The sequence below is a fragment of the Homo sapiens genome, chromosome 1 (genome assembly GCF_000001405.40).
Source record: "Homo sapiens chromosome 1, GRCh38.p14 Primary Assembly".
Classification (NCBI taxonomy): Eukaryota; Metazoa; Chordata; class Mammalia; order Primates; family Hominidae; genus Homo; species Homo sapiens.
This window is the reverse complement of record NC_000001.11, coordinates 206,862,114-207,000,296: the sequence shown is the minus strand read 5'-3', so window position 1 is coordinate 207,000,296 and position 138,183 is coordinate 206,862,114. Positions and strand designations below refer to the sequence as shown.

At 45.2% G+C, this 138,183-nt stretch overlaps 5 protein-coding genes, 1 long non-coding RNA gene and 1 pseudogene across 43 annotated transcripts, besides 21 other annotated features; 4 read left to right on the top strand and 3 right to left on the bottom strand.

The window, feature by feature from the left end:
• Positions 28,730-28,779: an enhancer, noted in NCBI's record as "active region_2438". NCBI's record gives its function as "activates an Ori minimal core promoter by ATAC-STARR-seq in GM12878 lymphoblastoid cells {active_cell/tissue: GM12878}" and the evidence as "EXISTENCE:reporter gene assay evidence [ECO:0000049][PMID:35858748]".
• Positions 28,860-28,969: an enhancer, noted in NCBI's record as "active region_2437". NCBI's record gives its function as "activates an Ori minimal core promoter by ATAC-STARR-seq in GM12878 lymphoblastoid cells {active_cell/tissue: GM12878}" and the evidence as "EXISTENCE:reporter gene assay evidence [ECO:0000049][PMID:35858748]".
• Positions 29,659-42,330, top strand: FCAMR (Fc alpha and mu receptor). 8 transcript variants are annotated; one of them, XM_047431769.1, is made up of 10 exons: positions 29,659-29,792; positions 29,880-29,993; positions 30,077-30,210; positions 32,646-32,714; positions 33,185-33,245; positions 34,439-34,582; positions 37,746-38,084; positions 39,074-39,875; positions 40,500-40,618; positions 41,621-42,330. In XM_047431769.1, the coding sequence occupies exons 3-10, from the start codon at positions 30,172-30,174 to the stop codon at positions 41,779-41,781; spliced, it is 1,734 nt and encodes a 577-aa protein (XP_047287725.1). In that variant the 5' UTR covers positions 29,659-29,792; positions 29,880-29,993; positions 30,077-30,171; the 3' UTR covers positions 41,782-42,330. The 8 variants fall into 8 exon arrangements, with proteins under 8 accessions (XP_047287725.1, XP_011508353.1, NP_001116451.1 ...); XM_011510051.3 differs by lacking the exon at positions 29,659-29,792 and having other exon boundaries at positions 29,837-29,993; NM_001122979.3 differs by lacking the exons at positions 29,659-29,792; positions 39,074-39,875 and having other exon boundaries at positions 29,837-29,993.
• Positions 37,530-38,729: an enhancer, noted in NCBI's record as "BRD4-independent group 4 enhancer chr1:207134913-207136112 (GRCh37/hg19 assembly coordinates)". NCBI's record gives its function as "activates an origin of replication core promoter dependent on BRD2, P300/CBP, MED14 and CDK7 cofactors, and independent of BRD4, by STARR-seq in HCT116 cells {active_cell/tissue: HCT116}" and the evidence as "EXISTENCE:reporter gene assay evidence [ECO:0000049][PMID:35650434]".
• Positions 48,458-48,517: a silencer, noted in NCBI's record as "silent region_1769". NCBI's record gives its function as "represses an Ori minimal core promoter by ATAC-STARR-seq in GM12878 lymphoblastoid cells {active_cell/tissue: GM12878}" and the evidence as "EXISTENCE:reporter gene assay evidence [ECO:0000049][PMID:35858748]".
• PIGR (polymeric immunoglobulin receptor) lies at positions 53,831-71,775 on the top strand. 2 transcript variants are annotated; one of them, NM_002644.4, is made up of 11 exons: positions 53,831-53,961; positions 59,713-59,808; positions 60,834-61,178; positions 62,546-63,202; positions 64,479-64,811; positions 65,551-65,877; positions 67,131-67,311; positions 67,720-67,841; positions 68,495-68,626; positions 68,742-68,800; positions 69,884-71,775. In NM_002644.4, exons 2-11 carry the CDS (start codon positions 59,766-59,768, stop codon positions 69,977-69,979), a joined length of 2,295 nt encoding a protein of 764 aa, NP_002635.2. In that variant the 5' UTR covers positions 53,831-53,961; positions 59,713-59,765; the 3' UTR covers positions 69,980-71,775. The 2 variants fall into 2 exon arrangements, with proteins under 2 accessions (NP_002635.2, XP_011507931.1); XM_011509629.2 differs by having other exon boundaries at positions 53,831-54,029.
• Positions 69,266-69,835: an enhancer, noted in NCBI's record as "active region_2436". NCBI's record gives its function as "activates an Ori minimal core promoter by ATAC-STARR-seq in GM12878 lymphoblastoid cells {active_cell/tissue: GM12878}" and the evidence as "EXISTENCE:reporter gene assay evidence [ECO:0000049][PMID:35858748]".
• Positions 69,266-70,175: a biological region, named in NCBI's record as "H3K4me1 hESC enhancer GRCh37_chr1:207103683-207104183".
• Positions 69,459-69,959: an enhancer, noted in NCBI's record as "H3K4me1 hESC enhancer chr1:207103683-207104183 (GRCh37/hg19 assembly coordinates)". NCBI's record gives its function as "activates a minimal SCP1, AML or CMV promoter by ChIP-STARR-seq in primed H9 embryonic stem cells {active_cell/tissue: H9 hESC(primed)}" and the evidence as "EXISTENCE:reporter gene assay evidence [ECO:0000049][PMID:30033119]".
• Positions 69,886-70,175: an enhancer, noted in NCBI's record as "active region_2435". NCBI's record gives its function as "activates an Ori minimal core promoter by ATAC-STARR-seq in GM12878 lymphoblastoid cells {active_cell/tissue: GM12878}" and the evidence as "EXISTENCE:reporter gene assay evidence [ECO:0000049][PMID:35858748]".
• Positions 70,646-70,695: an enhancer, noted in NCBI's record as "active region_2434". NCBI's record gives its function as "activates an Ori minimal core promoter by ATAC-STARR-seq in GM12878 lymphoblastoid cells {active_cell/tissue: GM12878}" and the evidence as "EXISTENCE:reporter gene assay evidence [ECO:0000049][PMID:35858748]".
• Positions 74,813-75,262: an enhancer, noted in NCBI's record as "active region_2433". NCBI's record gives its function as "activates an Ori minimal core promoter by ATAC-STARR-seq in GM12878 lymphoblastoid cells {active_cell/tissue: GM12878}" and the evidence as "EXISTENCE:reporter gene assay evidence [ECO:0000049][PMID:35858748]".
• Positions 76,836-76,915: an enhancer, noted in NCBI's record as "active region_2432". NCBI's record gives its function as "activates an Ori minimal core promoter by ATAC-STARR-seq in GM12878 lymphoblastoid cells {active_cell/tissue: GM12878}" and the evidence as "EXISTENCE:reporter gene assay evidence [ECO:0000049][PMID:35858748]".
• Positions 77,101-96,980, top strand: FCMR (Fc mu receptor). Of its 20 annotated transcripts, NM_001405862.1 has the most exons (10): positions 77,101-77,150; positions 78,407-78,479; positions 78,864-78,956; positions 86,203-86,538; positions 87,255-87,368; positions 88,345-88,567; positions 89,957-90,087; positions 90,429-90,572; positions 90,777-90,835; positions 95,150-96,980. In NM_001405862.1, the coding sequence occupies exons 2-10, from the start codon at positions 78,443-78,445 to the stop codon at positions 95,276-95,278; spliced, it is 1,266 nt and encodes a 421-aa protein (NP_001392791.1). In that variant the 5' UTR covers positions 77,101-77,150; positions 78,407-78,442; the 3' UTR covers positions 95,279-96,980. The 20 variants fall into 20 exon arrangements, with proteins under 20 accessions (NP_001392791.1, NP_001392800.1, NP_001392816.1 ...); NM_001405871.1 differs by lacking the exon at positions 78,864-78,956; NM_001405863.1 differs by lacking the exon at positions 77,101-77,150 and having other exon boundaries at positions 78,356-78,479.
• Positions 77,576-77,785: an enhancer, noted in NCBI's record as "active region_2431". NCBI's record gives its function as "activates an Ori minimal core promoter by ATAC-STARR-seq in GM12878 lymphoblastoid cells {active_cell/tissue: GM12878}" and the evidence as "EXISTENCE:reporter gene assay evidence [ECO:0000049][PMID:35858748]".
• Positions 78,326-78,455: an enhancer, noted in NCBI's record as "active region_2430". NCBI's record gives its function as "activates an Ori minimal core promoter by ATAC-STARR-seq in GM12878 lymphoblastoid cells {active_cell/tissue: GM12878}" and the evidence as "EXISTENCE:reporter gene assay evidence [ECO:0000049][PMID:35858748]".
• Positions 79,804-79,853: an enhancer, noted in NCBI's record as "active region_2429". NCBI's record gives its function as "activates an Ori minimal core promoter by ATAC-STARR-seq in GM12878 lymphoblastoid cells {active_cell/tissue: GM12878}" and the evidence as "EXISTENCE:reporter gene assay evidence [ECO:0000049][PMID:35858748]".
• Positions 79,874-79,933: an enhancer, noted in NCBI's record as "active region_2428". NCBI's record gives its function as "activates an Ori minimal core promoter by ATAC-STARR-seq in GM12878 lymphoblastoid cells {active_cell/tissue: GM12878}" and the evidence as "EXISTENCE:reporter gene assay evidence [ECO:0000049][PMID:35858748]".
• Positions 82,055-82,154: an enhancer, noted in NCBI's record as "active region_2427". NCBI's record gives its function as "activates an Ori minimal core promoter by ATAC-STARR-seq in GM12878 lymphoblastoid cells {active_cell/tissue: GM12878}" and the evidence as "EXISTENCE:reporter gene assay evidence [ECO:0000049][PMID:35858748]".
• Positions 88,798-89,463: a silencer, noted in NCBI's record as "S10 fragment used in the reporter construct". NCBI's record gives its function as "represses activity of a beta-globin enhancer-driven SV40 promoter in transfected K562 erythroleukemia cells {active_cell/tissue: K562}" and the evidence as "EXISTENCE:reporter gene assay evidence [ECO:0000049][PMID:30886051]".
• Positions 90,741-90,790: a silencer, noted in NCBI's record as "silent region_1768". NCBI's record gives its function as "represses an Ori minimal core promoter by ATAC-STARR-seq in GM12878 lymphoblastoid cells {active_cell/tissue: GM12878}" and the evidence as "EXISTENCE:reporter gene assay evidence [ECO:0000049][PMID:35858748]".
• Positions 91,569-92,699, bottom strand: RPL13AP8 (ribosomal protein L13a pseudogene 8; annotated as a pseudogene).
• Positions 94,380-95,579: an enhancer, noted in NCBI's record as "P300/CBP strongly-dependent group 1 enhancer chr1:207078063-207079262 (GRCh37/hg19 assembly coordinates)". NCBI's record gives its function as "activates an origin of replication core promoter dependent on BRD2, BRD4, P300/CBP, MED14 and CDK7 cofactors, with strong dependence on P300/CBP, by STARR-seq in HCT116 cells {active_cell/tissue: HCT116}" and the evidence as "EXISTENCE:reporter gene assay evidence [ECO:0000049][PMID:35650434]".
• Positions 96,158-102,854, bottom strand: IL24 (interleukin 24). Of its 7 annotated transcripts, none has more exons than NM_001185156.1 (7): positions 102,682-102,854; positions 102,421-102,566; positions 100,782-100,980; positions 99,940-100,002; positions 98,645-98,803; positions 98,225-98,299; positions 96,158-97,321 (listed from the first exon to the last, which is right to left on the bottom strand). In NM_001185156.1, exons 2-7 carry the CDS (start codon positions 102,462-102,464, stop codon positions 97,238-97,240), a joined length of 624 nt encoding a protein of 207 aa, NP_001172085.1. In that variant the 5' UTR covers positions 102,465-102,566; positions 102,682-102,854; the 3' UTR covers positions 96,158-97,237. The 7 variants fall into 7 exon arrangements, with proteins under 7 accessions (NP_001172085.1, NP_006841.1, XP_047297719.1 ...); NM_006850.3 differs by having other exon boundaries at positions 100,782-100,977; XM_047441763.1 differs by having other exon boundaries at positions 102,421-102,854.
• Positions 98,227-98,286: an enhancer, noted in NCBI's record as "active region_2426". NCBI's record gives its function as "activates an Ori minimal core promoter by ATAC-STARR-seq in GM12878 lymphoblastoid cells {active_cell/tissue: GM12878}" and the evidence as "EXISTENCE:reporter gene assay evidence [ECO:0000049][PMID:35858748]".
• On the top strand, positions 104,179-114,988 carry LOC105372879 (uncharacterized). Of its 2 annotated transcripts, none has more exons than XR_007066836.1 (2): positions 104,179-104,303; positions 114,595-114,988. It is a non-coding gene; the product is annotated as an uncharacterized LOC105372879 (long non-coding RNA). The 2 variants fall into 2 exon arrangements; XR_007066835.1 differs by having other exon boundaries at positions 108,612-114,988.
• Positions 108,994-110,193: an enhancer, noted in NCBI's record as "BRD4-independent group 4 enhancer chr1:207063449-207064648 (GRCh37/hg19 assembly coordinates)". NCBI's record gives its function as "activates an origin of replication core promoter dependent on BRD2, P300/CBP, MED14 and CDK7 cofactors, and independent of BRD4, by STARR-seq in HCT116 cells {active_cell/tissue: HCT116}" and the evidence as "EXISTENCE:reporter gene assay evidence [ECO:0000049][PMID:35650434]".
• Positions 114,989-131,073: 16,085 nt separating the features above from the next.
• On the bottom strand, positions 131,074-136,732 carry IL20 (interleukin 20). 4 transcript variants are annotated; one of them, NM_001385167.1, is made up of 8 exons: positions 136,690-136,732; positions 134,871-134,951; positions 134,611-134,750; positions 134,286-134,474; positions 133,933-133,998; positions 133,661-133,813; positions 132,839-132,913; positions 131,074-131,810 (listed from the first exon to the last, which is right to left on the bottom strand). In NM_001385167.1, exons 4-8 carry the CDS (start codon positions 134,442-134,444, stop codon positions 131,733-131,735), a joined length of 531 nt encoding a protein of 176 aa, NP_001372096.1. In that variant the 5' UTR covers positions 134,445-134,474; positions 134,611-134,750; positions 134,871-134,951; positions 136,690-136,732; the 3' UTR covers positions 131,074-131,732. The 4 variants fall into 4 exon arrangements, with proteins under 4 accessions (NP_001372096.1, NP_001372095.1, NP_061194.2 ...); NM_001385166.1 differs by lacking the exon at positions 134,871-134,951; NM_018724.4 differs by lacking the exons at positions 134,871-134,951; positions 136,690-136,732 and having other exon boundaries at positions 134,611-134,674.
• Positions 136,733-138,183: the final 1,451 nt, after the last annotated feature.

Genomic DNA, 138,183 nt, shown 5'->3' with positions numbered 1-138,183 from the left:
CTGTATATATACCTCATATGTGTGTGTGTGTGTGTGTCTGTGTGTGTGTGTGTGTGTGTGTGTAGGGAGAGGGAGAGAGTTTAACCTCACTTTAAAGAATAATATGTACTGTTAGAAAATGCTACGAAAACTGGTTGATCCATCCACCACCAAGCATAAGATAGAATATTAGCAGATCCTGTGCCATCTTTGTGACTCTCCTGTGGCCCTTCCTGACCACATCTCTCCCTCTTCCTAAGGTAACCACTATCCCAAATTTTGTGTTATTTATTCCCTCGATTTTCTTTATACTCATTCACATATGTAGCTAGCCCTGCATTGTTTAGATTTTCTCTATATTTGATCTTTATATAAATGAAACCACGCTTTGTGTATTATTTTGTGTCACGTTTTTTCACTCAACATTGTTTATAAATAACAGTTTTATTAAGATGTAATTTACATAACATCAAATTCACCTTTTTGTTTTTTTGTTTGTTTGTTTTTTGAGGCGGAGTCTTGCTCTGTCACCAGGCTGGAGTGCAGTGGTGCGATATTGGCTCGCTGCAACCTCCACCTCCTGGGTTCAAGTGATTCTCCTGCCTCAGCCTCCTGAATAGCTGGGACTATAGGCACGCGCCACCATACCCAGCTAATTTTTGTATTTTTAGTAGAGACAGGGTTTCACCATGTTGGCCAGGATGGTCTTGATTTCTTGACCTTGTGATCTGCCCACCTCAGCCTCCCAAAGTGCTGGGATTACAGGCGTGAGCCACCACCAGCCCCAAATTCACTGTTTTAAAGCATACAACTCGATGGTTTTTGGTATATTCACAAAATCATGCAACCATCACCACCATTTAATTCCAGAATACTTTCATTACCCCCAAATAGAAACTTATTAACAGTCACTCCCTAACTCCCATTCAGCCTAACTCCTGACAACCACTGATCTACTTTCTGGGTCTATGGACTTGCTTATTCTGGACATTTTGCATGTGGTCATGTGCCCATATAACAACATTTTGGTCAACAATGGACCACATACAAAACATTGGTCCCATAAGATTTTAATACTGTATTTTTACTACACCTTTTCTATGTTTAGATATACAAATATTTACCATTGTGTTACAGTTGCCTACAGTACTCAGTACGGTAACATGCTGTACAGGTTTGTAGCCTCAGAGTAATAGGCTATACCATGCAACCTAGGTATGTAGTAAGCTATACCATTTAGGTTGTGTAAGTGCACTCTATGATGTTCACATAATGATGAAATTGCCTACGAACACAATTCTTAGAACATATACCCATGGTTAAGCAACATATGACTGTAATGGAACCATGCAATGTGTAGCTTCTTGTGTCTGGCTTCTTTCACTTGGCTTGTTTTCAAGGTTCAGTCATACTGAGCATGTATCAGTACTTCATTTTTATAGCCAAATAATACTCCATTATATGGATATACTATATTTTTGTTTATCCATTCTTCAGCTAATGGACAATTGAGTTGTTTTCTCTCTTGAACTATTATGAATAATGCTGCTATGAACATTACAGTCTCTTGCATGAATATATATTTTGATTCTCTTGGAGAATACCTAGAAATAGAATTGCTGGGCCAATTATTAACTCTATGTGTAACTTTTTGAGGACTTGCCAGACTGTTTTCCAAAGTGGCTACACCATTTTACATTCCCACCAGCAACATAAGAGGGTTCAAATGTTGTTTTGAGAGCCACTCATGTGGATGCCTGTGACTATTGTTTACCCATTGAGATCCATTCACGTGGATGCCTGTGACTATTGTTTACCCATTTTATGTATATACCACATTTTAAAAATGCATTCTATGATTGATGGACATCAGTTTATCTCCAGTTTTGGGCTGTTATACACAATGCTTCTGCGAATATTCTTCTACAGGTCATCTGGTATAGAGGATCAAGCACTTCTTTAGGCTGAGCACAGTGGCTCATGCCTGTAATCCCAACACTTTTGGAGATCTAGGCGTGTGGAACGCCTGAGCTCAGGGGTTTGTGACCAGCTCAGGCAACATGTCAAAACCCTGTCTTTACCAAAGTATACAAAAAAAAAAAAAATTAGCCAGGCATGGTGGTATGTTCCTGTAGTCCCAGCTATTCGGAGGGGCTGAGGTGAAGGATTGCTTGAGCCTGGGAATTGAAGGTTGCAGTGAGCCAAGATAGTGCCACTGCACTCCAGCCTGGGTGACAGAGTGAGACCCCATCTCAAAAAAGAAAAAAAAAGAGCTTCTTCAGAGGTGGGATTGCTAGGTCATAAAATAAGCACATTTTAAACTTTCTTAGTGAATACGGAATTGTTTCTCAAAGTCTCATTCTTAGTCACTTCTAACCTTAGTGTTTAAGAGTTTTTGTTTCTCTAAATCTCCAACTGGAGACGTTATCAAATTTCTTAAAATCTTGGCTAATGTAATAGTATGCAATATTCTCTCATTGTGGTATTTGTTTGCTAATTTATTTATTTTTACCTGTATTATCTTACTAGAGCTTCAGAAAGTCTTATGAATTAAATAAGGTAGTTACTTCTTTACAACTTTGCAATTGAGGCACGGAGTGTGGTGTTACTACCAAAGGTTAGACAAACAATATGCAGATCTCAGACCAGAATTTGATTCTTCTGATTTTACTATTGTGGTCCTTTCCTTATATTGCCTATTACCGAAATTACACTCTAATAAGTGGTAAAACCAGAAACATAAGCAAGTCCGTGCAAGGTTTGGATACATTCTTGAATATTTTATACACTTTACTGAAGGAGATAAAGAAATACATTAGCAAGTTTTTAACTTTTATGGCCAACACTCTGTTCTTCCATCTAGTTAGATATAGCCTCAATAGGATCCTTTTCGTGATTTGAATCCCTATACAACAGTAGATTTATACATGATCAATACAGGGTTAAATGGAAATTTGAATATATTATTTTCATTAACCCTTCCAAAATATACACTAAGCTCCGTGTTATCTTCTGCTATATTTTTCTAAACAATTGTTTATTTTAAGGAATTAAGTAGCATTTTAAAGAATTGTTTTCTTGTTTTTTATTTTATTTTATTTTTAAATCTGCTTTTTTTTTTCTTTCCAACTTTTATTTTAGGTTCGGGGGTATACGTGCAAGTTTGTCATGTGAGTAAATTGCGTGTCAAGGGAGTTTGGTATATAGATTATTTCATCACCCAGATAATAAGCATAGCACCTGATAGGTAGTTTTGGATCCTCGCCTCCCTCCCATGCTGCACCCTCAAGCAGACCTGGGTGTCTATTGTTCACTTTTTTGTGTCCACATGTACTCTGTGTTCAGCTCCCATTTGTCAGTGAGAACATACAGTGTTTGGTTTTCTGTTCCTGCATTAATTTCACTGTGGTTTTTAAACTGGTGTTCTCCTGATTATTCTTTTCACTGACCATCTTTTCCTATGATCCTGGGTCATTTAGGTTTCTTCTTCAGTGAAATGTGAGATGTCTTTTACCAATCTTCTTCTTGGTTTATTTTTATTTTTCTTATTGATTTGTGGGTATTTTTCTTATACTCTGGATCTAAATCCTTTGTCAGTTGTATGTGTTACAAACATATTCTCCCAATTTGTGGCTTTTCTTCCCCTTCTCTTCATGGTATACTTTCAGAATCAGTATAAAACTATTCAATGTATTCAAAAATATACAATGTATTAATGTATTAAAATGTATCCAACTTTTCCTTTAGTTTGTGATTTGTGTCTTATCCTTTTAAAGAAACCTTTCTTTGCCTTGAAGCCATAAACTTCTTCCATATTTTCTTCTAAATGTTTAATTTTATTGTCTTTTATATTCGAGTTCTTAATTCATCTGGATTTTTTTTAGCTTATAAACAATAAAATGTACCTCTTACAGCTCTGTGAAGTTCAAGATCAAGATGTCAGCAGATTTAGTGTGGGGTAAGGGCCCATTTTCTTGTTCAGCCCATTTCCTTGTTCATAGATGGTCCCTTCTCACTTTGTCTTCACATGATGGAAGGGGCCTGAATTTTGTGTTTGCATATGGTGTGGATTAGGGACTTAATTTTTTTTTCCTCTGTGGGCAAAAATATCATCAATGTCACCCCTCTCATATACACTTTCCATCCATATGTGGGCTGTTTCTGGGCTCTCTTATCCTTTCTATTGTTCATTTTTCCACCCTCTTCTAATATCGCATTGTCTTAATTATTCTAGTTTTACAATAATCTTTTTTTTTTTTTTTTTTTGAGATGGAGTCTTGCTCTGTCACCCAGGCTGTAGTGCAGTGGCATAATCTCGGCTCACTGCAACTTCTACCTCCCGGATTCAGGTGATTCTCCTTCCTCAGCTTCCTGAGTAGCTTGGACTGCAGGTGCGCACCACCGCGCCTGGCTAAATTTTGCATTTTTAGTAGAGACAGGGTCTCACCATGTTGGCCAGGCTGGTCTCGAACACCTGGCCTCAGGTGATCCACCCGCCTTGGCCTCCCAAAGTGTTGGGATTACAGGCATGAGCCACTGCGCCCGGCCAATTTTACAATAATCTTGATGTCATAGAGAACATGCTGTCCTACAGTCACCACCAATCTTGTTCTTCCTCAGGATGGTTTTGGATACTCTTGGCCCTTTGCTCCTCTAAGCATACTTCACAGTAAGCTTGTCTCATTCCATAGAAAACCATGTTAAGCTTTTGAATGGAATTTCTGTAATGTTATAGAACTAAGACAGAGAAAACATACATATTCACCAAATTGATCTTCCTTTCCCACAAATATATTATGTCTTTCTATTTATTTAGAAAGATTCACTAATAAATTTCCAAAATTTGTATTGTTTTCCATGTGAAAGACCTGCATATCTCTTGGTAGAGTCATTCCTAGATATCATTTTCTTTATAATTAAAAAACTTTAAAATGGTATTTTTCTGCTTATTTTTGGTGTAGAAATGAAATTAACATTTGTATATTGATTTTATATTTGTGGGCTTTGCTAAACTACCTTAACAATTCTAATAATAAATCTGTAGATCATTTGTGGTCTCTTATGTGGGTATTCACATCACTGGCAAATAATGGGAGTTTTATCTTATCCTTTTTAATTCTTATACCGTTTCTCTTATTTTTCTTGCTTTGTTGAGCTGGCTAAAGCCTCCACTGCAATTTTTATTTTGTTCCTGACTTTAATGAGAATACTTTTGATGTTTCATTGTAGATTTTTAAAAGCAGATTTCCTTGCTGAGGTCAAGGAAATTACTTTCTACGTCTAGTTTACTAAGAAGTTGCTTTTTATTAACAATAAATAAATGTTAAATGTCACCTAATGCTTTTTATAAACCTACTGAGATGATTATCTCTTTAAATCTCTTAATGGGATAAATTACACTAATACAGTTTTCAATATAACTTTCAAGAATAGACCTATATATTAATTTTGTTTTGAGACAGGGTCTCGCTTTGTCATGCAGGCTGGAGTGCAGTGGTGCAAATATACCTCACAGCAGCCTCAACCTCCCAGGCTCAAACGATCCTCCCACCTCAGCCTCCTGAGTAGTTGGGACTACGGGTGTGCACCACCACACTCGGCTAATTTTTGTATTTTCTTTAGAGATGGGGTTTCACCATGTTTCCCAGGTTGGTCTTGAACTCCTGAGCTTAGGCAATCCTCCCACCTCAGCCTCCCAAAGTGCTAGGATTACAAGTGTGAGCCACCCTGCCCAGCTCATATATTAATTTTTTAAAACATGGCTGGATTATATCCAGAATGTTTTAGATTCTTTTTTTTTCTTCTATATTCATGAATGTGACTGATCTGTAATTTTTCTTTTTCAGACAGTCTTTGTACAGTTTAGGGATCCATGTTCCATTAGCCTCATAAAATAAATTTGGGAATATTACCCCTCCCACTATCTTCTGTAAGAATTTGAGTAAATCTGGAGTTTCTACCTCTGTCTCTTGAACACCTGGTAGAACTCACTTGTATAATTGCTTGGGCACAGGGTTTTCCTTATGATTCAACGTCTTTAGTAGCTATAAAACCATTCCAGTTTTCTATTTCACATAGAAGCAATTGTTGCCAGGTTTTTTTCCTAGAAGTTTGTCCATTTCACCTAAGAATACAAGTTTACTGGTGTAAAGTTATTTATAACATTCCCCTATTATCTTTTATCTCATTAGTTAGCCCCTTTTTTCATTCCTGACACTTTTTGTGGGTACCTTTGCTTTCCATATTTGAATGATTTTGTCAAAGTTTTATTAATTACTTTGATGTTGTTGGGTCTCTCATTTTACATTTTTTTCTATTCCATAAATGTTGTTCTTGTCTTACATATCTTATCTAAGACATTTTTTATAGCATTGTCGCATATTTTCATTCTTCTCCTTCCCTTGGGTTTCCTCTGTGATTCTTTTTCTAACATCTTTATTTGGATACTTTTTTTTTTTTTTTATGACAGAGTCTAGCTCTGTCGCCCAGGCTGGAGTGCAGTGGCACAATCTCGGCTCACTGCAACCTCTGCCTGCCAAGTTCAAGCGATTCTCCTGCCTCAGCCTCCTGAGCAGCTGGGATTACAGGAGCCCACCACCACGCCCAGCTAATTTTTGTATTTTTAGTAGAGACGGGGTTTCACTGTGTTGCCCAAACTAGTCTCGAACTCCTGACCTCATGATCCGCCCACCTCAGCCTCCCAAAGTGCTGGGATTACAAGCATGAGCCACCATTTATTTGGATACTTAATCCAACTTAATTACTTAATGTTCAGCCTTTCTCCTCTTCTAATACAAGCAATATAAAGTTATAAATTTCCCACAAATTTCTACTTCAGTTTTGAAACAGTATTTTTTTAATTTAAATACTTTTCTAATTTATATTATTATTTATATTTTAATCCTCGATATATCTAGAGGTCTTTTTTAAAACTCCCAAATATGTCACTATTTAAAAATAGGTTTTTGTTATTGAATTTTAACATAATTGTTTTGCAATAGATAATGAGATGTGTTTGATACTGATTCTTCGAAATTTGTTGAAAGTTGATTTATGGCATATGATGGTGGTCAATTCTTGAAAATTTGGAGTTTTTCTTTAAAAGAGTGTGTGGTTTTTTTTTGTTTGTTTGTTTTGTTTTTAGTGAAGTAAAATATTTAATATATGTCCATTAGGTCAACCTTGTTTTAGTCATAAAGATATTTTTAGAAATGCAAAGACTGGAGAAATGTATTTATCAAAACTTCTTTGGTTAGTAAATCATTAACAATGTGCTACAGCAAATATGGGAGAGAGGCAAGGCAAGGAAAACATGGGACCCAGGAAACAGTGGCCCTCACTCAGAAAAACAGTGGTGCCCCAGGTGACAGCTATGCAGCAGGTCTTGTGAGTTAATAATACCTACTGGAGCAAGACATTCCAGGGCTCCAGGAGGAAGGTGTGCAGCAAAAAGCAGGATTCAAGCAGTCTAATATTATCCTTAAGACTTTGGGAAAATGTGACCCAGGACAAAGTCCTACCCACTGTTATGCCAAAGCTACAGTCCGTTAGAGTTGGGGGCTTGAGTTATCCTCAGCAAACTAATGCAGGAACAGAAAACCAAACACTGTATGTTCTCATTTATAAGTGGGAGCTAAATGATGAGAACACCATGGACACATGGAGGGGAACAACACTTACTGGGGCCTGTCGAAGCCTATCAAGAAGAATAGCTAATGGATGCTGGGCTTAATAGCTAGGTGATGGGTTTATCTGTACAGCAAACCACCATGGTACATGTTTACCTACGTAACAAAGCTGTACATCCTGCACACGTACCCCAGAACTTAAAATAAAAGTTGAAGAAAAAAAATAAAATGAAAATGAAAAAGGAGAAGAAAGGCCTGGCGCAGTGGCTCACGCCTGTAATCTCAACACTTTGGGAGGCCAAGGAGGGCGGATCACCTGAGGTCAGCAGTTCAAGACCAGCCTGGCCAACATGGTGAAAGTCCATCTCTACTAAAAATACAAAAAATTAGTTGGGCATGGTGGCACTCACCTGTCAAGTCCCAGCTACTCGGGACGCTGAAGCAGGAGAATCACTTGAACCTGGGAGACAGAGGTTGCAGTGAGCTGAGATGGCGTCACTGCAGAAAAAAAAAAAAAAAATTGGGAGCTTTGAGTTTATCAGGACATCCAGAGATCATGGCCCAGGCTGCTGGGCTTGCCTCTGTAGAGTGAACTGGGTTGAGATTGCATGGACTGTGGGGAAGGTGACCAGTAGTCACTTGGTGTCTAACTAGAGCAGAGATCACACAGATAGGTGCTGGCCTCTCTATCCTTGTCAGGAGTGGTCAACCCACTGGGGTTCACAGAAAGAGCCACTGGAGTGATGGGAGAAAATGTCCAAAATTCCATTTATCTCATTCTTTTTATTTGCTTTGTATGTATATTCTAATGCATATAATACATTAGGAAAGTAGAAAGTGTATATGTATGTATGTGTGTATATCTCTGTGTACATACACAAAGCACATGCATATTCAGAAATTTTTAGGTCATGAGGTGCATAATTATAAATACTTGGAGACCCCTAGTAAACAATAGCTATGTAGGGGAGAAACACTCAGATACTCTTCCAAAGTTAGGTAGAAAAATAATGATAGCAACAATTGCTGCACAGTGATTGTGTGCCAGGTGCTCTGGAGATGCTTTTAATTGATTATTTCAGCTAATCCTCAAAACAACCTTTCAGGAGGAATACCGCTTTTCTTCCTGAATAGATGAGAAAACCAAGGCACAGAGAAGTTAGGCAACTTGCTTAAACACACATAATAAGTGTCATATCCAGAATTCCAATCCAGTTGGTCTCCAGGGTGCATGCTATTTTCTATTAGCCAGATGTTCTTTTTTAAAATTTCAACATTTCTACTTGTTATACATTGAATTGTGCATGCCTGAAATTCATATACTGAAGTCCTAACACCCAGTACCTCAGAATGTGACCTTACTTGGAAATAGGGTAACTGGAGATGTAATTAGTTAAGATGAGATCATATTGGAATAGGCTGGACACCTATCCAATATAACTGATGCTCTTATTAAAAAAAAAAAAAAAGAACACCCATTGAACAGGTAGCTATGCATATCGGGAGAATCTCATGTGAAGGTTGGAGTTAGCTGCCACTAGCCAAGGAACCACCAGAGCTAGGAGAAGGGCCTGGAACAGATCCTTCCCTGACATCTTCGGAAGAAACAGAGCCCTGCCGACAGCTTGATTTTGGATTTCCAGCCTCCAGAACTGTGAGAAAATACATTTCCATTGTTTAAGCTATCCAGTTGGTCGTGCTTTGTTATGGCAACTTAGGCAAACGAATATACCAGTTATTAACTTATTTGTAAATGAGGTTAAACTGAATGTTTGGATTAGGAAATAAAATTTAACCGCTCATCAGTGTGTTTTTGAATGCAAGTGACTTATTGGACAATGATTCCCTAGTCTTCTTTTTAAGTGCCCTAAGTATATTACTAAATCTTCTCAAAGACTCACAAAACAAAGTCTAATCCTGAGATTAAATAAATGACCGGAAGTGAATTATTTTATTTACTAAATTCTAGAACAACCTGCAACTATAAAGTGTGGCAGCTAAGTACCATTTCTGCAGAAGCTGATAACCTGGGACCCTGCCTCCTCTAATGTCTAGGAAAGCACATGCTCTTGGATCCCAGGAGCAAACCCCACAGCTAACAATGATTGCTGGTGCAGGGGTGAAGGGGAATTTCTCCTTTGCCTTCTGAAGGTTCACTGAAAATCAACTGACAAATGGTAGATTAACAGGAGAAAAGGTATACACAACTTTATTTTAAGCTGCATAGCATGGGGGAATGGCAGGAGAATGATTACCCAATAACCCACTGAGGTACAGATGTTTATATAACCTTTCTTCACAGGGGAAGGAGAGATGGAGGAAACGTGGTATTTTGAGAGATAGTAAAAAATGATTTTTAAGGGAAAATGAATGGACTTGAAGAAGATACAGTAGCCCAGGACAAAGTCTTTTGGGCCCTCAAAACAAACAGTTGTTTGCGACAAACATCTATCCAAGTATCAACAGACTTTGGGTTTTTTTCCTACTATATGAGTTAAGTTCATAAAAACTCAGGGAAGGTAGACATGTTCTTTGGCAGGTTTGGCTTTTAGGTAGATAAAGAGACTTCAGAGAACAACTTGATTCTGCGCTTTGGGAGAGACGGAAGATGAGGTGAGGTGGAAGGTCAAAGACACGTTAAGGCTGCCTCTTTAGTCCAGCATGTCAAAGCACCACATTTTGGGGTATTGGCGTATGAGCCCCAACACTGGCCTAGAGAGACAGCAAGAATTCTTCATCACTAGCCATGGCATGGCAAGATAATAATAAAACTGTTCTTATCTAGAAAAATCTCAAGTTCTACTTAAACATGGTGTATTAGATATAATATTTTATCTTTAGTTTGTCCTCAAATCCCATTAAAAAGTCCCAAAATTTTTTATAAAAAAAGGAGAAATTCACAAGGACAGAGGAAACAGAAAAGCGGATGATAGCAGATGAGAGATGGGAAAGGTTCTCACTCACTGCAAAAGGAGAACTGGCAAATACTGGAAAATGAGAAGCAGGTGAAATGAGGGGTAACTGACCAAGCAGGGCGGAGATGTGGAAACCCAGGCCTGCAGGGAGAGGAATTCAGTGAGAAGCAAGCGTTTGAGCTGCTAAAGCCATGGAAGGCTCCGGGATTAGAGGACTATGGTATGCAGAGGTGAGCGTGAGGGACACAGCTTAAAATAAGACCATTGACTACGAGTCTGTGCACTGAGAAGATTACCTCCCTTTCACCTCAGGAGGAAGTCGTTTTCTACCCAAGGGGAATTTACAACAGATAAACTTCAAACTCCAAACTCAGAAATATTGGCCTCAGCTGAGAACTGGAGGATTCGTGGGTAGTCTACACTGAATAGTGAAATCTCCAGCTTCTTTCTCCATTTGGTTTCAAAAATGTTAGCAGAGAGGCTCAGACACCCCCAACGCCCAACCTCTGAAACACCCCCAGGCAGGATATTGGAAGATTTTGGAAGCTTCTCTAGGGAAACCAATTAACCCCAGAGAAAATGACTGCTGGTACTAAATTTGGGGGTTTCCTCTGATGAAATGGCTTGGGTTCTTGCTGAAAAAATGCCAAAGCACCAAAACCAAAAGCCCAACAGTGAAGCCTGCTAATTGACAAGTTCTGCATATATGCACAACCCAAGCAAAATTTAGGTGCCTTGGTCTGAAATACGAACACACATACTGGGAACACTAGACATTCGCAGAAAGCCTCCAAAATGAAAGCCAGAGATCAAAATAAAGAATCCAGAAGAAGGAACTCAGAGAAAATAGAGATGATGAAGGAATTATAAGAAAACTGTATAATTTTTTAAAAATCTATAATTAATATCCTTGGAAACATATGGAGATACTGCAACTATGAATCAAGAATAGAATGTTACATGTTTTTAAAGGGAGATTTAGAAAACAAGACAAAGTTCTTGTAAAATACAATATGATAGCAGAAATTTGTAAGTATATATCATATAATATTTATAAAATAAAGTTATGGGAAAATCTTCTCTGATCCTTCTACCTCCTTCTTCCACATTTAAGGACCTTTGTGAGTACATCAGGACCACCCCAATAATAGGACAATATCCCCACCTCAAGATTCTTAATCACATCTGGGAAGTCTTTTTTGCCAGGTAAGGTGACATATCAACAGGTTCCAGGAATTGGGATGGGAACATCTTTGGGGGCGATTATTCTGCCTACTGCAGAAGTTGTTTGGGGTGGGATTGAAAATGGCTCCAGTGTGTTTCCCCTTCCTGAATCAGTCACCTCCACTTCTGGTCCACAGGAAGCTCACTTTCTCTGCCTGGATAGAATCTGAGATGCAGGCCAATCTCAGGGTAACAGCAACTCTGGTTGGCTCACTCTACTCCCAAAGCAGCTAGGTAACCTGCCTCATCTCCTCCCTAATGACCATAGTGGGGAGTCAGCTATTGTCCTAGCGGCAGGGAACACACACTCTCTAAGCAGTCAACTGAAGCTCATCTCACTAGACTTGAGGCAAGGGGCAAGCACCACCCCTCCTTCAATGGGGTAGGGAGGCCAGTCTCAGCACAGCTCTCTGCAAAGAAATCTGCCTTACCACCTCCCATCTCCACCCACCACCCTCTCTCATCCTCAGTGCAGAGAGTCACCTCACTGGCTCTCTTTGTAGAATTTTCTGCACATCTGCCTCTCATCTCACTCTGGGTCATTTATCTCTTGTGTCTTGGTGATCATATTGAAATATATAACTTAGTCTGCTGTCACAAAAACAAAAAATAGAAAACCAAGCAGATGACTCAAAACAGGCAATTCACAGAGGAAGAAATACAAATGATCAACAGTCATTTGAAATTCATTCCCCAAGTGATGAAATATATTCAGATTAAAAGAAGACACCATCTTCACTGATAAGATTGGCAAGGTCCCACAGTTTGAGAGCACCATGTGAGGGTTTGCAGAGGCCTTTTATATATACCTCTGAGAGCAGTGTAAAGTTTTTGGCTAGCAATTTTTCAATATGCATCAAAGCCATTGAAATGTGATTTTGGGAAAAACACTGGCAGGTATACAAAGAGGAATGAATAAGGATATTCACTGAATCATTATTTATATTAGCAAGTGATTGGTTATTAACCACTAAGGAGTTTGTTAAATAACTTATAGTCTCTGTATATGATGTAATGCTTTGTAACCACTAAAAGTGATATTAAAGAAGGTTAATAACATCAGTAAATAAGCTTTGATATATTGGGAAATGAAAAAACATGGGTTGAAAAACAGTACTTACAGATTGGTCTAATTTAGTGGGAAAATATGTGTGAGACATAAACCTTGAGATATTAAAACTGTGTGTCTTGATGTGGTGGGGTTATGGGTACATTTAAATTTACTTCTTTGGTTTTTGTGTATTTTTGAATATACAACTGTGAAATGATATTATTACTTTTATAATGAAATCCATTTTAAAATGGTAGTTTGCACCTATCTCTGTACAGCTGTCTCTGGGAATTGGTTTGGATATATTGGGAGAGGTACTCACTCACTGCAAAAGGAGAACAGGCAAACTGCCCGACAAGGACAGGGTGAGGGGAAACTCCATAAGACTAGTAAGGGTGGAGCAGAGCAGCTGGATGGGACAGGTTTTGTAGCCAGTGCTCTATTAATAAATGATATGCCTGTCCTTCAGTGAGCCCCATCAGCAAACATTGGTTCTGTGCCTGCTACGGAGGAAAAGAACGATAGCCTGTTTGAGCCTCAAAGGGCTGATTAGGGAGAGAAAAATTGCATGAAATAATTGCAAAGGTATGCATTAATAAATCCAAAATAATACAGCACTGACTGTATTATATATGTAGTAGGGGTGGTGCAGAGTAAATAATCAGAGTTCTGAGACTTTGTTGAGAAAAAGGTAGGATGAAATACGTGAATAAATCGGTTAATACTATCCAAAGCTCCTCAAGGTGTGCTTCAAGCCAGTTATGCATGTTAGGTTATCATGACGTGTTTATAAAAGCAAGGGAGAGAGGAAAGAAGAAGGCAAATAGAAGGAACATTTCAGGTAAAAGGTGTGGCTAAGCCAGTGGTTTGCAAAGTGTGGTCCCTGAACTGGCAACATTGGCATCACCTGGGAACTTGTTAGAAATGCAAATTCTTGGGCTCCATCCCAGACCTACTGAATCAGAAAAACTGGTGGCAGGGCCCAGCCATTTGTATTTCAACAAATGCTCCAGGGGATTCTGATGTAGCTAAAGTTTGAGAACCACTGGGTTAAACAAAGTCTTGGAAGATGGTGTAAGCAGGTTTTGGGTAAGGGAAGTGGCCTTACTAGAAGGAAAAAGCCACATCAGGGATTGATGGGAGATTAGATGGGAAATAAGGGGGCTAAGAAGGCGCTATATTATTGGAGGTAAAATAGATTAAGCTTTTTCACAAACAACATGGCTGGTATTTACACATAACTAATATGAAGGAAATTTGCTAAAGAAAAAAAATCCACGTTCTCTCTTGATTAACACAATTAGCTTAAGATTTTCCCTGTTGCATGTATTTGCCCATACCTATACCTAACGTTCACACAGTTATAACAAAGTTCTGAGGTTCTGTTTATTTTTGCATTTTATAGTAGACTAATATTTTGATACATTAATCTAGGCTTCCATTTTTATTTTGGCTTCTGCTGTTGTGTTTCACATCTTAGCTCTGCCTAGACTGTCTCTGAAGGGTTGTCACAACAGAACCAAATATTAAAGCAATCAAATGTTGGGTTATGAATTTCACAGTTGAGATCCAGGCCAAAGACAAAGGCATCTGGAAGTAAATGAACAGTCAGAGCCAGCTTTCCTCACCCCTAAAGCCTTGATAAAGTTGCCAACTAGGGCAGAGCTGCAGAGAATCAGAAAGAAGAGCAAGAGCATATCCTGGGGTCCATTCCCCACCCGGCCTGCACCCCCGGAACCCCACGGATATGGCCTAAACTCCCACCATGAAAAGAGCCTAGGGAAATGACATGTGTCACAGAGGTCCTTCTACTTAGCACCATATGAGAGCAGCAAAGGCTACAGGTGACCCAGCTAGGACCTGAGGACCCAAGACAACCTCTCAGAACTCCCCGCAGCGCCAGGGTGATGTGATGATGCAGATGGAATGTGGCTAAGTCAGAGGCTGGCCTGAAAAACTTCTGTATTAGGGAACGGAGGACAATCCAGGTCCTGCATGGATCAACGGTCAAAGAGAAAGAAGTCAATAGACATCCCATCCTGGTGGATGCCCATCGGAGCAGGTAATGACAAACTACTAGGTACTACCCCAGGGAAAATGCAAGCAGTTGGGAATAGGGCGTGGCAACAGGACTTTGAATTGCCTGAGATTACCCTGAATCAGCATAACAGGACACACACCGGGGTGGACCACTAGTCAAAACGGGGCTTGAAAAGGAATGTAAATGTTACTATAGAAAATCAAAGAAAGTTACGTTTTTGCTGCAACTGAGTATGTACTCTAAGATTCGTACTTGCTACAATTATATAAAATGTTTTCCATGTCTGAGAACTCATTATTATTTTAGTTGACAATATCTCCATCAAGTGACAACACTGTATTTTATTTAGTCATTCTCCTATTGTTGAAAATTAAGATTGTTTCAATTGTTAAGTATAATATAAATACTACAACAAAATAATTATTCTGCAACATTTATTTGCCACCTACAATTATGCCAGACTCCAGACTAAGCATGCTGATTCAGAGGTGAAAAAAACACAATGTCCCATTGTCTGGTGGGAGAGTCAAATGTGTCTAATGATCATCACAATGTCACATGAATGTGATTATAAAAAGCATAGCTAACTTGTGCCTATTTTAAAATTATTTCCTTAGGATAAATTCCAAATAGTGAGATTCTTGGATTATATTGACAAATTGCTTTCTTTTCTATTGTATTGTATTGTATTGTATTGTATTGTATTGTATTGTATTGTATTGTATTGTATTGTATTGTATTGTGTTGTATTGTATTGTATTTGAGATGGAGTCTCACTCCCTCGCCCAGGCTGGAGTGCAGTGGCGCGATCTCGGCTCACTGCAACCTCCACTTCCAGGGTTCAAGTGATTCTCCTGCCTCAGCCTCCTGAGTAGCTGGGATTACAGGCGTGCGCCACCACGCCCGGCTAATTTTTGTATTTTTAGTAGAGACGGGGTTTCACCATGTTGTTCAGGCTGGTCTCAAACTCCTGACCTCATGATCCACCTGCTTGGGTCTCCCAAAGTGCTGGGATTACAGGCGTGAGCCACCACGCTCAGATGACAAATTGCTTTCTTAAGGCATCAGTTTAATCTGCAATGAATAACAGTTTCTGTTATATAACCATGTAACATTCCTTGACTCATATGTGCTGGAAATATTTTCCAAGTCTTTTGTTTTCCTTTTTATATATTGTTGAGGGGCAAATTTTTAAAAAGTATTTTAATTTCTCTTTTCCTATGTTCTTTCTTATATGATTTTAAAACTTAGAAAATTACTCCTTTAGAGATAGGATACATATTTACTTCCATTTTCTGCTAGTTTTTAAAAATAATTTGGTTTTTCTTCAATTGTTTAATCCATCTGGAATTTTTTTAGCAACTAATCAGAGCAATTTATTTTCTAAATTGCTAGCTAAGACTATTTTTCCTTTAATACTATCTGATGACATTTATCAAATACGCAATTCTCACTGTAAAATAATAATATGTTTTCAGATATTAACCTGGTAAATCCTAGGCTCTGATTAACCTGTGACCCCCAAATGTTGAACTGATGGCATCCAGAGCTTCATGGGGAGGGGAGAACCATCAAATATAGGGGAGCTCCTATTTCATTTTCTAGGCTATCTTGAGAATGTTGAAAAAAAAAGTGAGAGGATTTTCAGCTAGCTAGAGAACTAATCATAGAACAGATTATTGACCATTGATCAGAGAAGAACATGAAATATGATGTTAGTGAAGCCCTCACCATTGAGGAAGGAAGAAGTTCCTTCTAATGCTGGGATTAGGATCTGGGTGGGTGAGGGGGAAAAAAGGGGCAAAGGGTGACCTGAAATGTTCTGGCTCCCTTTCTCACCCCAGGATGGAACATTAACAAGAGGTGTTATAGGGCAGGAGGGTGCATCTTGGATAAAACCACCCCCAAGATAAATTTGGGACAGTCTAAGAACTTCAGGAGCTGCTGTCCTTCACAGACTGGGCAGAGCTTGGGGAAACCATAGACTTTGTGGAGAAACCCTCCACTGCAGGGGATGCTGCATCCAACATGATCCAAGAAAGGGGAACTAGCAATTACAGGCACATGCTGAGGGCAGACTTCAAGGGTCCACACACAACAGCATATTGGAGAGAAAGCAATCTAGAGTTTTCCGGCACCCCACTGAGATGCATGACAGCTGAGAGAGCAGAAAAGACCCAAGTTCCTAAGGAAGCTCAGAGTATGGAGCTCTTGTCACCAGAGGCAATGGCAAGGACCCGCGTGTATGCATAGTGGGGGGCAGATGCCACTATGATGCCCATGGACCAGATCAAACCAGTGGCATCTTCATCACCAAGAAGAATGAGGGGCATTTCAGAATGAGGGTAGGGAGAATCAAGGACATCTGAGCAATACCACTGCACCCAGACACCATCTTGAGAAGGGGTAGGAGAGATCCCTTCAAGCTGTCTAGAGTCTGAGCTTTGAATTAGCTGCTTTACCTAAAACAGATCTGAGCAATGGAGATTAACTTTCTATTAATTGGTACATTTAAAATATCTTGGCAATATCACCTCATCCCTGCTACCAACAGAAATTAGCACCCACACTAAACAATTATAAGACAAAAATTTTACTTTTATTTTTCCATATCTGAGTAATATGTCAATTTTGAAAGCACCAAACACACACACACACACAAAGAGAGAGAGAGAGTTAGGCCTTTTCTGGGCTTTTTGTTCCTTTATTGATTTAAAATGCATCCTTAAAGTCAGAACAAAGCTTTACATGTGTTTGGGGTACGTTGTGTTCAAAAGCAATGTAGAAAAAGACTTTTTTCTCTTAGTAGGCATAGTTGGAAATTCATTCTTCTTTGTGCCAGAGGAATTCAGAACTCTTTCACGTATTGTTAACCTCGCATGAGGTGTGATGGCCACCATAGGTGACACAGGAAGCTTCATGCTGAGAGTAAATGTAGAAAAGTAGAACATTTTGGAAAACTCAAATTTATTCTTGGGAAAATCCTTGCAAATCCTGTTGTTCCCTTGCATTCCCCAGGGGTGACCATATGTTTCCCTGGGACAATCCCGATTTACACCTGCTGCCCCAGAACAATTATTAGAAGTGCCCCTTCATAGTGTCCTGATCTGAGGTCCCTGGTCACTCTAGCCATGGAGTCTTTCTGGCACAAGGTGGCAGCAGCTGCCCATAGTTGAAAACGTATTGTAGCTTTTGGGCCCTTCCAGTATCTGAGACAGAGAAAAGGGTCCATTCATTAACCCAGGACAGGCTTCCAAATACAGCACCAAACTATGGAATGAGAGTACCTTAGAATGCAAGGACTTAGAATACAGGATCATCTGGCCACCCCCTGCCATGAGGCAGGCCACGCAACCCTTTTGGCAGCTGTGGGGAAAGCCATTCTCTGGATGGGTATTCTCTCAGCTGGTGAAGTTAGGCTTTTGTTCACAAATTTCAAGCAGCTCCTGGAGAGAAGGGAAGGGTCCGCTCCCTGCAGTTTCTGAGATCCTCACCTGCAAAGACCCTCATCCTTGCGCTGAATGTGCAGGCTGCATGGATATGTTCACCTGGCCCATCAAGAAGGTGCTTGTTTTCCGAAAGATTCTTCAATTGTCAGCTCTTCTCTCTATTTTTTTTTTCTTGTTATGGGTTGAAATGTGCCAAAAAAGATATGATGAAGTCCTAACCCCTAGTCCCTCAGAATGACCTTATTTGGAAATAGGATCATTGAAGATGTAATTAAGATAAGGTGACATGGAGTACGGCAGGCCCTTAATCCCATATGATATCCTTATAAGAAAAGGAGAAGACAGAGACACACGGGGAAGATGGCCATGTGAAGCCAGAGGCAGAGACTGGAGTGATGTTGCCATAAGCCAAGGAATGCCTGGAGATACCAGATGGTGGAAGAGGCAAGGATGGATCCTCCCCTAGATGCTTCAGAGGAACCATGGCCTTGCCAGTACCTTGATTTCAGACTTCTAGCTCCAGAGCTGTGAGAATAGATTTCTGCTGTTTTAAGCCACCCAGTTTATAGTGCTTAGTTATGACAGCCCTAGGAAACCAATGTGCTTCCCTCTCACACTTTCCGAACCCCATGCATTACTTATCTATTGCTGCACACCAAGATTACCATAGAGTCAGCAGCCTAGGACAACACACATTTCTCTCCTGCTTTCTTTTGGTCAACAGTCCTGGCACAGCTTTGGGTCCTCTGCAAGCCTTCAGTCAAGTTGTCAGCCAGGTCTGGGTTTGCATCTGAGAGCTCAACTGGGGAAAAATCCACTTCCAAGTTCACGTGATGATTGGTAGGATTCAGGTCCTAGTGGGTGACCAGACTGAAAGCCTCAGTTTCTTGCTGCCTGTGGGCCAAAGGCTGCCCTCCATTCCTTGCCACATGACTCTCTCCACTGAGCAGCTCACAACATGACAGCCAGCTTCAACGAAGCCAGCAAGGGACAGAATCTCCTTGCAAGAGATGGGCGTTACAATCTTCTTATTCTGTATTTAACCACAGAAGTGACTTCTCATCACCTTTGCTGTATTCTACTGGTTAAATGTAAGTCACAGGTCTCACCAACACCCAAGAAAGGGAATACACAGGGGCATAAACACCAGGAGGTGGGGACCACAGGAGCCACACCCCACAAGGAGGAAGGACAGCAAATTCCTCAGGGATTAGATTTTCAGACTGAACTTCCAGGGGCTCAAGTGTCTCTGCTCTCTCCCCAGTCACTGTCTCCCCACACATCCAAGAGATGAAAGATTATTTTTTCTTCCCCTTTCAGAAACTAAGTGCAACTTCTCATTGCTCTGTGGAGTGACCCTTTTCCCAACTTTCCTCCTTTTTCCCTGGGACAGGGGCGGAGTGGAAAAGCTAAAACAGGCTGACCCAAGGCAAGGACAGGCTGTGTTCTCCCACAGTCCGACGAGTGTTTTCTCGCTTTCCAGGGTAGGGGAGGGAATGAACCACTGCTTATGCTCATCCACTTTTTCCTTGCCTCTGCTGGTCTGCTGCTGGGCTCTGGAGTCAGCTCCATTTTAGGGAACCCTTAGTGTTCTCCTAATAATCCATGTCTCTCCATTTCCTCACCATCCTTTGCAGTTAAGTTGGGTCCATGTGACTAATTCAGGCTAATTAACAGTGGAAGTTTGGTGTGACAATTCTGGGATGAAGCCAGTGTACCTCCTCCCTCCCTTCCTTCCCTGACTCAGTAAATTTAGAGGCCAAGTGTTGAGAGGGCAGTGCCACAAGACAGAGGAAGCTTGGTCCCTGAGAGGTGGTTTGGAGAGCCCTTGCCACCCCCCATGGGACTTCATTTGAGTGAGAAATAAAGTCTGCGGTGCTAAGCCATTGAGACATTAGGATTTGTCTACAGCATCAGCCCAGCAACAGGTAGCACAGCTTATCACATCTGTTTGAATTTCTTTATCAGCCCCCAGGCAAGCTGTTGCAAAGAAAAGCTCAGCTAAGCACATCTAAATCATCTCAAACCTGCACTGGGATAGAGAGATCTGCCAGGGCCATTTTTCATAGTGACACTGGTTCTTGGCTCTGTTCTTTACCCCCTTACATGCTATGTGACCTTAGAGAAATTATTTAGCCTCTGTGTCACAGTTTCCAGACCTGTAGTATAGGGTTCTACTAGTAATTTCTCATAAGAGTAAATGAGTAAAACCACGTAGATCAGTGGAATTGTTCCTGGCTCATCATTGCTTTCTCAGCTGGGGTGCAGGGACACACTCTGTAAAGCCCAACTCCAACACTGTTAACACAGGCCTCTGGGGCTTCTCCTCAGCCCACCTGTTCCCAAAACAAGTCTCAATTTCATTTCTTTTGTCTTTCCCCAATTCCCTCTCTTTCAGGCTGTTACCTTCCTTTCCTTAACACTAGAGGGTGCTTCAAGTCAGGCGCCATCTAAAACCAGATTCTCACTCTGAGTCCAGTCAGAAGCTGGTGAGTGCTGGACAGTTGGCCAAACTTGGAGCGTATCACTTAGAACTGGGAGATGGGTTTCTCACCACCAGAATGGCCAACTAATCTTAAGGTCACATAGCACATTCTCTTATTCCAGAATGATCCCAGATTGCTTCCTTAGAGCCCTATTCTTTCCCTTCCTAATACCTACCAATACTTCTAAATCACTTATATTGTATATAGTTCTTGCTATGCTAATTGGCTTAATGTTCCTCTCCCCCAGCAGACTATCAATCAAGGGATGTGTCTGTTTTGTTCACTATCCCTTTCCAGCACCCAGCAAAGTGCCTGGTGCATAGTACCTTCTTGATAAATACTTGAAGACTCATTAAATTAATCCCCATATCTTTTCTCATTCTCTACCCCACCATCTGCTTGCTCCCTAACACTAGAGTAATCAACCTGACCTTGTGCTACTTATCACTGCCATCCCAACCTTATCACCTTTGGTTATTTTCACTGTTTCTTAAAAGGTTTTCATTTTTCCAAATGTTTTCCTTCCAGTACATTTTGTCTACCGCCACCATCCTGCTCAAAAAACCATTACCTACAGGCTCAGTTCCCAGATGCTTTCAAGACACATTGACAAATTCATCTAGAAGGAACAACTCAGATGGTGAGAGGAGGCTGAACTTCCCTGAGGCTCCAGAATTCTTATCCATATGATAGGGATAGTAATACCATCTGACTTATGGGGTCATTGCAATGCCTAAATGAGATCATGGCAGGCATGGGCATTGGCAGAAAATAGAAAATGTAACAAAAGATGGCTATTTGCATCAATAATATTCTATGATTTTAGTTCAAAGGTATGAGAAATGTTTAGGTTGATAAAATAAAAACTTTAGCTGAATTAAATTTGAAGGAGTTTCATTGAGCAATGAACGATTTGTGAATCGAGCAACCTCCTGAGCCAGAATAGGCTCAGAGATTCCAGCACAGCCACATGGTGGAAGGTTTATGGACAGAAAAGGAAAGTGACATACAAGGAAACGGAAGTGAGTTACAGAAACAACTGGATAGGTTACAGCTCAGCGTTTGCCTTATTTGAACGCGGTTCAAACAGTTGGCTACATTTAATTGGCCAAAAGTCGGTAATTAGCACAAGTGTAGGCTACTGTCTGTTTACACTTCCACTTGTTAGAGTTCACAATGTACAGAGAAACCCTTAGGCCAAACTTAAAATATGTAAGGAGGCAGCTTTAGGCTAAACCTGATTTAACAAGGTGAACAAACAGAAGACTCTGGAGAACTATTTCAAAGGCTACTGAGAGAAGCAGGAGTAGATTTAATCCTGTATTTCTCCTTTCAGAAGATGTAAGTAGTGCCAATAGGCAGGAATTAAAAGAAATTAGATTTTTCTCAATTAGAATTTCCTAAAAATTAGAACTATTTGAAAATGAAATTAACTTGAGTGAGTTCCCTGTCCCTGGAGATAACCAAACTAAGACTGAATGCCTACTTTTAAAAGAAGTCTCTGAAGATACTGTGTATTCAGTAGAGACTTGAATTAGGTCACTTCTAAGGTCTCCTACTTTGTGATTCTATGAGAATTTACGATTCCGTGAGAACCCTTTCCTAACGTCTTTGGGCCATTAATTTCTCTCACTCTTTGGAGATTTTATTTTTTTGAATATGTGAGACCTGCTTTGATATTTGAGTTTTCCTATTCCTTCCCAATTAGGTACTAAATTTTTTGAGGACAGTAACCGTGTATATATGTCTTACTACACTCCCTAACATTCCTAGCATTGTAGTCTGTGGGTGCCTGATAAAGATTTGTTAAAGAGAAAGGAAGGTCTTCCTTTTAGAGAGGAAAACTCCCATGCCAAAGTAGGTGGAACTGCAAGATCCCTTTCTCTTCTCTCTTTCAATATGAAGCTCAGCTCCATGAATTGAACAGTTAGGAAGGAGATGACCCCAGGAACACTGGGGATCCTATGTGTCAGCTTTTGAAATATAGAGTGGAACTTCACCATTTCCTAGGGCATTCTTGTGTAGGATCCATTTTAAAAAGTGAGTGAAAGATTAAGCGTAATGATCTCTGAAGATAGTAAGATATTTTGCCTTCTTAAATTAAGCAATTTTGTCAATGTAGTGCTTAAACGCACTTATTTATAACTTAAACTTAAATCAAGATGAAATTCTTCATCATTATGGAGCCTGTCCCATTGCAGCAAATCTGGAGATTTGCTTCTTTCAGTATTTGGTAGGAAAATGGTCCTTGAGTACCCCCTTGTTACTGGCTTCTGTATGATTTCAGGCAAGTTGGGCAAGGCACACAACAATCTCTCTATAAAGAAAGGTTGGCTCTGCCCTTTCTATTTCATGGACACTTACAGGCTTAAGTCTAAAGATAATGGAGACATTTGGAGGGCACTCGGACTCTGGAACTTGGGTGGGAACATCTGAGCAGACGAACCCCAAATGTTGTACTCCCAGATTCTTTTAAATCTTCTGATCCTGCAGGATTTGCCCAACTGTTCCTATTAAGAGCTAACTACTCTCTCCCTTCCCAACTCTCCCTCCCCCACCTTACTTGAAGACAATACACAGGCCTCTCTCCACCATCTCTGCTCCTTGTAACTAGGTTTATAACTAGGGGTATGTCATAGCATAACCCAATTGAGTATGTGCTGGGTCTGATAATGGAAGAAAAGACCTCAAATGAGCTGCTAGTCCTAGCCAGACTACACCAGCAAAAGTCAGAGGAGTTCAAGCAGGACTGGATCCTGAAGATGCTGGATCAAGGAGCTGGGAGCATCAGGTAGGACAGGGAAGAGTTTACTGATTTGGGATCACTCTCCAGAGATACAGGATTTGACACCCTAGCAAGGACCCCAGTAGGTGATGTGGCCTTCCTGCTCAAATGGCTCCTGAAAGCAGGGAGAAAGTGATGGCCCAAGCTCGATGTGATTGAAATGCCAGCACTACCCCAGCAGAGAGTAGACGTAGAAATAAAAAAGCTCAGGGAAGTCAGCATGCTAGAGTGGACACACCATGAGGCTGGAAGGCCTACCAGATGATTCCATTCTATGAGAAAGGCCAGAGACTATACCATTTACAAAACCCAAAAGGAATGATCTAGTGAGAAGGACAATAGCATGACTGAAAAGATCAGTTGGGAATCTCCTTGGTAAGCCAGGATTGATGATTAGAAAGGTAGGTAGAGAATTTTTTTTTTTTTTTTTTTGAGACAGAGTCTTGCTCTGTCGCCCAGGCTGGAGTGCAGTGGTGCAATCTCAGCTCACTGCAACCTCCACCTCTCTGGTTCAAGCGATTCCCCTGCCTCAGCCTCCTAAGTAGCTGGGATTATAGGTGCACGCCACCATGCCTGGCTAATTTTTTTTTGTATTTTTAGTAGAGATGGGGTTTTACCACGTTGGCCAGACCGGTCTCGAACTCCTAACCTCAGGCAATCCGCCCCTCTCGGCCTACCAAAGTGCTGGGATTACAGGCGCGAGCCACTGCACCCAACCAGGTAGAGAATTTGACTCAATGACACCAATGGTGATGATAGGCCCAGAGCTAAAGAAGCCAGGTGGTGGCACTTAACTGCAGAAGCCAGGTGGATGAAGTTATTACAATGAGCAATGGGGTTGGATTGGCAGCCAAGAAGGCCTGACCCACAGAGTTACGGAGATGATTAAAGGAACACTGTTCCCCTAGAGGCAAAATAGATACTCAACCAACAAGAGTGTTTCTTAGTTTAGACCACTAGAAGAAGTCAAGGATGGATAACAAGGAGTCTGAAAGCAGTAGCCCCAATACAATGTCATGATCCTTTGGCATTTTCTGGATCTGAACCAGTTTTCAGACTTTAACTCAGTCAGGTCTCTGGGAGAAAGAACCCTGCAACACCCCAGCAAACATACAAAGTAAAGATTCCATAAGCCCTTCCCAAAGGGACCCAGGATCATTTACCCAGATAACTGTACCAAGCTGGCATGTTGCCCAGAGAATCAAAGCATCCTCATGGCTACTGTTCTAACTAGTGGGGCATGTGGGAGCGAGGTAATAAGTAAAGTCCTGGCCAAGGTCCAGCTTACACCCAGTGGTAATTTCTCCAGTCTCTGAATGTGTAATTGGGATTCATATACTTGCTACTTGGATCATTGGATCTTAGGCCTGTGGGCTCAGAACTATCACTGTAGGACCAAGTGAAGCATCTGAAACTGCCCCATCCCCAGCCAAGATAGTGAATATAAAACAATATCGTGTGTTGGGGGTAATTCTGGATATTAGTATCACCCATAAGAATCGAAAGGATACAAGAATGGCAGTTCCCATGATATCTCAATTTAATTCAATAGTTGTTCCCTGCAGAAACCAAGTGGACCCTGCAGGATGACAGTAAAGAACCACACACTCAACCAAAGAGTAACCCCATTTTCAGCCACTGTGTCTGTCTACCTGCTACAAGCAGATTGGCAAAGCCTCAGGTACATGGCATGCAGCCTTGATTTGGTGAATGCATTCCTTGCTATTCCCTTCAGAGAAGAGAGTTAGAAACCATCCGCATCTATACAGGCAAATAACAATACATATTTATAGTTTCGCCCCAGGGCTATGTTAACTTCCCTGTCCTCTGTCATAATATAGTCCAAAGGAATCAACATCATCTAGATATCCTAAAAAATGTCACATTGACCCCTTATTTGATGCTTTCATGCTAGTCAGGCTACATGAACAAGAAGTGGCTATATTTTGGAGGCCTTTGTAAGACATGTGGATCAGAGGATGGAGGCAAACCTGTGAAGATTCAGGGACCTGTCACATGGTAATATTTTTAGGAGTCCAGTGATAAAGAGCCTGCCAAGAAATCCCACCCAAAGTAAAAGACAAGGCATTACACCTTGCACCTCCTACCACAGTGAAGGAAGCAACACATCTGATAGACCTCTTTGGTTCTGGAGGCAGCATATTCCACAGCTGGAAATACTGCTCTGGCCCATACACCTAGCGGCATGAAAGGCTTCTACCTTTGAGTGGGGCCCAGAGCAGGAAAAGCCTCTGCAGCAGGTCCAGGCTTAGCTGTAAGCAGCCCTGCACTCACTAGTGTTAGAGGCCTAGGTGGTGGGAAAAGATGCTGTGCAGAGCTTATGGCAAGCCCTAGTGGAAGAATCACTACCTAGTCACGTGGTCCCCTAAGACTCTTTTGCAAGGCCATGGCATCTGCAGGGGAGCATCACGTGCCTTTTGAAAAATAACTCCTGGTGTGATACTGAGTCCTAGTTGAGACACAGTACCTGAACACAGGATACCAAATGAGTATGCATCTGGAACTACCCATCATGAGCTAAGAGTTATTACACCCACCAAGTCATAAGGTCAGGCAATTCATCATGACTTATAAGTGCTTTAGCTGGGATCAAGCACAAGAAACTGAGAGTACAGCAAGCTGCATAAGCAGGCAGCCTGGACCCTCATAATAACTACCACTGTTGCACAAGTGCCCCTCCCCAGGCTCATAAGGGCCACAGAAGAGCATACTTGATAGCTAATGGCAGACAGGTGAAAAACCCAAGCTTGGTTTATAGATGAGTTGGTTTGGTTCAACTCGAAAGTGGATAGCAGGTGTACTACAAGGAATGATCTTAAAAGACAGAGTCAGGAGAAAGTCCATCCAAGGGACAGAGCTTGGACAGTGCACCTGGTCATCTATTTTGTGTGAAAGGAAAACTGGCCTGATGTTAGAATACATACAGAGTGAAAGGTGGGGGTAGTGGAACATGGAGGGACAAGGGAGCGGGCAGGAAGTGTGAAGATCTTTGTAACCTGTGCTAAAGCTCAGCAGAGAGAATCCACCATGGAAGAACCACTAACTGCCAAGTTGACAGAATGGATTGGCTTTCTGACATCAGCCAGCTTCAGCCATCGGCCACCCTGGTACTAATGCAGTGGACACATTAAGGAAGGTGCATTGTCAGAAGGATAGAGGCTATGCATGGGCCCAGCAAGCAGTATAGGCTCCCACTAATCAACACTGAGTTAGTTACTGTTGCTATCAAACATTCAACCTACCAGCAACAGAGATGAACACTGAGCCCCCGCAAATAGCACCATTCTTTGAGGAGACAGAGACCAATAGCCTCCTTAGTGGCAAGTTAACTTTTTTGGGGCCCCTCCATCCTGCAAGGACCAGAGATTCATTATCACAGGAGAATGTGTATTCAAAATAGCATCCTAACCAAATAATCTTAACCAGTAAGAAACATATTCATTTCCATTTCCAGACTCAAGTCACTCCAGAAAGATTATGCTAAGAGGTGCTGATCATGTTTTCCAACAGCAATTCATACCAACATTCTAGAATGAGCTACAGCTAAAGTCTTAGGCTAATATGCTCCCATCTATGAAATAATCTCCTGGGATTCTTTACTCTGTGCTTTTGCCAATAGTCTGTACATGAACTTAAACTGTCTCAGCACTCAACTAACTGCCTTTGGAATGCCTCCTGTGTTTAGGGGTTGAATATTTTGAACTGCAAGCTTTGCTATCAGGTAAATGGTGGTTGAGGTTATAAAAGCTTGCTAAATGCCATTATAAAATGATTATTTGTGCTATACAAATACTTTCTTCCGTTGTCATTTGGAGGACTGACAAGTCTAAAGTTCACCTTCCTTTGTGAGCTTCTAAGTAAGTAACCGAGGACTTGTACAAAGGCAGATGTTTTTAAATAATGTTTTCTTCAATACTTGGTATTCTACCTGAGCTAGGAGGGAAAATGTGCCTTTCCAGCAGCCAAGAAGGGTAGAAAAAGCTTACAAAGTGGGTACAGCGAGCAGAAAGCTACCACAACATATAAGGAGGATAAGTCTTGACTACCAAGGAAAGGGACAGGATTGGGTGAGCCACGTGGGAACCTAAAGCACCTCTGTCCACTGCTCTTCATTACACATTAGAAAGCACATTTTGGAGAAGAAAGAGATCCATATGGACTGTTTTACAGCACAAGTAGCTTTTCTTTCTTGGGTTAGCTTTCTGTTTACTGGTTTTTACTCTCATGTGTGTATGTTTAACAAACAAAGTCATTTGCAAACTGGGGGATTGGAGGTGGGAGCTGGAGGACAGGGAATGGACAAAGCTCTTCCCAGATTTGATGTCTGGTCAAAGCCTGATTCCAGAGTCTAGGGCCTAAAATCAGGTTATAGTGTCATATATATATGTAAAGAAGCCCCTGGGGCTTTGTGCTGGATAAGCAAATTCAATTGTACCCCCAAGAGAAGCAGCCAGTATGGAGTTTTCTCCTCCATAAAGCTTCAGAGAAGGGACTTCATGGCTCTGAGAAAGTGCTCTGGAAACTGGACCAGTGCATTACAATTAATTGTACTTTACTATAATTTTTGGTTTCTGTAATCAAAAAGTCTTCAAAGTGTTCAGAAGTAGGTAAAACAGAAAAATATGACCTTAAGGATGCAAATGGCAGCAACATTTACAAAATAGTGAAAATTTGACAAATGTTTACTTAAGAATATAAATTTAATTCAGAAGTGTCCCTAGACAAATTGATGAATTTTTTATCTTTCAAATGCCAAAATAATGGAAAGGAAAAGGAAGGGAGGGAGGGAGGGAGGGAGGGGACACTTGAATGGAAGAAAACCGTCGAAGGCATTTTTTTTTTGAGAGTTTGATCATGATAAAACACCTGCTTCCTTTGCTACAAGCCAAGCTAATAATATTCTCAGCTAATGTTTAATGAAAATTAACTGCATGCTAAGAACTTTGAATTATATGGATTATCACATTTGATCCACATAATAACTTTATGAGATAGGTGCTATTTTCTCCTGTTTAACAGATTAGGAAAACTAGGTTTAAAGAGAAAAAGTAACCTGATCCATGTCATTTTCCCAGTAAAAAGTAGAACTGAGATCTTAACTGAGAGGAGTGGGGAGTCTGACTCCAGAATCTATGTGATCAAACATGACACTATACTGCTCCATGAGGAGGGGAAGGGGAGAATCTGGCCAGGCATTAGCTACCTCTCTACCACCTACATGAAGGTCACTCATTTCTGGAAACCAGTCTCGGAAGGCAAGGCCACTGTATACAGTTCTTCAGGTTGTGCACTGCTCAAGAGCACCATTACTAAGGAGATACCATTCACATTGTAGATGTATTTTAACTAATATGAGAGGCTATAGATGGAGGTGAAGATCTGGAGCTCTAGCACTGGAAGCTGCTGACCAAGTCGTGGGAGAGCAGCACACACAGCTGTGCACACAGTTACCAGCACACACTATGCACAATTGTCCTGTCATGGCCAAACTCCAAGTACCCCATAGAGTTGTTTCTCTTCCTCTTCTGTTGCTTTCAGTGACTCAATTTCTACCCTCAATCTGCCTTCAAATTTGGAAGGGGAAATGCATGGAGAATACATGCTGCCATCTATGGCTACAGCAAATTACACAACAATATACCAACTGAATTTATTCTTAAGGAAGAGTTGCCCTTTCTAATTGGTCAGAGGTGCCGTATTATCATATCTATCAGGGGTCCTAGTGAAGGTCCCTAATTGCAGCTTGCAGCACCCCCCATCCCCTTGTGCCCATTCATTGTTGAGTGCTTCAGCTGTACAAGCCATTTTAATGTCAGTTTGAGACCAACAGAGACTGGAAGATCACATCTTTTACAAGGAAAAGAAAAACCCATAAACTATTTTCCAAAGGGAAATATTGGGGTATTTTTCAACTGTGTCATCTATTTGGGTAAGCCACACTTCTCAGTGTCCTCTTTCCATGAAGATCATCTCATTTACTGTATTATGCTTTGTCAGGGACGTGAATTAGTAACCACCAGATCATGCAACTCTGAAGTCAGTGACCCAAGCTGCCCAAAGTTCTTCTCTATGAGAGTTGGAGGGGCCAGGTCAGCTGGAGGGCACCAGCTGCCAGCCAAATGGCAGGGGAATTCCTCTCCTGAATTTTGAATTTTCCCTGCCCTCCTGCCCAAGTTGTTGCATCACTTGTCCGGGAGATGCCTGAATGGGCTGGTAAGCTGGGGCACCCTAAATAGTCTGAGACCCCTGAAGGGGACACAAGAGGAGGAAGGATATGGATCAGTGTTTTCTTTTTTGAAGCTACTGTTACCACTCCTGGAAAAGTTCTTCAGGAATAAGTGACAGTAAGAATGACAAGGGATTAGGACTGGCTTCCTCTTATAAATAATAAAATCCAAAGAGAAGTGACTTGAGGTGAGTGGCAGAGCTACGCCTTGCACCCCGACCTTCCGTTGCTAGCTCCAGCTGCTTTCCAAAATACCACCTTGACTTCTCAGTCTCCAGGTTTAAAGGAGAGCAACTAGAAGTCGTCCAAACACCTGCATCTCATAAGGAGAAGAAAAGTCCACCTGGATCTTGTTTCTGGACTGAGATGGATGGAGAGGCCACAGTGAAGCCTGGAGAACAAAAGGTGAAATGATGCTTTCTCCTGGAGGTTGGGATCTTGCCTCTGAATGTGGGGGGTGAACTGCAGCCATAGCTGTCACACATGCTCCTCAGTGCCCTTCCCAGAGCAGGTGGGCTCCTTCCCAGGAGGCCAGGTAAGGGTTCTAGAGTCCAGAACATAGGGGCTCCCTCTCAGCTCCCTATTATTCTGCTCACACCCACCAGAGTGCATGGTTCCTTAGAAGTCCTGGGTAATTTAGAACCAAAAAAACGTTAGAAAGAGAAGAAACACGGAGAACATGCAGTCAAAGCTCTTCTTTTGTAGAGGAGAGGAACAGAACATTGGCCAAGTTATTGCAGCAGCCTGAGGCTGCTGCAGCCCCTCCTGAGTCCTGGTTCTGTGCTCTCTCCTCTATACTACACTGACTCCTTCCCTTCTTATCTGCTGCCCAGGGGATGTGGGGAGGGGATAGGAGTGAACTGGGGCTCGGAGGGCCAGTAGGCATCTGGGAAGTCATGCAGCAAGCAGCCTGTGCTGAAGCTGAGGTGAGGTGCATGCCCTTCCCAGCAGGATGAGAGGGACAAGAGAGTCCCCTCATATGGTCTCATCCCCTAAAACGCAGTGTGCAGTAACAGAAGCCTGTGGCCCCAGGCTACTGAATTATGGCCCCCTGTCTCCTGGAGAAAGGATTTCTGAAGGTCATTGGCAGAGAGGGTGACTTGGAGACATTCCGTTGAGTATTATCCTCCCAGCCTCCAATCAAAGCTGATAACTCCCTGGAAACATTTTATCTCATACTCCTGCTTCCTCATTGCCCCACGGAGCCGGCTTTTCTCCCTGAAGCCCAGAGATTGCTGCACCGGTGACTTCAGAGGAACTGGATGGTATGATGCAGAGACTTTGGCCCCAACATGTGCTGCATCAGCACTTAGTGCTTTAGAAAAATTCACCCGGGGGAGTCTAGGTACCAGCCCCAGAATCAGCCAGGACTTGGTGAATATTAATCAAATTATGAGTTAGGTGCAGGAACAAACACCCTGGGAGAGTCTCCAGGTGGGGACAGGAAGCTTTGTAAGGCAGGGAAAGGTCTGAGACTGCCATCGCAGTGCCCAAGCTAGGGGACTTGCTACAGCGAAGGCACAGAAAGATGCATAAAGAGCCTATGGACTTTTAAAGATCTGGCCATTCTTGGGGCTCAAACTGGGTAGAGCAGGGAAAGGCCTTAGTGGAGAGGGCTGGGCAGAGCCAAGCTGAGGGGACAACTTGCCAAGTCTAGTTGCAGGAAAACAAGCTCAGGGCCACCCCATGGACTCTCTACTTTTCTCTGCTTCTGTCTTCTCTCTTCCCTTTTCCCTTCTTTCACCTCCTACCTCTCCTTTTCTCTCCCTGTTCTCCTACTTCCTCTGCCTTCTCTTTTCCCCTATTCCCTGTTTTCCTCTTTGTGATTCCCTCCTGCACAGCCTGTGTCACAAACTGGCCAGTGGTTTTGCATGGCTTAAACTGTTTGGGGAGTGAGGGGGTTTCTGCCCATGGGCCAAACCATTGACTGTTAGCGCCTGTCCTTAACAGTAGTGAGGAACGTATTAGAGTAGGAAGAAAAACTCAACGGCTAACTTTAGTTTGCTTTTTCAAAAATCTATAGGTCTCAGAAACAGAAGCAATAGATAGATTCAAAGAGTAGATTTTTAATCCATCAAAAAGCATCCATGAATACCCTCTGGGGAATACAAGAGAAGTGTAATGTACAATCTCTGTCTTTTTTGTTGTTGTTGTTGTTGAGACAGAGTCTTGCTCTGTCACCCAAGTGGTAGTGCAGTGGCACGGGCTCACTGCAACCTCTGCCTTCTGGGTTCAAGCAATTCTACTGCCTCAGTCTCCTCAGTAGCTGGGATTACAGGCATGTGCCACCACGTCAGGCTAATTTTTGTATTTTTTAGTAAAGATGGGATTTCACCATGTTGGTCAGGCTGGTCTTGAACTCCTAACCTCGTGATCCACCCGCCTCGGCCTCCCAAAGTGCTGGGATTACAGGCATGAGCCACTGTGCCCGGCCACAATCTCTGTCTTTTTCATCAGCAAGCGGTAAAAGACCATTGTGTAGTGATCAGTATGGTGTCCATTAAAAGAGGAGGGTTACTGTTCACAATAGCTGTGCATTTCACATCTACAACGTGCTAGATCCCCTTTCAGAGCATGATGGTAGAGGGATGAAATACAAAGCTGTCCCCTCTGGAAGCTCCCCAGGCCAGTGGGAGAGACCACAGTGGGGTGAAGGTCAGTGTGGATGGGGGGACAGAGAGGGCTTTCTAGAAGTTGTGGAGAAGAAACAGAATAGCACCCTAGTGCAGAGAGCTACTTGGTCTGAGATTTAATTTTTAACTCCTTGTTACTAACCGAGGCATACTAACAGTGAAACAGAAATCTTCCCTTGAAAAAACCAATTCCCCTTCTGCAAACAGGAAGTGGTGAGGAGAGGAAGAGAAGTGGACTACTCCAGGCTCATTGCTGGCACTTTACCACAATCTCACGTAAGTTGTGTAACAACAACCCCTTGCAGATTCCTTCATTCTCCTGAAAAGGAATCGAATCCCTGAGACTAACCTTCCAAGGTCCCACAATTCCAACTAGAGTTTGGACTTCAAACGTGGCCTTTCCACTACACGGTGCTCCCCACAAACTCAGAGCTCCAGGCTGGCAAGTGGGTGCCCAGGCTAGAATCCTACAGAGGGAGTTTCACCTCTTCTGAACACAGAACCCTCAAGGGTAAGGGACATTTTGGCCTCGTGGACGTGACCAAAATGTGCATGCTTAGGAGTGTGAGGATAAAGTCATGCTTTCTCAGGGAGGGAAGTGCTTGTCTTACTCTCAGATATCTGCAACCCAGCCCCTGCACTGAGCAAACCGAGATCCCAAAGTGAGAAGATGCTTGTTCTCTCAAGTCCCACCACCCTCACCCAGCTTCTCTCAGGCCTCTTTTCATTTAGAGTGTTTTTTGCAGGTCACCAGCAGGAGGGCGGGATGGAAAATGCCCCTCTTCCTCATACTGTGCCTGCTACAAGGTGAGTCCCAAACCCAGCCCAGGTTCAGGGCTTACAAAACCAGACCTGAGTCTTCCAGGCTGCCCTAAAGGTCCTCACAGGCTGGTATGGTAAAACTGTCCAGGTATAAACCATGCTCAGATGACAAATGGCTCCATCTCCATGCTGTAGTAGATTTTATTCTGATGGTAATAGGGAACCATTGAGGAACATAGTGAGTATGCGCCAAGAGTACCCAGTACCTAGAATCTAGTCCCAAGTAGATGCTTAATAAATAATGACTGAATAAATTAATGAATGAATGGAAATTCCATCATAATACCAAAAAAAGGATTAACAACTGGCTTAAAAACAAATCAGAGTTTTAATGAATCAAAGGTAGCCAATAAGGTCGGACGTGATGGCTCACACCTGTACTCCCAGCACTTTGGGAGGCCCAGGCAGGCGGATCACAAGGTCAGGAGTTCGACACCAGCCAGAGCAACATGGTGAAACCCTGTCTCTACTAAAAATACAAAAATTAGCCGGGCCTGGTGGCACGCACCTGTAGTCCCAGCTACTCATGAGGCTGAGGCAGAAGAATCGCTTGAACCCTGGAGGCAGAGGTTGCAGTGAGCTGAGATCGCGCCACTGCACTCCAACCTGGGCAATAGAGCGAGACTCCATCTCAAAACAAAAACAAAAACAAAAAATGTAGCCAATATTTGAGTAAGCACTCTGCGTGATAAAATCACACCACCTCTTTAATCTCCTGCTGTCCCTTTTAAAATTTTTCAGTAAACGACAACTCAGGCAGGCCCATGATTTTTCTGCTAAGTAATAGTCCTAAATTAATTGCTTTAAGTCTCAAACGTTCTAAATTTGATCATTTAAAGTTTCCAGCTAAATACTTTGGTCAGCACTTTAATCTTCATTTAAAGGTATACTCCCTCATCCCCTCAAGGCCTGCAGTCCAGGAAGGGGGTGTGGTTGCTGCCTTCCCTCTTCTCCACCCCTCTCCTCCCAATCTAGGCAGCTGCTGCTTGAGACCCCAGCAAGGTGGTAGCAGTGGGAGGGAGAAGCTGCAGGAGGGCAGGCAGCTCTTACTTGATGGATGGCCTGGAGCTATCTGGCCTGGCAGGGGTTTGGAACTGGCTGTTTGCTTCTTCCTCTGTAGGTGCCTTTGTGGACACATGGATGGCCCCCTGATGACCCATCTCCTTCCTTTGCTGCAGGTTCTTCTTTCGCCCTTCCACAAAAAAGACCCCATCCGAGATGGCTGTGGGAGGGCTCTCTCCCCTCCAGGACCCATCTCCGGGCCATGGGAACACTCAGGCCTTCCTCGCCCCTCTGCTGGCGGGAGGAGAGCTCCTTTGCAGGTACAACCCCTACTCTCCCTTTGTTCGACCATGGACCTCAGACTTCCCAGGCTCTCTCAGACCAAGTCAGGCTCCCTACAGCTATAGGCAGCCCTAGCCTCTCCTAATGGAAGCCATAGCAATAGACAATTGCTGAGTAACAATGAGGGGATGAGAGCCAGGGCACCCACCTCCATGGATGGGCAGGGAGTTGGCATCAGGGCCCCCAGGTGGGCACACATTGACCCTAAAATGCTGGCCTGGTCTTGAATTCTTATGGTAGTTAATATAAAATTTCCCAAACCTTAATTATTGTATATAACAAAGAGCTATTGATCAGTGATCTATCAAATGAATCCTTAAGGTATTGGTTCTTAACTTTGGTATTAATAAAAAATTATGTGCATTTGCAAGGGTTGATTAAGGATTCTTAATCAGCTTTCTATTGTGAAGTAAGACCACCCCATCCTGCTGATTAGTGGAACCCTGCTCCTCTCAAATGTTTCACATACAGATCAGGGGAATTCCTGAAATCTGGGGTATGCACACTTTATCAGGGCATCATCACTATTGTCCTGAAATGGTCCTTGTTTGTAATTGTGAATATTGCATATATGCACAACTTGGTAAATTTAAATGGTAATTTAACTTTCCCATTAGTGGCATGGTTTGGGGTGTGTTGTTTAATGAAACGTACAGTGAGTATCAGCACAGACATAACATTTATGACCTCTACTCTTCCAGCAGTTAGACCTGAATACACACATAATAGGCAGGGTAGGTTTCCTGGGCCTGTGCAGTCACACAGGACCCCATACTCAGAAGGTACTTGGCTTAATGCTCTGCTGTTGCCATGTTGAAATTCTTAATAACTTTTGAACAAGAAGTCCTGCATTTTCATTTTGCTCTGGCACCCACAAACTGCTTAACTGTTCCTGGCAATAGGATTATATTAGGCCATTTTTACGGTGCTATAAAGAAATACCTGAGACTGGGTAATTTATAAAGAAAAGAAGTGTAATTTTGCTCACGGTTCTGCAGGCTGTACAGGAAGCATGGTGCCGGTATCTGCTTGACTTCTGGTGAGGCTTTAGGGAGCGTTTGCTTACAGGGGAGGCAAAACGGGAGCAGCACAGCACATGGCGCAAGAGGGAACAAGAGAAGGGGTGGGGGGAGGCCCCAGATCTCATGTGAACTGAGAAATAACTCATTTAGCACCAAGGGGATGGTACTAAACCATTCATGACTGATCCTCCCCCACAACCCAATCACCTCCCACCAGGCCCCACCCTCAACATTGGGAATCACATTTCAACATGAGATTTGGAGGGGACGAACATCCAAACCAAATCAAGGATATTAAACTGAACTTTCTGGGGTTCAGACATCCTAAAGGCAGAACAGACTGATAGGTGCCAGGCATCCACATCCTACCGCAAGATGTTGAACCACATGTACAGGGCTGTAGAAAGACACATAGAGCTGGTCCCAGCAACAGCCCCGCGGGAAGCTGTCCAGGCCAAATGAAGGAGGGAGAGAATCATCAGCGGCTGCAGAGCTCACTGTGAGGGCTTTGTCGGAGAGATGTCCCTGTGTTGTGGTCCCCTCCACTTGTCCCAGGGGACAGGAGACATCACTTTCTCCTCACTTTAAGCCAAGTAAGAGGAGGAACTTCCAGAAAGCCACTCAACAAGCATGCCCTTTGTCCCAGGTTCTTCTGACTGCAGGACACAGGTGTACTTCCTGTGTTAAATGCAGGGCCTCCACCTAGAGGGCCACCCAGAGGGGACTATGACCACAGAGCAGGGCAGATAGCCAGAAGTCATAGGCTTGTGGGTGGTGGCCACTAATGGCCAGCAGAAGAACCTGCAATTCTCATAAGGAGAGAACGACAGCCATATATGCTAAAAATACATCTGGTAGGCAAAAAAGAGGCAGCCTTGGTCATCTGCCATGCCCAGAAAGCACCAAGGGCAGATCACAACTGTCTCATTCACCTCTCCTCTCCCCACTCTGCCCAACTCTGGAGGGACCCCCAAACAGAAGCTTTGAACAGGGGAAGGGATAGAGCAAAGCAAGAGACCCCAACCATGCCCCCCTCCTCCATGACAGACTCCAAGCCCAGCTGGGAGAAAGGAAAGGGTTTTGACTGGGCAAAAGATTGGAGTTGTGATCTTTCACTGGACTGGACTGGATGTATAAGTTTAGACTAGGCGGGGCTCTTTATTATCCATGAGAAATTACGAAAGAAAGCTACTATACATGAGATTATGCCTGAAATTTCAGCAAGGATCAGAGATGTCCACGGAGAAGGTATGAAGAGGCAGTGAGAGAAAGAATGAACTTTGTTTCTGCTTGCACCCCATCACATTTAAGTCATCCAGGAAGCTGGCCATATATGTGGTTCAACTACGAATTGTCCTTAGGCCTGTTGCCAAGCAGACATATTCATAGTACTGCTCATCTGTGCTTATATGGTGGCATTTGGTTGTTTCTGTTTCTATGGAAAAGTGACTAGTGTGAAAAATTTTGCAACCACTGGTCCAGACAGGTACCCACCAAGCAGAAGGGGATTCTTGTGTTTCAGGACTCCCCGTCTTTTGCAGATGAAAGGTACACTGATATGTTCTTACTGCTTAGCATCTGTCTTTTACATTCCATGCAAACCAGAGCCCTTCTATCAGGGAATCATCACTGTTGTCCTGAAAGGGTCCTTGTTTATAATTGTGAATATTTTTGTCTTTTGATGATAGATTACCATTTAATGTTATCATTGGTGGCATAGTTTGGACTGTGTTGTCTAAATCTACAGTGAGGAGTGACTGAGTGAGTGAGTGTCAGATGTTGCCTCAGCCCTCTCATGTGTGCTTAGATGGCATCTTTTTAAACATCTGCATTGGAGCACAGGGGAACCCAGGCTCTGGATGGACCAGGATAGCTCAGGATAAGTGTTAGCTTATCAAGGTGGGTAAGATTATGATTACATTTTCATCTTCCATACCTTGGGACAACATCTGCTTTCCCAATGGCTGAGTTCTGCCATTTTTATATTGATTCTGCTCCATGTTCACAGTGGTATTTTCTGACTTGACCCCTAATTCTGGCAGAGTTCAGAGTTCGTGAGTCCCCAAACAGTGACTATGCTCACCACTTCCTCTCCTTTGACTTCCTTCTCTGTCTGCAGCTCCAAATTCATTGAAGGGCTCAAGGCTGGTGTCAGGGGAGCCTGGAGGAGCTGTCACCATCCAGTGCCATTATGCCCCCTCATCTGTCAACAGGCACCAGAGGAAGTACTGGTGCCGTCTGGGGCCCCCAAGATGGATCTGCCAGACCATTGTGTCCACCAACCAGTATACTCACCATCGCTATCGTGACCGTGTGGCCCTCACAGACTTTCCACAGAGAGGCTTGTTTGTGGTGAGGCTGTCCCAACTGTCCCCGGATGACATCGGATGCTACCTCTGCGGCATTGGAAGTGAAAACAACATGCTGTTCTTAAGCATGAATCTGACCATCTCTGCAGGTATGAGCTGACGGCTGATGGGCCAAGCTTGGTGAAGCACGTTCTAGGAAGGAGAAAGTGGGAGAGAAGCCTCAGAGACCCAGAAGGGCTTGAAACATTAGGGAAGTGACAATGAAAAGCTGGGGCAAGGCAAAGACTTTAAGAAGTAGGCTTTCATTTCAGAAGAAGGCTGCCTTCAAAAAAAAGGAAGATTTTAGGAAAAACTTCCCCAGTGAATGCATGTACACTCTCCCACCTGTGTCCCCCAAATGTCATGAAATATATATTTGGAGACGGCTCCAAGAATGGGATGACGTGGCTTCTTAGGATCCTGATAGCTGCATGTTCAGACATGCAGAGAAGCGGCAGCACTGCAGAGGAGGTGTGACAGGCAGGACAGAAGAATTGCAACTGGGCTGTCCTTCACACAGACTCTTGCTGAGTCCCTCAGCCAACATCTGACAGCTCCCAGGCCTAGGCCCTCTGCAGCAGGTTCTGTTTGTTGATCCCAAGTCAGGCACCCAGAGCATAGGAAGGGCCTCCAGGCTGTGAAAGGCCACTTGGCAGAGGAGACAGCATGACAGGAGGCAGCCTGAAAGCAGGTTAGTTCTATTAGATGCTGCTCTCCAGCCGCCTGCTGCAACGGGCTGCTCTGCTAGAAGTGGAGTGTTTCTTTTACCTTTTTTGAAGAACAATACCTGCTGGGCGGTGGGCCTCTGGAGAAAACAGCTTGGGAATTCAAGACAGCTGGATAGAAAATATGTGGGCATGGGAGAAGGAAATAGGAGTATAACATGTCAGTGTCTGCCACAGACGAGAGAATGTTTGCCACAAACTGGAGAATGAAACATTTTCCTATTTTTTATTTTATCCAACCTATTGGTCAAAGACTGCAACTCTTAGTGAGGTTGCATTCCACTTAGCAGACATTTTAAACCTGGTGTCCTTTGCCAAATCCAGTAGGTGGCCTGCCAGCCTTCCCATGTGGCCTCCCTCTGCTGTCCACACAGGTCCCGCCAGCACCCTCCCCACAGCCACTCCAGCTGCTGGGGAGCTCACCATGAGATCCTATGGAACAGCGTCTCCAGTGGCCAACAGATGGACCCCAGGAACCACCCAGACCTTAGGACAGGGGACAGCATGGGACACAGTTGCTTCCACTCCAGGAACCAGCAAGACTACAGCTTCAGCTGAGGGAAGACGAACCCCAGGAGCAACCAGGCCAGCAGCTCCAGGGACAGGCAGCTGGGCAGAGGGTTCTGTCAAAGCACCTGCTCCGATTCCAGAGAGTCCACCTTCAAAGAGCAGAAGCATGTCCAATACAACAGAAGGTGTTTGGGAGGGCACCAGAAGCTCGGTGACAAACAGGGCTAGAGCCAGCAAGGACAGGAGGGAGATGACAACTACCAAGGCTGATAGGCCAAGGGAGGACATAGAGGGGGTCAGGATAGCTCTTGATGCAGCCAAAAAGGTCCTAGGAACCATTGGGCCACCAGCTCTGGTCTCAGAAACTTTGGCCTGGGAAATCCTCCCACAAGCAACGCCAGTTTCTAAGCAACAATCTCAGGGTTCCATTGGAGAAACAACTCCAGCTGCAGGCATGTGGACCTTGGGAACTCCAGCTGCAGATGTGTGGATCTTGGGAACTCCAGCTGCAGATGTGTGGACCAGCATGGAGGCAGCATCTGGGGAAGGAAGCGCTGCAGGGGACCTAGATGCTGCCACTGGAGACAGAGGTCCCCAAGCAACACTGAGCCAGACCCCGGCAGTAGGACCCTGGGGACCCCCTGGCAAGGAGTCCTCCGTGAAGCGGTAACCCCAGGCACCTTCTCCCGGTTGGGGGGCCCCACATCTGCCTCATCCCTGGCATGCAAGGGAGGCCCCTCTCCCTCTGCTCACTTCTCTCCCTTTGTACCCACAAGACAGTGACATACACATCGGATGCCCTCCCTCACCCAAGGGGCCTTGCTGTGAGAACGCTCCCTGAGTATTTCCATGTGGTTTTCAAGTGATATCTAAATGATAGAAAGACAATATTTAGGCTGGAACCTTCATTAGGACTTTCTGTTTTTAAAGATAAAGAATAGGCGCTCCGGAGAGAGGGGGTGATGCACTGAAGCCACAAGGAAAGGTTGTGGCAGAGCCCAGTGCTGAGGCTGGAGTCGCTTGCTCCCACCTAGTCCTCTTTCTCACTGGGAGGCATCGCAGGGCCCACACACAGATGGGTGGAAGAGGGAAAAGGATTCAGGCTTGGAAGCCTGAAGACAGAGATTCTAGCCCCAAGCTCTGACACTAACCAGCCATGGGAACCAGGGCTGCCCATTTGCTTTGGCCTCAGCTCCCCAATCTGTAAAGTAAGGATGTGGGTAAATGGTCTTTAATCTTCTGCCCAGCTCCAACCTCCTCTCCCCTGTGCTCTTTCCACCCCCACTGTAGTACTTTTCCAGAAGATGAAAGCAGCTCTCGGACCCTGGCTCCTGTCTCTACCATGCTGGCCCTGTTTATGCTTATGGCTCTGGTTCTATTGCAAAGGAAGCTCTGGAGAAGGAGGACCTGTGAGTTGAGTAGCCCCAAGGCTAGATAGAAGAGTTCTGGTTCCCACCTGACACCCTCAGGGCTGGGTAGGGGTAGAGTCCTGCCAGGACTTTTCAATGTAGAAGAGCTAAATTCTAGGCTGAGCCATTTAACCACTCTTGGCCTTGGTTTCTTTTCTTTCTTTCTTTTTTTCTTTCTTTTCTTTTCTTTTTTTTTTTTTTTTAGACAGACTCTTGCTCTGTCATCCAGGCTGGAGTGCAATGGTGTGATCTTGGCTCACTACAACTTCCGCCTCCCAGATTCAAGCAATTCTCCTGCCTCAGCCTCCCAAGTAGCTAGGACTACAGGCATTTACCATCATGCCTGGCTAATTTTTGTATTTTTAGTAGAGATGGGGTTTCACTGTGTTGGCCAGAATGGTGTTGAACTCTTGACATCAAGTGATCCTTGGCCTCCCAAATTGCTGGGATTATAGGCGTGAGCCACTCTGCCCAAACTGCCTTGGTTTTTAATCAATAAAATTAGAAATTATCTCTGTACTTACGTGTCAATGGCATCCCAGAGCACAAGGAGAAGCTCCTGGAAGATTACAAAGGCTGTGATGCCTATGTTAACCATAAGCCTCATAAGCAACCCTCACAGCAGAGAGCAGGAGTGCAGGGCCCAGACCTGGGATCAAACCTCGCATTTTCCCCCTTTGGCAAAGCCCAGCTAAAATTCTCTGAGAGCAACATGCCCAGGTTTAAGTACTCTTAAAGTGAGGGCTCTGTGATATGTACACCTAGTGAAGAAAGGGTGAGATTTTCTGGCAGCAAGTGGAGGAGGCTAAGGTTCTCAGACCCAGGCCCCGAAGTCCAAGCCCTATCATGGGCTAGGCTGGCTTAGCCTAGCCAACTAGGGCTCCATTGCTTCTGTGTCAGAAAGTTCTTGAAAACTTGCAGTGGTTGGGAGTGGTTCTTAGGAAATCAAAGTCAGTGCTGTCCTTACCCAGAACCCTCACAGTCTGCTCTGTGTCTCTGCAGCTCAGGAGGCAGAAAGGGTCACCTTAATTCAGATGACACATTTTCTGGAAGTGAACCCCCAAGCAGACCAGCTGCCCCATGTGGAAAGAAAGATGCTCCAGGATGACTCTCTTCCTGCTGGGGCCAGCCTGACTGCCCCAGAGAGAAATCCAGGACCCTGAGGGACAGAGAGATGAACTGCTCAGTTACCATGGGAGAAGGACCAAGATCAAAGGCCTTCAGGACCCCAGCCTCTTTCCATCATCCTTCCTCCACCTGTGGGAAGAGAAGCTGATGCAGCCGGTGCTCCACCCATGGAAGAAAGGCTGGCTGTCCTTGGGCCCAAGAAAGTCAAGCATTATCCACGTCCAAAGGTGACAAGATGACTCAAAGGAGACTTCAAGAACAGTGTATGAAACACTGGAAGAGGTCACCTAGGAAAAGCATGAAATTTCCATTCCTGAATGTTTGAAAATAGAAGAGGCTTCCAATCAGTGTGGAAAGTGACAAATCCCCTATCAACACTCCCAGCCCTTGCTGGGGGCTCCTTTTCTGACTACTGTTAGCACTCAGCCTCCCATTCACATGTATTATATTTAAGTGTACCAGCCTTGCCTTCTCAAGTAGATTCTAAGCTCCTTTAAGGCAGTAATTGCATTTTATCTGTCTCATGATGCCCCCAGAGAACTTCCAACTCAGTAGGACCCCAATAAATACCTGTGTCTGATTGACTTGGGGGCTCAGTGGCCTCTAGGCACCCTTCCTCTGCAAGAACTCTGGGTCCCCCTGGGCTTCTGCCCCTCCTTTTGGGAGTCCCCTAGATGACCCCACAGGCAGCTGGTTTCTCCGCTGAGATCAAAAGGGCAAACACCCATTCCTCACATCATCCCGCCCCATTTGGACCCAGGCTTATTGTGCCGTAGACCTTTTGACCCGGCCAAGATTTTCTGGGATTTTCCTACATTCATGGAGGAGCAGGGTATTTTCAGTAGATTCTTGCTTTCTTCATAAAGGCCCTCTTGTTCAGCTGCTTATAAATCCTCGATATGGAGGACTGTTGGTGAAGCTGGAAAATGGTTTTTGGGGGTGAGGTGGGAGACAAAAGAGAGGAATTTTATGTGGATTCTGCCCTGTAACTACATCACCTCATGCTTGTCAGGGAACTTTCGCTCCACCCTAGGCCCCACTGCCTTTCCAGGAATCACATCCACTATTTTCTTTTGCCAGATCCGCTGGCAAACTGTCTGGGCTCCATTGTTGGATGGAACAGCCTGAGCGGTGGAGGCAGAAAGGAAAAATAGGCACCAATATCGAGTTGAGAATTGCCAGGTAGACATTTCCAGAAGGCTTAGTCCTGCCTTCTAAGCTGTCAGCAGCACAGAAATCCTTCAGTAATACCCCCTTATATCTGGTTCTGAACACAGACACTGTACAAAGAAAATCAAGGAGATGCCGGTTTTATGGCTTATAAGAGAAACCTGTTGTTTTGGATAAGTAGGAAAATTGCACACATCTAACCACATGGAATCGCAGAATTTCAGAGCTAACAGATCTTTAGAGATTAGTCTAATATCCTCATTCTAGAAGAGAGGGACTTGAGGCCCAACAGGGTTAAGGGTACAGGTGGGGGGCGCTTGTTTAAAGTCACCCAGTTAACCCAGTTAGTTATAGCACTGTGAGGACTAGCAAAGAGAACTCGTGACCTTGGTTCAGGGCCTTTTTCACTTCACCATTGCTGAGCATTGTACCAAAGCAAAACTCACTGTCAAAAATCAAGGATACCACAGTCGTCCCTCGAGACTATTTTCCTGTTCGCTTTCTCAATGACCTGCCCCAAATAATCCTGTAACGGAGATAGGACAGACATCATGGATCCTATTCAACCAATGAGGGAGCAGGCTCTGCAAGGTGTGTACTTCAGCAAAGGCCACTCGGAGCAGCCCACCTCCACAGCTATGTTCTGGATCGCCGTGCCCCTTGCTTGGATTTATGATCTAGGTATCTGGTCAGGTCCTTTCCTGTGTAAAGCTCTAAAGGCTCACTTCTTTCTCTCTCTCTCTCTTAGGCTTGTGCATGGAAGGTTTCATGATCATTCCCAGGAATTGGTTCTCATTTGTGGCAGGGATGGGCCCAGCACCCAGACTGTTTCTAATGCTAGATTCTCAGGATGTGAAAAGGTGTTCTGAGGAAAAGGAGGTTTGGTAGATTAATGAAGTTTTGGAAATGCTGGGAAACCACAAACATTCTTCTATGCAGGATCTTTTGGAGCCTTTGCTATATGGAGGTGTATTGTGAAACACCCTGGGTTTTCACACCTCGGGATGGGGACATAATGTGTGTTTCCCAGATGTGTTGGATTATTGTGTTTGATTGAAGCAGTCCCAAGGGGCTGGAGTTCCTCACATCACTGTTTGGGGAAGCCTGATGCACTAAACCCGGGGTTGGCCAACTCTTCAGTAAAGGGCCACATGGTAAACATTTTAGGCTTTGCAGGCCATACAGTCTCTATGGCAACTACTCAGTTCTGCCGTTGCAGCACAAAAGCAGCCAGGCAATCGAGAAACAAATGACCGCAGCTGTGTTCCAACAAAACTTTATTTCCCAAAACAGGAGGGAGGCTGGATTTGGCCCTTGAGCCAGAATCTGCCAGTCCCTGGACTAAGCCATGAAATTGTACAGGACTCTTTTGTTCCCACTCGGATCTGGAGATCAGATCCTATTCTTCCTCAAGGGCTTCCCTGACCACCTTTCTCCAGGACCTCTCCTTCCTCCAAACGGCTCTAATACTTTCATTGTGGAATTCAGCAGCTAGAATGTTCTGTCTGACTACCCCATCTTGGGGGAAGAAGGGGAGGGAGGAGACAACCAGCCCAGCAAGAGTGTTGGCCACGTGGCTAGAGCCAGGAGCGTTTCTAGCAGGGAGGCCGTTATAGGGAAAGTTAAGCTCCACCAGAGGTGGAGCTGGTAAGAGTTCAAAAGGCCAGGGCAGGGCCAGATTAGAGTCCCAGGGCCAAGAGTTTGGAGGGGGCAGAGATAAGATCTGAGTAAGAACTTTCAGGGAGAGAAGCGGGGAAGCCCCAAGTGTTCACAGCTCTCCTTTATGGGCTAACTGATCCATGGAGTAGTCAGGAGGGTTGATTTAAAGGGCCAGAGGCCAAACTGGCAGAGGAGGCCACCTCCACCACTTGGTATTGTCAGTGCTGTTGTTTTTCATCTTATACCTCCGGCTAGCATGATGCCTATACCACTGAGATGAGGGGCAGGCAAACATCTATCCCTAGGCCAGAATCAGGGAAGCCTCCCTGGGGATTTCTAACTTAGGATTAGAATCTAATCGAGGATGCAGGGAGACCATTGATTTTCACAAGATCAAGCAGATTCTCAGGTTCGGGTGCATTTCTGCAGTTCACTTTACACTGTTACTTACTAACGCTGCTACTGCTTGTTAACGTGTTTCTGCACAGCAGGCACTATCCTAGGTGTTTTCACATTGTGTATCACAGTTACGGTAACATTTCTGTAAGGTAGGTGTGATCATTCCCATTTCATAGATGGGAAATCTGAGGACCAGAGAAGTTAAGTTACACTACTCAGGAAAGGGCACACTGGGACTTCATGCAAAGCACCTCACCTCCACAGCTGCATTCTCGATCTTTGTGTCCCCTGCCTTCCCCCTTGCTTGGATGTATAGTCTGAGTATCTGGTCAGGTCCCTTCCTGTGTAAAGCTCTAAAGGTTTGCTTCTTTCTTTCTTTCTCTCTCTCTCTCTCTCTCTCTCCCTCTCTCTGTCTTTCTCTCTCTCTTTTTCTTAGGCTCGTGCATGGAAGGTTTCATAATCATTTCCAGGAATTGGTTCTCTTTAGTCACCTAACTAGTTTATTACAACCCTGGCCTAATGAGGCATTAAAAAAAAAAGTTCAGAGAGCCGGAACTAGAGCTAAAAATTCAGGCACCAGCCCTGAGGTCCTTGCTGACATATGTATAAAAGGAGCTCAGATCTTTATTTGTGGGGATGTCCATCTGTCTCAGCTTACTCGGGGCAAATGCATGACTCTAAGCCAACTTTTGAGAGCTCTCTGCTAATACGTTGGAGGTTTCTTCCTCTCCTCCAATAGCCCACTGTGGTCTGAGACATAAAAAATCAGTTTAATAACAGCCTCAGTCAGGCCCTAGGGGAAGATACCTCCACAGAGAGACCCATAACGCACTGCAGCCAAGTAGACACAGGTTATTTGATTGTGCTCACCTGGTACAGATATCCCAGAGCTGAAAGCATGACTAATGTGGAATGGAGAATGGAGATTCTACTCAGAAAGAAACAAACCCTGCATTCAGGGTCCAGCACCACCAAGCTCTTCATTTTTCATACAGTGACACAGCTTGGTTTACAGGTGCTGGCCTTCCCGGGCCAGCCTGCTCCCTTCACTGTCAGCAGTATGATGAGCTGTCATCCTACTGCCTACTCTCTAAGGGGCCAGCTGAAACCCATGTGGGCAGCAGAGAAGCGGCAGCCTTAGGAGAGAACCCCATGCTGCACCTCTACAGGCATGTGGTGATCACCAGTGCCAATGCCCCTGGCCTGCAGACCACTGTTTGCCTCCTGGATGCATTGCATCAAAGACATTGATTGAAGCCAGGCACCGTGGCTCATGCCTGTAAACCCAGCACTGTGGGAGCGTGAGGCAGGAGGATCACTTGATGCCAGGCGCTTGAGACCAGCCTGGGCAACATAGTGAGACCTCATCTCTACAAACAACAACAACAAAAAGACACACATTTACTGAGTAGGATCTGAACTCTTCTATGTTCTGCCTCTGCCACCTCTGGCCTTGTTCCCACTGCTCACTTACTTGCTACCTCTATCCAGATCTACCAGTTCTGCTGTGAGCATAGAGGGTCAAACAAAGGCTACTTCTTTCCCTGAGTGGCAAACTTCTGGCTTCCTAACCTTGAGTACTTTAGAGAAGAGGAAGAAAGCTAGGACTACTGTGTCCAAAGGTGTTTTCAGAATGCTCTAATTTGTCTGAAGATACTGTGTTTCATTTCAGACAAGAGTTCAAGAAAAAGAATTCAGACTGTGGCTTCTTTAGGGCCTGGCATGGGAAGATCAGACTGATTAGCAAATGCAACTAATCTAAACATTTTATGGGGCCAGCACTTTCCTTCCCTACCTCTGCCAGTGGAGTACAGACAACTACAAATTAATTACAATATACATCACCAAAAAGAAACATACTCCCATTCTAGAGATGGGAACATTGAGGCTCAGATGAACACAGGCTGCAGGGGATTACAGGGGCTATTTTTCCAATCGCTGCCTGTCAGGCAAGCCTTGGGCCGAGAGCCAGGCTCAGACCAGGAACAAGGAAACAGCAAGTCTTCAGCAGGACCCCAGTGGCTTATGAGAGGGGCTGGGCCCAGTCACCTGACACTCCACCTATTGACTTTGGATGTCTACTCCAAAAATCTTCCTCCTTCCGCTTCTCCCTAGCCAGGGTGTGGAGGTAACAGCACATAGGACAATGGTTGGGTAACCTCAAAAAAGGTTTGCTCATATGTCCCTGCCTCTCAGAAACAGAGAATCAAAGCTCTTTGGAGTGTAGAGACTAGACCCAAAGAAGAATTGAGAGAGCTTTTGGACCATGGCTGACTTTCCATTTCCAGGGCCTTTTTCTTTCTTTTTTTTTTTTTAAATATTTTTTTTATTTATTTATTTTTGAGACAGACTCTCGCTCCCTCGTCCAGGCTGGAGTGCAGTGGCACAATCTTGGCTCACTGTAACCTCCACCTCCAGGGTTCAAGCAGTCCTCCTACCTCAGCCACCTGAGTAGCTGGGATTACAGGAGCACGCCAGCATGCGCGGTTAACTTTTGTATTTTTAGTAGAGTATTTTTCACAATGTTGGCCAGGCTGGTCTCGAACTCCTGGCCTCAAGTGATCGCCTCACTTGGCCTCCTGAAGTGCTGGGATTACAGGTGTGGGCCACCACACCCAGCCTCCAGGGCCTTTTATGTTCCACTTCACTCCCCGCTCCCCACGGCAGGCTCCTCAGGGCTGGACACAGGCAATCTCAGGGGGCTCTTACCACAGTTTCTACCTTCACTCTTTCACCAGCCAAAATGAGAAAGGGTAGCAACAACCTCCCCACTCTGGGAGCCCCAGAAGAAATGTTGTTTTCACTTTCTGACTGAGAGGCAGCTGAGCTAGGAAAACAGTGAAGAATGGGACATCAGGGCAGTGACACAGGGAGGCAGGTGGTCAAGGAGAAGGCAGGGCCTCAGTGTGTTCATAGAGGAAAGTGAAAAGATTTGAGCATTGCATGCACACGTTTGGCCAGTGAGTCACCTCTCCAACACCAACTGAAGACTAGAGCTGCTAATCTGACAGCGGCCTTCCTTCCCTCTTCACGTCCCTGCACGCTACCACCCAGCTTGCCATCCTTTGACTTCCCTGATTAATGTTGTTCTTAGAGTTGACACAATGCTGCCCATTTGTACATGCCATATGCCCTGAGCTCTTTAGGAAGGACTCTAGGAAGCCCCTAGAGAATCACCAATAGTCAGGGTCTTTCTAATGAACTCTTCCCTCTCCCACCTGCCCCTTAATAGGGAGACTCACCTGGGAAAAGGTTTAGGCCTTTGAACATAAATCTGGGCTCAGAAACTCCCAGAAAACATGCCTAAATGCAGCCAACCGGAACATTCAAGTTCCAGCTCCCCTAGTGGGATTCCAAGTAGTGGCTTCACAAGGAAGCATGTTGCCAGCCAGCAGCATTGCCAGCTGGGTAACAAGGGCAGTGGTCCCCACCCAATGCTCTTCTCCCCCAGCCCAAAAGGAAGAACTGAAACAGGAAGAATAAACGCTGTGCTCCTACCACTGAGTGACAGCTAGGGTCAGCAAACGCCATACCACTATCTGCTAATGGGAACAGGTAGCATGAATAATTCCAAACAGCCAGTATCCTCTAAAAAGGGGGGGAGAGTTTATTTAGCTTTGGCAAATTCAGTCACAATTTTATTCTTCAGTGGTTGATTCTAAAATGACTCTGTATTTTAGGCTAGATGAGGAATGCTGGATTGCAGGGCTGGCTGGCCTGGGATTAAACATTGACTCCAGTCAGGGGTTAAACATTGACTCAGGTGAAGATCTGTACATAGGAGCAGAGAGTTGGCAGTAAAGAGCATTTCCTCTGTCCCTCTTATCTCATTTTTATGGCAAAAGCCACACTCAAAGGAACCATCCATGTGGAGGGATGCCCGCTGAGCAGTGGAGAGTGAAGAAGGGCTATCTAGCTTCCCTTTCTCTGTTGGTGATTGTGTCAACCCATGGTTGTGGAGCATCAAGCTAAAGACAGCCTGAAGGGTTGGATTTGTGTGAGCCTGTGGGCTTGGTCATCTGCAATATTCTCTGGCTAAACCAAGGGTGTAAACGGACGTCCCTTGCTGTCTGTAGAAATATCATCCAAAAAATTCATCCTGACAGCAAAAGTTTTGGGAAGTGGAGGAAAATGCTTTCTAGAAAACCTTGGTTCTAGACCCATCTGTGTGATGACCTCCTGTGCAAACTGGAGCAAGTCATTTCACTTTTCTGTTCTTGGTCCTTCATCATTCAGTGGAGAATCACTCTAGTTACGCCATCATGTTCTGGTACATGCTCCTAGTAGTCTCCAAAACTGTCTTAGCAGACAGTGCCAGACACGTATGCATGTACACACACACACTTGCCTTTTGCTGTCCCGTTTATTTGCTGCTGAATCATAAGCGCCTATTAGATGCTAGTCACTGAACATATTATAGCTAATCTTTTTTTAGATTTTTATTTTGGGGAGATAGGGTCTTGTTCTGTCACCCAGGCCAGAGTGCAATGGTGCAATCATAGCTCATTTCAGACTGCAACTCCTGGATTCAAGCAATCCTCCCACCTCAGCCTCCCAAGTAGCTGGGACTACAGGGGTGTGCCACCACCCTGGCTAATTTTTTTGTTTTTGTAGAGACTGGGTCTTGCTATGTGGCCCAGGCTAGTCTCCAACTCCTGACCCCAAGTGATCCTCCCACCTTGGCCTCCCAAAGTGCTGGGACTAGAGGTGTGAACCACTGAACCTGGCCTATACTTAATCTTTATAACATACCTATACAGTAAGTATAATTTTCCCCAGAGACATTAAATAATTTGTTCAAGGTTCCCTGGCTGGCAGGTGGTAAGGCTTGGATGTGAACCCAGGGCGTCGAGGTCCAGAGCCCCTGCTCTTTTCCCAAGGCTACACAGGCTCTCTATGCTTGCTACCTCCTGGCTTGTGTTGTTCCTTGACAGTATTGCATGTGAGTGATGACTTCTCAATTGGACTACTTGCCCTTGTGGAACAGGGGTGCACTCTCCTGCATGTCTCAAATCTCCCTGGACCTTGAGCTTGTCATGGTTGGTAGGCCGAGAAATAACCACCATCCCTCTTCCCCAAGGTTTGTCTATGTCTCAATCTCTGGAGCCCAGAAGTGTGACCTTATTTGGAAAAGAGTCTTTGTAGATGTGATGAAGTTCAGGATCTTGAGATGAGGACATCATCTTGGATTAGCTGGGTGGGCCCTAAATACCATCCATATAACAGAGAAACAGAGAGTTATTTGAGACATACACAGAAGCCAATGTGACTATGAAGGCAGAGGTTGGAGTGACACAGCTACGTGCCAAAGAACACCAAAGAATGTCAGCAGCAACCAGAAGCTAGAAGAGGCAAGCAACGGATTATCGTCTAGAGCCTGGAGGGTGGCCCTGCTGGCACCTTGATTTCAGGCTTCTGGTCTCCAGAACAGAAAGAGCATACATTTCTGTTTTCTTAAGCCACTAAAGTTGTGTTAATTTGTTATAGCAGCTGTCAGAAACTAATACGGTGCTCAACCAAAACACAGAATCCTAGAACTGAAAGAGCCTTGGGAACAATTTGGCACTGTCCTCTGATGGAACAAACAATCCTGCAGACCTACAGGATGAAGTGATCTGGCAAAGGTCACTCGGCAATTAGAGGCAGAATCAGGAACAAAACAAAGGTGTTCCACAGTGACTTATGCTGAGTCCCAGAGTCAGGAAAGTCCAGTGAGAAGCTGTTCTTCTGCTGGTATATTTTCTTGTATGATTACTTTAAAAGAAGCAGGGAGGGTTGAGCAGATGAAGTGTTGTAAGTTTGGAAAGTATAATCACTGCTGTTATCATCATTATTATTGATTTGGGCAATGGACTCTCTTGGCCTGTCCCTCCTCCCCCAGGGCTGAGAAATAGTACTATTTTAGGGCCACTGGGTTCCAGATGGGGAAACCACAGTGCGAGAGGGGAAGCAAGTGAGTCCAATCACACCACCGGCGTGTGGCTGAGCCCAGAATAGGACGTAGGATTTTTGACTCCCTGCCTCTTCCCAGGGCTCTACTTCTCATTTTCCCCTTTCTGTAAACTGGATCAGTAGGATCAGTGGGCTCCAGGTATGTGGGGTGTGTGTGTGTGTATGTGTATGTGTGTGTGTCTGACATGGGTCAGCTAAGACAGTTTTGGAGACTATTGAAAACATGCAGCAGGACATGATCTAGTAAATTACCCACCATCATGAAATAGCAAAGCAGGGAAGGAAATCTGCAACCTGTCCTCCACGCCCACCAAGGCAGCATGAGAAGAAATGATTTAATGAGTGTTCTCCCCTTCCTCCCTGCAAGCCTTTGCTCGTCAAATTTCTGCACTAGTGTTCTGTGAACCTGCCTTGACTTCTACTCCAGCCTGGACAACTGGACACAACTTATTTCTTGCTTTGGGAAGGAAGAAACAAACCCTACAAATATTTTGACTATTGAGTTCAAATGGAGAGAGGTATAAATCGGGAATCCTTTGAAAGGAGCTATAATCTGACAGAACCAGGCTTGTCTCATCTCTGCACCTGCATATCTTGTCTCCCCTCGCATCCTCCTGCTAGACATTAACCCCAGAACTGGGGAGGAGAAAGACTGCTGAAGAGTAAAAAGGAGAGCTTAGTTACTGATGTGTCTTGGTGCCCTCCCACCCACCACCATGGGGCAGAGTCCAGGCTACAGTAGGGGAGAGGGGATTAACAATGATAGAGATATCCAGGTGGGCTTGAAAACTCCAGATTGAGGGGCCCTCACCTTCGCCCATCCTGTAGAGAACTTTGGTGGTCCACAGTCTTGCTGATATCCATTGTACCCCCAATTATATGGGAACACTGGCACACAGGAGGTTACAAGAGTGTTGGGGGAAAATGTGACTCTGCTGCACAGGATCTCCCAAAGGCCTCAGGAGTCTGTGATCAGCCAAACTCACCCTGCACCCACAAGGTGGGCAAGGAGAGGCTGAGGGCCTGGAAGACCCACCCCAGGGAGCTCAGTGTATGGACTAGGAGGGCACAGTGTGGACCACAGAACCCTCAGGATGAGCAGGGACAAAGCCCACTGACCAAGCAGGGGAAGTCACATCTCAGTAGACAAAACTATTTCCTTCTGGAGCCCAAGGCCAGCACAGCATCGTGACAAAGCAAGACCAAAATAATAATGGGCCACCCCTTTTCACTGCCTCAGCAGTAACATTGACCACCCCCTCACCCAAGACCGCTCTCTCCAGACTGGACCCCAGGGGAGAGAAGGGAGACAAAAAGGAAGGGAACTCCATAATGAGGCTAAATTTTAAATCTGGAGTGAAGTGACTGAGAGATCACTGAATTGGGCTGAGCTTGCCTAGAAGTGACTAGGTAACTTGTTTTCTTTTATCAGTCAGATTATGGGTTTAGGGTTTGAAATTAAGCTACATCTGGAAGCCATCATCCTCATCAAACTAACACAGGAACAGAAAACCAAACACCACATGTTCTCACTCATAAATGGGAGCTGAACAATGAGAACACACGGACACAGGGAGGGGAACATTACACATCCGGGCCTGTTGGGGGGGGTGGGGGGAGGGAGAGCATTAGAACTAATAGCTAATGCATGTGGGGCTTAATACCTAGGTGGTGGGTTGACGGGTGCAGGAAACCATCATGGCACACGTTTACCTGTGTCACAAACCTGCACGTTCTGCACATGTAATCCTGGAACCTAAAACAAAATAAAAAAAGAAAATCTAAGTTTGCAAACCACAAAAAAAGAGAGAAATTAAGCTACATAAAGAAATTATGGGGTTTTTTTGCTTGCCATTGAAATCTGTGATTGTGTGTTAACACCCACAAGTGAGCCAGTGGTTAGCTAAAATAAGACCCAGGGCTCTGGCTGCCTTGTGTTTCTCCAGGGCTCTATTTCTCTATTTTTCCTTCCCCTTCTGGTGTTTGGCCTATAGGACTCTGTAGGGAGAGCCTGGGTCAGCCCTGCACAGGTAGGATGGGCAGCATTTCTGTGGGGGTTTGCAGTGAGGGGTCGGGGGGCCATACACGTGTGTGTTGGGGAGTGGGCTTCACTTTTGTCACAGGACTGCCACGATCATTTGGGGAACACCTGGGAGTCCCAACCAGGTCATGTTTTGGCATGGACTAACAGATAGGGAAGGAGGTGCTACTTCAGCTCAGCAGGTCAGCACCGTCCTTGCTATGGAGCCGAGCCCGGGTCCTAACAAGACTCTGAGGTCAGCCATGTTCAGGGGAGCCCAGAAGCAGCGAGTCTTTCATGACTCTGGGGAGTGAAACAGGAAGGGCCACAGTCCTGCCAGTTCCTGGAGCTCTGGGACTGGTAAAAGGGGCTTGGCAGGAGGTGTATAAGGGGCATTTTTGTCCAGGCTAAGTAACCTAGGGAGTCGGAGGGGATTCCAGAGCAACTGGGGATATGAGACCAAGGACTACGACAGCCACTCCTGCCACCTGTGCCCCATCAGATGATGTCAACTTCAAATCAAGCATTGGGCCAGGTATTTTAGAGCTAATACCGGGCTATATCCTCTACCTGTAGATTTGGTATTACCATCCCTCTTTTCCAGATGAAAAGAAATAGGAAGGTGACTTGCCAAAGGTCTTGCAGCTAGAAAGCGACAGAACAGCATCTTCACGCTTGACATTCTGTCCCTCATCCTGAAGCTGCAACGATGGAGGATTCCCAAGTAACAGAGTCTCCCCAAGGTCAAAGGAAACCAAATGGAGCCAGCCAGGAAGGCCAAAATGAAAGGAAAGCAAGGGATCTGTGAGAGTCACATGACCCTGGCTGGCCACGGTGCCTGTGGGAGAGTGGCCCTTTAAGAGCCCAGGTGTGGGTCAAACACTGAGCAGAGTTTCAGTTTTGGCAGCAGCGTCCAGTGCCCTGCCAGTAGCTCCTAGAGAGGCAGGGGTTACCAACTGGCCAGCAGGCTGTGTCCCTGAAGTCAGATCAACGGGAGAGAAGGAAGTGGCTAAAAGTAAGTGTTACTGCTCTGGGATCCCCAGACGGGATGCTATCTGGAAAGGGCTCGGGACGATGGCTCAGGTAACCCCCTCCATTCCCAACTCCCAGTCTCCTAGATAGTGGGGTGACAAGGACAAGGAGGCAGACTGTGTGACTGTGTGTGGCTGGGGAGTAAGCGTGCATATCGCAGTGGGACGAGTAGGGATGCACGTGTGTGGAAGCCCCCCATCCTTTTCTGAGAAATATCAGCAGGTGGGAAGGGACCTCTGTGGTCAGCATATGTAATTCTACTCTTTCAGCTTGGTCTGTGCCTGGATTTCCTAACTCCTCATAGTTGATTAACTGTGTGGCCTTAGACAAGCCACCTAACCTCTCTGATCCTCAGTTTCTTAATCTGTAAAACAAAGATAGAAATAACACCTATCATTCAGGGTCAATGTGGGTTCAAATGAGAAAACACAGGTGAAATAGCTTTGTAACCTCTAGAATGAAATAGGAATTGTTTCATATTTTTCAGTTTAGTTTAATTAATCAAGGATTTATTGAACACCAACAGACCTGGAATTAGATAGTGCGCATAAAGTATGGCACCTAGCAAGTCCTCTTCCATTCTTTGAGGTTTCCCACTTGTGGCTTTCTGGCAAAGGCATGTTCAGCTCCTTTTTTCTGGGCTTCCAAGAACCTCTGAAATCCTTTGCAATTCCACCTCGCTTTGCTCTAGCAGATTCCTGCCATGGGAGACATAAATGTGTGTCATCGCATCATCCTGCCCTTCCTAGAGGTAGAAAAAAAGAGGTCCTCACGGGATCACTGAGTGAGGTGGAGCTGAGCCCCACAGGCAGCATGATCAACTCCTGCTGTTCCTCCTGGCTCTGCAGCCAGCAGATCTCAGACATGGGCTTCCCCTCCCTTTGCCCATCCTGACAGCAGCCCAAGCCAGCAGTGGGACCGTCCGGCACAAGGGCAGCAGCGGGTCAAGCTCCATCCCTGACCCCCAGTTCCCTTTGTGCAATTGCCACAGTGCCTGGGGCCATTGAAGCTGCTCCTATTTTGTGCCATCACTTTCCCCCTTCACTAGGGGAATTATAGATCCTTTAACATCTGGAGAGGAGATGCCAATTTCAGGGGTTTAGGTAGAAGGCAGCTGTCTGGTGCCTGGACATAGGTCTTCCCAGAGCCAGATCTGGAATTCTCTCTCCATCCTTGTCCCGCCCCTGGATGTGCTAAAGTAGCAGAAAGAACACTGAGCCAGGAGTCAGGAAAGCAACTCTCTCTGCTTATCTCCTAGTGCCGCTAGACCTCTGTGGCTTTAGGTGATAAAAAATGGGGTCACACAGGCTTCCATTTAGTAAACCCACTTGCCCTGGGCTTTCACACCTTCGTCTCATTCTCCCTTGATACCAACGAGGAGGTAGGCAGGGTTGGTTTTGTGATGTCATTCCCTAGTTGAGGAAACCAAGACACCGTGAGTCTATGTGAGTGGTGTGAAGTCACCAGCAAGTTTGAACGATGAGGTTTTGGTACAGCCATTTTGATATGGTCATGAGGACATTTTGATGTCACCTAAAAAGCAAACTATCCAACTTAAAAAAAAATACCTATGCATTGTGCTCAGCAGAGACCTTCATCTATGTCTTGCCCTCTCTCTGGAGGGGCTGGGGCTGGAGTCCCAATGTCACTGGCATCGACACAGTATGGTGGAGTGGAAAGAGGCTTTGGCGTCAACATGCCTGGTTATACCCATGGTTATGTAACATATCCTACACATGGTAGGTGCTAAATAAATAGCAGCTAATATTTTCCAGGAAGAAATTTCTCTGTTGGCACCTACCTCTGGGTCCAGGTGTCTCTTCATTTTTTAATTTTTTATTTTTTTGAGATGGAATCTTGCCCTGTCACCCAGGCTGGAATGCAGTGGCGTGATCTTGGCTTACTGCAACCTCCACCTCCTGGGTTCCAGCGATTCTCCTACCTCAGCCTCCTGAGTAGCTGGGATTACAGACCCATGCCACCACACCCAGCTAACTTTTGCACTTTTAGTACAGATGGGGTTTTACCATGTTGGCCAGGCTGGTCTTGAACTCCTGACCTCATGATCCACCCACCTCAGCCTCCCAAGGTGCTGGGATTACAGGCGTGAGCCACTACGCCCGGCCCCAGGTGTCTCCTTATAAGAACTGCCTTTTCCGTGAAAGGCAGAGAGGAAAGAACTGAACAAATTCTCAGTTCGCTAAGATTGAATATCCTGCTTCTTCCTCTCTCCACTGCTTCCTCTCAATAGGAAGACCCTCTGAGGTAAAGCAGAGTGGCTAAGGGCCTATGCTCTTGATCTAGAATCCCATCTAAGTCACTTACCAACTGTGCAACCTTGGGCAAATGTCTCACCTCTCTGTGCCTCAATTATCTCACTCATGAAATGGGGTTGCCCATTTTGTCCCATCTCCTATGGTGGCTGTAAAAATGGAACACATTAACACATGTAAAGCACCTGGAAAGGACTCAGCGTACGTTCTTCTAGCCTAGCCCATAGTGCTTGTCTCCTCTCTTATCCACATGAGTCCAACCTAAGTAGCTCACTCTCCATCTCTCTATCTTCAAAGGATGTCCAGCAAGCAGACTTCTACTCTCATACCAAGTCCAGGGGACCTTTCTTCCTCTGAAAAAGAGGGAAACCTGAGATTAGATGGACAAAGGTTTGGACTCCACACCATGAGAGATGAAGTGCAGTCACTTTAACTGAACAGGAGCTAGTTAAATACATTTTATAAAAAGAAAAACTATCCTTCAGCACAGCTTACACTCCTGCCCCAATCCACAATTGTGGGGACATATGTTACACATATGTTGGGATACTAACTTAGTAAACTGAAAATGATCTAGCACATCCTAGCCTCAGCAGTGAAAAAACAACTGCTAGTTTAAGGACCAGAAAACGTGCCCTCATGCATGATATAATATCATATATATAAAACCCAATAAAGCAGGTCCCTTTGCTCATTTAAAGAGTGATAATGGGGTAGTGACCTCAAATTAGGATTCTGCTGTGGGTCTTGGGGTCGAGAATCCCTATAACCCTTAGATTTCCAACCTGTGTCATGAGGATAACAACATCTATCTCTTGGGTTGTTGTGCTGATGGATGAAGTCTTACAAGAAAAGAACCTAGCAAAGCATTTGGCACGTAGCAGGTGCCCAACATTATGTTCTTTTTCTTCCTTCCTTAAGCAAATCCTTTAAATCCAGCCCCAGCCACCCTGGGCTGGGGAGGTCTCCCGAGATTTGAATCCCCAGGTTTGGAAGAAAGTCTCTGGTTTTGAGAGGAAGGGGTCTGTAATGATTCTGAAAGCTCGAGGTCCTTTCAAATGCTACTAGAGAAATTGTGCTTCAAGTTTTAGCTTTGGGCAAAGAAGAGCTCCTGTTCCTGAAAGCAGGGGTATCCTCTCCTGCCAATCATCCCATCTAGGACTGGACTGTGTGCATCCCGCTGATGTTGCCATCTGCCCGACCTGCCTGTGCATGCCTGATGCTCTCATCCCTGGCTTGAGACCATGCAGAGGGTAATGGGTGCACACACATGTCCCCTCTCTACACAAACATGCACAGCCACCCAAACATGTCACAAAATGAGAAGTCTGGGACAGAGGTCAGGGTGGTCTTCACCTTGGAGAAGCTGGCATCTGACTCTCTGCAACCCAGGCCAAGTCCAGAGGAGGGCTGCATCCCCCAGCTCAGCTTGTGGGAAGACCACTCCTGTCTCACGCAAATATGAGGCAGCTTGCTTATCTAGAGGTGAGGACAGGAACAAGAAGCAAGGACAGCTGCTGCTGGTGTGGGTTCTTAAAAGCAGGCAGCATTTTGTCCTCCCACCTGTGACTGCACCCACCCTGTGCCAGCACAAGTAGAAAATGGTAGATCTCCCAGGACTTTGCAGCCAGCCCATCCCAACTGTTTCTGAGACTTCCTGGCCTCCTGAAAGCTGCTCCCACCTGGGAGCATCTCCCATGGCAGCTTGCAGTGCCCACGCAGGTGATGACATCCCAGCTAGTGTCCCCTGATTGCTTCCATGTTGGAGCTGACTGGTATTTGGCCAAGGCCCCACTCCAGGCATTAATCATTGACCTGGTAAGAAAGGTCTGGGGCAATTAACCGGACTCAAGAGAGCCTCAACGTTGCCATCTGACACCCATATTTGTTCCCACTCCCTCCCTTTATTCTTCCAAAGAACTGCAGAAACAAAATACCTTTATATTCACAAGGAAATAAAAGGTTCCTTGCTGGGAAATTCCCCTGCAACAAAGAAATAACCAAGATAAACAACTCTATTGCCTTTGGCTCAAGCTGGTGAAGGGAGTCTGGGAGCAGGAGCAGGGGCCAGGGTGGTGAGGGAGGTCTGGGAGATAACGCCCAGCTTCCTCCTGCTTACAGCGTCCTTATCTTTATGGGCACTCATTACTGCCCAAACTTACGATCATTTAACACTCTCTTTGTCAAGACAACTCCAAAGTTTAAAGTCTGTCAAAGTCTGGGAAAGTGGAGACTTCTGTCTCCTCCTCTAGGCTGTAGTTGGGGTCTTGATGACAGCTGCTGTCAGGCAGACCCCTGGGACCCTCAACTCTCCTCAGCCCTGGGCTGTGTCCACGGTGGAGACAAAGTCCACACAGGCTGCTCCGTCTGAGTGGTCTCATCTTCGATTCTTCATCTTTGTCTGCCAGGCCTTACCAGGCAGGATTACAAAGACCCTAACACCTAAGCTTTTAACCCCAATTCCATAACCAAGTTGCTGGGAAAACGTAAGCCTATCATTCAGCATCTCAAGACCTCAATGTTTTATCCATAAAATGGTTGTGATTATACCCGTCTGTCTTATTTCAAGGGAACATATAAAGCTCAAATGAAATAATGTAAATGGTAGTGCTTTCATAAGCAACAGGGTCTCTACAAATAACACAAATAAGCATAAGGTAAAAGCATGCTCTTGTATTTGGGGTGCGATACAGTAGTGGAGAGGTTAAGCACATGGACTTTGCAGTCAGACAAAGGTGGGCCCAAATCTTCCCCGACCCCCATTCTGTGTACCCCCACACATTTAACCCCATGTGCCCTTGAGGAAAGTACTTAACCTTGAAGCCTTCATTTCCTCCCATGTGAATGTGGATAAGGATACTAACCTCACAGGGCTGATATCAAGTCTGTATGAGATAGTACACATAAATTATTCAACACAGTGCCTGAGACAGAATAAGGGAGCAATCAATGGGGTTAGGACCATCATCATTACATTTACAGCCTTAATAATCATGACACCTCCTCTGTGGGTCTCAGTTTCCTCATCTGAACACACTGTGAAATATGTCAGCCCGCTTCACCTCCCAGGAATGTAGGGAGGGCAGCTGAAACAGAGAGATGGGGGCCACGTATTGGTAGGAACCAATCACCCAGCAAGCCATTCCTGAGATCTTACGGTGTGCCTGGGACTGTGTCTCATGGGCAGGGAAACAGAGCAAATGACACAATATCTCTATCCCAAAGGAGCTTGCAGCTTAGTTGAGAAGACAAAAGCTACTTCTAGCTATTAAGGATATACAAGTGTTGAAGGATGATAAGACTTTGAATTGTTATGGAAAAAGTGGAGGCACTGATTCATTCAACAGGATTTATGTCAGTTGCTGGAGATACAAAGCCAAATAGATGTCACAGAAACTCTAAGGTCAACTAGTCTTGGAAGACAAGGGGCGCTTCATCTCCTTGTGATTATTGTTTTTCAGCATTGCACAGGAGAAGTCGGCCTGAGTGGTGCGGCGCTCGGGACCCACCAGCAATGCTGCTCTTCGTGCTCACCTGCCTGCTGGCGGTCTTCCCAGGTGTGTCTGCCAGGCCCCAACTCTCCAAGCTCCACCCCTTCAGCCTGCCCGACTCCAGGGTTCACCTCCCTGGGGACACTAAAATCAGACTCATCCCCAGGGATGTCCCTCTCAAAGTTGGCACTTCCTTGAGGAAGAGTCATACAGAGAAGACACTGAAAGGCCACATCTGTGAGCATTGGAAGTCAGGGACAGGAATGGCACTTCCTAATCTCAAGGCCAGGGGTCTGTGAAAGATCTTCTTTGAGAATAACAAAGACCTTAACTTCAACCAAGCATCTCTATGACCCGCTGTGAAATCTGAGGGAAGTCACTTATCCTTTCTGGCTCTCAATATTTTTATCTGGGGGAAAAAAAAGAAAAGAAAATCATCTACAAAGTGCTTTTAGAAATATAAGGAAATAACACATGGCAAGTGCAAACATGTAACACCTTACGAAAGTGGTGTTATTGTTTGAAAAAACAATGGATGGCTGGATGCTGGCTCACAGCTGTAATGCCAGCACTTTGGGAGGCCAAGGAGGGTGGATTGCTTGAGGTCAGTAGCTCAAGACCAGCCTGGCCAACATGGAGAAACCTTGTCTCTACTAAATAGAAACCAAAATTAGCTAGCATGCACCTGTAGTCCCAACTACTTGGGAGGCTGAGGCATGAGAATCGCTTGAACCTGGGAAGCGGAGGTTGCAGTGAGCCGAGATCGTGCCACTGCACACCAGCCTGGGCGACAGAGAGAGACTTTGTCTCAAAACAATAAAAATATATAAAATAAAAAACAAGGGTTATCATAAATTTGTCATTCCCTTGTCCTTGAAATGGTTATCATTAATGAATAACAATTCCAATTTAATCATGATTAAAACAGTCACTTTATTTAATCTCAGCAATTTTCCAGCTGTGATATATGATAAATTATCAACACAGGGCCTACGTGTCAGGTAGAAAACCACATCTACTCATAGTGGGTTATCTGGAACAGGCTTTACCTCCCAAGGGCCTCAGAAAGCCTCTCTCTTCTGTTCCCACAGCCATCTCCACGAAGAGTCCCATATTTGGTCCCGAGGAGGTGAATAGTGTGGAAGGTAACTCAGTGTCCATCACGTGCTACTACCCACCCACCTCTGTCAACCGGCACACCCGGAAGTACTGGTGCCGGCAGGGAGCTAGAGGTGGCTGCATAACCCTCATCTCCTCGGAGGGCTACGTCTCCAGCAAATATGCAGGCAGGGCTAACCTCACCAACTTCCCGGAGAACGGCACATTTGTGGTGAACATTGCCCAGCTGAGCCAGGATGACTCCGGGCGCTACAAGTGTGGCCTGGGCATCAATAGCCGAGGCCTGTCCTTTGATGTCAGCCTGGAGGTCAGCCAGGGTAAGGATCCAAGCTCCTTGGGCTTCTGGGGGAAAGTTAGAGGGAATTCTCTAAGGTGCATGGAGGGCTTGAGGAGGAACTTCCTGACAAGGATGTGTAGCCGGGTTGGGGGTCAGAAGGCACCCCTTTCCCCAGGCAAAGACTTCTTTAACAGGAGAAGGAGACAGATAGGGCCTACTTGGGGGTGATGAGTGAACCCTTCTAGGACTTGGTGGCCTATAACATTTTAGGCTTTCTGGAGACCCCAGCTTAGAAGGGTATCAGAAGGACAAGTTTTCTGGTGTTTGCTACAGGTAGAAAGGGAAATCTGACATCAGGCTAAGGAGATAGAAAAGGTAGGGAGAGATTTACAGGGATCCTTAAATTCCTATCATTAATGCACCTTTCCATCAAGGTTTGGGCCGCCAAAAGGCTTCTTGTAAAATGCATATTTTTTTTTTAACCTGGGAACCCTTAGTCTTTTGGTATTATCAGGGTAAATTAGATTATTAGATCTTGACCAAAGACCAAGATCCTGAAAGGATGGGTTGCTAACAAGCCTATTCTAGTTGGAGAAAGAGAAAAAAAGAAAAGCTCTTTCTGACAAGGGTTTAACAATGAGGCTGTTTTAGATAGTCAAGGGCAACTCAAAAGAGAGGTCTACGGAGAAAAGAAATTCAGGGGGACTCCCAAAGACATGTCTTGCTCCTTTGGAATATGCATACTATTGTCTGTGGACTAAATGAGGAGGTCATTTAGGTGGGGATCAAGATTCAAAACCACAGAATCTTTAGAGGTGAAGAGGGCTTAGAGTTCACCCTAACCGGACACTTAGAAGAACATGCTGATGACGGGTATGCAGCCTCTGATTAAGCACTTTAGCAGAAACTCACTGCTCCCTGAGACAGCCCATTTCACATTTAGACTCTTGTAATTTTTAGAAACTTCTATTGTATGCGTTGAAATCCATCACCCTGCATTTACATTCATTCTGTTCATTTCAGCACACATTAATTTGGCCACCTACTACCCAGAGGCATTGTGCTTGTCACAGCAGAGGGGTCAAACATGAGAAAAACATGTTCCAGCCTTCAAGGAACTTCCAGTCCATGGAGAACATAATTACCCATACACCAGATTGGATGTAATAAGTGATGCAGATGTATCAAGAAAGCACAGGGCAGGGAGAGATTAGTGTTAGCTTGGGAAAGGTTTCATGGAGAAGACCGCTGTCAAGCTGGGCCTTCCGACAGCATTCCTCTGGGAAGGAGGGCATTCCAGGTTATAAGTCCACCCACACCCTAACTAGGAATAGCAAATAGTCCTATGTTGCAAGAAAGTAGAATCGTAACTTGCCTGCCCCCTACCTTGCACCCCTCATCCTGCAGGTCCTGGGCTCCTAAATGACACTAAAGTCTACACAGTGGACCTGGGCAGAACGGTGACCATCAACTGCCCTTTCAAGACTGAGAATGCTCAAAAGAGGAAGTCCTTGTACAAGCAGATAGGCCTGTACCCTGTGCTGGTCATCGACTCCAGTGGTTATGTAAATCCCAACTATACAGGAAGAATACGCCTTGATATTCAGGGTACTGGCCAGTTACTGTTCAGCGTTGTCATCAACCAACTCAGGCTCAGCGATGCTGGGCAGTATCTCTGCCAGGCTGGGGATGATTCCAATAGTAATAAGAAGAATGCTGACCTCCAAGTGCTAAAGCCCGAGCCCGAGCTGGTTTATGAAGACCTGAGGGGCTCAGTGACCTTCCACTGTGCCCTGGGCCCTGAGGTGGCAAACGTGGCCAAATTTCTGTGCCGACAGAGCAGTGGGGAAAACTGTGACGTGGTCGTCAACACCCTGGGGAAGAGGGCCCCAGCCTTTGAGGGCAGGATCCTGCTCAACCCCCAGGACAAGGATGGCTCATTCAGTGTGGTGATCACAGGCCTGAGGAAGGAGGATGCAGGGCGCTACCTGTGTGGAGCCCATTCGGATGGTCAGCTGCAGGAAGGCTCGCCTATCCAGGCCTGGCAACTCTTCGTCAATGAGGGTAAGACCCTAGAGAGGGAGGGGGAGTAGGTGGGGCAGTCTCGCAGGTGAGAGCCAAGCTCAGCTCCCTCTGAGTGTATTCATCAATAGTCATCAATCAGCCAACAGCATCCACTCAATGACCAGCCCCGAACTGGAGGCTGCGTGGGCTGCTGCACAGGACAGCAAGAAAAAGCAACCTCTGCCTGATGGCAGCTCCTAATTACTCTTCTGTTATCAAAGTCATTTTGATGGCTGTCCCTGCTTAACAAGCAAGAGGTGAGTAAAGCTCTTGATTGAGGCAGGACTTATAGACTGTGTTTCAGGGCTGTGGCAGGCTCTGCAGGGGTCCTCTGTCCCCTCCCCTGGCCCCTGAACAAGATGGGTGCCTCATCCCTCACATTCAGATGGAAAAAGGATTGGCTTATCTTGGTCTCAATGCGTTCCCAGGAGTGCCCCAGCCTCTAAATGTTTCACTGTCACATTTCGTAGGGTTATTTGTGAATTTCAGCACCATCTGGCCCACTCAGCCCTACTCCAGTGAGCCATCAGCATGGTGAAAGAATTAAATCCCAGCTCCTTCTCATCCCAGAGCACCCTGCATAGAGTTGCCCTCGTGAGAAGCAGCAAACCAGTACTTGCAGTTCCAAGTATCTGTGCTTGTGACTTTTTTTTTTTAAAGGGGCTTATATTCTCTGCATGCCATGTCCACATCCAGCTCTGGGTTTTCACCAGAATCCCCTGCATCTTTGGTCACCTGCTTCTCTCTGGATCTCAGCTTTAGCTGCCTGGAGAATGGCTATCGTCTTTGAGATGCCCCTTGGGGCCCCAACAATTAAGCTCACCTTTGCTACATACTTTATAGTTTACATCATACCATCCTAAATATATTTTCTTGATTTGGGCATAATCCATTGGGCCACTTTTGTGGAATACACTTGTTAGTGTACTAAATAGACAAAAACCTACACAGAGGGAGACTTTGTAAGAAGCCAAAGAAGAGCTGATATCCTCTCCTTCAACTCCTTCCATTCTCTGCTCAGAATAAGATGGGGGAAAAGAACAACATGTGCAGGCTGATGGGGAGACTCCAAGCCCTTGGAGTCTGGCCCTGATGGCTCCAGCTGCAGGCTCTGTGACATTAGGAAAGCTCCTTTTCATTTTCTGAAGAGGGTAAGGTGATGCGTGTAAACTTCACTCCCCATCCTGGCTGAGACCCCGGGAAGAAGGCTTCTCAGGCCACGCAAGGCTCTTCCTGCGTGGCCATCCTCCCATCCCATCTCTGTCTGTGCTTCCAGAGTCCACGATTCCCCGCAGCCCCACTGTGGTGAAGGGGGTGGCAGGAGGCTCTGTGGCCGTGCTCTGCCCCTACAACCGTAAGGAAAGCAAAAGCATCAAGTACTGGTGTCTCTGGGAAGGGGCCCAGAATGGCCGCTGCCCCCTGCTGGTGGACAGCGAGGGGTGGGTTAAGGCCCAGTACGAGGGCCGCCTCTCCCTGCTGGAGGAGCCAGGCAACGGCACCTTCACTGTCATCCTCAACCAGCTCACCAGCCGGGACGCCGGCTTCTACTGGTGTCTGACCAACGGCGATACTCTCTGGAGGACCACCGTGGAGATCAAGATTATCGAAGGTAGGAGTTGACAGGGAGGGAGAAAGCTCTAAAACCTCTCCAGCCAGCAGCAGCATCCCCAACCACTCTTCCTCCTTTTTCACCCGCCTCCACCCTGATGGGCCAGACCTCAGGAGGGAGCCCACCTATCCAGAGGTCACATTTTCATGCCTATAACACGCACCTTACACTCTGAATTACCATACATGGTACCTCCTACTACCAAGAACATGGGCTTCTTTCGCAGTGTGCAGGCATCAGCTGAAGTCAAGGATTGCAGATACCTCTTTGTATTGAGTCTAGAAGAGAAGGAAGAGTGAGGAAAGCAAACTGAAGTCCATGTGTGAAGATCTATGGTCTATGGTAGACTCTGGATTGATCATGGTGCTCATCAATAATAATTATTACCTAGGCACACAATTACATTTCTTCTGTAGTCAGAATAACATACTTATTTCTAATGCTATCCAAAGAGGATATGTAGACTGAACATGGTGGTGCATGCCTGTAATCTCAGCACCTTGGGAGGCCAAGACAGGAAGATTGCTTGAGCCCAGGAGATGGAGGCTGCAGTGAGCTATGATCGCACCACTACCCTCCAGCCTGGGTGACAGAGAGAGACCTTGTCTCAAAAACAAAAACAAAAATATATATATATATGTATATGACATGTGGACAAAGATTCCCACCAGAGTCACTTCCCTGCAGCATCTCCAAGTACCAACTTCTGTGTTTATTTCTACCTCCCTCCCTCCTCCAGGAGAACCAAACCTCAAGGTACCAGGGAATGTCACGGCTGTGCTGGGAGAGACTCTCAAGGTCCCCTGTCACTTTCCATGCAAATTCTCCTCGTACGAGAAATACTGGTGCAAGTGGAATAACACGGGCTGCCAGGCCCTGCCCAGCCAAGACGAAGGCCCCAGCAAGGCCTTCGTGAACTGTGACGAGAACAGCCGGCTTGTCTCCCTGACCCTGAACCTGGTGACCAGGGCTGATGAGGGCTGGTACTGGTGTGGAGTGAAGCAGGGCCACTTCTATGGAGAGACTGCAGCCGTCTATGTGGCAGTTGAAGAGAGGAAGGCAGCGGGTGAGTCTCCAAGGACAGGGCCTGCACCCCTCAGACCCAGAGGCAGGACTTCCTGAAGGCCCCTGCCTGAGAGCTTCTCAATCAGTGCTGGCCCCTATGTTTGGCTGTAAGAGGCTGAAAGTGGAGAGTGGGAAGGGAGGGGACATTTAGGTCCTATATAGCCTCGTTGAGCCCTTCAAAAGGGACATCTCAAATAAACATACCAACTAAGTAAAAATAGTGGGTTTGCTATTTAACCTCGGCATTAAGACAACTCCCAGCTGAATGTGGTGGCTCACACCTGTAATCCCAGCACTTTGGGAGGCCGAGGTAGGCAGATCACTTGAGGCCAGGAGTTCAACACCAGCCTGGCTGACATGGAGAAAACTCGTCTCTACTAAAAATACAAAAATTAGCTGGGCATGGTGGTGTAATCCCAGCTATTTGGGTGGCTGAGGCATGAGAATTGCTTGAACCCAAGAGGCAGGGGTTGCAGTGAACTGAGATCGTGCCACCACACTCTAGCCTAGGCAACAGAGCTAGATTCCATTTCAAAAAAAAAAAAAAGACAAGTCCCATAGTTGCCACTTCAACCCAGATTGAAGTCTCTTCTATATCTGGAAATATTCTTCTCTGTATAGAAGAATAATATGCATACATCACTGTCATATGCAATATGTTCATCCCCCTTCCCCCTGCCAAAGCTCGCCCTCGAAAGAGGGCCAGATACCTTCATTTACAAGGTCTGATCAGGAAAATTAGGAAACATCTAGTAAATTTGCATTTCAAGTCCCCTTTTAAAATTTCACATGAAATGTTTTAGCCCTAATAAGGGTATTTGTAGTCCCTCAAGAAATCCTATTGGGTCTGGACCCTGCGGATGGGACTCACTGAGGGGCCCATCGCCAGGCTACCTCCAGGGGGCAGCACTATCATACCCAGCTGGGCAGTCAGGAAGCCTGGGGCAGCGTCTCAGAGCCTTGAAAATCTCCCGGGCATAAGTGATGGGTCAGCCTTTATGCACAGCTGGTCTATGACACGAAGCCTTGAAGGTCCCCACTATACTTTTGGTAGTAATGGGGCAGAGATCATCTGTGACAGCTGAAGAAGGCCATCACAGCTGTTTCTAATGTCATCCTGGGTCCTACCCCAACAGCCTTGAGATCGAACCCTGACCCTGTGATTCCTCATGAAGTCTCCCCCAGACTCCTTCACCTCGAGGAGTAAGAGCATAGAGAAAAATCACAACCCAGGCCCACTCTTCCCTGCTGCAGGGTCCCGCGATGTCAGCCTAGCGAAGGCAGACGCTGCTCCTGATGAGAAGGTGCTAGACTCTGGTTTTCGGGAGATTGAGAACAAAGCCATTCAGGATCCCAGGCTTTTTGCAGAGGAAAAGGCGGTGGCAGATACAAGAGATCAAGCCGATGGGAGCAGAGCATCTGTGGATTCCGGCAGGTAAGGAAGGATTCAAGGCTCCCCACTCGGAGAACACCCCAGAGCCGAGCACCTGAGGCTGGGCCACCAGGTCCAAGGAGGAAAGCCCATCTGTCTCTTGAGCACTGGGGCAGCCCTTACTACCTCTGCTTATATGTGGGAGGGTCCTATGGTACCCTCTGCCCTTCTCCCATGGCTGGGGAGGTGTTTACAATTCAGTTCAATCTTCCAGGCCTAGGATGCAACAAGGCCCAGTGCGTGCCTTTGCCAGTCTGGGAAGGCTTCTTAGAAGAACAGAGCTAGGGAGCTGCATCAGCAGGGTGGGGTGGATAAACCTGGGAGGAAAAAGGACTAAGCCAACCTTGCCAGCACATCGTCGGGCCCCCAGATCTCCCTTCCAGGGATGAACTAACTTAAGCCTTCTTCCAGCTCTGAGGAACAAGGTGGAAGCTCCAGAGCGCTGGTCTCCACCCTGGTGCCCCTGGGCCTGGTGCTGGCAGTGGGAGCCGTGGCTGTGGGGGTGGCCAGAGCCCGGCACAGGAAGAACGTCGGTGAGTCCCTGGGATACTCCCTGCCTCCCACCTCCAACCCGAGCCCTCAGTCCTGAATCATCCACCCATAGAGGAAGCTGCTGTGTCTCTTCTTTTTCATGAGCTAAAACAAAGGATCCCGAGAAAGCAGGATGGGGAAAGATAAACCCACACATACTCGAAACTGAAATTCAGAGCTGCTGTCCAAATACTAACACTGGAAAATCATCTCCAATTACCCAGGATCTAGGTTCAGAGACAGGGCTGCCAGGAAGAGGAGATTGGGTTTCAGGAGACCCTGGGCTTGGACTAATTGGATAACTAATGAGCTGTGTGACATTGAGCCATCCTTATGCCATGCCTCAGTTTCCTCATGGCTCAAGTCAAGGATGATAATCAGGACCTCACGGGGCTGATGTGAGGACCAAAGGAGATGCTGTGCATTGAAAGGTCCCAGAGTGACAAAGATCAGGGATTACCAAGTCCTGATTACCCAGGAAAAGGGACTGGGGAGGAGACTCGGATCATTTCCATCCCCCTGGGTCATAGTCAGAGCTGCACCACCTCAGCTGTCCTGCAGGGCTACAGTGGATCCGCCCAGAGAGAAGCAGCCCAGCCTGGCCTTCTAGGTCCCAGCCCCTGTCCTTACACCAACTCCTCTTCCTCCCGGACAGACCGAGTTTCAATCAGAAGCTACAGGACAGACATTAGCATGTCAGACTTCGAGAACTCCAGGGAATTTGGAGCCAATGACAACATGGGAGCCTCTTCGATCACTCAGGAGACATCCCTCGGAGGAAAAGAAGGTATGACCCTCACTCAAGGGAATGCTCAGCCCCTGGGGAGAGTAAGAATTGGTCTCACATCTGGGTTGGGAAAAGGAGGCTAGTAAGGGCTAACCTACCCTCTTTCTTCACACAGAGTTTGTTGCCACCACTGAGAGCACCACAGAGACCAAAGAACCCAAGAAGGCAAAAAGGGTGAGGAGGAAGAAGGAAGCCCCACTACATGACAAAGAAATGCAGCATGAGGGGATGCAGTTAGACTTCAGAAAGAACTACCTCAACATGGGGGCCGATCCCAGAATAGGGAGGATGATATAAATAGTCCTCAGGAGTCCTCAGGACTTTTTGAGGAAGAACTATATCTTACTGGTTGTGGGATGCTGATGTGGATAAGGCCCAGGAAGGAGGTGAGCTATATGATTAGGCTGTAAAACTGCAGGAGAGAGGCAGGCCAGGAGATGAGGAAAGCAGGTGCATAAAAGATGGGAAGCTACAATGCCAAATGCTGGTGATTAAATGGATGCTCTTCCTGGGTTGGGGGACCCAAGGACCTCAGGCCACACATCCTCCCTTGAGGGTTTGCTCAGGACCAGCTTTTTGCCTGGGCCTAGGAGACATTTGCTTGCGGTGGGCAGTTTGAGGCTAGAAGCCCCTGCTCACTTCTCTTGAAGCCCCACCAGAGGCAACTCCTGCCTTGGGTGCCATATACCATCCCCTCAATCTGCCCTAGGACTCAGGGGACCAAGAAAAATAACATCTCATGCCTTTAATCCCGAGGTGAGAGTTTTTGTTGTTGTTGTTGTTGTTTTTATCATATCTACTTTTTCTTGAAACATCTCTGGCATTTAGCAAAGTTAGAACGAGTTATTCCTGGGACAGCCTTCCCCTTTAACTTTGTGGTGCCAAAAAGCTACCTGTCTGGGCTGGTGGAGAAAGAAAAACATACACCACCGTGGTTGACCCCAGCCTAGGCCACCTTGCCCGTGGACTGTGTGGGCAGCTTCCGGGGACAGGCCCGGGCAACAGAGGCGGTTCCACTCCGTGTGTCAGAAGGAGGTAGTGAGACAGAAGAAGATATTTTTAGAGGCTGCAACTTTCCATTTCTCAAAATGCGTCCTTCTTGGTGAGCATGGGGGCTGGGATGAGAACAGTGGGCCCCAAAGGCTTGTGTTGCTTGGACCAAGATCACGAATTCAGGACATTAAGCACCTCCCCTCCCCTGACTCCACCCACTGAGCCAGTGCCCCCAACACTGATGCCTCTCCTCTTGCCCCTTAGTCATCCAAGGAGGAAGCCGAGATGGCCTACAAAGACTTCCTGCTCCAGTCCAGCACCGTGGCCGCCGAGGCCCAGGACGGCCCCCAGGAAGCCTAGACGGTGTCGCCGCCTGCTCCCTGCACCCATGACAATCACCTTCAGAATCATGTCGATCCTGGGGCCCTCAGCTCCTGGGGACCCCACTCCCTGCTCTAACACCTGCCTAGGTTTTTCCTACTGTCCTCAGAGGCGTGCTGGTCCCCTCCTCAGTGACATCAAAGCCTGGCCTAATTGTTCCTATTGGGGATGAGGGTGGCATGAGGAGGTCCCACTTGCAACTTCTTTCTGTTGAGAGAACCTCAGGTACGGAGAAGAATAGAGGTCCTCATGGGTCCCTTGAAGGAAGAGGGACCAGGGTGGGAGAGCTGATTGCAGAAAGGAGAGACGTGCAGCGCCCCTCTGCACCCTTATCATGGGATGTCAACAGAATTTTTCCCTCCACTCCATCCCTCCCTCCCGTCCTTCCCCTCTTCTTCTTTCCTTCCATCAAAAGATGTATTTGAATTCATACTAGAATTCAGGTGCTTTGCTAGATGCTGTGACAGGTATGCCACCAACACTGCTCACAGCCTTTCTGAGGACACCAGTGAAAGAAGCCACAGCTCTTCTTGGCGTATTTATACTCACTGAGTCTTAACTTTTCACCAGGGGTGCTCACCTCTGCCCCTATTGGGAGAGGTCATAAAATGTCTCGAGTCCTAAGGCCTTAGGGGTCATGTATGATGAGCATACACACAGGTAATTATAAACCCACATTCTTACCATTTCACACATAAGAAAATTGAGGTTTGGAAGAGTGAAGCGTTTTTCTTTTTCTTTTTTTTTTTTGAGACGGAGTCTCTCACTGTCGCCCAGGCTGGAGTGCAGTGGCGCAATCTCGGCTCACTGCAACCTCCGCCTCCCAGGTTGACACCATTCTCCTGCCTCACCCTCCCAAGTAGCTGGGACTACAGGCGCCTGCCAGCACGCCTGGCTAATTTTTTGTATTTTTAGTAGAGACAGGGTTTCACCGTGTTAGCCAGGATGGTCTCGATCTCCTGACCTCGTGATCCGCCTGCCTCTGCCTCCCAAAGTGCTGGGATTACAGGCGTGAGCCACCGCGTCCGGCCTCTTTTTTTCTTTTCTTTTTTTTGAGACAAAGTCTCACTGTGTCACCCAGACTGGAATGCAGTGACACAATCTCGGCTCACTGAAACCTCTGCCTTCCAGGTTCAAGCTATTCTCATGCCTCAGCCTCTCAAGTAGCTGGGACTACAGATGTGGGCCACCATGTCTGGCTAATTTTTTTTTTTTTTTTTTTTTTTTGTAGAGACAGGGTTTCGCCATGTTGACGAGACTGGTCTCGAACTCCTGGCCTCAAGTGATCTGCCGCCTCAGCTTCTCAAAGTACTGGGATTATATAGGCATGAGCCACTGAGCCTGGCCCTGAAGCGTTTTTCTCAAAGGCCCTCAGTGAGATAAATTAGATTTGGCATCTCCTGTCCTGGGCCAGGGATCTCTCTACAAGAGCCCCTGCCCCTCTGTTGGAGGCACAGTTTTAGAATAAGGAGGAGGAGGGAGAAGAGAAAATGTAAAGGAGGGAGATCTTTCCCAGGCCGCACCATTTCTGTCACTCACATGGACCCAAGATAAAAGAATGGCCAAACCCTCACAACCCCTGATGTTTGAAGAGTTCCAAGTTGAAGGGAAACAAAGAAGTGTTTGATGGTGCCAGAGAGGGGCTGCTCTCCAGAAAGCTAAAATTTAATTTCTTTTTTCCTCTGAGTTCTGTACTTCAACCAGCCTACAAGCTGGCACTTGCTAACAAATCAGAAATATGACAATTAATGATTAAAGACTGTGATTGCCACCAACGAGGCTCAGACTGTATTTGCACCCAATACCTTCTGTCTCCCAGACAGCCTCTTCAGAGCTTTTCTTTTCTTTTTCTTTTCCTTTTTTTTTTTTAAGACAGGGCACTCTGTTGCCCAGGCTGGAGTGCAGTGGTGCAATCATGGCTCACTGCAGCCTCAACCTCCTGGTTTCAAGTGATCCTTCCACCTCAGCCTCCAGAGTAGCTTGGACTACAGGCGTCCACCACCACACTGGCTAACTTTTTGTATTTTTTTGTAGAGACAGAATTTCGCCATGTTGCCTATGCAGGTGTTGAATTCCTGGGCTCAACTGATCCTCCCACCTCTGCCTCCCAGAGTGCTGGGATCACAGATGTGAGCCACTGCATCTGGCTGCCTTTTGCTTTGGTCCCAATTTTAGGCACCCTGGGACCCCCTTGTCTGTTAAGATCATTCCTAGGTTCTGGTGCTGAACCATGTCATATCCTCTAAGGGCTGCCCAAGCTGTCTGTTGGCAGCTAGCCCCCCATCTCACCCCTAGACTCTTCCACAGGGCTTCTGTGTGTGGAGAGTTCTCTCTGCAAGAGAGTTCTCCCCAGTCTGCCATCCTGCCTGATGTGAACCTTTGCTTCCACCCAGGCCTTAAACATAATGCTGTGGATGCTATGAGCTTCCCAAGCCTACCTTTTCCTGGGACTCAGACTTCAGGCCTCCTTTGGTGTTCCCTCCAGCCCCACTAACTGCAGTACTCCAGTCTCAGTTCCCAGGCCCTGACCTGGGTCAGAGTCTTGGGCTTCTATCCAGCCAGAAGAGGGGGCATCAGAAATGTTTTTTTCTTTCTTCTGTGATGGGGATGCATACCTTCTGGAATGACAGCAAATCGTTCCAGGAGGATCAAAATGACAGGTGTGTCAGAAACTACCACTGTCTTACCCTTCCAGGAAGCTGTTCTCTGACTCACCAAAGGGCCATGTTTATGGTAGAGGATTAAGATGCAACTTCTGTACGCATTGCAATAACCAGCGAGCCAGTCCTGAACTCGTGTAGCCTATCCCAGCCCTTTGAAGCAAAGGTCAAGAAATGTCACTAAAGCCAAAAGCGATCTTATATTATTCCTAAGTGATATTGTCAGTAAGGCTCAAAGTCCATCTGCTCCCCGTGTAGCACAAGAAACCCTTTTAAATAAGGAAGCTAGTTCATAGGTTCCAGTGGACGTGAGTTTGGAGAGGATATGATTCAGCTTAGTATAGGGGAGTGACCATAAACTGCAGGATTGATGATGATAAACCAATTAGCAACGGTCAGTGGCCCCGAGCATTCAAGGAACTGTTTAAACATTTGATGACAAGGAAATCTTTCCCAAGTTCTTGAATTATCTTAATGTTTATTCTTTTTTAAAAGTCCAATATGTAAAGACAGGACTATTATTAAGGCCCAACAGGACTATTATGAAGGCCCAACTATTATTAATGCTCAACCACTGCTGGGCATTATTAAGGCCAAACAGTGGTTAGGAATTTTTTTTTTTTTTTTTTTTTTTTTTTTTTTTTTTTTTTTTTGGTAGAGACAGGGTCTTGTTTGTTGCCCAGGCTGGTCTGGAACTCCTGGCCTCAAGCAATCCTTCTGCCTCTGCCTCCCAAAGCATGGGGACGACAGGCGTGAGCCACTGCACCCAGCCAGGAACTTGTTTATAGCAATTGATTTTGTTTTGTAAAGCTAAAAAATAGATCTCTGATTTAGACTTTTCCAAAACTCAAGACAGAACATCTCTCCTAAGAACATTAAACAGCAGCGAGAGGAACTGACTGTGCTATGGTCTATGAAACCGGTCCCCCAGGCAGAGAAACAAGTAGAGTTTCCCACCCCATCCCTCCCAGCTTTCCTAAAATAATTATCTCTACTAAGGAGTCTGCGCAACAAAAATAAGAGATCATCTCAAAAAGGCTACATGTCTAAGTGGACAGTGGACATGCTGAGAGGCAAGCTGTGAGACTGAGACCAAAGGTCCCAGCAGGCTGTGGAGCAAGGCAGGCATGGAGAGAGGATCATCGGTATAGGAGCCAAGCAGCTCTGGAGTGTCTCTTCCAAGGCTGATTCTTAAAAGGGCAGCCAAGCCACTCTCCCTAGAGCCAAAAATCTTTGTCCTAGATACAGGGACATGAATATCCTAAAATCCAGGTTGTTGCTGTTATGTCACATTGAAGTTGATCCAAAAGTCCTGCATATTTGGAGTTTTAACCTCAGAACTCCAATAGGAATATGGCCATAGTCAGGAAAGAAATCTTAGTCATCAAAATCCTACCATTTATTATCTTTAAAAAAGTCACATGGCTGGGTGCGGTGGCTCACACCTGTAATCCCAGCACTTTGGGAAGCCGAGGCGGGCAGATCACAAGGTCAGGAGATCGAGACCATCCTGGCCAACATGGTGAAACCCCGTCTCTACTAAAAATACAAAAATTAGCTGGGCGTGGTGGTGGGCGCCTGTAATCCCAGCTACTTGGGAGGCTGAGGCAGGAGAATTGCCTGAACGCAGGAGGCGGAGGTTGCAGTGAGCCGAGATCGCGCCACTGCACTCCAGCTTGGGGACAAAGTGAGACTCTGCCAAAAAAAAAAAAAAAGTCACAAATGGGCTTATTGTTGTAAAGGTAAATGCTCCAAGGCCCTGCTGCTGTGGAGTGGCTTGCTCTGGGACAGGCAAGCCTGGGGTCCTGCGGTGCTTGGAAGGACGGGACAACAGGGTCCCTGAGTCAGGTACCTCTACCTGGGGAGGGGGCTTGTTCTTGGTGAGTCCACCAGACAAGGAGATTCTTGTGGTCTGTCATTGCAGAGAACAGTGTTGGGTCATGGAGAGGACCACCTGAGGATGGAGGCCCTCAGTTTGGGAAGGCCCAGAAAATGGCCCTTGTAACCCGGCCATGCGGAGGTCAAAGCAGAGAAAAGCAATAACCAAGCAGAACCCATGACAACAAGCTCCACCCAGTGGCGGTGGCTCATCTCCACTGCACTCTGACCACATCGCAGGCTGTGTGCTGAGTCCCTTGTAACACTTGCCTCATGTGATCCTCACAACTGCCTTACGAGAAACGTTCTTCTTAGCCCATCTGTAACATAGGGAGGATGGCAGAGCCTAAGCTAAAAGGTCATCATACAGAGCGAATGAACACACCTCAAGGACTTCACTTTCCATTGGATCTGGCATTATTTATTCCCTCCACCCGCTGTCGGGGGGCTGTGAATGTTTTCCATCAGGTTCACCCCTTCTGGACCCTAGAGGGTGTTGGGCCATTGGCTCCCTTGCCCCATGGTGTGCTCCAGCCTGGCAGACACTCCCCTGGGAGTAAGAGTGCCAGGGCACCATGGTAGCCCTGTGAGTCAGAAAGGAGAAATCGAGCTTAGACGAGAAAAAAAGAAAGAAGAAAATAAGGATGTAAGAATTGTAAAGTTCACAATTTCACCAGCAGTCAGTCTTCCCTTGGGCCCCAACCCCCATGACCCAGGGGCAACAGCTAAAGGTAAATGGAACAAGCCCAGTTCTGGGGATTTTGATCCCCTCAAACTCCCGACATTCGCCGCCTGCCCAGCCGTCCTCACACCCCTAACTCTTAAGTCTTGTAACCTAATGGGATGTTTTCAGGGTTTCACTTGGGCCACACGTGATGCAAAAAGCTCTCCTGCCCACTCCCATCCCACACACCTTCCGCCCTGCCCGGCAGGCCCCAGCCTCAGCCCAGCCAAACCCTGATCTTCACAGACATGCACACACACTCACACTCCACAGAGCACACACACAACCACACACCACACACACACACTCAACCACACACCACACACTCATAACCACACACCACACACTCACACACTCTACAGAGCACACACACACTCATGGACGCACACCACACACACACAACCACACACCACACACACACTCAACCACACACACACTAGACAGAGCATAGAGTGCGCACACACACACTCATAGCCACACACCACGCAGTGACACACACTCATAACTACATACCACACACAACACATAGCACACACACATAGCCACACACCACACATTCACACACACTCATAGCCACACACCACACATTCACACACTCCACAGAGCACACACACACTCATGGACACACATCACACACACAATCACACACACATAACCACACACCACACACACTAGACAGAGCACACACACTCATAGCCACACACCACACACACACTCCACAGAGCACACACACACTCATAGCCACACACCACACACACACTCCACAGTGCACACACACACTCATAGCCACACGCCACACACTCACACACTCTACAGAGCACACACACACTCATGGACACACACCACACACACAATCACACACACATAACCACACACCACACACACTAGACAGAGAACACACACACTCATAACCACACACCACACACTCACACACTCAACCACTCACACACTAGACACAGCATAGAGTGTGCACACACACACTCATAGCCACACACCACGCAGTGACACACACTCATAACTACATACCACACACAACACATAGCACACACACATAGCCGCACACCACACATTCACACACACACATACATCACACAGCCACGCATCCTACATTCACACACATACCACACAGCACATACACACTCATAGCCACACATCATACATTCACACAGACACATTACACATAACACACTCACACTCTCATAGCCACACACTACATGTTCACACTCACTACACACACTCACACTGTAGCCACACACCACACACACACCACACACGTATCACACAACATACATTGCACCCTTACACACACCTCAGACACACACCACACATACTTCACACGCTCAAACATCAGAGTCATACAACACACATCATACACTCACACATTCATTCATACATATATTCATACTCACACACTCTTGCCCCCACACACATCACGTTCATTCACTCATATTCCCCTTCTCTGTCTCTCCAAGACAGCCCCAGGCCTCAAGCCCAGTGCATGGTGGAGCCCAGCTGTGTGACAGCTCTGGGGCATTGGGAAGAGCCCGCTAAGTAGGGAAGGGTGGGGCTAATCCCAGCTGGGAGCTCTGGCACTAAGGAGAGGCCCGAGGCTGCCCTCTGCCATCTTGGCCCATTTCAGGGCTGGAGGACATCACAACCACAGCTGCTCCGGGCCAGGGGAGATTCAGATAGGGATGGGGCAGGGCAGGCTGCCCACCCCCCCACACACTTCCTCTGCACCTGCTCTGAGCCTCACATTCAACTTCCACCACGGATGTTGTTGTTTTAGAGAACATGTGACAAATCTGCTGTGTGGGGGCGAGCAGGGAGTGGCTGACACAACCACTGTGGAGCCCGGGTCTGTCAGGCACATCCCCCCAGAAACAGTGTGAGTATAGCCCGGATCCTCCAGGGGCACAAGAGGTCCTTTCACCTGGGGTTGGGGCCCTGAGAACTGACCTCCAGGGATGAAACTTCCAGGAACAGAGCCCTGAGAATGCCCTCATAAGTAATACCCCTGCGCAGCTCACAGTGAAGGCTTCTTAAAGCACTTCCATGCCTGTGAGTTCTGCTGGGCCTCAGAAAAGCCATGTGAGGTGGGCAGGGTAGGGGCAATCCCTACTTTATCAAGGAAAAAACCGAGGCCCAGGGAAATTTGCCCAAAGCTAGAAAGTGCCAAGCCAGTACAAGACCTGAGGTCTTCTGACTTGCATCCAAAACTCTTCCCAAGATGCCCTGTGGCCTCAGCATCTCTCTCCATCAGTCATGGGCCTTACCCTTGGGCCCTTGGGGTCCTGAAGGAGAGCTCTACCAGGGTGCTGTGACTTCAGGCAAAGTGGCTGCATGACCTGTCACACCCCAGTTCTGGCATTGCCTTGGTGGTCACTGGACAGAGGCCTGAGCCCTTGCCACAGGGCAGCACCTTGTGGGGACACTTTGGGGAGATTAAGGGTGAAGGTTGGCTGAGGTGCTGGGGAGCTATGTGAAGTCCTCAGGAACTGTGTTCTGCAGGAGGGAATGGCAGGGATCATCTAGTCCCAGCTTCGTTTATTTCCTAGATGAAGAAATTCAGGCTCAGAGAAAAGTAATGGATTGCTCAAAGTCCTTAGTTAGTACCCCCACATAGAAGGTGCTCAAAAACTATTGTAAAGGTGAGTTAACTGGTGACTGGTAAGGACTACAGTCAGCATCTTCTGACTTCAGGCCCAAGCGTCTGCCCATACAGCCTTTCTCAGGCAGGGAAAATTGGTGATAAGGCTCTTTTATCCTGAAGGCAGAATGAAAGCAAATGACCCCAGCACGGAAGCCAATGAGTATACATAAAGCACGGGAGGCCCTGCTAAGAAAAAGCACCAAGACAAAGGAATATCAGGCCTGGTCACTGCTAATAGTCTGGAGGAACTTCTTAGATGCCTTTTGAACAGGGTGACCCTTTCTTACTCCACACAACATGTTTTCTCAGCTCCTGACTTCCGCTGTGGTTTGTCAGCACTCTCTTTTTAGCCTGAGAATAGTTAGCAAACAAGGGAGGTTGTCATTTCCTCATCGTCAAGCTTTGTTCCTCGTGGGGGCTAGAAATCTCTTTCCAGTTCCAGATTGTGAAGGGTTCCTGAGTAAGCAGCGTGTCTCCATCCCCCTCTCTAGGGGCTCTTGGATGGACCTTGCACTCTAGAAGGGACAATGGACTTCTGGCTTTGGCCACTTTACTTCCTGCCAGGTAAGTACCGTGGGGAAACACTTCAGACCTCTGAATGAGGCTTGAATTGGCCACAAGTAGAATAATTGCCTGGTAGCTCTAGCTCTGATGTTTCTGGATGGATTCAGTTGTGAACCAACACCTAGGGCAGGACAAGAATGGAGGCCATGTGAGGTGTTGGATGCCTTCCTCACTCCATGGTAATGCTCCTTTCTCCACTCCAGACACTCTCCTGTTTCAGTCAGGTGTTAACTCTATCACCCAGGCTGGAGTGCAGTGGTGTGATCATGGCTCACTGCAGTCTTGTACTCCTGGGTTCGAGTGATCCTACCACCCCAGACTCTCTAGTAGCTAGGACTACAAGTGCATGCCACCATGCCCAGCTAATTTTTAATTTTTTTGTAGAGATGGAGTCTTGCTGTGTTGCCCAGGATGGTCTTGAACTTGTGGCCTTAAGTGATCCTCCTGGCTCAGCTTCACAAAGCGCTGGGATTACAGGTGTGAGCCACTGTGCCCAGCCAGGTGTTAACTCTTAAGAGCTGAAGGTGTCATCTCTCCTAAACATATTAGCCTATTAATATGGGATCTTAAAGCAAGTGTCTCCGTACTTCTTTCTTCTTACCTCTACACTCTTTCTATAGATCTTTTTCAGTCCCGAATTTCCAACTTTCAACCCTAAATGAAAATTCCGTAATCCATTCAGTAGCTCTAATCTATTTCCTGAATTCCATATCTCAACTTACAACTGTCTCCTGGGCAACCTCTGCTTCAATATTCCACCAAGATTTGAAATGTAAACTGCCTAACCTTACCTCAATTCTTCATTGATCACCATCCAAACCAGCTATTTCACCTGTCTGAAGTATCGCTGATCATCAGCCACAAAATGCCAGAATGGCTAATTACCACCTCTTCCCATGTATCCTCATTCAGACCTTGATCCAGTCAATGGCCAAATCATTGCAGTTTCTAGATCCATGTCTACTGGGATAAGAAGCAGCAGCAATTGATACTAGGAAGGTAACAGAGGAAATGGACGGGAAAAGAACACACAATCCCCTCTTAACTATCTTTCCCACTTCCTCTAACTCAGGATGCCTGCAGTGCCAGATTAATTTTCTTAAACTTGACTTCTAATCACAGGATTACCTCTCCCAAGAACCTCTAATGACTCCTACTGCCTACTGAAGTCAATATACACTCCTCCCTGTATCCCCTTTCATACTCTGAGCCAACCATACTCCCCAACACTTTCCTAACCTTCGGCCAACAGGACTCCTCCTTGAACACAAGCCACACACTCCTGCCACCATGTCTTTGCCCATGCTGTGCCTTCTGCCAGGAACACCCTTCCTCTCACCTTCACCTTTTTTTTTTTTTTTTTGAGACAGAGTCTCTCTCTGTTGCCCCGACTGGAGTGCAGTGGCACAATCTCATCACACTGCAACCTCCGCCTCCTGGGTTCAAGCGATTCTCCTGCCTTAGCTTCCCAAGTAGCTGGGATTACAGGTGCGCACTATCGTGACAGGCTAAATTTTGTATTTTTAGTAGAGACGGGGTTTTCCCATGTTGGCCAGGCTGGTCTTGAACTCCTGACCTCAGATGATCCACCCGCCTCGGCCTCCCAAAGTGCTGGGATTACAGGCTTGAGCCACTGCACCTGGCCACCTTCACTTTTTATGGGTTCTTCAAAGTCCATCTCAAACTTCACCTCCTTATTGTAGACATTCCTGAGCCCCCTCTTCTGAGCCCAATGGCTGCCTTGTATTATGTTCAATGTGTGTCCATCTTAATTTGGTTTATTCAGTGATAAGTTCCTTGTGGATTAAAGTGGCTTCCTATTATGTTTGCTTTCTTTGTGATGTCTTGAGTATGAAAGAAACTCAGATATTTGTTAAGCTGAAGATTGAAAATCTCTAAAAGTCCAACGGAATGGAGTTTACGTGAAACATCAAACACTGTGAGAGGTAGTAGGACATAGGAGGGCACGGTGGTTGGTTAACTAAACTTAGGCCTGAGGAGGAAGAGAGGATTTGGTGGGGAGTGGAAGACCTAAAGGCATGAAGGGTCCTCAAATTGCACCACTTCAGTCTGTCCTGAGAAGTACCCTCATTCTAGCTGGGCCAAGGGATCCTGCTATGGGCTCCACCCTTCTCCAGTCATGCCCATGCCCACAGGGTGAGCACTTTGCAGGCCGGGGGAGGCACACGCCCCAAGCCCACACCTAATCCCACTTTTTTTTGAGACAGGATCTCACTCCTGTCACCCAGGCTGGAATGCAGTGGTGTGATCACGACTCACTGCAACCTCAACTTCCCAGACTCAAGTGATCCTCCCACCTCAGCCTCCTGAGTAGCTGGGACTACAGGCACATGCCACCTCTCCTGGCTAATTTTTGTATTTTTAATAGAGATAGGGTCTCACCATGTTGCCCAGGCTGGTCTCAAACTCCTGGACTCAAATGATCAGCCTGCCTCTGCCTCCCAAAGTGCTGGGATTACAGGCCTGAGCCACCATGCCCTACCCAAACTCTCTCTTTTAGAACTAGAATTCCCTGTCCACATGACTCTGGGCCCCCTTTCAATGACGGTGCAAGCTTCTATCCTGGGTCTTCCTCTTGAGATTGACCCCTGGCCTATAAAAGGTGGCCATGGGCGGCTATTTGGGAAGAAGGTGGGGGTGGACGAAGACTGTACTTGCAAGCTGGGGTATCTACTATGTATATACCAGGACCCTTGTGCTGTGGGCAGGAGGAAGGGATGAGAGGAAGCTTGGGGTTGTTTTCCCTGCATGGCCACGGAGTAGAGTGGACATCCAAGGAGGGTGCATTAGTCAAGCTAGGGAAGTAAAGCGAATTTTATTTAACAGTTTATTAGCTTGATTTATAACTTAAAAATATTCAGATATATAGTATTTGGGCTTTAATTTGTACTCCTACTCCAGGTCCTGCAAATGCTGGAGTGGGTCTCCCTAGGGCCTAGCGCATGAGGCACAAACTGTAGACCACTTTGCCTGGAGCCCTGTGTAGAGCTCTATAATAAAGCAAGGCAGTGTCATGCAGTGTGAGCTTTCAAACCTTTTTACCTTGACTAATGATAATAATAATACATACATACATACATACATTTGATGCTGGGACCCAGCATGCACAGACACACACACACACACACACACACACACACACACACTTAAAATTTATTCTTGATTCTTTAACATGAAGATGAGTTCTAGGCTTCAGCAGATGGGTGGATGATGGGGTCATCGGAAGAGTGTGTGAAGGTCAGGTTTTGGAAGAGAAATCAGCTCTTTCTCAGCTGTCCTAAGTTTGGCATATATCTTACACATTCAAGTAGGGTCCACGTGGAGATGTCAGAGCAAGTCTGGAGCTCAGAGGAAGACTGGAGATCACATTTTGGTGGAATCTATAGCATTAGCCTTAAAAGCCATGGGAGTCAATGAGCGAGTGAGGGGAGAGAGGGAGGGAGGACAGAGAAAAGAACAGGTCCAAGGCACAGGGCCTGGGCTAGCCAGGATGGAGAGGCAGGAGAGAAGGAGAGGAAGAATGCAGGCTGACAGGGAGCCACCGTTGAGGGTATGCACTAAGGAAGCCACACCAAGGGTGTGTTTCAAGCTGGGCTGGCTCCATTCTGTCAACCGCTGCTGAGAGGATGAGGGGAAATGAAGACAAAGAGGTGACCATTACATGTGGCAACAGGAGAATTTCAGTGACTTGACAAGAGCAGTTTCAGTGGAATACTGGACACGAAATTCTGATAGAAGTGGATTGAAGAGAAATTGGGAGGTATGGAAGTGAATCTGATTTAGCGAATTTGATGACTGATTTGAGAAAGAGAATAAAGAGGTGTGTTGGCAGGTGAAGGGGAGGCAAAGGTCAACTGAGGGATTTCTAAAGATGGGCAAAGCCAGGCATGGAGACTCATGCCTGTAATCCCAACACTTTGGGAGGCTGAGGTGGGTGGATCATTTGAGCCTGGGATTCAAGACCAGCCTGGGTGAAAGCCCATCTCTAAAAAAAAAAAAAAAATTCGCCACACATGGTGGCAGGCGCCTGTGATCTCAGCTATTCAGGAGGCTGAAGTGGGAGCCTCAATTGAGCCCAGGAAGTGGAGGCTGCAGTGAGCCAAGATTGCACCACTGCACCCCAGCCTGGGTGACAGAGAAAGACCCTGTCTTAAAAACAGAAGGAGAAGAAAATATGGGCAATAGCAGGACATGTGTGTAAGCTATGGCAATGCTAGATGAGAAGGCCATTTTTCTCCAATAGCCAGAGAAAGAAACAGGATCATTGCAGACAAGAAGTTCTAAAACAGGTGAGAATGATGGACTCAGGATACAGGTGGAGGGGCTGGCCTTTGAAAGGAGGTGGACACTTCATTCTTTGTGACAGGCTGCAGGCCTGGACACACCCGGGTTACTATATCTGGAAATAAGAAGCTGAGCGGGATGTTTCTCATCCTTCAAAAAAAAAATCCATGCCCCGTTTGATAAACATAAAAATCACAGGCCAGCTCTCCTCTTCCTGAGATCTGCTCTTATTTGAGTTGACTAGGTCCTCATCTGCACTTCCACCTGGAAAATCACCCCTAAGTGGGTGCCAGAGTCCCTCTCCAGAGCTCCCCAGCCACCAAGGACCTATGGACCTTGATCTTATTTTGTATGGTGAAAATTTTTTCCCATTTTCCAATCATGTATTTACATCCGTTTATATATTGAGAGTGATTCTTTAAGCCACATATCCCCCTCTTCCCTACCATAACCACTGAAAATCAAGTCACCAATTTAGAGATTAATGTCACTTACTTAGCAGCCTCTCAGAAATATTACTATTGAACAGGTTGGTTCCTTTCGATGCCTTCTCTCATTCCTCCCTTTCTTCCCCAGAATCATTTGTAAATGTTATATAGCCCAGGATTGCAGAAATGCAAGAGCACCTGGGACACCTGTTTAAAAACACGTATTTCTAGACCATGCCCTAGACAGATGTAATCACCTTTCCTAAGAACGGGACCAGATCATCTGCATCGTAGCCAATCTCCTCAGATGAGTCTCATGCACACTGTGCTACTTTAGATGTCTAAACCAGTAGCTTATATCTGTCTTTTCTCTGTTTTCAAAATCTGCTTTACTAAGTCTTGGGAATAGGTTAGAAGCTACCATGAACTTGAGGAGAACTAGTTTCTTTTTCCTGGGGACTGGTCATTTTCACATCGCCAACAACTGCTTCCTTGTGGACCAGAGCTCAGCATAGCCAGCAGCTTTCCTTGCACTTCATCCGTCTAGGGTCTGCACAAGCAGCCGAACAGGCAAGCCAGGGATTTACCAAAAGCTCAACCCTGGGAGGCCTGAGGCTGCTGGAGGTTGCTACATGGGTGATGACCCCATCTCTGCTATCTTCCCCCTGCCCGTTGTGTACCATCTTGCTCTTGGGAAAGTGGCATTCACACCCCCTTCCTGGCTGGGTTAGTCTCATTTGAATACTTCCACGTGCTCCCACCCTCGGCATTCAACTTCCCACACAGGTGGGGGCTGTCTGGATGCACAGGGTGATTCCTCCAGACCTTCCTTTGATTGGGTCTTTGTCTGTTGATTGACACTTTGTGACAGGTCACCTTTCCATTGCAATGTCTAGTTGTGAGGCTACCTCATGACTCAATTTCCAGTGGGTTTAAAGCAGTGCTGGGTTTTTCATGTGAGGGTTTCCATGTCAGAACTCGTGGTTTTGGCTGGTCCATCTGCCTGTCCCTACCATGTTTACATCAGCTACACTTTTAGATCTCAATGTCCTCCTGTACGTCCTCCCTCTCCAAATCTCCCCACCTGCCCCAACCCCCTTTCCCCCTCCCATGATTGTTTTTACCTCTCTACCGTTGTCAGAATTCTTCCCTTTGCCCAGAGTGTCTTTATCCCAAAGCCTCAAGCCCCACCTCTTTCCTAAGCTATACCTGACTCTTGTTTGACTAAACTCGATAGTGCTCTTCTTAAAGTGTGCCCTGTGGATAAATCTCAGTACGTTTGCAAATGTCTCTCCGCCCATGGACATGCTATGTTCTCTCTCATATCCCGGACTGTTAGGGGACTGTTCTGGCTATTTGGAAGAATCTCTTCTCCCCACTTCAGGCTTCCAGCCCCACCTCGCCACACACACACAACTTTACCCTATGAACTTTCTTCCCAGAAATATGCAGACACTTATGGGATCCGCTTAGTTGGCAATTAGTCAGACACGGCCTTACCCTCTTCTGTAGCTGGCTCAAGTGCATTAGACCTGACCTCTGTCACTCAAAGCATAAGCTTTATGATGTCAGGGATTCATGAACCACATCTTTTATCCCTCCCCAGCACACATACAGTGTGTGCACACCTATGCACACATACACACACACCCTCACTTCCCCTCCTATGTCCCCTGCCTCCATGATGAGCATCGTCACGCTCTCAGTTGCACTCCATACCCATTCCTTCAGGTCACAACTCAGACGTCACTTATTCCAGAAAGCCCTCCTCCGACCACGCCACCCCCTGCAACAGCCTACATCAGGCGCCCGGGTTTGCTCCTTCCAGGGAACCCCATGCGATCTCTCTCATGGGATGTATTACACTGCTCACTGGCCATTGATTGGTATCACTCACTAAATGATCTGTGACTGAGGGAGGGATGCCGGCTGCTTTACTGTCACAGGAAAGGCATTCAATAAACGCTTGTTGAATGATTTAATAAATAGAGCTGTGGATGAATGGCTAGATGGATGCGCCTGAGCGAAACCAAACTGGAAAGGAAAACCTGTTGCAACATAACCGCACCATGCTCCCAGCACCACACTGAGGTCACGTGGGGGCTCTATGCTGTTTGGGGTCACCTGAGGCATATTATGTCTCTTTGGAGTGAGTGATATACTTTTGATTATCATCTCAATGGTTTAGTGTCTGGGTCCTTATGGGTTTGGGTTTGGTGGTGAGGCCAAAGCTGGGGGTTAAATTAAGGTAACGCTAAGGCATAGGATTGGGGGTGAACATAGAGCTGGCCTGAGGTTGTGAATAGGGTTGGGGATGGGATGAGGCTGAAGTTGAGACTAAGGGTAGAAATGAGAATAAGGGTTGGGCGTGGTGGCTCAATCCCAGCACTTTGGGAGGCCGAGGCAGGCAGATCACTTGAGGCCATGAGTTCGAGAACAGCGTGGGCAACATAATGAAAACCCCATCTCTACAAAAAAGACAAAAATTAGCCAGGCATGGCAGCATGCACCTGTAGTCCCTGGTACTTGGGAGGCTGAGCTGGGAGGATTGCTTGAGCCCAGGAGGTTGAGGCTGTAGTGAGTCATGATCATACCACTGCTCTCCAGCCTGCGTAACAGAGTGAGATCCTATTAAAAAAAAAAAAAAGAAAAGAAAGGAAGGAAGGAAGGAAGGAAAGAAAGAAAGAGAAAAGAGAGAGGAAGGAAGGAAGGGAAAGAAAAAGAAAGAAAGGAAGGAAGGAAGGAAGGAAGGAAGGAAGGAAGGAAGGAAGGAAAGAAAAGAAAAAGAAAAAAGAAATGAGGATAAGGCTGTGGCTAAGGACAGGCTGAGGCCAGGCTAATAATTGGGACAGGGCTGGATCTGGGGATGAATGTGAGGTTGGGCTGGGGCCTGGGCTAGGGTTGGAGAGACGGCTGGAGCTGGGAAGTAGATGGGGCTGGGATATAGTTAGAGATGGGGCTCCCTCTGCATTAATCTCCTCTCCCTGCAGTATCGGGGGCCCTGAGGATCCTCCCAGAAGTAAAGGTAGAGGGGGAGCTGGGCGGATCAGTTACCATCAAGTGCCCACTTCCTGAAATGCATGTGAGGATATATCTGTGCCGGGAGATGGCTGGATCTGGAACATGTGGTACCGTGGTATCCACCACCAACTTCATCAAGGCAGAATACAAGGGCCGAGTTACTCTGAAGCAATACCCACGCAAGAATCTGTTCCTAGTGGAGGTAACACAGCTGACAGAAAGTGACAGCGGAGTCTATGCCTGCGGAGCGGGCATGAACACAGACCGGGGAAAGACCCAGAAAGTCACCCTGAATGTCCACAGTGGTAGGTTCCTCCGCTGATTGGAGGCTCAGACTACCCAGAAAATGTTTCACTTGGGAAGATTGGAACAGCCATCTAACTGTAACAGTCTCCTAGACTCTTACACTGTTGCCATATAAGCCACATAATGATTGAGATCCATATGAAACCTCATAGTCAATTACCTCCATGGTCCACACAATTTTCTACCCAACATGTATGAAAAGAACAAGATAGGTGCTCTCTTTGTATTGTTCATCCTACCCAGGGCATGAGGGGAGTAGAGGCTTGAGATTGAGGAGAGGCTCTGAGATGGAGGAAATTGGAAGCAAAAGGAAATAACTATCCAACGTAATTGTCCCATGAGAAATAAAGGAAAGACACTAATTTATCCAGCCACATTTATAGGCCAATCTTATTACTCTGTGACCTGATCCTTTATTTCTCTGGAACCCCGCCTTTCTCCTTTCCTCCACTGAGTTCCCCACACATATGCAGCAGTAATTCAACAGCCTAGAATCCCAATGACCTCTGCTGGTTTTGCAGGGAATGTTGACTGGACTAGGGGAACCAGTATTTCCTCCAGGGAAGCCCCCAACCCAGCTCCTTCTCTGCTTCTTTCAGTGGACCCTGCCCTCATCCCCTCACTGTCATCCACTTTGGCTGAATTAGCTTCAGTTTACACCCAAGCCTCAGTCTCCCCCTAGAGACCACCAACATATTCCTCTTCCTTCCAATAGAATACGAGCCATCATGGGAAGAGCAGCCAATGCCTGAGACTCCAAAATGGTTTCATCTGCCCTATTTGTTCCAGATGCCTGCATATGCCAGTTCTTCCAAATTCGTAACCAGAGGTCAGTTCACCATAGCAAGGGTAGGAGAGGTGGGTGAGATGCTGTGGCAATGTGAAAATGGAGGAGGGGGTCTATGTTCAGTTCATAGAGTGGCTGGCAGAGCTGAGCTGAGTCTTAGGTGTGTATTCCCTGCCTTTAGAGAGGGCACATACCTCCCTGAGATCTGCGGTCCATATCCTTCAAGCCTGTCCGACAGTCAGGTCCCCTGGTCCTAGCTGCAGAACTTACATATTACCACCAGGTGGCACCACAAGCAATGATGTTTGTGCTCCACTCACAAAATCTAGCTCTTTTTATGAATGACTGCGGAAACCAAGACTGGGCAGACATTTCCCAGCTGGAGATCATCATGTCTCGTGCTTCCCGTAGGGCTGTCTTCTACCTGCTGGCATCTAATGATTTTAACTCTATTTTGCAACTAAAAGATTAAGGATGTTCATACTAATGATACCTTTACATTTTGATATCATCATCCAGTTTTAAATGCATTTTGACATGCAATATTTCCATCATATTATCCCATATGCCTATGAGGTAGACACATTAATTGAACATTATTACACTAGGTAACCCTGCTGAGAGCCAAGAGGGATAGTGTAATTGAACAGATCATGTAGCCAAGGTTGTGACTGATAGGTGTGAAATGGGGGAGAATAGATTAGCACGCAAATACAGCACAAGGCAGATTGGGAATAGAACTACAAAAAAGGTTTTCCCCCTGCTCAGAGGGGGCAAGCTCTTCTACCTGGGAAGTCAGGGAAGGCTTCCTGGAAGAAATGGTATTTGAAGCAAATATACTTGGAATTGAGTAGGCCTAGATAGCATGTTAAAAAGGATTTTAGGCCCTGAGGACTGCAAGAACAGAAGTAGTCTGTATAAAAGGGAAGGGTATGTTGTGGAAAGAGGTGGTGACCTAATCCTGTTGGAGAATAGAGTGTATAAAAGGAACATCCCTTTTTCCTGCTACCTCCTGCAGTTACCACACCAGCTCAAAGGGGCAAGGTCCCTCCAGTTCACCACTCCTCCCCCACCACCCAAATCACCCACCGCCCTCGAGTGTCCAGAGCATCTTCAGTAGCAGGTGACAAGCCCCGAACCTTCCTGCCATCCACTACAGCCTCAAAAATCTCAGCTCTGGAGGGGCTGCTCAAGCCCCAGACGCCCAGCTACAACCACCACACCAGGCTGCACAGGCAGAGGTAAGAGACCACTGTCCAGGATCTAGAGTTAGGCTAGAATTAAGAGATCCACTGAAACCCACTGCAATGTCCATTATTAGACACCCTCCTTGGCTTTGTCTCTAGGCCACTGTGAAATATACCACCTATGAGTATAGCTCATTAACTCATTAGTTCCTTTAACAAAAACACACTTGTCAATGCCCCAGCATTGATCCTGTAGAAAGAAGTGAGACCCAGCTCTTCCAGTCACTTAGATTCATTCAGATCTATTTTTATGGGGAAGAACTAAATGAGAATAAAAATAAAATTAACTATTAAACTAGTAATATAAAATTACTTTCACCCATTTCCTTTTACTGTTTTAATGTGGCTACTAGGAAATTTAAAATTACATATGTGACTCACATTTCTCCTGGACAGCACCGGTCTAAAGGCTGGGGTGCAGTCCAAGGAAGTACTGCAATATACCACTAGGGGGAAGCATTATAGCAGACTCCAAAAAAAAAAAACCCTATAATAATCAAAATTGGTTTTGCATAAGCAAAGACAAAGGTGATAGTGAGAAAGAGGACCTCCAAAATCATTTGGGTTCTATAGGTAGGAGAAACTGGGGCCATGAGAACCAAGTGGTTTCAAACAGAACCAGGACTCTTGCTTCCTACCTATTAGTAGGGAAAACATCAAGGTCAACCAGCATTTTCTTATTCTCTACTATGTGGCAAGCATTGTGCTATGTCCTGAAGATATAAGAAGATGACAATATGCAATATCCAGATCTTACTAACATAAGTCTGACTTGATAAAGTCTGAAACAGGCATGACCACAGAATTGGAAACCCAAAGCGCACACACACACACACAAATCTGGCTTACCATAATTAGGAAGAAAAGAGGACTTACACAATGTCCTTTAAGAAAAGTAAGATTTCAATATGCAGAGAAAATTGAGGGGAAAACTTCTAGGCAGAAGGAGCACTATGAGAAAAACATCCTTTCCCCCACCATTATAAGGAACTAGCCCAGTCAATATCTGCAATAATCTCGTGAAGAAACTAAGGTGCTGAACACCGGAAGGTGCATTAAATTCTTTATATCCACTCTTATTTCATCCTCATAACAGTTCTGTGAAATAGATTTTACTATACCTATTTATGGAGAGATAAGGCTCAGAGAGGTTAGGAGACTCGTTCGAGATCACACAACCAGTAAAAGGCGGAATATGAATTTGAATTCAAGTTTCGTGACTCCATAGGCAAGTCTTTTTGAGGGGGGAGTGGAGTGAATTCTGTTAACAAAAGGACAAACCTGTAAGTCATCTCCAAAAACGTTGGCTACACAGGAGCAAGCCCTCAACCTACCTCCTTTAATAATCTCTTCCTCCCTCTCTCCCTTTCCTTCCCTCCCCAGAGCACTGGACTATGGCTCACAGTCTGGGAGGGAAGGCCAAGGATTTCACATCCTGATCCCGACCATCCTGGGCCTTTTCCTGCTGGCACTTCTGGGGCTGGTGGTGAAAAGGGCCGTTGAAAGGAGGAAAGGTGAGCGGCTGGGCTTCGGTAGGGAGAGCTGAGCTGCCCAAAGAGCCCACAGCGTTCAGAACCCCCTTTTGAACTTCCATGGGAAACTCGGAGCTTTTGATGAGCAGCCTGGGGTGTAGGGAAGTTAGGGAAGTGGGGGCCACTGGTCTGAGGAGGAGAGCGGCCTGGGCCCTTTGGTCTTCAGGGCAGGGCAAGGCCGTGCCTCGTACATTCCCCACGCTTGGAGCATCTCCAGGTCAGACACTGCCAAGCCCGAGGGAGGAGGCAGCCTTTCGTTTGGGGAGGGTGGCACGGGCCTCTGATGCCATTTTCCTCCCTCTTCCCGTGGCTTTGTGGGGAAGCCCTCTCCAGGCGGGCCCGCCGACTGGCCGTGAGGATGCGCGCCCTGGAGAGCTCCCAGAGGCCCCGCGGGTCGCCGCGACCGCGCTCCCAAAACAACATCTACAGCGCCTGCCCGCGGCGCGCTCGTGGAGCGGACGCTGCAGGTGAGCCGCCGGGCGGGCCACGGGGAGTAGCGGAAAGAGTGCGCTGGCTCCGGGAAAGCCGGGCGCAGCGGGGCGCGCTCCCAGGTGCCAGGGCTTCCCACAGGGTGGAGCTGGGAGTGGGGCGGGGGTGGAGCTGGGAGTAGTAGCATGACGGTGGGGCGGGAGCCTCGGCCGCCGCCTCACCTCGCCCTCGCTGTTCCCTAGGCACAGGGGAGGCCCCCGTTCCCGGCCCCGGAGCGCCGTTGCCCCCCGCCCCGCTGCAGGTAAGCTCCGCTCCTGCCCTGATTGGCAGCCGCGGCCCGACTGGGCGGCCCCAGCCCTGGGCGGGGACCCGAGTGTGGCTTCCCGCGCCGCCGCCGCCGCGATCCGGAGAGCGGGTTTCCCAGCAGCTCCTGGGCCCTGAGCCGAGGAACAAGTTGTTTTAGTTTCCTCCTTGTTTGGTGTCAGGAGGTTGAATACCGGGAACTGTAGAAGACCTGGTTCCGTGGCTTCTAGCCAAGCAGTTGTCACGGGATACCTGCGTGCTGGATGCAGCTGGCTTAGCAGAGAATGATAGGTGGCAGCTCCACAGTTATGTGAAAGGCTTTCTCGTGGAGGAGATTAGATTTCTAGGGGGTCCTAGGGAGGTGGAAGCTACCTAGACAGTTCACCTTCCTGTGCGCGAGAACTTTCTAGTAAACTCTCGAAGATGAGAGGAGGTAATTTACCTTTCTCTGGAGGCGGTTAAGCTTGGCTAGAGGATGACTTGGGAGAGATGTAGACAGGGTTCAACACCTTGAGTGAGGAGGATTCATCTTTAAATCTAGAGTGGATGGAGGGAACTCGCGTTTCCACTCAGGGCCACTGATGGTTGGGTAGAAAGCCTTTATCCGTTCATCTTTAAGAATTGAGATGAGAAAGCTTTTTATTCTCTAAAGCAGCCTACAGTGTCCAAAACACGCAGAGCCCAGAATAAAGCTTTTTTTAAAAGGGTGTGGTAAAAATCCCTGTTTTTTTTTTCTTTAAAAATAATTTATTTGATCCTGATTACAAAATACAGGTGAGGAGCACAGGCAATTCCTGTAACCCCTTGGTCGCACATCTTCCCAGTCTATGGTTCTATAAATACCCTTTGTACAACAGCAAGCTCATGTTGTCCCCAAGCGCTTGCACATTCTAACAGCTGCAGAGCTATATTACCAGGTGGAAAGTTAAACAGACGCCCCACTCACAAGGTAGGGCCCCTCCAATTAGTCTTCCGACTCCTTTTTGCTAATAGTAACTGGTTGCTCTTCCTATTGGTCATAGATAAATTACACCTGCACAATTCCCTGAGTGCTTTCAAGTAACCTCAGAAAGCAGTGACTAAGACCCTTTCCTTGCTCCCAGCTTCCTATGTCCCAGGCTGCCTGTGGCACCCGGACTGCTGCTGCCCCTGGGTCCCGCACATTCCAGGGCGACGATGGAGGAAGGGCAGGCCAGGCCAAGCATGAGGAATTAACAGTCTTTATTGGGCTCAGACCAGGAGCCCGTGGGTCTTGAGGACCTCTGTGTATTTGTCAGTTTTCTTCTCCACGTTCTTCTCGGCCCGTTTCCGTAGCCTCATGAGCTGTTTCTTCTTCCTGTAGTGGAACTTGGCCTTCTCCTTCCACTTCTCCTCCAGGGTGGTTATCACTGCCTGGTACTTCCAGCCACCATCGTGAGCCAGGCGCTCCAGATAGGCAAACTTTCTTGTAAGCTTCAGACGCACGACCTTGAGGGCAGCAGGAACCACCATCCGCTTTTTCTTGTCGTAGGGCAGTAGGATGCCGTCAAACACCTTGAGGTGGTCCAGGGCGGCCTGGCCTCACTTGGTCTCTTGGGGCAGCAAGCCTCGTACTTGTGCCACAAGATGCGGCTGGGGGCCGGGAAGTGGTAGGGACCTCGGGAAGGGTTGGTGTTCATCCGCTTGCGGGGGAAAGCCAGGTACTTCAACTTGTTTCTGTAGAAATTGCCAGAAATGTTGATGCCCTCCCAGCGTACGACAACCACCTTCCAGCCCAGCAGTACCTAGTTAGCCACGATGGCCGCCAGGGGGCCCAGGAGATGGCCTCCACCATCAAGCACCAGGACCTGCACCCCCGCCATCTTCGGCAGCCGCCTGGGAAAAGAAAATCCCTTGTTTAATTCGCATGTAGACTAAGCTAATGCAGCAGACTCCAAAAGACAGGGCCCACACGGTGGAAGCCTACTTCCCCCTCCCCAAATAAAGGCTCAGACAGGGACAGGAAGAGGTGGCCTGAGCCAGTGAGCCAAGAGGTCATCTCGGGACTGAAATTCCCTCTGTCTGGTTGCTGCGCCATCCTCTGGAGTCTTGCCAGCTCCATGGTCAGTACACAGGCACCAGGACCGTGTGCACGTCCCAGCTTACAGGAGGGAGGAAGAGAATGCTGCTTCTTAAGCCCATGACCCTGACGTTTCCCACCATTTCCACTTGCATCCTAGAGGCTGAAACTTAACCATGTAGTGAACCTCCCTTCAAGGCAGGCTGAGAAATTTAATCCCCAGCTGGTCAATCGTGGGCCTGGCTACAAAGAAGAGAGTGGTACCCAGCAACAAGAGGCAGTTCTGCGCAGTCCCCACCCCGCCCCCACCCCCCCCCCACCCCCCCACCCCCCCACCCCCCGGCTTCTCCGGCTTGCCCTTCCCCACCCCCGCTAGAGAAGGTTCACACCCGCGTGGCAGTGTTCAGCAGTCTGAACATAGTAGGCATTCAGTAAGTACTCATTGAAAGGAATTTTGATATATTTTGTACTTTACTAAAGAGGGAAGCAGCAGCAGCTTGCTTCGAAAATATGTGCACAAGGTCCTGGTACCTGAATACTGACCATTGACTCCAGAGGATGGTGCAGCAACCAGGAGGGACAACAGGCGCCACACTGTCTGTCTACTCCGTCTTTCCAGCAGCCCTTTTCTCTAAAACTGCCCTGTGACCACACAGACCCTCACCTGGGCCTGCACCTTGTTCCAAGCTGACCCTGCCTCTCTACTTGAAACTCTCATTCCCACTATTAGGGGCAAAAATCTTGATGGAACAAATTTACAAAAAGGTGCCTATGCTTAATGACTCATTATTATAGCTTCCATGGGGAGCATTTCCATTTCTTAAGCCAAATAAGTTAATCTCAAATGATGAACTATAACAGGCAGTGAAAGACAAATTTTTGTTTTTTAGCAAATCTAAAACCATCTCTATTTCAGACAAAGAAAGTTAATTAAAACATAATAGAAGATAGTGTGAAAAACTAACAAAGGACTTGCTCACTTTTTTCAAAGTTCGTTTAATTTAACAAAAACAAAATCATGTCATACATCGAGGATTTCCTCTGCCTCATCCTCTTCCCCATCCTCAGCCTCATCTTCTTCCCGTCCTCAGTCTCTTCTTTGGCCTCTAAAGGAAGCTCAGGTATTACCACCTTCCTTCCCACCCTGGAAATTTTATCTTGATCATCTCTCATTTCTCTGTGTCACCTCCAACTTTGTGTATCGTTTCTCCTATTGTTATGTGCTGGTTAATTTGCTTCGGGTTGACATCTTGAGCTGTTCTGGGATCCAGGTCTTTCTTGACTGGTCTTATATCATCTAAGTGGAGTGCTACCAACATGTGCTTATTAGCTGTCTTTCACTGATTACTTGACTGAGTTTCATCCTCACTGACATTTATACCAGGACCATGTAATTTTGTTGCTTAGTTTTCTTTGCTCTCACTGTTACTTTTCTTTTCAACCTTCTCTCTTTTTTTCTTTTCTGTTTTGTGGCTTCTTACTTCCTTGACTGATGGAAAACATGTTTTCAAAGCAAGCTGCTGCTGCTTCCCTCTTTAGTAAAGTACAAAATATATAAAAGTTCCTTTCAATGAGTACTTCCTGAATGCCTACTATATTCAGGCTGCTGGACGTCTAATTCTCAGAGCTTGTGTTTAAATACATAACTGTCCCCCTTGTGGCCTTCCTCAGTGGATGAGATAGTAACTGTGCCATGTTGGGGTCACTGGCACAGTCCTGTCTTTTGAGAACTGACTGTCCTCAAGGTGGATGATCCTGAAGTTTCTGTCTGGGGAAGAGGAGCACCAGTGTTCCATGTGGGCTGCCATCTTATCCCCTTCACCATCCATCCCCCTTCCTGGAATGCACTGTCACGACGCCACATCACAGCATCTCTGAGCCCTTACAGAGGTGCTGAGGGTGACTCACTCTACTTCTGAATAACTCCCTAAGAAGATGCATATTTATGCCATAAGTCACAGCATCTTATCCCCGAGGGGATACTCCTCTGGCAGCTGGGTCTCTTTCAGGCCCATGCTTAGCCACATGATTTTACTCTGAGCCCCATTTAAGGCATTTCCTGCCCACATTAGGTTTTCCAGTTATCTCAGGTGAGACACTACCCTGAAAATCCCCAGGGCTACTCCACTTGATGGAGCTGAGCCATCTCTGTGTCTTTGCCTTCTGGAACTCAGCAGCCATGTCCATGCCCCATTGCCCACTATGAAAATCCACCTGGGGAGATATTAAAATCACCCTACCCAGATCCAGTGATGCTTCTTTCATTGTCCCCAGGTGTCTGAATCTCCCTGGCTCCATGCCCCATCTCTGAAGACCAGCTGTGAATACGTGAGCCTCTACCACCAGCCTGCCGCCATGATGGAGGACAGTGATTCAGATGACTACATCAATGTTCCTGCCTGACAACTCCCCAGCTATCCCCCAACCCCAGGCTCGGACTGTGGTGCCAAGGAGTCTCATCTATCTGCTGATGTCCAATACCTGCTTCATGTGTTCTCAGAGCCCTCATCACTTCCCATGCCCCATCTCGACTCCCATCCCCATCTATCTGTGCCCTGAGCATGGCTCTGCCCCCAGGTCGTCTTGCACACCTTGGCAGCCCCCTGTAGTTGACAGGTAAGCTGTAGGCATGTAGAGCAATTGTCCCAATGCCACTTGCTTCCTTTCCAAGCCGTCGAACAGACTGTGGGATTTGCAGAGTGTTTCTTCCATGTCTTTGACCACAGGGTTGTTGCTGCCCAGGCTCTAGATCACATGGCATCAGGCTGGGGCAGAGGCATAGCTATTGTCTCGGGCATCCTTCCCAGGGTTGGGTCTTACACAAATAGAAGGCTCTTGCTCTGAGTTATGTGACATGCCTCAGCCCCATGGACTAAGCAGGGGTCTGGTATAAAAACACTCCTGGAAACGCCTTTGCCCTGATCCAAATGTTAGCACTTGCTAGTGAACGTCTACTTATCTCAAGTTCTATGCTAAAGGCAATTTATCTTGATGTGATGATAAACCAAACTTATTAGCAAGATATGCATATATATCCATAAATTCTCTTTACTCTGTCTCCATCACTTGATGCACATAAGTGCCCTGACCTCAGCATCTCCCCTCTAAAAAAAAAAAAAAAAAAGTATCTCTTTATCTTTCTTCCATAGCCTGACACTGATATTTGTGCACTTACCTTAACTTTGGTCTATTTTATTCATCCAAAACCATTACATTTCTTGGTTTTCACAAATGTTCCCCATTTCTTAGCCAGTTCCAGACAATGTATAGCAAGCAGGGGAAGGAAAGCAGTCAGGAGTTCCTGGGTGGCCACGGCTCTGCAATAGCACTTATGTCATGGAAGTGATATCCCACCTCCTACATATACTCTTTGCCTAGGTTTTTGGAACAAGGTTATAGTCAGACACTGTATCTTTAGATTGATGTCGACCACAAAGTTCAGCCAGAGCTTGAGGCTAGATGCACAGCCTTGCTATTGGGAAGAAGGCCTTTTCTAGCTGTACAACACAGTCTCACTGGGCATTCATCCAGAAATAGAGAAGAAAGTCTGCCAGACTTGAGTTATGTTGTCTTTTATTAGCAGGGAATGTCATCACAGATTGGATAGTACATCCAGGTGCAATGTCACCATCAGCAAGGTCAGCTTGACACTCAAGTGGAAGATTAGGGAAGAATGACTAGGATAAAAAAAAAAGGAGGGCACCAAGGGAAAGGGATGATGGGGTGAGCTGGCGAGTGTGGGTGGGAAATGAAATGTTTATTGAGGATCTGCTTTGTGCTGGGCACTTTAATCCACATTTTATCGTTTACTTTTCAAACAGATGCACCTTACCCCCACCCCAATGCTCTGTCCCTGCAGATATCAGAAGACAGTGTGATTTTCATGCTCTGAAGTTCAGTTTTACATCCAAGCATCCCTCTCTGTTTTTTAACAATCCAAAGACAGGCCAAAAAAAGCACCACAGTTTATTAAGTACTTACTAAGCACCCATCCACTGCCCCACACTGTGGCAAGGATTGTGAGGGGTAAAGAAGCATGGGGCACAATATTCTGCTGCCTTCATGTAACTTACAGTCTCACAAATAAATAGAACTTCAGTTGAAATACTGACATTAATTAAATAGAGTTGTAATAAATACAAGAATCTTCTCTGTAGACTCTTCACAGCATCCAGAGGCACCTTCCCTGACTGTCACTGGCGCTGCTTAAAGAATGACTTCTTTGACAATAATCCTGGGCCAAGAATGGGACCCATGGCCAAGGGCGTGAAGTGTCCAGTGAACAGCATAGGAAGGGAGACTGTTTGAAATGACACAGGGAACAAACCAGTGCCAGGGGGAGGGAGGTCCTGGTCTAGACATTCAGAGCTTGTAGAATTTCTGCATCCAGGTCAGAAGAATGTCCACTTCCCCAAGGGCTTTGGTCAGAGCTGCTTCTACGTCCAACTAAAGGGAAAAGAGGGTTGAAGGTCAGCCATGTTAGCTATGAGAATAGTCTTTCTTCCAACCTGCCATGCCTAAAATAGACCTGACTCCAATCCAAGGGATGGGTCACCTTTGGGATGAGCCCACTGATGAACCCACCTGCCTGTCACTTTTCCTCCATCTACATGTGTTTATCTGCTTCAGGGGTGAGGACAAACAGGCTAGTGAATATCAGTGGACAAAGAACAAGGGAAAGACATATGGCACCCCTAACAACAGCAACCACAAACTGCAGTATGGGATGGATATGGCCCACCACCTGAATCCACTGCACAGGTGAAATGAGCCCAGGTGGCCCCTCTCCATCAGATGTTATTGCTCTTCACCATTTATTTAAAAGCTGATGCATCTCTTCCTCAAAAAAAAAAAAGTGATCGAAATCATTTATGTTTTTAGGGGGGCTGGGGATGAAATTTGGGTTTTCTTTGTTGTCATAATTTTGGAAAAGCAAAAATAATTTCCCATAATTGTTTTTCACAACTAGACCAGTTGAGCATCATGGAAAATACTGCAGATGTGTATGGGGTGGGGGTGGGGGTGGGGTGTCTCCCTTCTTTCTCCCTCTCTTCTGACTTCAGTTGCCCAGCCCAAGTACCTACAAAACACAGGGAAAGTTCCTTTCGTAAAATCATCTTGTAGGGAAATATAGAAGCACTTTAACTTGAAAACTGGAAGAAAAAAGACCACTTAGTTTACGATGCTTCTGCAAATATAACTGTGCTCCTGCTAAGTCAGGGGGCTTTGGAGCAAAGCTGATGGTGTCCCCTGCATTACATTCTGCATTGGGTCTCTGAGGCGCCCTCGTGTGATGGTGCAGACTAGTCTATTCTGCTGGATGGGCAAGCTCTCAGCTCTTGGCCTTACCTGTTTGAATGCTCTCCGGAATAGCAGAAACCGCCTGTGTGCACTGTCTCTGATGGAAAACATCTCATTTTCTTGCTACATAACATGGGAAAAGAAGTTGTGCCAATTTTTAGATAGGAGCAGATGCAAACTCCCTCTCAGTTTTCCTGCTGATGCCACAGGGTCTCCCAAAGCCTGAGAGCCCAGGGCTGAATCCTGCATTCCCCAAGGTAACCAATACCAAACTCCCACCTTGTGAAAGGGGCTACCTCCTTTAATTCTCGCAGCAATCCTGCCAGGCAGGAGTGATCATCCCCATTTTACAGATAACAAACTGAAGCCCAGGGAGGTGGAGGACTTTGCAGAGGGTCACCCAGCAGATTGGAAGCAGACCTAGACTTGAACCCAGAGCTGCCAGTATCCAGAGCGTGTGCTACTCACACTGGGTTGCAGTTGTGACACGATGAGAACAAAGTTGTTGGCCAGAGTAGAGAATGACTTCAGAGTCCTGACTTCAACTGTTCTATTGTGGTAGTTTTTGAAAACAGTTTTCAAGTAGAACTCCAGCAGGGTGTGGACAAGGTAACAGCTCTCAGCATCCTGGGGAAGGTCTGGGTCACTGCTGAGCCAAGGCCTCTGCCCACCCTGACCCCCTGAAGGAACAACCCACATGCCACCCAAGGCAAGATAAGCACAGCAGAGATAGGGATCTTCTAGAAGGTGATGATGAACCTTAGATCTGTAGGAGCCTTCAGGGGCCATGGAGAGCAGGTCTTTGTTTGAGAGGAGGAACCAAGACCCAGGGAGAGAAATGACCTGGCCCGATTCACATAGTCAATCAGTGGCAGACACAGCCTAGCTCCCAGGATTCCTGACTGCCCATCTGCTTAATATTCTCTTTCTTCTATGCCACATGGCCTCTTTAACAGCTATGGGGATGTGATGGACCCTGAAAAGGGCTTGAACTTGGACTTGGTGATATAGAGTTTGCTGGAAAATGACTGAGAACAGAAGAAATGAGGAGAAACTAATATCTTTGGACACAGCAATTGCACTCTAGCCCCCTCAAGCTCCTGAAGTGCCACATCTTTCAGGGCTCAGGGCTCAGTAGGTTTGTGCCCACTAGATGGATGATGAGAAGATGGTGACCCATCCTTGATAACATACTCTACCTGATTGTGGTGAAAGAAAGGATGAATCCTTTTGTTAGGTATTATTTTAAGTCATGAGCTCACTTCACATGAGCTCACATGACAGAAAGAAAAGATGTCTCCAGGTTAGGGTTCAGCATAGAAACCAGCTCTGCAAATATGTGCTGCTTCCCTGGACCCCCTAAATCTATCCAGTCTATGAGACATCAAAGGCCAGATGGACCAAAGGAGGACCCAGGAAAAAGGACCCAGAGAAAAGGATGAAAATGGAAGAGAGGACATGAACCTAAGTAGATGCCTATTGGGCCTACACAAGTAAAAGAGAAATATATAATTCTCTGGCTAAATGGAGAAAGATGTTTACAAGCCTCCACCTTCCCCATCTCCCAGTACCACTGCACACACATACCACATAGCAATAACCCCAGACACTGACTTCCCTGGCTCACAGTCTGGCCCTGTCCTGTGTAAGGTCAGTCCAGGGAAGAAGTGAAGGGCTTTCATCAACCTCCCCTAAGAAAGCCTTGCACTCCCACCCACAGTAGACCCGTCCCACAGAGGGTGGTGTCCCCGAGGTCTGATTACCGAGACGTTCTGCAGAACCTCCTGCTGCAGCAGCCGGGCACTCGTGATGTTATCCTGAGCTTGCTTGGCAAACAGAAAGAAAAGACGTCTCCAGGTTAGGGGTCAGCATAGAAACCAACTCTGCAAATATGTGCTGCTTCCCTAGACCCCTAAATCTATCTAGTCTGTGAGATCTCAAAGGCCAGAGGGACCAAAAGAGGACCCAGGAAGGACTGGGCTGAGCTGGCCCATGGGGAGGGGAGACAAGGTTGCAGCCACGAAAATGACTAAGCTTGGCCCCCCAGGAGCAAATGGAGTCCCAGGAGTTCTTCTTATTCTTAGAGCATGAACATAGATTTGATAAGGAAGCAGTTTGATGCCTCTGGTCATTTGAGATGGGAGGAAATAAGCCTATCTGCTTTAAGAACCACTATGGGCAGGATTTTGGCTCCATATTCCATGTGGTGAGGAAGCAGGATGTGAGGGAGGACAGCCTGCACCCTAGAGCTGCCTCTTGCCCTTGGAGCTTCCTCCACAGCCCAGCCACTCATTCCAGTTCTCAGATTTAGAGCCGAAGACTCTATTCGGGACGAAGCCTGGATGAATCTAGCTCTCTTCATGGTTTCCCTTGGGCACTGCTTATTTCACTCGAGGCTGCCCACATTTTTTCTGAGCCCCAATTTCCTCATGTGTAAATGGGGCTTGTGGTGCCTTCTGACCTCACAGAGTTATTATATGGGAAACTGGAAACTGATTAGCAAGCTGTGAAGGACTCCAGAATCATAAAATAGCATCCCCTCGCCCCACTGGCCCACTGCCCCCAGGAACCCCCACGACTGGGTCCAGAACAGCACTTTACTCACCATAGTGTCTTTCACAGCCCAGAAGGCTTCCCACAGTTTCTGGGGAACAACCCCCTTCACTTGGCAGGGCCCAAAGTGGAATTCTTGGCCCTGGGCCCCTGATACCTGGCTCCAGAGAAGCAGGGTAAAACCCAGGCAAGGGAGCACAACCATCTGCATTTGAGAGGCTGTCGCCAGCAAAGGAGGGCAGAAGGGTCTGCTGAAAGAAAGGGAGGCAGCCTGTGAGGCCGGCCCTCTGACCCAGAGTTACATGCCCTGGGAAAATGCTCCGAGGGTCTCCCCGGGCCAATCTCGAGCACTCTCCAATGGGCAAGTTGAGACTATTGCAAACCGGCAGCCTTGCTAAGGTGCAGTGGGGGTGAAGCAGGGGTCTTTCTGCCCCTCAAACTTAAGGCCGCTCGTCTTGCCATCTGTCCACCTGCTCTTCCCCACCTTGCCCGTCCACACCCACACGCCCTGCACCTCCTCCTTCTCCATCGCAGTTCTCTCTAGCCTACAACCTGCGAGTCAGAATTTGACCCAGAAGAGTGGAGAAATGGGAGGTTCTAATGTGCCACGTCTGGGGAGCCCAAACCCAGGAAAACAAAGAGCTGAACTAGACATGTGCTTATCCAAGTTCTGCCCTGAAGCCACTAGGCACACATAGGCTGGCAGGTCTTTTTCTCCTCCCCAGGAGACGGCTGTCCCTCACTCCTCATCACAAGGGAGCAAGGGGTTAATCCTGGTCCCAGGGAGGGGCACAGAGGGCAGGTCAGGGTCACACACAGACTATGCCACCTCCACTAACCACTCACTCTTGAGTCTAAAAATTCACTTTTTTTAGTAACCAAATGAGAGAGAGGCATCAGATTTCCAGATGAATCATCTCTAAAGCCTTCCTCTGAAGTGCCAGTTGGGAAGGACTGAGTGAAGAGCCTCCAAGCTGGGGAACCTAACGCCATTATGTATTTATTATAACTGATGCAGAGAATTTCTTTCCCCCTGCCTTCTTTGCCCTTTGTCCTTTCCCTCCCTCTCTCCCTCCCTCCCTCCTTACCTTTCTTTCTTCCTTCTTTCCTCTCTCGCTCCCTCCCTTTCTTACTTTCTCCCTTTCTTTCGTACTTCTTTACACAATCATTTAAGAACCTTTCTTACTGCAGGCACTGGTCTGACACCTAAAGAAACTGCCTCCCACCCCTACACCGGGAGGAAGACCAGAGAAGACCCGGTTCTGCTGGTACCTGGGCTAGGGAGGCGGCGACCCCTGGGTTATGGGTCACGGGGGACGGGGGCTATGCTTTAGCATCTCCCTCAATGTCTTTTCATTCTGTTCTTTCAAACTCCACAGGCTTTTTTTTTTTTTTTTTTTTTTGACAGAATTTCAGTCTGTCACCCAGGCTGGAGTGCAGTGGCATGATCTCGGCTCACTGCAACCTCTGCCTACCAGGTTCAAGTGATGCTCATGCCTCAGTCGCCCAAGTAGCTGGGATTTTTGTATCTGAAAATATCAAAAACACATGCCCAACTAATTTTTTTTTGTATTTTTAGTAGAGACAGGGTTTCACCATGTTGGCCAGGCTGGTCTCGAACTCCTGACCTTAAATGATCTGCCCACCTCAGCCTCCCAAAGTTCTGGGATTACAGGTGTGAGCCACCGCACCTGGCTAAAGTCCACAGGCTTTGCAGCCTCTGTTGAAAATTCATCTCTCAGTCTCGTGTTCCTCCTGGCCTTCCTCCCAAGCAGCCTCAATTCTTCTTGGTGTTAAATTGGCGAAAGCAGCTCCTCATCACAGTCATGTCTTGTCCCTACATCAACACTCAAAAAAATTGACTTCTGCTGTCCCCACCTTGACCCCTTTTCACAAATAAAGCAGAGGTCTAGTCCTTCAAAAAAAAGTAACCAAGAATCCCCCATGCTCACCTCTGGTCCTGTAAGTGATGCTTGAGGGCTGGCTGCCTGGAGGCAGCTGGTTCTTTTTACAGAAAAGTTAGACAGGCACCTTCACCATTCACCAATCAGAGGCATAGCTGTGGGTGGAAGGTTCCCGTCCCAGCCGTGGAAGTCATTTCAGAAGTAAAGGTTTGCAGGCAAGCAAGGCTTTGTGGAGATTTGGGCATATATATGGGGGCTGATGGGGGAGGGGTGGAGGAAAAAGAGGGAGGTGGAGAAAGGGAAATTGGTCATGCTTTCCTAGAGAATTACTTCATTGCCTAGTCACCCATCACTTTAAGGACAATACAGCGATGGGGAAAGCAGCCCCTGAGGTGAGATGAGACCTGGGTTTGAGTTCAGGCTCTACCACTGGCTGTGTGGGCAGGGGCAAGTCTCTTAGCTTCTCTGCGCTGCAGTCTCTGCATGTATAAATTTTTAAAAAATTTGTCCCACCTCCCCCCAAGGGCAAGTGTAATAAACAGAGGCAAAAACAACACAGAGGTGCTTGGTAAACTCTGTACACATGTAAATACATTATTACTGTGCAGCATACACCAGTCTCCTTCCTGTCAAAATAATTCAATAATGATGCCCTATTCATGCTGGGACAGTAGTCCACAGCGAAGAAATAACCTGTAAGTACCTCTCCTTTAATCCATCAGGGCCAGGAAGTTGAGGAGTGTTTCCTGACATGCAGCTACCCATGGTCCCTAGGGTTATAATCACTCAACCAAAATGTGCCTCTCCTTAGGTTCTGGAAACCAGGAAGAATAAGGAAATGTACGCATGGACAAGCCCAGAAAGCTGGGAGGCCTGGTGCTCTGGTGGGCTAGTCTTGGCCTGTGTGGCTCTGAACCACTCAGGGGACACAGACAGCGTGATGTGTCAAGACTGCCAGGGCAGTCAAGAGCTCTGACCCTATCTCCAGCTAGCAAGGCACTCAGCTCTAGATTCTACCATGTGCCCAGTGAGGGCATCAAGCAGAGCAGTGTTTCCCAAAGCACAGTCCTCAGACTCTAGGTTTGAGGAATTCTTGTCTTGCAAGATCCTCCATGAAACAGATGAATCCTAATGAGGTCAGTTAGAGAGCCCTGGCATGTGCTAGCCCGTCCTGGAAATGTCTGATGCTTCTTAACTCTGTTTAATCCAGCATTTCCCATAAGTATTTGCCCACATCCCTGAGGAATACATTTTGGGAATCAGGGATTGGCCAACTGTAGGTCACAAGCCAAATCCAGCCTGCCACTGCTAAGCTGAGAATGGCTTAACCTTGCGACCTAAGAGTAGTTTTTACGTTTTTTAATGATTGGGGAAAAAATCAAAAGAAAGACATTATTTTCAGGTTTCCGTATCCATAATAAATAAAGTTTTCATGGGGTCACATATGTTTGTTGACATATTGTTGCTAATTGCTTTCGTGCTACAGAGGCAGAGATGAGTAGTTGTGACTGAGACCATATGGCACACAGAGCCTAAAATAGTTCCTGTCTGGTTCTTTACAGGAAGAGTTTGCCCAACCTGGGTCCAGGCATGGGAAACGGGAGTAGGAATGTGACGTGGGGGACAGGATAACTGCCTCCAGCTCAGTGGAGATGAAAGAAAAGAGGAGAGTGAGTAGAACACACCCTTGGCAGACTCTTCCCAATCTCTCTGGCACCAACACCCCCTCCCTCCATCTCATACTCAGTGTTGTTTATTTTCTTAAGCAAACAAAATACTCCTTTGCAATCCCTGGCCAGCAGTCTGCTTGGCTATAGCTGCCACCAGCCTGAATCCTTTGTTCCTGGAGGGCCCGAGTCTTACCCTCCAGAAGTAGGCACAGCCCCACAGCGCACTCTCTTCCCCCACTCCCCCCTTCCCACCATGTGGATTTAGGGCATTACCAAGAACCCCTAACTAACTACTATGAGATAAAGATGTCAAGAGGCAGTGATGAGACAGAAAAGAAGACCAGGTGAGAGTGCTGGAGTAATAGGTGAGTGGGAGGCAGGAGACAGCTAAAGCAGGAAGCTGAGAGGGAAAATGAGCCCCCAGGGCAGCTGAAATCCTAGACTACTGTCTGCAGATAGGCGGGGAGGGCAGGCAGGTGGGATGAGCTGTTAAAGGGCAGGCTGGAACAGAGGCATGAGGTCATGGATACACCTTGGCTGGCCTCAGGGTACACCTGGGATCGTGAGTAGCTCACTCTGTCTGAGGAAGGAATCATATAACATGGATAGTTCAGGCAAACATGTGCCTGGGCCTCAGCCTCCGATGAGCTTATCATAGCATTATTACTTCAGAAGGAAGGTCAAGGAGAGAACCTAGGAACCTTGGCCCAACATCAGTTGAGAATCTAGTTATGAGTACAAGCTTTGGAGGCAGGCAGACCTGGGTTCAAAAGGTGATCGAGCCACATATGAGCCCTCTGAGGCTCACCTTCCTCACTTGTGAAATAGAGTCCTCATAAGACCATGAGGATGTGATGACCTGCAGCTTTGCTCACCAAGTGTGGCCCATGAGCCAGCAGTGATAGCATTATCTGGGACCTTGTTAGAAATGTACAATCTTGGGCTGGGTACAGTGGCTCACGTCTGTAATCCCAGCACTTTGGGAGGCCAAGGTGGGAGGATTGCTTGAGCCCAGGAGTTTGAGGTCCTCCTAGGCAACATGGCAAGACCCTGTCTGCAAAAATAAATAAAAATTAGTTCGTTGTGATGGCACATGCCTGTGGTCCCAGCTACTCGGGAAGCTGAGGCAGGAGGATCATTTGAGCCTGGGAGGTCAAGGCTGCAGTGAGCCATGATCTTGCCACTGCATTACACCCTGGGTGACAGAGCAAGACCCTGTCTCGAAAAAAATAAATAAAAGTAAAGTAGAATCTCAAGCCCTTCCCCGAAAAAATGACTGAATTAGAATATGTAGTTTAAGAACCTTCCAAGGTGATGCTTATGTTCATTAAATTTTGAGAACCATCAGCATAAAACGCATGAAAGATTTAATTCAGTGTCTTCTCCATGGTAAATGTTTAATAAACAAGAGCTCCAGATGAAGGGAGGAAGGACTGGTTTAGGGGATCTAAATAAGGTGACTTCATACTTCATACTTCATACTTCATACTTCATGCCCATCTGTACTGGGCAATGTCTGGAGATATTTTTGGTTGTCATAACTGGGAGGTGCTATTGGTATCTAGTGGAATGGGCTGGGAATGCTGCTAAACATCCTATGGGCCACAGGACAGCCCCTCATCACAAAGAACTATATGACCTAAGGTCAATAGTGCTGAGGGTAAGAAACCCTGGATTAGAAGGAAGCAGTGGCTATGGGGGAAATAGCTGGAATAGGAGCAGAGGAAGAGAAGAACATGACCTTATTGGGAAAGGAGGCAGTAGGCTGATCAGATGATCAGGGGAATGGGAAAAACAAGGTGACAAGTTGGAAGGCAGTGCCCAAAGGCCAGGTGGAAACAGTGGGGAGACCTGGCTCACTGGCCCACCTCTGGGAAAGCCCCAAGTCTCAGACTTTAAGAGGTTGAAGGAAGTGGGGCTGGCCCTTTTGTCCAGATTCATATATTTTTATCCAAACTCTCCTGGATCAGACCAAGGTCTGAGGCTCTGCTAACCTCTACGAAAGGATGGAACTTGGGGAGTTTTACAAATGTTGGGTGGAAGAAAAGTTTATCTAAAGATAAATCTTCACATACAAGACTGTTTTTTTTTCCTCCAAACTACTCCTTATTAGATTCAGAGGTTTTATTCTAATAATCTTATCCTATCTCTGTCCTGTATATCTCTCTGCAGAGCCTGAATTTCACATTTGAGAAATAAATATACTCACATTCCCCCTACAAAGTCCTCTAAACCTAAAGGGAGAGAAAGAGACTGAGCCACCATGGACCAGAGTTCCTTCTCCACTTCCACTTCTGTGTGAGGCAATAAAGAGCTCACTCTTAAACCTGAATCTCCCCTCTTTGCGATGGATGCAAAGGCCCTGCAAAACAGAAAGTAATTAGCATATTAACTAGAATTTCCTAAGAGCAAAAAGATAAGAGGAAATTATATGATCATTTTTCTTCCAGTGAATTGAGTTTAATTTTCACTCGAGAACAGATTTTTATCTTCCCATTTGGCTGGGAAATGCATGTGGTAATGGATATGGGATAACCAGGGCATTTGTTAGCTCTTTTCCCTGAGTTAACTGCAGTCATTCCAGGAGCCCATATCCCACTGGTTGATCTCCTTAGACTGGCATTCTGTCGTTCTTCCTTCTCCCTGTGTCATTCGTGTAATAAGTGATTTATTTTTATAGGCATTTCAAGGGATGAGAGTAAACACAAACATAAATTATTCTTACATCTGTACAGCCTGCTTAGAGCTATACAAAATATTTCCAAGTGATTTTTTTCATCTGACACTTACTGTGGACTTTTGAAATAAGGAGGGCAGATATTATTATCCCTCCTTTACAGACTAGAAAGCTGAGAGTCAGAAAGGTCAAGTGATTTTCTCTAAGTCACATAAATAAATGACATAACCAGGCCTAGAGTGCAGGTCTTCTGGCTTTTGGTCCAGTGTTCTTTCCCCGGTGCCATGCTTCCAAGCAGTTTCTCAATCTTTAGTACATTCATTCATTCATCGAACAAACATTTCCTAAGCACCTACTGAATGGCAGAATAGAGTGTACAAAAAATAAATTACTATGAAAACATTTATGTCAAATGTCCAGAAAAGGCAAATTTATAGACACAGAATATAGATGAATGGTTGCCCAGGGCTGAGAGTTAAGAATAGGGTGGGTGGGAGGAAAGGAGTGACTACTAAGGAATACAATGTTTCTTTGGAGAGTAACAGAATGTTTTGAAATTAGATACGGTGATGGTTGCACAACTCTGTGTCTATATTTAAAAAAAAAATTGAACTGTGCACTTTAAACAGATAACCTATGGTATGTAAATTATATATTTAAAAAGCTATTTTAAAATAAATTAAGACACAGTCCTTGTGCTTTAATGACTCAGTAGAGTGGAGATACACTTGCAAACAGATAAATGGCAACACTGTGTCATGGGTACCACTATGGTTTGAACATTCCCTCCAAAACTCATGTTGAAACTTAATCCTCAGTGTGGCAGTATTGAGAGGTGGGACCTTTAAAAGGCGAATGGGTCTTGAGGGTTCTGCCCTTACAGATTGACTCATCTATTCATGGATTCACGGGTTATCATGGGAATGGAACTGGTGGCTTTAAAACAAGAAGAAGACAAAGCTGAGCTATCATACTCAGCCCCCTTTCCATATGATGCTCTGTGCCACCTCGGGACTCTGCAGAGTCTCCACCAACAAGAGAGCCCTCACCAGATGTGGCTTCTTGACCTTGGACTTCCCAGCCTCCATAACTATAAGAAATAAATTCCTTTTCTTTATAAATTACCGAATTTCAGGTATTCTGTTATAAGAAACCAAAAGCAAACTAAGACAGGTGCTATTAGCAGAAGGATGGAGCCTGTGGCAACAGCAAGATGAGGCAGAATCTCCCTCAGTGCTGGCACAGTGCTGGAAGATGCGGGAAGGCTTTCCATTGGAAGTGACATTCGATCTGAAATTTGAAGCCTGACTAGGAATTCACCAGCAAAAATAAAGCCGGGAGAGGTGATTGATGGAGACCCTGGTAGCCTCCACATTCGGCATCCACATAGTTACTGGACAGGACCAAAGAGCAGGTGGTTCTGGAAGCCGCTAGAAGAAAGAGGACCACTGATTGTTCTTTCGTGTAATAATTCATGCAAATCAATGGGAACAAGCTATGTAAATACAACTTCAGGGCTCCCAAGGGGACCTAGGGTGCTACTGATCCCACAGGGCTGCAGACAGGAATGGGGGGGAGAGAAGAAGGGCCAGGGTCTCACTTTCTAAGCCAAGCCTCCTGTACAATTGCAGGAAAAAGAACCACAAGAGAAAGCCAGTTCTGAACTGCAACTGCCTCCCAAGAGTCAGGATCCTGGACCTCCCACGACCTGTAGAACATCAACTTTGAGTCACAAGGACATGAGTATTCAAATAAATACATGGCATGGTACATGTTGGGGAAATAGTAGCTACAGAGTCTTCTGAGTAGATCCAGGTAAAGGACTGTGGTTTATTTCCCCTGTGTCACCCTGCCCCCTGTCTCATATATCCAGGGTTGCTTTTTTTTCTGAAGGAGATTTTTTTAAAAAGGAAGAAAGAATGGAAGAAAGGAAAAAGGCTTCCGTGTGAATGAAATAACATCCCATTCTCAGGCATTAATCAGAATCAATACAGTAGACTCCCCTTATCCATGGCAGACACGTTCCAAGACCATTGATCAGTGGATCATGCCCAGTAGATGCCTAAAACTGCAAATAGTACCAAACCCCATGTATCCGATGTCTTTTCTTTTCCTATACATACATATCTGTGATGAAGTTTAAACACAAAGAGATTAACAAGAATAACAAATAGTGAAATAGAACAATTATAACAATATGCCAGCGTCACTACTCTTGTGCTGTGGGGCTGTTACTAAGTGAAATAAGGGTGACTTGAACATGAGCACTGTTGTATTGTGACAGTCGGATGCGCTGGACAAAGGGAGGACTGACGTTCCAGGCAGGACGGAGCGGGATGGCACGAGACTTTATCACGCTGCTCAGAGTAGCACGCGATTTAAACTTATGAATTGTTTATTTCCGGAATTTTCCATGTAATAAATATTTTCAAACCACTGTTGACGTCAGTAACTGAAATCACAGGAAGTGAAACCACAGATAAAGGGAGACTACTGTACTCCTAAAATAGCACCCTCCCTTTCCTCCTATCCAGGTCCACTCTCCACACCTACAAAGAGATTTTCGGATTTCTGGACAGTGTTAATCTCCCCTCTCCTGTGCTCCTAGGAGTGCTGCTAGTCCCCCTTTGATGGCACCCAGGCGATCCTTCCCTGCACCCTGGTTGTGTCTCCTTCACCAGGCTGTGAACTCCCTGGGCACTAGAACTGAGTATTATCCATGTCAGAATTCCCCTCAGAAGCTGGCACAGGACAGGAGCTTAGTAAGCATTTGTTGAAATAGTGAATTTTATTTGACTGGTGTGACATAACCCTCTCCCTTTCTTGGCAGCTTTTAAAACCCTTGGAATCTCACCAATGATAGTGTCTTTTTTATGCTAACGCGTGACTGACAGCTGGGGGTTCCTGGATAGCCTAGGGATGGGAGCTGTTTGCCAGGGAATCAACCATGAGATAAGAGGGTTGGAGCTTTCAGCCCTACTCACTCCACCCCACCCCACCCCATCCCACCTCCAGGAAGAGGAGGGAGAGTGAAGGCTGAGTCAATGATCAATGCCTCATGATTTAATCAGTCATGCCTCTGTAATGAAACCTCCACAAAAACCCTAAAGGAAGAGGTTTGGAGAGCTTCTGGGTTGGTGAACACATGCAGGTACTGGGAGGGGGGTGCCCCAGAGAGTGCAAGGAGGCTCTGTGCCCCTTTCCACATACCTTGCCCAATGCATCTCTTCCATCTAGCTGTTCGTGAGTTGTATCCTTTCATAATAAATGGTAATCTGATAAGTAAATTATTTTCCTGGTTTCTGTGAGCCATTTTAGCGTATGATCAAACCAGAAGACGGTGTCATGGGAACCTCCGATTTATGGCTGTTCGGTCAGAAGCACAGGTGATAACTGGGACTTGTCATTGCTGTCTGAAATGGGAGCAGTCTTGTGAGATTGAACCCTTAACCCGTGGGATCTGATGCTATCCCCTGGTAAATAGTGTCGGACTTTAATTGAGTTGTAGCCATCCATTTGGTGTCCACCGAGAATGAAGAATTGGTTAGTGTGAGAAAAAATCTCACACATTTGGTGGTGGAAAGTACTGGTGTGAGTCTAGTCGTATAATTACTACTATGTAATTAGACTGGTTCACAAATCTAATTATGTACAAGGTCAAATTGTCTCCCAGGCTATTTGCCCAAAGATCTTTGCCAAATATTTCTCATTTTTGCTCAGGCAATGGCCACAGGCTGAGATGTGGCCTGCATCCAATGGCATTATTAAATACTGATCTGCTTTGCACGTGTTCCCAGCGTAAGAGTAAAAACCCAAAAAGTGATGCTATGACCACCTGTCTGGACATAGAAAGCCAGGGAAACAGAATCTGCGATTAGGCCAGCACAGGAGAGAGTTCTGGATCTGTGGATGAGGATATCATAGTCTTATCCTTAGAGCAGCCATATCCTGCTACCTTGAACAAGCCACTTACTTTCTCTGTGCCACGTGCCTCATTCTGTCCAAGAAGGAAAATGATCCCTATCCCGTCTATCTTATAGACTCTCTTCCAGTTTCATTCCCCTTTAAAATCCCTGTCCCTCATCTAGGAGATTCTTCTAAATGCACAAGTCTGATCATATTATTCCTCAGCCACCAAATCATTTTTGGTTTCTGATAAGGAAAGTTCCTCCCTCCTCTCCCCACAACCCATTGCTCTTTTGTTCTACTTTTGCAAACCAGTATGCTGGGTGGGTGGGAGGGGTTTATAGAATGTATATGTTCATGAAATTAATGTTCATTAAATGTTCATGAATCAATTTTTAATTTCAAAACCAGGTAAATGAAATGTATTTAAGGAGGAGGATAATTCAATTGCTTTTTCCTTTTGTGTGATCTTTAATTGGTTATTTCTATGGGTAAAAGTCCATGTAATAGAATGCTATTCCACCACTCAAAATAATTTATATTTACATTCTTAAAAAAACTTTTATAAAATTTTAGATTTAAAAAAATCAGGTTACAGATGACATATGCAGTAGGATCCCACTTTTGTAAAAGATAAAATGGGCAAAAGTGTTGAAAATGAGCTAGAAATATAAATGCTGAGATGTTAACAAGATTATCTTTGAGTGGTGAGATCATGGGAGTTTTCCTTCTCTATAGCTTAACTGTAGTCTCCAAGTTATACAAAATGCAAGGCTTTTAGAAAAGTTGTTGTAAATTTAAATAAATCTTTAGTTTCACTATTGCCCACTGAAAATTGTTGAAATTCCCCTACCTGGCACTGCACATTCTCTGAGACCCAATCCATTCACCTTCCCAGCTTTCTCTCTTCTACACTTCCACACACCATGGTACCAGCAAAACTGAGCGTTTCATCTTCACCTCGTGCCTCTATGCCTCTGTTAGGCTGGATCTGAAATGTTCTTGCCACCAGCCAAACACTAGCCACCCTTTATTGCTTCAACATAGAAACATGGCATATGTTGCTGACTGTCAAAAGCAGATTACATGTATATGTATGTATACATATACATATATGCATATACAAGCATGTGTGTGTACATATGTGTAATACACACACACACCTTTTTAAGAATGCTTATTTTGAAGGAATAAGATTACAGGCTTGGCAGGCTTTTATTTTCATCTTTAAGCTATTTTGTATTTGCAAAACAAAGAATAAAAGAATTCTACAAACACCAATTTAGAAAGAGAGGTTGAGACTTACATTAAAAATTTTTTAGCAGTACTTCAAGGCCAATTCCTTGAAGCCATTCCCAAAAGCTGCAAGGAATTTCTGTCACCTCTAAACAATGTAGCAATTTGAACTTCTTTGGTGGCACTTAGTCTTCTCTCTCTTTCTCTCCTGGGCTAAGATCATGGGACCGCAAAGGAACAGATCTTATGTTCTTCTCTTTTGCTCACACTGCTCAGCACAGTGTAGCAGCTTGTTAAATAAACAAACAAATCGTGAGTAAGATACTTGCTGTCAGAAGTGTTCAGGATGACTTGAAATCTGCATTTGGCAGGTTAATATCACCGCAAGAATAAAGACTTTTAAACCTGAAGGTATTCAAGGCTGGATATCCACTTAAAGGTATGATAGACATTACAGTTGTTCGCTCACATTTATAGTCTTCCACTTCTTGGAACACAGGAAAATTGCACTTCACTGTTCCATTGAAGTTAGACGTGGCCATGTGGCTGTTTAGACCAGTGAAATATAAGTGAAAGAAACACATGTCATGCTTGAAGGAAGCATTTAAGAGCCAGCACACAATCGTCCACACTCTCTCATCCCCTGCCATGTTGAGATGGCAGCATTATTACAGGATGATAGCATTTCCTGCAGCCTGTCCCTGAGTACCCATGATGAGGAGAGTCCCCATGCTAACATCTATTCCATATATAAAATAAGTGAGAAATAACTTTTGTTGTAATATGCTGCTGAGAGACATTAAGGAGTTGTTTGCTTCTACAGCATAACTTAGGCTAACCTGACTAATGCAGAAGGGATGTTAGAAGGGAGAAGGATTCTAAACACTTTAAAAGTGTTTAGAATGAATTTAGACTTTGCTAGGAACAAATGAATTTAGACTGCTATAGATAAAGCTCCAGAAAGCTCAATGAATTTAGACTCTGCTATAGGTAAACTTTGATTCTATATGCTAGTTAGTCAACTCATTATAAGTCACAGAGATTCTCAAATTCCTTCTTTAATGGAAAGCATTGCTTTCTCCTTGAACATGGAGTTAATGATGCATTCAACTGGGTGAGGTCAGGTTATAGCATGATGCTGACCACTTTGGGATTTAGCAATGGGCTGCTCAGTTCACTTAGGGGTCACATAATGAGAAGAAAGCTCTGTAAGGGATGATGGATGGAAGACTGAAAGCTGACCTGCAGAAAAGGGCTTTTCGCTCCTGGTAGGGGTGATGTAGAGCAGCAGTCTGCAACCTTTTTGGCTCCAAGGACCAGTTTCATGGAAGACAATTTTTCCACAAACAGGAGTTGGGGGATTAGGTTTCAGGATGATTCAAGCACATTACATTTATTGTGCACTTTATTTTTATTATTATTACTACATTGTCATATACAGTGAAATAATTATACAACTCACCATAATATAGAATCACTAGAAGTCCTGAGCTTGTTTTTCTGCAACTAGACAGCCTCATCTGGGGGTGATGGGAGGCAGTGACAGATCACCAGGCATTAGATTCTCATAAGGAGCATGCAACCTAGATCCCTCGCATGCACAGTTCACAATAGGATTTGTGCTCCTATGAGAAGCTAATGCTGCCACTGATATGATAGAAGGCAGAGCACAGGTGGGAATGCAAGGGATGGGGAGTGGCTGTAAATACAGATGAAGCTCCGCTCACTCACCCACCACTCACCTTTTGTGCAGCCTGGTTTCTTTCTTTCTTTGTTTCTTCCTTCCTTCCTTCCTTTCTTTCTCTCTCTCTTTTTTTTTTTTTTTAATTGTAGGAATCTCACTCCGTTGCCCAGGCTGGAGTGCAGTGGCGCAATCTCAGCTCACTGCAAGCTCTGCCTCCCAGGTTCAGGCCATTCTCCTGCTTCAGCCTCCCGAGTAGCTGGGACTACAGTCACCCGCCACCATGCCCGGCTAACTTTTTTGTGTTTTTAGTAGAGACGGGGTTTCACCATGGTAGCCAGGATGGTCTCGATCTCCTGACCTCGTGATCCACCCGCCTCAGCCTCCCAAAGTGCTGGGATTGCAGGCATGAGCCACTGCACCCGGCCACAGCCTGGTTTCTAACAGGCCACAGATGGATACTGGTCTGTGGGCCAGGAGTTGGGGACTCCTAATGTAGAGAATCTTCTACTTGCAGAAGCCTAAGATGCCAGTAAAAAGTTTAGGATGAGCCAACAGCCACACAGACACACACACACACTCATACACACAAAGACTTACAGCACACACACTTACTACATGGATTTTAAAACTGGCAAAGAAAGGCAGGCTAAGGCCTGGCAGGTCCGAGCTTGCCCCAGAATAAGAGCAACTAGAGTTTGTGTCCCTGAAAAAGCTCATATATGGTACTTGAAATGAAAATGACGTGAATTCTTACACTGAAATCTTATCTTTTGGCTTCTTATCTCCAGCCTTTGCCCACCGCTAAATAATCAGATCCAGGGAAGCATCAAAAGTCAAAGAAAGGATGAAGAGAAGTTGCTTCCAGCAACAGTGGGTGGGGCTTTCCATTTAAATTCTGCCTTCAACTTCCAAAAAATATCCTCTTGGGAAACTTATTACTCATGAAAATGAAGAGAAGGTGTTTTCCTCCATGGAGCAATCTCTGCCTTGAAAAGTCTCCATCCCTCTTCCTAGCCCAGAGAGATGATCCCACAAGGAAGTGGATTTTGTTGCTTAATCCTAGTTAACTGAATTCTGTTTTCCCACAATAAAATAATAAAAGTAATTTGGAATAGCATAACCTGAATGTTCATATTTCCACAGCCTGTGATTAAAAATTAGAAATAAAAAATCTTGAAATTCTGTCGTTCCATCTGCTCATATAAACATAGCAGGCTCTTGGGGAGTCTGTCCCTAGAGTGTTTTGAGAATTCTCAAAGGGATGTTTCTTCCAAGCCCATGAGGCAGTCTGTGCTTTCAGGGCTGGCTGAGCTAGCTATTGCAAGCTCCATGTGTGACCCCACTGGTGGTGAGAAGAGGGTTCTCCTCAGCAGCTTCTCAGTGCTAAATTGCTCCTGCCAAAAAATTTTGCAAGGTCACATTCACCCCAATAGGGAGATTGAGTCCAAAGTGTTGCAGAGTTCAGTGAAGCAGCTTTCTCAATGTACACTCTGAGACCTGCTTGGCCCCAGGATGCCCACATACCTCCACAGTGGTTGGTTTGGAGGAGTTTCTCGTAACATGGGACTGGAATTCATCAATATCAGTGACATTGGTTCCTGTTACTGAGCACAGCTCACATGTCACACTCCTTTCTTTCTCAAGGTGAATCCTCTTTAAGGGGTAGGGGTTGCCATTAACCCCCTGTAATCTGGATTCTGTATGCTCTGATCTATCAGCCATGTCTATGAGTGTTGAATCCCAAGTGTGAACAGAGTTCAAGCCTTTTCCCCAGAAAGTTCTTCAGCCCCACTGTAATTCAATGGAGGCAAATGAATACTTCTAGGGGAAGGGGAGCTAGCTCTACTGGCTGGGTTTCTTGGAGGGAGGGAGCAGGGGAGTTTCAACTCCAGTCCAGTGAGCCAGTTGGTCGTGTAATGCTTTACAAAGTACTTCTACAATTTGATACCCACAAAAACCCTATAAGACAGAGCAGATATCATTATTTCTGTATTATGATTATAAAACCAAGGCAAAGGGAAATTTGGTGGTTTGCCTAAGCTCATAGAACCAGAAAATGGAACTACCTAGAATTCATCCCAGGTCTCTGACTCCAAGTTTAAATACTTGGGAGGCAGTACAGTGTTCTGGAAAACATGCAGACTATGGAGTCACACGGTGTGTTTGTATTCCTGGCTCTGCAACTTACTAGCTATGTGACTTTGAATGATTATTAAAATAATTGAATAAGTTACTTGATTCTTCTTTGATTCGGTTTCCTCATCTGTGAAGTGGAAATAACAATATCACCTGCTTCATAAGTATTTATGAGAGTGAAATGAGAAAATACAGGCAAAGCACAGAGAAGAGAGCTGGACACATTAGTAAGCACTAGAAAGAGTAAGCTATTAGTTGCTGGGAGCGGTGGCTAACACCTGCACTTTGGGCAGACCAAGGTGGGAAGATCCCTTCAGCTTAAGAGTTTGACACCAGCCTGGGCAACATAGAGAGACCACATCTCTATTTTTTTAATACTTAAGAAAAAAATAAAAATTAGCTATTATTAACAATTGCTAATTTTATTTTTATATATTCCTGTGCCACATTCAATGCCTTTCCCTAACAAAAAGAGCTTAGATCAGAGAGGCTAGACAACTGCAAGCAACTTTTCACCCTTTAACTATATGATTTTTAAAAGACAACTACCTGATAAAGTGTTCATAATAGTAACCCAGATAGAAACAACAAAATATACTGTGATTAATCCCAGTTCTTACCAGTCTGTTTCAGGAGACTGTAAAGTTGCTTTAAAATGATAACAGGAATCTAATACCAAAACAAGTCATAAGAGAATATGACATGAAAACTTCAGGACCAAATTCAATGAGCAAGCTCTTTTTTGATTAACAATAGTAATGAAAGTAGATGTGAATGCAATCATCTTCTAACAAGCCAAATCATTTTGTTCTAAAATCATTGTGAATTAAATAACTATTTCTACTTTCCCCTAATGTTTGATGACCTGAAAATGTTTTTATTTCATCTTTGTTTTTTAATAATAGCTTTATTGAGCCATAATTCACATACCCATAAAATGCATCCTTTCAAAGTATACAATTCAGCAGTTTTTAGTAGTTTCACAGAGTTGTGCAACCAGCATCACTAATTTCAGAACATTTTCATCATCCAGAAAGAAGCCTTATACACATTAGCAGTCATTCCTGACTCTTCCCATTCCTTCGCTGGAAGTCTGGTTCACTTTTTGTCCCTATAGATTTGCCTGTTCTGAATGTTTCATATAAATGGAATCATATTATAAGCATTTCATATAAATGGAATCATACACTATGTAGCTTTTGTGACTGGCTTCTTTCACTTAGCTTAATATTTTCAAAGTGCATCCACGTTGTAGCATGTATCAGTTCTTCTTTCCTTTTTATTACTGAATAATTCTATTGTATGTACCACATTTCATTATACATTCATCAATTAAAGGATTTTGCATTGTTTCCACTTTTTGACCATCATGAATAATACTGCTATGAACTTTTGTGTCCATGTTTTTGTGTGGGCATCTCTTCAACTCTCTTTCAATACCTGGGTACCTGGGTGTGCAATTGCTAAGTCATATGGTAACTCCATGTTTCACATTTTGAGAAACTGCCAGACTGTTTTCTAAAGTTTCTGCACCATTTTACAATCCCACTAGCAATGGGATTATAAAGCAACGTATGGGGGTTCCAACTTCCCCACATCCTCATTAACACTTATTGTTGGCTATGTTTTTATATTTGAGCCGTCCTAGTGGATGTGTAGTGTTACTGCATTGTAGGTTTGATTTGACTCTCCTTAATGACTAATGATGTTGAGCATCTTTTCATGTGCTTATTGGCCATTCATACATCTTTTTGTTTGTTTGGTGAGACGTCTATTCAATCTGGATTGTCTTTTTATCATTGAGTTTTAAATGTTCTTTACATTTTCTGTAGGCTAAGTTCCTGTATTAGGCTATTCTTGTGCTGCTATTAAGAAATACCAGAGGCCGGGCGCGGTGGCTCAAGCCTGTAATCCCAGCACTTTGGGAGGCTGAGGTGGGCAGATCACGAGGTCAGGAGATCGAGACCATCCTGGCTAACCCATGAAACCCCGTCTCTACTAAAAATACAAAAAAATTAGCCGGGCATGGTGGCGGACACCTGTAGTCCCAGCTACTCAGGAGGCTGAGGCAGGAGAATGGCGTGAACCCAGGAGGTGGAGCTTGCAGTGAGCCGAGATCCCATCACTGCACTCCAGCCTGGGCGACAGAGCGAGACTCCATCTCAAAGAAAAAAAGAAATACCAGAGCCTGGATAATTTATCAAGAAAACAGGTTTAATTGGCTCACGGTTCTGCAGGCTGTACAAGTATGGTGCTGACATCTGCTTGGCTTCTCGGGAGGCCTCAGGAAGCTTTTACTCACAGCAGGTGAAACAGGAGCAGGCACTTCACTTGGCAAAAGCAGGAGCAAGAGATAGAGAGCTGATGGGGAGGTGTCACACACTTATAAACAACCAGATCTCGCAAGAACTCACTCACTGTCATGAACACAGCACCAAGCCATAAGAGATTGCTCCCATAATCCAAACACCTCCCACCAGGCCCCACTTCCAGCATTGGGTATTACAATTCAACACGAGATTTGGGAGGGGACAAATATCCAAACTATGTCAGTTCCTCATCTAATATAATTTGCAAATATGTTCTTTCATTCTGTCAATTGTCTTTTACTTTCTTGATAGTGTCCTTTTTTTATGTGTGTGAGATGGAGTCACTCTGTCACCCAGGCTGGAGCACAGTGACATGATTTTGGCTCACTGCAATCTCCACCTCCCGAGTTCAAGCAATTCTCCTGCCTCAGCCTCTCAAGTAGCTGGGATTACAGGCATAGGCCACCATGCCTGGCTAATTTTTGTATTAAAAATTCAACTAAAAAGTGGAGATGGGGTTTCACCACGTTAGCCAAGCTGGTCTTGAACTCCTGACCTCAGGTGATCTGTCTGCCTCAGCCTTCTAAAGAGTTGGGATCACAGGCGTGAGCCACCATGCCCGGCCAATGGTGTCCTTTAAAGCATACAGTTTAAAATTTTCATGAACTCCAATTTATCTTTTTTTTCTCATGTTGCTTCTGCTCTTAGTGTCATATCTAAGAAAGCTTTGCTTAATCCAAGGTCATAAATAATTACTGCTTTCTTATATAAATTTTATACTTCGGCTTTTTTTTTTTTTTTTTTTTTTTTTGAGATAGGGTCTCACTCTGTCACCCAGCCTGGAGTGCAGTGGCACGATCACAGCTCACTGCAGCCTCACTCTCCCAGGCTCAGTTGATCCTTCCACTTCAGCCTCCTGGGTAGTGAGACTACTGGCACACGCTGCCACACCCAGCTAATATTTTATATTTTTTGTAGAGATGGAGTTTCACCATATTGCCAAGGCTGGTCTCAAACTCCTGGGCTCAAGCAATCTGCCTGCCTCAGCTTCCCAAAGTGCTAAGATTACAGGAATGAGCCACCAGGCCCAGCCATTTTGAGTCAATTTTTGTATATGTTGTGAATAGGGGTCCAGCATCATTCTTTTACTTATGGATATCCAATTGTCCCAACACCATTTGTTGGAAAGACTATTATTTTCCCCATTGAATAGTAATGTCACCCTTGTTGAAAAATCAAGTGACCATAAATGTAAGGATTTATTTCTGGGCTCTCAACACTATTTCATTGATCTGCATGTCTAGTCTTTTACCAGTATGAGCCTGTCTTAATTACCATAGCTTTGTAATAAGTTTGAAACTGGGAAATGTGAGTCTTCCAACGTTGTTTATCTTTTTCAAGATTATTTTGGCTCTTCTGGGTTCCCTTAATTTCATATGAATTTAAGATCATGTGATGTTAATTTTATGTGTCAACCTGACTGGGTCACAGGATATGCAGAAATGTGGTTAAACATTATTCTGGGTATGTCTATAATGGTGTTTCTGGATGAGGTTAACATTTGAATCAGTAGACTGAGTAAAGCAGATTTTCCTCCCCAATGTAGGTGGGCCTCATCCGACTTGCTGAAGGCCTGAATAGAATAAAAGCTCTGAGGCTGGGCACAGTGGCTTATACTTGTAATCCCTGCAATCTGGGAGGCCGAGGTGGGAGGATCACTTGCACTCAGGAGTTCAAGACCAGTCTGGGCAACATGGTGAAGCCTCATCTCTAAAATAAATATAAAAAATTAGCCAAGTGTGGTGATGTGAACCTGTAGTCCCAGCTACCAAGAAGGCTGAGGTGGGAGAATCACCTCAGCCCCCAGGAGGTCGAAGCTGCAGTGAGCTGTGATTGCACCACTGCACTCCACCCTGGGTGATAGAGTGAGACTCTGTCTCCAAAACAAAAACAAAAACAACAAAACAACCCTGAGCAATGGAGAATTCACTCTCTCTGCCTGACTCTCTTCAAGCTTAGGCATCGGTTTTCTCCTGCCTTCAGACTTGTACTCAGACTGGAACTTATAAAATTGGCCCACCTGATTATCAGGCCTTTATACTGAAACTAGAACTATGCTGTTGGCTTTCCTGGGTCTCCAGCTTTCCAGCTGCAGATCTCAAGACATCTCAGCTTCTATAATCCATATATACTATTTGTTCTGTTTCTCTGGAGAACTCTGACTAAGACAGATCAATTCGTTAATTTCTGCAAAAAAAAAATGCCAGTTGAGATTTTGATAGAGTATATTATATATGTATTCACCATCATTTACGAAGCATTTCTCCTCTGGTTATAGAACTTTTGGTTGACAGTACTTGTTTTTCTTTATAGTTGTTTTTTCCTCCCAGCAATTCAAAGATATCGTTTCCTTATTTTATGGCTTTCACTGTTTTTGTTGAGAAGACAGTTGCTAATCTTAGTCATTTGAAAGTAGTTTTTCTTTTCTTCTGATTGTTTCTGAAGTTATACTTTTGTCTTCAATTTTCAGCAATTTTACTATAATGTGCTTAGATGTGTTTTCTTTGTATTTTGATTGCCTGGGGTTGTGGAGTTTTTAAAATCTGTGGTCTTATATGTTTTATCAGCTTTTTAAAATTCCCAGTTATTATCTCTAGGAATATTGTTTCTGCCCCACAGTTTCTCTTGCCTCTTTTTCAGGGAATTCAATTACATGTATACAGACTTCTTCACTGTGTTCTCTATGTTTTGTATGATTTTCTATATTTTCCATTTCTTTGCCTCTCTATTTTTTTCTGGATATTTTCTGCCTTTATCTATATCTAATCTCTGTCAAGTTTCATCCATTGAACTCTAAATTTGTATTATCTGTACTGTTCTAGAATTTCAAATAAGTTTCTTTATAGTTCCCAGTTCTCTGTTGAAATGGTCTTGCTTTTTATTTCCTTGCATGTATTTTTCATAGTTACTATAAAGCCTATATCTGATAACTCTATTATCTGCACTCCCTGTATATCTATTTCTATTGTCTTTTTATTATTTTTCTTTGAAAACTAACATTATTTTTTCCATTATTTTATATCACATTATTTTGTCTCCTCATTTGTTGTTATTTGTCTTTGAGCTCCAGATATTGCATATGAAAAATTATAAAAAATAATGTTAAACTTGGAATAATATTGTCTTCCTCTGAGATGGATTTACATTTGCTTCTGGAAGGAAGCTAGGGGATTAGTAATCCCATATTACCTTGATCTAATCATAGACTGAGATGATTTAAAGCTGGTTTTCTGTCCCTGGTATAACTAGCCTATTTATGAATTGCCATTTCTGCTGTTACCACCAGGTGGGTTCTTCTTGTCTACTGCACAGATAAAGCCAATCCACCAAGACAGTGATATTACAGCAGAGAAAGAGTTTAATAATCACAGGGCTAGGTAGCTGAGCAAATGGATGGGAGTAATTCTTACTCAAATCAGCCTCCTCAAAAACTCAGAGGCTAGGGCTTTTCAAGGATATTTGGAAGGCAGGGATCTAGGGAATGGAGAATGCTGATTGGTTGGGTCAGGGATGAAATCATAGGGGATCAAAGCTGTCTTCTTATGCTGAGTCAGTTTCTGGGTGGGGGTCACAACACCAAATGGGCAAGTTTCTTGGTATGGGTTACTGGTTCAGGTGGACCATCAGCTGGTCCATCAAAATGCAGGGTCTGGAAAATACCTCAAATACCAATCTTAGGTTGACAATAGTGATGCTATCTATAGGAGAAATTGGGGAGGTTACAAATTTTGTGACCTCTGGCTACATGACTCCTGAACTATAATTCTAACCATATTGCTAAGTTTAGTTTTGCACAGGTAGTTTCAGTCCCTGAGCAAGGAGCAAGTTAGTTTCAGGAAGGGGGTATTATCATCTTTGTTTTAAAGTTAAACTATAAACTAAATTCCTCCCGTAGTTAGCTTGGCTTATGTCCAGGAATGGACAAGGGCAACTTGAAGATTACAGGAAAGATGGAATTAGTTATGTCAGATTTATTTCACTGTCATAATTTTTCTGTCAGATTTCTCTCACTGTCATAATTTTTGCAAAGGCAATTTCACTCCTAGGTTGTAGCACCTTGAGATCCCAACCCAAAGCCTGGAAAGGAGGTTGCCAGAGCCTTCTTTAGCAGGCTCTGAGAAAAATACCTTTATTTTCAGCCTCTCAGTCTTCCAAACTTACATCAATTTTTGTGAATTTAGATTATATCCCTAGGGGAAAAGCATCCCCCAACACTGGGCTCACTTCTGTGAGTTTTCATCTCCCAAACCTTGGCCCTATAGTTATGCCTGTTTTGTTACGTCTCTAATACTTTCAGATGTTTTCACATTGTAATAATAGTATCTTCCTCTGAGGTGGATTTACATTTGTGTCTAGAAGAAAGCTAGGGGATTAGTAATTCCATATCATCTTCATCTAATCATAGATCGAGATGATCCAAAGCTGGTTTTCTTTTCTCCTTTTTCTTTTTTTTTTTTTTTTTTGAGATAGAGTCTTGCTTTGTTGCAGTTAATTGTGCAGTGGCACAATCTTTGCTCACTGCAGCCTCCACCTCCCAGTTTAAGAGACTCTCCTGCCTCATCATCCCAAGTAGCTGGGATTTCAGGTGTCCACCAGCACACCTGGCTAAGTTTTGCATGTATGGGGTTTTGCCATGTTGGTCATGCTGGTCTCAAACTCCTGGCCTCAAGTGATCTGCCCACCTTGGGCCCCCAAAGTGCTGGGATTACAGGCGTAAGCCACTGCACACGTCCTCAAAGCTGATTTTCTGTCTCTGAAAAGAATTTTTTAGATTCTTTCTGAATCCTTCTCAGTGAAAAGATTCATTTAAAGACCAGCAGCAGTTCCCTCCTTTATGCAAGACAAAGAGGGAGCTACTTCCACATATTAACCATCTCCATAACAGCTCCAGAAATCACTGATCTCTGCCATCTGTAGGAAAGACAGGCCCACTGTTCAGGGTATGTGAGGTTTGAATGAGAGAACCTAGACAAAGTGCTTGGTAAGTTGTTCCTTTTTTCCTTTTCCAAGTTATTGGTAAAGAATGCTCGGTACTTTTTGTAATGATCATGCTTCTCTCTTTGTTCCATCCTTTAGAAAGTTCAGAGCCAAATTTTAATCCTTCTACCAACTTATGATTCAGAACCTTATCATATATCCTTTGTGAAATGATCTTATCACAATTTCGTTATATTGTCTGTATTCCACGTGTTTCATCTATTTTCTTTAACTCTTGTTGTATTGTATGTGTTCATATAAGCCTCTCTCAATCACTTTCATAGGAGGTGGTACATAAAGAAACAAATTAAATAATTTAAATAAAAGTATTTTGAACTATGATATGCCATAAATGTGATAGAGAATATAGATATTAGTTCAGGATTGAGCCACTTCCCTGGGCTAGCAGGACTTCAAGGTCCCTGTCTTCCCATGCCCCTCACTGACATCAAATTGGACCTTAAAAGTCCAATCCAAGATCCATTTTTCAGAAAGCCTTCCCTGACCTCCCTGCATGAACGTCTTGCCTTAATCACATTGAGCCTCATATTGCTGGACATGACTGCCCTACCACATACTCTCTTTATGCATTTGTAACATCCACAATGCCTAGAAAAGAAATTATCTTGAATTGAATTTTTCACACCTTTACTGGGCAATAATTAGCATGCAATAAACTGCACATATTTAAAGTATACAGTTTGGTAAGTTTCGACATATGTATATACCTATAAAACCTTCACCACCATCAAGATAATGCACATATCTACTGCAATTAGTTTACCTATTCACTTGTTAATGACATTAAGATTGTTTGAAATTGCTGACTATTAAAAATAAAGCTGACATGAACGTTCTTGTATAAGTGTTTGTATGGACATATTCTTCCTTTTCTCTTGGATGAATATGTAGAAGTGGAATAGTTGGGTCATATAGCTTTTTAAGAAACCAATAAACTGTTTTCCAAAGTGGTTGTGCCATTTTACATTCTTATCATCAGCAGTATAAGACAATTTTAGTTCTTCCACAACTTCTCCAACACTTAGTGTGTTCATTCTTTTTAATTGTAGCCATTCTAACAGGTGTGCTATCTTATTGTGGCTTTAATTTGCACTTACGTACTGACAAATGATGTTGGGCATCTTTTCATGTGTTTTTTGGGGGAGGGGGGAGGGTGGAGGCAGGCATTTGTTTATCTTCTTTGGTGTCCAAATCTTTTGCTCATTTAGAAAATTGCATTGTTTTCTTGTAATTGAGTTCTGAGTATTCTTTATGTTTTCTGGACACAAGTTCTTTATCATATACAGGATTTATAAATGTTTTCTCCCTGACTATGGATTATCTTTTCATTTTCTTAGATGTCTTTTGAAGAACAGAAATTTTTAACTTTGATGTAGTACAACTTACCAATTTGTTCTTTTATAGATTGTGCTTTTGCTGCTAAATCTAAAGAATTTTTGACTAATCCAAAGTCACAAGAGTTTTCCTTGAGAAGTTGTGTAGTTGTACACTTAGATCCAGGGTCCATTTTTAGTTAAGTTTTAATTATGAAGTGAGGTATGAATCCAAGGGTTTTTGTTGTTGTTGTTGTTGTTTGATTTTTGTTTTGGTTTTTTGGGTTTTTTGTTTTTATTTTGTGTTTTTTGTTTTGTTTTGCCCCGTTTTTTTTTGCTGTTTGGCTACCCAACTACTATAGCACCATCTCTTTAAAAGACTATTTTATCTTAACCAAATTGCTGTTGTACTTTGTTGAAAATCAATTGTCCATATATACATGGGTCTTTTCAAGACTTTCTATTCTGTTCCATTGATCTATTTTTCGATCTTCTATCTTTACATCAATACTATACTGTCTGAATTGCCATAGCTTTATATAAATTTGAAATCAGATAATATTAATCCTCCAATTTTGTTCTTTTTAAAAGTTATTCTGGCCATTTTTAATCTGTTTCATTTTATATTAATTTTAAAATTGGTTTATAAATTTTACCTAAAACAAAGCAGCTGGAATTTTGATTGTGAATGCCTTAAGTTTATAGATCATGTTGGGGAGAAAATCTTAATAAAGTTGAATCTTTTAACCCATGAATATGGTATATATTTATTATTTAGATCGTCTTTAATTTCTTCCAGCAATGGTTTGCAGTTTCCAGTAGAGATCTTTTAAATCTTCTGTCCCTGATTTATCCCCAAGTATTTTCATTTTTTATGCTATTGTAATTAGTAATCTTTAAAAATTTCAAGTTCCAAGAGTGTGTTGCTGGTGTATGGAAATACAACTTGTTTTTGTATATTGATCTTGTATTCTGCAACTTCACTAAGCTTTCTTATTAGTTCTAGTTGCTTTTGTTGTTATTGCTGAGACTGGGTCTCCCTCTGTCACCAAAGCTGCAGTGCAGTGGTGGGAACACAGCACACTACATCATTGGCTTCCTGGGCCCAAGCAATCCTCCCACCTCAGCCTCCTGTGTAGCTGGGACCACAGATGCTTGCCACCACACCTAGCTAACTTTTTGTAGAGATGGGGCCTTACTCTACTGCCCAGGCTGGACTCGAACTCCTGAGCTCAAGTGATCCTCCTGCCTCAACCTCTCAAAGTCCTGGGATTACAAGCATGAGCCATTGCACCTAGTTTGTTGCTTTTTGTAAATTCCATTGGATGTTTCTACCTAGATAATCATGTCATCTATGAATAAATACATTCTTCATTTGTAATCTGGATAACATTTAGTTCTTCTTGAATTGAACTGAGGTTTACTGGACCTGGATGTACAGGGACTTGAATTTTTTTTGTTTTTTTTCTGAGGCTTACTCTGTCACCCAGTCAGGAGTGTAGTGCAGGATCATGGTTAAGTACAGCCTTAATCTCCCAGGCTCAAGAGATCCTCTCACCTAATTTTTTTTTTTTTTTTTTTTTTTTTTTGTAGAGGCAAGGTCTTACTATGTTGCCCAGACTGGTCTCAAACTCCTGGCTCAAGCAGTCCACCCACTTCTTCCTCCCAAAGTACTGGGATTACAGGCATGCACCAACATGCCCAGCCAGGAACTGAATTTTAATGCCAACTCGGCCATAACTCACTGTATTAACCTTTGGCAAATCACTTTTCCTCTCTGGACCCTCGAAAATGATCTGCATATTCTCTATGTAGATCTGCATATTCTCTATGAACATTCCTTCCCACTTCTAACATTCTAGAAGACTAAGAATGTACACAGAAAGGTGTGAGCACTCTTACAATTCATGGCTTCCTGCCTCCAGGCCTCTGAGTCCTACTCTCTTCCCGTTAAGTGATTGACTCACTGTGCTCCTGACAGTTGAACTGAACTGGCAAATGTCACCTTTTTTGTTCCCAATCTCCCAGTGAAATAAGTGAGTGGCTATATTCAGTCATTCTTTTGCCATTTATTGTACTGCCTCCCGTGAGCAAGGCCCAGTTTGCAGAGCAGGGTGGATTATCTGTTTTCTAACAAAGGCCAAAGGCCTTTAACTCATGAAAAAATCAGCTAACAGCCATTTACAAATAAAAAGCAACTACATTTGATATATTTTTAAAAAAACACTTTCCATTATCTTGCTTTCAGATTCAGTCCTTATTAATAATGTAGCATTATACTGTGCTGAGATGGGGTAGGGTGTGGCAGGCTAAAAAGCTAAAAAGACAACATAGCCCTAACTTCCAGGAACTTAGGAGTCCAGCGAGGGAATGGTCCGTTTGTTCTCCATCCATATGGAGAGGGACAGGCAGACAAAGCTACAGTGGAGTATGTTAGAAAAGACCTGAATCTTTGCAAATAGGGAGTCTGAGCAACCCCAAGCCATGGTGGAAATGAGGGATATAGTAGACTTTTTAAAGTCTTTTTGGTCACCTGGGCTTGGACCTCATTCCTAAGTTTGGGATGCCGCTCCTTTTGAGAAAGAGCCCATCTCCCATCAGAGGAAGCTTGTCCAGCCTCCTTGTCATCCAGAGCACATGGCCTCATCTCATCTCGGCCTGTGCAATCAGATGCATTCATTGAACTCTGAATCCAAAGCTGGTGATACAGAAACCATGCAGGTTCCTTTTCGCTAATGGAAGGCAATTGTGGCAGCAGCTACATCTGGTTCCCTGAGACAGTGGTAACACATCTAGTTTCTAGAACCCAGAATCATCTATTCCAACCCTGTCATTTTACAAATGCAGTGTGGAAATAATTGAAAACCACCCAAATGAGAACAAGCAAGGCTATTTATTCAGAGCTTCCTCTAGCGAGGGAGTCAGCCATCATCACCTGCATTTTGGCAGAGATGTCAAGGCAGGCAGAGGAGTAGGAAAGCTTTAGACTTGGATAAAGAAAAGCTTCAGGTATCCCCTGAATGGAGGCTGTTTGCATGGAGAAGCTGTAGGCATGCTGACTAGAAGTGGGCATCCTATGTGATTGGGGTTTATATTTTTGACTTTCTCTGGCCTATCCTAAGTTGGAAGCAGGGACAAAAATTAGAGAAGCTGTCAATTATTAATCAAGTCCTGCCCATTTGGAGCCAATTGTTAAAGGTGTTATTGCTTCCGGGGCTGATTGCTAGTGATAGTGATCTTACTTCCTTGAGAGTCTGACATATTGAGAGTAGGCTGGCTTCCTGGGCTGGATGGATTGGCTTCCTGGGCTGGTTGTTGCAGATTGTGGGTCAGAGTTCTATTTTTAGATATGGCCTGGCCACTGTCTGTTTGTATATTCAGTCTGTCAGCAGAATATGTACTCCCTCCAGAGAAGGGGAGTGGCCTATTTAAGGTCTAACCGCTAATACTAACCAGACCTGATAGGTCAACCTGAGATTTAACGTATTTATCTTGTCATCTCCAAAGGAACTTATGCTCTGCTTGTTGAAGAAACAAGATTTAGACCCATAGAGAAACAAAATTCAGCACAGATGTCACAGAGGTAAGTTGCACCAGGAAATTAATTGTTAGTGCTATAGCTTGGCAGGAAACCTCATCATTTTCCTCTGATAGTGGCCAGAGCTGCTGCTGGTCAGGTGCTTTGTATGTCCTGGGCATTCTACCCATCCAGCAAAGTCCAGGGGTTAAAAGCATGGCTCTCCAGTCTTCCCACGTGCATTCATATTTTATCTCCACCATTGGTAGCTAGTGAACTTGAACATGATATTTTACCTCTCATCTTCAATTTCCTCATCTGTAAAATGGGAATAATAATGGAAATATCTCATCATGCTCTTGTGCAAATTAGATGGCCAGATATTTGTAACATGCTTAGAACACTTACATTATAAGTACTGGTACAAATTAGCTATTGCAATCTCATTTAGTCCTCATATCCATTCAGTCTGGCAAGTAATATCCCCACCTTGCAGATGAAAAACTGAAGATGGTGATGTCCCTTGTCCAAGACAGTGAGAGTCAGAGTCAGAATTTTTACTTATGTCTCTAGGAAACTAAACCTCATTATTCCTTTCTGCTGTGCTTCTGAAGACAAGATGCCATTGTTGGGAAAAAGGACAAGAAAGTCCAAAAGTATGTAGGGCTGTGGTATCAGACCACCCACATTCATATCTTGGTTCTGACTTCTATTAGCTGTAAAACCTTGCACAAATTACTTACCATTTCTGAGCACACTGTCATTTGCAAACTGGTAGTAAGATTAGTTGTTTCAATAAGACTAAGGTTGTTTTAAGGATTAAATAGTGTACTATATGTGAAGCTTCCATTACAACGCCTGGCACATGCTAAGTGCTTAATACTTGACAATAATAATTTTGGTTATTGTAATCAGAAGTGACTATCATAAACCATTCTTCAGTGTCTGTCCTCAATGGTCCCATCTTTGTGCAGTTTTCCCTTAACCTCCAGTCTACTTTGATGTCTCCATTGTTGAATTCCTCATTATTCAACATTGTTGAATTCCCTCATGTAGTGCTACAGTAAGTCAAGAAGAAAAGAGACAAATGACTTGGAGGAGAAGATGGGTTCTTCAGGGAAGACGAATAGACAGGCAAAGGGTAACAAGACAATGGCAACATAGTGACATGGAGTCCCCAAAGACCAAGGCTTCCTATCGCCCAGACTTTCAGAAGAGTCAAAAATGCTTCCTAAGGCTGGGCATTTTGGCTTCAGTCCTGTAATCTCAGCATTTTGGAGGCTGAGGCAGGTGGATCACTTGAGCTCAGGAGTTCAAGACCAGCCAGGGCAACAGGCTGTCTCTACAAAAAATACAAAAATTAGCTAGGTGTGGTGGTATGCACTTCTATTCCCAGCTACTCGGGAGGCTGAGGTGGGAAGATTTCTTGAGCTTAGGAGTTCAAGACCAGCGTGGGAAACAGAGCAAGACCTGTCTCAAAAAAAAAAAAAAAAAAGAAAGAAAGAAAAGAAAAAGCCTTCCTAGGAAGCAAATAGAGGAGCTGTGTCTTTAGCTCTGTGGTCAAACTCAGACATGGTCATCTGGGAGACACTCACCATATCCTTAGCAGATGAAACCAGCTTCCTCCTTGCCATGTAGCATCCCTTGGAGGTGATGATTCTAATTTTAGCACTGAGTTCCATGTGGTTGACTTCTGAACACTGTTTTTTCAGAGTTGAAGCCAAGTTGTTTATCAGATTGGTCAGAGAGAATCAGGAAATATGCAACTGAAAAACCTGATAGATGAAGGGTGAAAAGAGGTAAAAACCTGATAGAAAATGGGCAACAATAGTGGGAGTATGAACTTACAAAAGCAAGGGAGCAAATCAAAGGAACATAAAAGACCACCTCTTCCGTCACCCTGTAAAGTAGATATTACCATTCTGTTTCCCAAAGGAAGAAACTAAGTCCAAATAAAGTTCAGTTTTGCCCCCACAAATCACTCAGGTAATGAGAGCTGAGTCATGATTTGAACCCATCAAAAAATATCTGGAAAAAATAAGCATAAATGTTTAAAAGTGGTTGTCTGAGGGTGGTGAGATTATGGGTGATTTTAATTTTCTTCTTTATATTTCTGTTTTCTTCCAAAATTTCTTTTCTGTTGGGCAGCTGTTACTTGTATAATGAGAGTTATCAAAAGTTAAAGTCATTGAAACTATATCAGGGCCCAGGCTAAGAACAGGGAGTAGAAATTAAAGCAGTAAGGAGAGTTATCTTTAGGACCCAGGGAATCAGCCTGAGACTGTTGTTTCTGAGACTGAGAAAACTAAGCAACTAAATTGGGGGTGCGCTTCAGAGTGAGGTGGGGGAAGAAGGAAGGAACCAGCCCAGGCCAGAACTCTGGCTCCTCAGTGTCCAGGGACACTCAACCTGAAGGGGGCCTGGAAAGAAAACACTGACTTAATAGTTGGACACAAAGATAAGGACTTGATCTGGTAACAACCTAAACTCTGAGGCTGGACAGAATCCAAAATGGAAGGGCCTCAAAAGGGGGCTCATACACCTGTCTGGGCAAGACTCTAGACCTACACTTTGCACCTGTGTGTTTTTAACCTTTATAATAGCGCCTCATGCCCATTGTAATTTGTCTTGCAAGGGTATGGGGTGAGAAAGAAAACAGAGGTATAGAAAGGGCAGTGCTCCAAGCCAATGAGGCGAAAGCAGAGATGGCTGAAGCCCCTCACTCTGTCACAGTCCTTTTGAGAGGAGGGCAGTCGTGGGGTCAGAGCAGTATGAATTAGGAGATAGAGCTGAGGATGAAATCTGCAGGAGAGAGAAGATCGAGGTTCCTACATCTTCTTCCTCAAAGGAGCAAGAGGACCTGGGGTGAAATGAGATTCAAACTTATCCTCAACATGGTCTCTGCTCTTGAAACATTTGCAAACTCCAAGCAGATGTTATGCAAAGAAAACTTTATTTGTAGAAATACATGCTGGCCGTGTAGGATTCCTGGCTGGAAGATACACAATTATGGGACTGGGGAGTCTACTGGGGATGGTCAGTAATTGTAAGGTAGATGTGCAATTCCACATCAAAACTTATTCCACAACCCATCCTAAGTAGTCATTGGTTCAATTTCAAATATCTCACAGAGCATCAGCATGAGTAAATATGTCCTTAGTTGAATACAAATGAATAACCCCCCTAGCCACTCTTCTAGAATTTACAAGGTTTTTTTTTTTTACTGTATAAAAATACATCACCTGCTCTAGTCAGGTTATAAATATAATCTGTGAATTTTTTTAAAGTTTCATGTCCAAGTAAAAAAATAAATACATTAAATAGCAAAAAATAAATAAATATATTAACTAATAAATATATCCAATAGCAGAAAGATATTACAAAAATCTTATACAAGTATGGTCTCAATTAAGATTGGGGATGCATAAAGACAATCATGCAAGGAAGCAAGTAATGCATAAATAAGATACACTGTGACCAGCACAAGACTAGTACAGTAAAGAGATGGTGGTTTGGGGTCATGCCTCCTCTGCAGGTATTGAAGACTGGAGCTCTTGACCTCGAATATTCTTAGCAGCAGCATCACTTTCCTCCTATTCTGTCTCCTCCATCCATTGCAGAAGAATGTCTAGTTCCCCCAAAGCCTTCACAACTGCTGCCTGAGGTTCCAGCTGAAAGAGACACACACCCATGTGGTTAGCAATTCATGAGACAGCATTTGCTCCAGGACCTATCTCTTTTATGGATAGGTCTGCTGACAATTGTAAGCAGAGCATTCTTTTCAAGATGAAGCACTTAAAGAAGTTATAGAATCTCAAGATATCACACAAGGAAGGGAAATCATTGAGTTCATCACCCTGGTCTTATGTACAGAAACTGAGGTGCAAGGGGGTAGCAGAAGTAAAACTGCTACTTAAGACTCTTGAATCACAGAGATCAAAATAATCAAGCTATTTTCTTTAAGAAACGTGTGTGTGTGTGTGTGTGCACGTGCCTGTGTGTGTGTGTAGGGGTTGCCTACGGTGCACACATCAGTTGAACAGATATTGATTGTGCCAATCACCTAGCTGATGGTTAGGGATGAAAAGGTGAATGGCACAATCCCTATCCACAGTTGAGTGAGGAGACTGGCAAAAACAGGCAACTAAAATGTAGTGTGGTGAATAAAGGGATGAAATTCCTACAAGATGATGTGGGAGGCATCTAACTCTGAGAGAAGGAGCCAGCACCTTCCTGAAAGTGATGCCCAGGCTGAGTCTTTAAAGGATGAGTAGGATTTAGTCAGTGAGGAGTGAAATCCAGGCCTTCCTGGCAGACATGAGAAGGTGTGAAGGTGAGAAATTGAATGGCATGGGTGTGTGTGTGAAATTGTGAGTGTTTTCAAAGGTACATAGAAGTGTGTGAACATTGTAAAACTATTGCCTCTGGTTTGTGCAGCTAAAAGATCCAGATGTCACTGTAGTGACTTGATGGAATCATGGCCATTCCCTTTCCATTTCCAGAGCATCACCCAGAGAGGGTACTCCTCTAGAGCCTGGATGGGTGTCCCCTGGGTTAAAGCAAGGGCTGGTCCTCATGATTTCAGAGGGCTATGAACCTGAAGGCTACAGGATGTCTAACAGTGAATAACCATCCCACCTACCTATGATCTCAGTTCTTAAAACACACCCATCCCAATCAATGCCAAAGTCGCATATACCTTTTCAAAGTGACTCAGAATCTGGCTGTATTTCTTCATTGCTTCCTCCCCACAATGGCATGTCATGTGGGCATGCTGAAAAGGACCCAAAGAATAATAGATTATATTACAGATTCTGATTTTTTGCCATTGACATGAAGCAGGCAGAAACTCTACTCTTTCACCCACAACCCTGAGGATGCTTATTCCTATAGAAAAGCTCTTTCAGACCTCACATTTGGAATCACTAAGTTCATCATCAGCTAGGAGAGGAAGCCACCTTTTAGGCTCAAACATGGAACTCATCACTTCTTTTTTAGAAATAGGCAGGCAGTACTGAAGGCATTTGCCATCCCCGTACCCCATCTGGCCTCCCCACAACCCCCAGCTGTAGTCTAGGAGCTCTATCCCAGAGCTCTTTGAGCCCCCATGAGAAAAAAAAAAAAAAGAATTGAATTCCTAGGTCCTATTCAGACTATATTCTGAGGTCAAGCTCAATGGTCTACTAATTGACTGCCTAGACAGAGGACGCACTAATATACTGTAGGATACCTCACCTACAGAAAAAGTATAATTTCAAAGACAACAGAGTTATCATTAATATCAAATAGTTAGCATCTTATAGTTCTTTAGACTTTGCAAAGTACTTTTTGCCTAGAGCATATACCGAAAAGTCAATAAAACTGAGTTCTTATTACCTAGTCACATGTCTCAACACAGATTATTAGAACTTTTGGACTCAGTTTCTCCATCCATTAAATGGAGGTAGGAAAGAGAGTTTAGTTGCTAAGCCATTGAAGCTGTGTGCTGAGATGCATCCTGTCACCCAAGACCCACACTCACACAGAGCCGGAGGTCCTTCTTGATGGTAAGAAAGGAATTGGCGAGGCTGCTGATCTTCCGGAGAGTATAATGGTCAGGGGTCTGGTAGTTTTTAAATACCCTGTCCAGATAGAGTCTTAGCAAATGGCGCAGGAGGCAGCATCGATTCGCAGGCTGCAAAAAACCACAGGTATATTGGTGAGGGGAAAGGGGAGAGCAGAGACAAGACCAGGGTGATGGAGATGCTCCCACTCCACTCCTCCTCCCAGAGTTTGTCTGGGCCAAGCACATACCTTTGTGTCTTGCAAAGACTCAGTCCTCCTTAAGATTCTGATGTCAATGTTTCCATCTTTGGCTTGCTAAACAGAAGAAGACAAAACAAGCAAGGATGAGTCAGTGCCTGCTGCCAGGGTCTTCAATATCAAGACTTCTCATCCACTCCCTGCCAAGAACTAGTGGGAGGTGTCCTTTCCCAAAACATTTTAAATATTTGAACTACAGTTATTTCTTTGGAATACATCCCCCGGGTAAGGAATCCCCAGCCTGCCTCTTTTTATGATTACACTGCCAGTACTGCCAGGAAAGAGAAACGGACAAGGAAGGAAGAGAAAAGGCTTTCAGGAGAGGTAGATACCCGCTTACGTACCACACTGCCCCGTATCTCAGAAAATCCATTTCGTATTTCCTGAAGGTTTGTGGCGATCACACAGCTTCCCAAATTGAGTGTCTTCAGTCCAGTGGAAGGAGTCCATAGGAGATAAAACGCAGCAGAGAGAAGGCTGAAGGCAAGACTAGAGGCTTTCATCTTAGGCCTGAAATCTGGAGACCACAGGAGCTAGGAATTCAAAGAAGAGAGCATGACTTACTGAGTTTCCCCTCCTCCAAGTGTCCACGGGGTGAGGGGTGGGGGGTCAGGGGAAGAGAACAGCCTTATCTGGCCTCAGACAGTGTGGCCCATCCACGCAACTTACTAAGAAAAACTGCCAAGCCTCCCGTGAAGAGAAGATTTCAGGTCTGAGTTCAGAGTCTGAGTGCGAGTTGGTGGCACAGGTCGTGGCTCCTTTATTCTGTCCCCATCCTGGCTCCGCCGTTAGTGCCCAGCAGGTAAGGCCTGGAACAGCAGGCACTTGCAGTGAATAGATAGAGAATGACATTTCAGGGGAAATGTCAAAACTTGTTTTGGGGAATTGACGCATATAGCCTCCCCTTCCAGAAAGCCAACGTAGCTCACCCTTCTGGTCCCCTCAGACCCACAGGGGAACTGGGGAGAAATCGAATCTCACAGAAGCTGTGGCTGCGCCATCGAAAACACCTAGGGGGAAATTGTCTGGATTTTATGGCCACCCACAGGGCAGAGAAACTGAGCTCTGTTTGGCATTTGTCTGAGATCAGATAGGTTATTTGAGGGTAACAGATTCGCTTAAGCCCCAGAGGCAAATAGAAAGTCAATGATTTCATAACAAGCCTACTGCCAGGGAAAGGCAAGACGTGATGGGCAATCAGCCCGATTCCACCTAACACTCGTGTCTGGGACTCCACAGCGCCCTCTGCAGGAGGACTGTAGTCAGGCACTCCTGGGTGGATTCGAGAGTACACGCTTTCCTGGACCTGCAACTCAGGTCCTAGACCAAGCAAATGGTCCCAAAAGTCAGAGAAGAAAGGCAATGACGGAACTCATTTATTCTTGGGCGAGCCTCCTCAGTAAGAGAGCAGGTTAGGGTGTTTGCTGAGTTTTAAGATAAAATAATAATGGGCTGAGGTTAGGGTAAAACAATTGAGGCACTCATTTTAGGTGCAAAATTTAAGGGAGCACTAAAAAACCTCAGTCATCAAGATAAAAATATTTTAGTGCAATATCAAAATGAATTAAAAAGCTTATGACAAACAAAATATCAAAATTTTATATAAAGACAAAATTCGACAGTGCCATGCTGAGCCATATTGAAGCAAAAGGAAAAATTTGTACCACTATTCACATGTTTTCATGTTTCATTCTTAATGGTTAACTTTGTTTCTCAAAAGCATATGATGAAAATATTATTGATGAGTTTCCTTCCCTTAAAACCAGGACAGTAAAATTATAATAAATTTTGTTTGGGGCAGAAATAAAATATTTAAACTTAAAGTCATGAGTCGTAATAAACCTACTTTTTAATTTTTCAATTTTCTCAAATACTTTAATATTTTTGAAAGAAATAAATACATAAAATTTATAAAGACATATATATATACACACACATCATATATATATATGCACACATCCATATATATATGGCTGGCTCCATAGCTTGGCACAGCACTGATAATCATTATCACTTACTGAATTTTTCCTATATGCCAGGCAATATGCTAGACATTTTTTACATTTGTGACCACTCGAGATACTGTCAAATGTAGGAAAAGGAAAAAAGCAAACCAAACCCAAAAGAATCAAAGAGGACTCTGGGTTTGGAGACAAGAGAACTGGGTCCAAATAAATCCTCGCTTTACTAGTTTCCATTGATGTGGGTCATTCCAGTTTACCCAGCACTGAGGTTGGGGGGCAGGGAATGGTTCCTGAAATACGAAAATTTCAGTTTTAAAACTGGAAAAACCACAGGTAAACTGGAATGAGTTGGCCACCCTACCTCTATGTGACCTTGGACAAGTCAACTCACCTCTGAGTTTAATTTTCTTAACCCCAAAATGGTGATAATTAAACTTAACCCAGAAATTGTTTTGATTTTAAATCGATTATTTAAATACAATAATCTATGATTTATACACTTAGCACAGAGCAAGTGATCAATTCATTTTAAGTAGAGATTGATGTTAGTTGTCCTGAACTAACAATTTGATGAGCATTTAATGAGCACCCGCTGTCTTGAATGTTGTGCTAGGTACTGAAGTACAAAGATAAACATGATGATTATTTGTCCTCAAAGAGATTTTGTCCTCGTGGAAAAGGGTCCTTTAGATGTGACCTTGAACATACCTGGGTAAATGATTAGGAGAAGTAGGTGATCCTCACAACAACGTGAGCAGTGTCAGTAGAGGGTAAGATCTCTTACCTGAGCTCAGGAAAGGCTGCTGCTTCTGGTCTCCTAGGAGCCTGTTTCAAGTTGAAAGGCTTCCCATTATTTATATCTGTATATACATGTCACATGAAGGAAGTGAGCTCAGGCAGGTGAGGGCTGGAACTCCCTTGGAATTTCTCTGGTGGCATTGTTCTTCCTCAAGCACTACAGCAGCTTAATTGCAGGACAGATTACCCCAACACCTTCCTCCTGGAAGAAGCACTGCCTGAGGGGATTACTGGTTGTAGCTGTGGATAAAGGATGTGCCTCCTTCTGGCTCCACCTTCCTGCTTGATAAAATGATGGATAGAGAAGATCTGAGTTACTGAACTGGAAGAGAATTCTGGGGGATTCTCCTGCTCTCTCCTCTAAACCCAGTTCCCCTTAACCAAGTTTCTCCACAACTCCAGACACTGTGGGCTCATTCCTGCTGTTTTTCCTCAGCCCTTGCTATCCCCACCATTGCTCTCCAACATGGCCACCCTTCCCTCTAGTCATCATTAAAGATGAAACCCAAATCCTTTATTCCTGAACAACTCTGGGCTATACCAATCCCTCCCTTCTCTGACTTCCAATAGCAGATTTTTCTTTGGCAGTGAAAGCATCTAATGTTGTCCTGTGTTTCATGGAACTTGGTCTTTTCTCCCTAATAACACTGGAAAATTTTTTAGGCTGGGACTAGTCCATCATGTAGGACCATGCTCCCAGACAAAATTAAATTCAAAGAACCTGGGATGAATTATAGACAACGCCTTGGAAACATAAAGATGGTAGAGACTATCATATGTTCTTTATCAACTTATTAAAAATTAAATATCTAAAATTCTGAAGTCTTATATTTGAGTCCAAAGACTCCACATTACAGTATGACTTTGGCATATGATTGTGTCTTTCTGGATCTCAGTTTACAAATCTGTAAAATGAGAGAAACAGACTAAACAGTGTGTAAGGTCTTTTCCTGTTCTGACATTCAATGACTCTTTGTGTTTCTACCTTTTGGATCAGAATGTTCTTTTCAACATCTTTTGATATCTTCTTAAAGTTTCCTGAAAATAAAGACCATGGCTTTTTATTGTAATGCTTGATAAATGTTGAAAATATGTACAAATATCTAATCTAAATATCTCTTAAACTATTTAAGCTCATGCCTATTTTTCCATCATTGGTGCCAAGTTAACCATTTCTCATGATCATATATAAGTGTGATTAAAGTAAAATCGGGAGATGTGGTCTGATGAGAATAGTTGAAATCAAGATTTTCAGTAAATCTAGGCTTGTATAAGCCAGTCATGTCAGTCAATTCCTTTTCATTAACCAAGAAGAACCCAATTGCATTGTTTTAAGTTACCTGTAATGATTAATTAAACTTAGTATTCACACACAATCCCAAATCTTTTTTTTTTTTTTTTTGAGACAGGTCTCACTCTGTCGCCCAGGCTGGAGTACAGTGGTGCGATCTCGGCTCACTGCAAGCTCCACTTGCCAGGT

Bases quoted from the DNA above. Each gene is read 5' to 3' on its own strand.
- FCMR (NM_001405862.1), top strand. From the start codon at position 78,443: ATGGACTTCTGGCTTTGGCCACTTTACTTCCTGCCAG. The intron at 87,369-88,344 runs GTCAGTTCACCA...TACCTCCTGCAG, and splicing joins TTCCAAATTCGTAACCAGAG to TTACCACACCAGCTCAAAGG. The intron at 90,088-90,428 runs GTGAGCGGCTGG...TTTGTGGGGAAG, and splicing joins GGCCGTTGAAAGGAGGAAAG to CCCTCTCCAGGCGGGCCCGC.
- PIGR (NM_002644.4), top strand. From the start codon at position 59,766: ATGCTGCTCTTCGTGCTCACCTGCCTGCTGGCGGTCTTCCCAG. The intron at 63,203-64,478 runs GTAAGACCCTAG...CTGTGCTTCCAG, and splicing joins GCAACTCTTCGTCAATGAGG to AGTCCACGATTCCCCGCAGC. The intron at 65,878-67,130 runs GTGAGTCTCCAA...TCCCTGCTGCAG, and splicing joins TGAAGAGAGGAAGGCAGCGG to GGTCCCGCGATGTCAGCCTA.
- IL20 (NM_001385167.1), bottom strand. From the start codon at position 134,444: ATGAAAGCCTCTAGTCTTGCCTTCAGCCTTCTCTCTGCTGCGTTTTAT. The intron at 133,999-134,285 runs GTACGTAAGCGG...TCTTCTGTTTAG, and splicing joins CTGAGATACGGGGCAGTGTG to CAAGCCAAAGATGGAAACAT. The intron at 132,914-133,660 runs GTGAGTGTGGGT...GGTCCTTTTCAG, and splicing joins AGAAGGACCTCCGGCTCTGT to CATGCCCACATGACATGCCA.
- IL24 (XM_047441763.1), bottom strand. From the start codon at position 102,464: ATGAATTTTCAACAGAGGCTGCAAAGCCTGTGGACTTTAGCCAG. The intron at 100,981-102,420 runs GTGCGGTGGCTC...CCTTTCTTTCAG, and splicing joins AGCCTGTGGACTTTAGCCAG to CAGACCCTTCTGCCCTCCTT. The intron at 97,322-98,224 runs GTAAGGCCAAGA...TTTTCCCTTTAG, and splicing joins TCCGGAGAGCATTCAAACAG to TTGGACGTAGAAGCAGCTCT.
- FCAMR (XM_047431769.1), top strand. From the start codon at position 30,172: ATGGATGGAGAGGCCACAGTGAAGCCTGGAGAACAAAAG. The intron at 39,876-40,499 runs GTAACCCCAGGC...CCCCCACTGTAG, and splicing joins AAGGAGTCCTCCGTGAAGCG to TACTTTTCCAGAAGATGAAA. The intron at 40,619-41,620 runs GTGAGTTGAGTA...GTGTCTCTGCAG, and splicing joins GCTCTGGAGAAGGAGGACCT to CTCAGGAGGCAGAAAGGGTC.